The following is a 144,179-nucleotide window of genomic DNA, read 5'->3' as shown; positions in this document are numbered from 1 at the left end:
ATTTATCGTGTGGTATTTGACCTTCTATTCATGTGCCTTATTTAGATATAGAGATAGAATCAATCAATGCTGTTTCCATTACTTGCGTGAGTCCTTCATTTTACCCACATAGAAGGTCATTACCATGTCTGAAGGTCATAGTTTGTCTTTAATCAACTTGTTGTTTTAATCTCCAAACTTGTGAAGAGAGAACATCTGTGCAAACAATTTTGGAACTCATTGACTTCATGAGCTCAATCATTCCTGTTTTCACAGGTCCACAAATAATATACTCTGAGAGCTGAGTGTGGTGCATAGATGGAAAATAAAAGCGAAGTCTGCATCACTTTCCAGCCATGAATAAGGAATGGTCAAAGAAAGCAAATCATTTAAATTGTAGACTGGAATGGAATATTGCACCACTAAAGTGTGAGACCAAAGTAATGGAATACACCACCCCAACTCACCCTCCAGAGAGCCTCTGCAGGGCTATGCATTCCGCTAGTGGTGAAGATTTTATGGCAACCAGAATCACAAAGGTCGGCACAATAGGTATGACTGAGATCACTGTGTGGTTTGCACAGATGTTATTGTAACAAATTAATGGAAATGTTTCGCTTCAGTTCATACGTAATAAAGTAAAGTCACCATAGTCACAGATGACCATCGACTGTTTCACCTTTGGGGGGGAGAGCTGACTGGCTGTAATTTAACCTGAAGATTACTAAGCCTCAGGCAAGGGGCAAGGTTGAGAAGGGGGGGCCCTCATGAATAACATCAGCTGGTACGGGAACTGGTACACTGGTACGGGAACTGGCCTTGCCCTGCATCATGAACTAGCTGTCCAGCCAAATTAGCTAAATTGGCCCCCATGTATAATAATATGTCTTGTGAGAAAGGGAGATATTTTTTTTAAAGTGTTGAGTGATAGGGATTCCCAGAAGAGGTCAGACACATAAAAGGTGAGAGTTGTCACCATAGACAGAGCAGTGACATTGAAGATGGCCGCAGGTCAAGTTTCAGATTCCTCTAAACCTCACAGGACGTATGGTTTGGGAAACTTGTTTGTTATTCCTCAGATAGGCACATGGAAGAGACTTTACCTGTACTGTCCCCTTCCCGGATAATTCCACACGGTCCCCAATTTCCAGATGTGGAGTTAGGACCATGCAGTCCAAACAATTCCATTGGAACTGTGCCACTTGGGGACGCTGAGTGGATTCGGTGAGATGACACCCTGTGCTCCGTGGCACACAAATGATTTACAATGCAGCAGTGAGGAAAGTCGAGAAGGTCATTTGTTTTTTCTGTTCACTTTTTGTCATTTCATGGAGGGCTTGTGGCGCATTGGGTCACGTCCCTGTCTCTGAGCTGTGGTGATATGTGCATTATCATCTATGTATATAATATAATAGCTAAACTGTATGTGAACATTAGTGCCTGTATGCATAGATTAATAGTCTAGTATCCGACCGCAGGTGGCGTGACGACAGGAGAAGGTTACTGGAAGATGGCCACATGGTGAGACAGGATGCATTCTCGCATCCGACCACAGGTGGCATGGCTACAGGAGAAGGTTATTGGAAGATGGCCACATGGTGAGACAGGATGCATTCTAGCATCCGACCACAGGTGGCATGGCTACAGGAGAAGGTCACTGGAAGACACCCACATGTGGGAGACGTATTCTACTGGACAGCACAGAAAGACATAAGCTGGACAGCAAGCACAGACTACAGTCACAGATCTAGCAGCTCCTGAGTCAACAGTAATTAATAATAGTTAATCATAGTTATTTGTATTTAGCCGTTGTATCCAACTGCAATCTTAGTAGACATGATAGCCCTTTAGTGCTTGAGTTAATTAATAAACAGTTTTGTTCATTTACAAAGCCGTATGTTCTCTGATCACTTCAACCACAAAGACCCTGCCATTCGTGCACACAGAGAACATTACATGTGCCAGAAGCTCTGTATTAAAATCCCGCTCCAGGACTTGATGGCCTAGGAAGGTGTGCTCATAAAATGGTGAAAACCGGTTGATTATCAACCTGTAAGGTTTTCCAATACAATGATATGGTCAGCCATGTTTGATGAAAAGTGGCACCTCTCAAGCTAAATATAGCCTCTGGTAACAGGTTGGTGTACCTGTTCCAGGAAAAACTAGCCACGGAAAACACACATAAAGGTGCTATGTCTGCCTACTCGATGGGTCGAATTACCTCCTTCTGCACTGTAAATTCTATGATTAATCACGTGCCACTAGACAAATATTTCCAATTAAGGGGCAAGAGGGCAGCACAGTGGTTAGCACGGTTGCTTCACAGCTCCAAGGTCCCAGGTCCGATTCCCGGCTTAGGCCACTGTCTGTGTGGAGTCTGCACATTCTCCCTGTGTCTGCATGAGTTTCCTGTGGGTGCCAGTTTCCTCCCACAAGTCCCAAAAGACATGCCGTTAGGTCATTTGGACATCCTGAATTGTCCCTCTGTGTACTCGAACAGGTGCTGGAATGTGGTGACTAGGGTCTTTTCACAGTAACTTCATTGCGGTGTTAATGTAAGCCTACTTGTGACAATAAAGATTATTCCAAATTAATAATAAACAGATCAAAAAATGAGGCGTTATAGATTGAACTTAGAAATAAAAAAGGGGCAGTGATACTACTGGGAGTATACTACAGAACACCAAATAGTGAAAAGGAGATAGAAGATCAAATATGCCTGTAAGAACAAGAGAGCAATAATAGTGGGAGCCTTTAACTATCCCAATGTCAACTGGGATTCAAACAATATGAGGGGAACTGAGGGAGAAAAATTTGTGCAGGAAAATCTTTTCAACCAATTAGTGACAAACCAACAAGAGGAGCTGCAGATCTAGACCTATTCTTGGGGAATGAAGAAGGGCAAATCAGTGAAGTGACAGGTTGGCGACCATATCGGGGATAGTTATCACAATTCAGTTAGATTCAGTATTATCATGGAAAAGGACAGGGTTAAAGCAAGAGTAAAATTTTGAACGGGGGAAGGCATTTTTGCAGAAATTAGAAGGAACTTGGCTGAGGTGGATTGGCCAACATTGCTAGAGGATAAATCTGTGGAAAACCAGTGGGAAGCACTGAAAAGCAAGATCCTAAATGTACAAAGTAGACATGTCACCTCCAAAAATAAGAGTAGCACTGCCAAATTTAGACCCCCCCCCCCACCTCCAAAAATAAGAGTAGCACTGCCAAATTTAGACCCCCCCCCCCCCCCCCCCCCCCCCCGTCCGGTACCTAGAGCAATGCAGGGGAAGATCAAACAGAAAAAACAAGTATACGATAGGCACAAAGAACTAAGAACTGTAGATAGCCTAGACGGTTATGAGAAGTGCAGGGACAAAGTCAAAAAAAAAATCAAAGAGAGGGCATGAAACAAATTAGCAAGTAAAGTTAAAGAAAACCCAAAGATATTTTACCAACATATTAGTGGCAAAAGGTTAGTTAAGGAAAAAGTGGGACCTATCAGAAATAAAGAAGGGAACTTGTGTGTAGATGCAGAGGCTGTGGGAAGGGTTTTAAATTAGTATGTTGTCTCCATGTTTGCAAAGCAAATAGATGATGCAGATATAATAGTGCAGAAGGAACATTGTGAGATTTTGGATGGGATAATCACAAAGAGAGAGAAGTACTCGAATAGTTGAAATCCTTGAATGTCGATAAGTCGCCAGAGCCAGATGGATTGTTTCCAAGGCTACAGAAGGAGGTCAGGGAGGAGATAGCAGATGCCCTGAGGATGATTTTCCAATCCTGTCTAGATACAGGGGAGGTACCGGAGGACTGGAGAAATGCAAATATAGTTCCATTCTTTAAAAACGAATCAAAGAAATTGCCAAACAATTATAGGCCAGCTAGTCTTTTATCGGTGGTGGGCAAATTAGTAGAATCAATCCTGAAAGATAGGATTAACTGTCACATAGAAAGGCATGGATTGTCAGGGATAGTCAGCATGGATTTGTTAAAGGAAGGTCTTGCCTCACAAATTTGATTGAAAGGGCGGCGGGGTGGCACAGTGGTTAGCACTGCTGCCTCACAGCGCTGAGGACCCAGGTTCAATCCCAGCACCAGATCACCATCCGTGTGGAGTTCACACATTCTCTCAGTGTCTGCGTGGGTCTCACTCCCAAAGATGTGCAAGGTAGGTGGATTGGCCGTGCTAAATTGCCCCTTAATTGGGAAAACAATTTGATTAATAAAACAAATTTGATGAATTCTTTGAGGAAGTGACAAGAAGGGTTGATGAAGGTAGTGCAGTGGATGTTGTGTACATGGATTTTATCAAAGTATTGAACAGTGTACCACATGGCAGATTGGTCGTGAAAGTGAAAGGATTCAGGGCAATGTGGTGAACTGGATAAAAGGTTGGCTTAGTAACAGGAAACAAAGGGTAATGGTCGATTGCTGCCCTTGCAATTGGAAAGTTGTTTCAAGTGGTGTTCCACAGGGCTCAGTGTTGGGACCCTTACTGTTTGTGTTATATATTAACTACTTGGGGGGCACGATTGGGAGATTTGCAGATGATACAAAAGTTGGTCTTGTGGTGGACAGTTAGAGGATAGCTATAATCTTCAAAATGATATAGATGGGTTGGCAGAGTGGGCGGTAAAGTGGCAGATGGAATTTAACACAGAGAAGTGTGAGGTCATGCATTTAGGGACATCAAACTATTGTAGAGAGTACACAATAAATGGGACTACAATAAGAGGGGTAGATGAAGTGGGACATCTTGGTGTACAAGTACACAGGTCCCTAAAGGAAGCAGTTCAAGTAGTCAAGGTTGTAAAGAAAATATATGGAATGGTCTCCTTCATTGGCAGAGGTATAGAATATAAAGGTAAGGATATAATATTGGAATTGTATAAAACACTGGTGAGGCCACAACTGGAGTATTGTGTACAGTTCTGGTCACCACATTACAGGAAGGACGTAATTGCTCGGGTAAGAGTGCAGGGGAGGTTTACAAGAATGTTGCCAGGGCTAGAAAAGTGTTACTACGAGGAGAGATTGGATAGGTTGTTTTTTTTCCCCTTGGAACAAAAAAGGCCGAGGGGTGATTGGACTAGGTGTACAAAATTATGAGGGGAAGAGATAGAATGGACAGGATAAAACTGTTTCACTTGGTGGAGAATTCGAGAACCAGGGGACACAGATTCAAGGACAAATTCCTTACCCAGGTCAAAAGATAAAGGCACCAGGAAGATTAATGTTTAATGACTTGGCACAACATGTCATTCAGTGTGATACCTGCAATTATAGCTAGCTTCAGGAGGCAGAAAGCAAGAGCAAGACAGGTGCGTCATTCTATGATTGCCCATCTCATGAACTGAATTTAGAACAGTAAATAAAATAAACCTAATTAAGCTAACAGCTACAACAAACTAACGTAGCCAAAGTTTAAAGGAAATGGAAAAGTACTGAAGAAATTAAGTTAATTAGACACTGTGAGAAATGCAGGATTCATTAATATTGAGGACTGGTATAGGTAAGAATTAGGGCCTTTGGTTCCCTTGATTTTGAGTCAAAATCAATCATGTGATTTTTTAAATGATTTGTCTCACGTCTCTTTGACAGATTAATGTTCAGGAGGTCGGTTGTTCATCAGCTAGTTCGATATTTTCTTATATGTGACCAAATATTGATTTTCAGATCTGTGAATATTCTGCACATCACCCTATGTCTTGGCTATGTTTTGGTTGTTCTTGCTGAACCAACCTTGGTGTTTCCATTTCACGAATCTAAGAGCCTCAGATATCCCTTAACTGCTTGCAACAATCTCCGATATCTATGTTATTTTGTGCAATACCGGAAAGATCTATGACTAATCCTTGTTACAGTTTCTGTCTCTTGGCCAAGCTTTTTACGGTAGTTATGTCAAGTTTCCTTTGTGGTTTGACTCTGTGTCCTGGCACTTTAGGTTTATCTTCAAGAATATGATGCTCCTGACGGGTTGATAGTCTGACCAACATTCTGCACCACCGAGACAATTTATAGAGCACGCATCCTTGTAAAATCTCTATTGTACAATAATGTGGTCCAGCAAGTGCTAGTATTTAGATCTGAGGCACATCCATGTTGTTTTCCAAACTGCTGCACTTAGAGAGAAGACGCTGGCCAGAGAGAAGAAGCTGGCCATTGAGCTTTACTCTACCAATGCATGGTGTCCCTTTACTCCACTCCATGTATTACAGTCTGTACCAATCTGAACATTGAAATTACCAAAAAGGTAGAGTTTGTCCTGGTGCGGTACTTCTCTGATCCTGTTGAGATCATTGTAGAATGCTTCTTTGACCTTGTCTGTGTGTGTCATTGTTGCTGAAGAGGGTTGCATATTAGTTTCTAACAAGACTTATTTGAAGTACTGTGTTACCCTGACATGGCCTGTGTGCAGGTTTATGACTGTAGACTGCCAGTATCATCCTCATCTTGCCCTGTGCCACGTCTCCATTGCTTGGTAGTCTGATGTGTTGGTTGATTTAATGGATAACCTGCACATTGAGTATATTTATGTGTGTGAGGTTTTGTGGAGAGCCACTCGCACCCTCTTGTCTGAGGCCGCTAATTCTGCACTGCTGGTTAGGCATGAGTGACCATGAAGTATCAGCGATGGTTCTTACATGGCTGCCTCTGGGTGTTCATATTCAGTAGGCAATCCCATGGTACCATCATGATCAGTCGGACTGCCACCAGCATAGTCGATGTTCTTGTCTTTGGCAGACCACCAGCAATGGTCATGTATGTGCTTGCAGTAGATATCCATGTGCAATGTGCCAAGATCAGCAGCCAGGTCATTTACCTTGTAATCCTGGCTCTCATTGAGGGGGAGACTCTGGAATTTGAGGTTGTGAGATAGGAGTGAAAGCACAAAATATGAGTGGTCGAATGGATGGCCACATGAAAGCACTGGGAAACATGAAGCATAATTCCCTTATGCTCACCACTGGTCACAAGGAGCTCCGTGGTAGAAGAAGACTGTGGAATGTGATGGAATGCACATTACCCTCTAATTAATCTTTTCTCTTAGACAGGACAAAGATAAGTGCAGACAGAACCCAAAACTGGCTCGGAGCTACTTCTCACTGTCATATCGTTCCCTGGCACCATCTACCCGAGGAGTTGAAAGAGCCTCTGACAGCAGTGGCCGCGGTCAGTCAGAGGGTTGTGGGAGGGCCCAGTGACGCTGAGCCTCATGTTGATTATGTCCCTCTGGAGTCAGTTGCAAGGCAGCAGATGCTGGAGCGTTAGTGCGAGGTGAGGAAACATCTGGAAGAGTTTCAAGAGGCTAGGTGCACTCTGGTATTGATGATGGAAGAGTCTGCCCAGGCCATGAGTGCCACCATGCCTCTGACATTTGCGCACTTGTCTTACCCCACAGAGAGATTGGCGATCCTCATGGTGAGTCAGATGCAGCAAGCCACCCAGTGGATGCCAGAGATGTGCACAGACATGTATGCATTGGCAGTTCCATGAGCTTTCCGCAATAGCTCTTGGGCCAGAGGTGGGCAAGATGCCTGCCCTCACCACCGCACCGCACCCCCCCCCCCCCCCCCCCCGACCCCCGATCTTCTCACTCCACAGGCGAGCAGGATGGTACAGACATATCTTGAAAGGGAGGAGGAGGAGCTGCCTGATACATCTGGGGACACCTCAGTCCTTCTGTCAGTGACATCAGCACCTCACTTAGCAGTGAAGACAGAGGAAACTCTTGTACTTGAGCAAGAGTCCCTCAATATGCCAAGGCCTCTAGGCGTCAGCCAGCCAGGGGACAATGGTCAAGGACATCCCAAGCAATGGGGCAGAAAGGTCAACCTGCCTTTGCCTCAACTGCCAGTACAGTGGGAGCACAACATAGAAGCGTGTACAAGATTTAGGAAGAGCATGTACCTGGCTGCACTTAGGCCAATATAACAAAAGTAAAATACTGCAGATGCTGGAAATCTGAAATATAAACAGAAAATGCTGGAAAGACTCAGCAGGTCTGACTGCATCTGTGGAGAGAGAAACAGAGTTCATGTTTCAAGTCCGATATGACTCTTCTTCAGAGTTATGGGAGATTGCTCTGTCACACTGGAGACGGCCTTCAGATTCTTTGGTCGCAATGTGAAGACATGGAGCTTTGGTCATGAGCTTGAGCAGCACGGTAGCGCAATGGTTAGCACTGTTACTGCACAGCACCAGGGACCTGGGTTCGATTCCCAGCTGGGTCACTGTCTGTGTGGAGTCTACACGTTCTCCCCATGTCTACGTTGGTTTCCTCCGGGTGCTCCGGTTTCCTCCCACAAGTCCCGAAAAATGTGCTTGTCAGGTGAATTGGACATTCTGAATTCTCCCTCAGTGAAACAGGCGCTGTAGTGTGGCGAGTAGGGGATTTTCACAGTAACTTCATTGCAGTGTTAATGTAAGCCTACTTGTGATGCTAATAAAGATTATTATTATTGTGATATTTTGACCACCCCAGCTGATCCCAAAGGGACAGAAAATTATTGTCTTGCCCACCACCCCCAATGCCTAAAGTTAATGGATTCAGCAGGACAGCTTTCGCCTGTAGTCAAGAATGAAAATAATAGCTACAGCTCGTCCTCTCACTCCTATGTGATTCTAAAGGATAGAGAGGAGCTGGCAACAGTTCAGGCAGGCAGGTAGCACCTGGAGGTGCAGACAGTGATGACTGATTTATTGTGTAATGTTGTAGCGATGTTATTGTAACAAATTGGTGTGGCGCTACTGCCCTGTATTTGTTGCGAGTTACCTTTTTTTCTGATTAAAGGGATAGGGATTCCCAGAAAAGGTGGGGCACATCGTTTGATATAACATAGCTGCTTCAAAAGGCAGTGGATGCAGGGTCGGAATAGTTTTGAGGCAGGGGGGTTGATAGATTCTTGATGAGCAAAGGGGGGATGGTGTGGATGTGGAGTTGAGGTACAATCAGATCAGCCATAATCATATTGAATGACGGAGCAGGCTCAAGGTACTGAGTGACCTACTCTTGTTCCTAACTCATATGTTTATATGATTAGCGGTGATGGATCTTTCCATGAAAAAATGAGTCAGAAAGTTACTTATCAAGGTTTATCTCTGATTAGGGCCTGTCTCACCAGGTTATAGGAACAATTCATCTGTATTATTCTGAAATTAGTTCTCCATTCCCAATATTCAAGGTAAACTGCAGTTGTGCCTGGTTCCATTTTTGTCATTGTACGGTTCCTTTAGATTTTCTTGTACAAATACACACACACGTTATTTAAGACAGGACGAGGCATGCATGACTGATGTGTGCAACTCATGCAACTTAGTGGCAGCATTGTCTCTGTACCTGCGTAATTCTTCTTTCTCCTCTTCGTCATGTTGCTGCAGCTGAATTTGCCTGGAATTTATTAGCCTCCACTGCGTCACTTGCAGGTGAATCGATGCGCGGTCCGATAAGATATCTGGTTCCTTGATCAGGTTCCTGGATGACAACCTTTGTTCACGGAGTGAAAGTTCAAAAATAAAACACTGCCAATTCCATAAGAGGAGGTGGCAGACAGGGTGAATGTCAGGCGGTCAGGTACACAGATAAGGTAGAAGATTTTCAGCTTAAAAACACATTAAAGGTCAGGTCATCCGATATTTTACAATACAATGTAAATAAATGGAGTAAGACAAGTATTTATATTGGGCCTCTCATGGCCTCAGGATGTCCCAAAGTACCTTACAACCAATTAACTACTTTTTATGATGGACAAAGTGTATGTTATAACTGTTACGCCTGTACAGCAACTGCACGCACAATGTCAACTAGCTGCCCCTTTACTGCATCATGGATGTGTCCATTTTGCAACAGGACACATTTTGTAATAGCAACTTAAAACTGGAATTATCACATTAAAGTTGAGCCAATAATACAGGGCTCTGTTGCTCTTTAATGTGGTGAGGCTCTATTTATGATATGGTGTTATATGATGTTATGTCCCAACAGCGTCGCCATTACAGTGGGTGTTTCTATTTCTCTTACTGAACCACAAGGCTTTCCCGTATATCGATCAAATGACCACACAACCAGTTAGTTAGTCAGTTCAAGTTCAAATATGGTTTATTTATACACAAGGGTTACTTTGACATGCAAGCACAATATACTACAAGTTAAACTACACCTATCAGCTACAATAACCTATACTTCACTTCAGGGCGACCGGCGCTGTGATTGATAAGGCCGTTATCTTGATTTCACGTGGCTGGTTTGAAGAAGTGGCTCTGTCTCTGCTGGGCTCATCCGTCAGATAGCGATCGTTGGTCTTGAACTTGGCTGTCTGGTCGTTATGGCTGCAGTTGGGCTGGCACAGGCCGGATCCAAAAGAGGCTGGCACAGGCCGGGTCCAAAAGAGGCAGAACACATGGCTGTGTCCCCTTTTATCCCTCTGGGATTTCACGCTCTTTGGGGTGGTCCTTGATCTTGGACCCAATAGTTCGACAGGGCTCTGACCACTGCCTTCGATTTTGGCCAATAAAGGGGCGGGTGCCTTGGTGGCTGGACGGGTCCTTAGCGGACATTGACCTTGGCAGTTGGGCTCTCTGTGTTGAAGTCAATAATTTCCTGCTTCTGGACTGCAGTAGAAAGATTCAACAACGCTCGTTAAGGCAAAATAACAAGGCTTTATTTACAAAATGACTGCTTGCAGTAATGAGGTCAGAGAGCAGTTATTACCACTGCTGATTCTTTCCCAAGTCTGCGCTTTTACAGAAAATCAGTTCTGTATTTATACATTATCATTATCAAGATTGCATGACTACAGCTTAGTCAGGAATTCGATCAGAAGTAGAAACGGAAGCAATTTCATGAACCTGCTGACCTCCAAGGACTCTTTGTCTCATCACTCATACCATTATCTTGTCCTTTGATAGAACATTAAAAGGTCGGAGGAGGCTCATCCATTCCTTATCTTGTCTTATTCATACCGCCCTGGGTTATGACGAGTTAGCCTTATCAAAAATTACAGAGGTCAGGCATTTTAGAATAGCTTGACCTTCGCTAATCTTATTCATGCTTTAGGTTATGCGGAGTCAGCCTTTCTTACATTGTACCAACTAGCTGACCAGTCTTCCCATTGACCAGTTTTCCCATCATGCCATTACTTAATTCGTACAACATCACATCTGAGTAAAGGGAACGGCGCCGATCAGTCTGTGGCTGTACCGGTTTCTTGATTGGAGTCCTATTGTTTTGGGGAACGGGCCATTAAAATGCAAACAAGCGGGGGTTTTGATCAGGTCTAGCTACCTGCGTTTCAAATACACAGAAGCTCCGTATCTGTCTGAGTCCTGGGTTGAACATAATTCCCATGGTCCTTTGCAGGTGGCCATCTCAGTTGGCTACATCTCTAACCTATTTACTTTCACACATGAGATGTTCCATTAATTAAATTAATCTCGAACATGGAACTGCCTGATTGCCATAAAAACCCATCTAGTTCACTACTATCCTTTAGGGAAGGAAATCTGTTGCCCTTTCATGGTCTGGCCTAAATGTGACCCCAAAACCACAGCAATGTGCTTGATTCTTAACTGCCCTCTGAAATAGGCTAGCAAATTGCGTAGTTGTACCAAACAATATGAAAAACAATAAGAATATATAATTGACCACTCAATATTGACAGAGGCAGCAACGTGAAAAAGGCACATCCAGCTCAGTCAACCCTGTAAGGTTCTGCTCACTAACATCAGGGGACTGGGACCAAAATTGCAAGAACTATTCCACAGGCTAGTTAAATAACAGCCTGACATAGTTATGCTCCATGAATCATTACATCAGCCTACTTCCCAGACTCCTCCTTCATCATCCCTTGGTATGTCCTGTTCCAGCAGTGATCTTGGGAGTTCTCAACAATGACTCTGGATTCCACAAAGTCTCATGGCATCAGGTCAAACAAGAGCAAGGAAATCTCCTGCTAACTACGACTACTGCCCTCTCCTTGATTGACCTCTGCTATGACCAGACCACCTTCCTTACCCTCCTACAGATCTGCCCTCCATGCACCATCATCAACCTCCGTTCCAACCGAACCCCTTTTCTTAGCCTACCCAGTCGACCCCTGCTCTAACCCTTCCTCCTTAGCCCCATCCTGGTTGAACCTCAACTGATCAACTCTGATTGACTTCTCCCCCCTCCCCCACAATCAAACTTTGTTCTGGTGAATGTCACCCCTAAGTCAACTACTACAGACAATTGCCAGAGGCTGGGATGAAGTCGATAGCTGGAGGAATGAAGTTTGTAATGAGGATCAAAGTCAATAATATCTTTCCTTCCACTGGTCCTTGCTACATTTAGTTGGAGGAAATTTTTGCTCATCCAGTAACGGACGTCAGAGAAGCTGCCACAATAATTAAGCCGCATTGAAAGGATCAGGAGAGGTGTTGGTGAGGTAGAGCTGAATGCCATCAGGGTACGCATGCAAACGAATGTTGTGTTTTTGAATGATGTTGCAGCAGGAAAGCTGGTAGATAAGAAACAAGATGGTGCAAAGCAGAGATCCTTGAGGGACACCAGTGGTAACACTGCGGGAGCAGGAAGAGAAACCATTGAAACTGACTGTAGCTATGATTGGATAGATAAGAACAAAGCTACATGTGAGCAGTCCCACCCAACTGGAAGACAGTGGAGGGGCCTTGGAGGTGGGTGGGGAGGTCAATCATTTTGAAGGTTGCAGCCAGGTCAAGATCAATGAGGAGTGGTAGTCTACCTTTGTCACAGTCACATAAGATGTAATTTGTGACTTCAATAAGAACAGCTGTGGTAATGTGGCAAGGGTGGAAACCTGATTGGAGGGATTCAAATTATGGAGTTTCGGGAAAGATGGGCATTGCTTTCGGAGGTGGCAACACATTGAGTGCTTTGGACAGATGGGGTCAAGCGTGGTTTGTTTTTAAATAAAAACAGAAAATGCTGTAAAAACTCAGCACATCTGGCAGCATCTGCGGCGAAAGAAACAGAGTTAAAGTTTTGAGTCCAATGTGACACCTTTTTGGAACTTCGCTTTGAAAACAAACCTGTGATTTAGCTTCATATGGAATACTGGGGTATGTACCATTGCTCCACATCCCTTAACACCTGTGGACAACAAACAAATTATCCATCTCAGATTTAAATGAACAATTGACCTACCATCAACTGTTGTTGCACAGAAAGTTCCAAACTTCTCCCAGATGTTAGAGGCCATTATAAGAGATGTATTAGTGGAGAATTTAGAAATACATAATATGGAACTTCTGCTGGCAAGGATGTGCTGGGCAGTCGCAGGAAAGGTGGCTCTACTCTTGGAAACTCCAAATTAAACACTTTTAGCCCGAAAAGTGGCCGCTGTGACAACACCCCCCCCCCAACCTCCCCCCCCCCCCCCCCCCCCCCCCTCGCCACCCCAGAAAACCATCACATATCCGAAGATATGCCCACGAACCAACAAAATGTCTGAAGAGAGAACAAGGGCAGCAATAGCTAGGAAAGAAAGGAAGAGCTGCGGACACGAGGAGCGAGGCAGAACAAGATATGGCGGAGCGAATGGAACCGCTGATACAAACGGTGGCTTACCCACCAATAGGAGCTCCTACCACAGGACCTCCTAAAACACAGAGACGCCATAAAAAAATAAATGTTGCCAATGGTAAAGTCGGCAGACGCCCTGGCCCTCTTCAAAGAGGCGCTGGAGAGACGGAGCGTTGACTGGAGGGGCAGGAGACAAGGGTGCGAGAACCCGAGAGGGCGGCCGCCAACCAGGGAGACTGGATCGCCTCACTGGAAGCAGAGGTCGCAAGGTCAATGGCGGCCCGGGATGTGCTCAAGGGGAAGGTGGACAACCAAGAGAACCTCAGAATTGTGGGACTGCTGTAGGGCACCGAGGGCAGGAACCCAACCGAGTACATGGCCTCGATGCTGGGTAAGCTGGAATAAGCTGGGTAAGCTCCAGAAGACAATAGGGCCTACAGGTCACTCCAGCAGAGGCCCAAGGTAGGAGAACTACCACGGGCCATCATCACCAAGCTCCATAGATTTCAAGACCAGGAGCGGATCCTGAGCTGGGCACGGTATAAGCAGTCCTGCATGTGGGAAGGACACATGATCCGTGTGTACCAAGACATTGGGGCCAACCATGCCAAACACTGGGCCGAATTTAACGGAGCCAAAAGAGCTCTATTTAAAATCAAGGTGCGATTCTGAATGTTATACCCGGCCAAACTGTGGGTGATTTACCAGAACGAGGAACATTAGTTTATCGTGCCAGGTGAAGCAGAGGGGTTCATCCGCAAGAATGGGCTGGGAAAGCCACAGAAGCACAAATGGACCAGGGTCAAGGATAAATTTACTTTGCTTTGGTGTGAGTGAATGTCCGAGAGGGGAGGGGAGAGGGCAGAAGGGGAACAAACCGGAAAGGGGGGGGGGGATAGAAAAAGAAATGGGTGGGGAATGGAGATGCCACTCCCAGGGCGGGGCCACCACACTGGCGAATATTCTAGCACAGACCATTAAGTGGAGAGGGGGTGCCGCGGAGCAGCTCCTGACAGGGAGGGAGTGCCTGGCAGAAGTGGGGGGCACAACACTAGGCAGGGGGAAGGGGGGGGAAACCAGGGTGGGGAGGGGAGGTGGGAGGGGGAGCCCACAGGGGCACCAGGGGAGGGGGAATAGTGGGGATAGATAGACCCAGGTGGGTAATCGGGGAATAGAGGGGATTAGAATGCTGGTTGCAACAGGTTGCTCATGGCGACAGCAGGAACAAAGGACAAATGACGGCCGTCGAGGATGGTGCCAAAACAAAGGGAAACCCCCGATGAGCAGGGACACATCCACATGGTGGGCATGGCTGACCCCGCAGCGGGGGGGGGGGGAGCGGGGGGGACAGACACACCCCATCAGGATAGTCACCTGGAACGTCAGGGGTCTTAATGGCCCAGTGAAAAGATCCAGAGTCTTCGCCCATCTGAAAAACCTGAGGGCCGATGTAGTCTTCCTCCAAGAGACACACCTGAGGGAGAAGGACCGATGGAGGGTAGGAAAGAATTGGATAGGCCTACAAAGTGTGCTCCCCCCAGTGAGCCAGAGAAGACACAGCCAGAGTGAGACACAGCGGAGAGTGAGTCTGGGAATTTGAAGCTAGGTGGGAATTCAAAGCTGGGTGGGGAGGAGGTGCTTTTTATGCCTGGTAAGTGACTGGTAAGTAGTTTTCCTTTTCATTTGTATATTTATTTATTTTTTCTTTCATTTTTTGGAATTGTAGTTGTATAAGTTAACCTAAGGTTTAAGACATGGCAGGAGATCGCAGACTCGTGTCATGCTCCTCATGTCCGATGTGGGAGCTCAGGGACACGTCCACTGTCCCTGGCTCCTTCACGTGCAAGAAGCGTGTCCAGTTGCAGCTCCTGTTAGACCGAGTGACAGCTCTGGAGCTGCGGATGGACGCACTTTGGAACATCCGCAATGCTGAGGACGTCGTGGATAGCACGTTTAGCGAGTTGGTCACACCGCAGATGGAAGTTACTGAGGGAGATAGAAAATGGGTGACCAAAAGACAGAGCAAGAGTAGGAAGGCAGTGCAGGTGTCCCCTGCCGTCATCTCCCTGCAAAACAGATATACCGCTTTGGATATTGTTGAGGAAGATGTCTCACCAGGGGAAGGCGGCAGCAGCCAGGTTCATGGCATCATGGCTGACTCTGCTGCGCAGTAGGGCAGGAAGACGAATGGCAGGGCTATAGTGATAGGGGACTCAATCGTAAGGGGAATAGACAGGTGGTTCTGCGGACGCAATCGAGACTCCAGGATAGTATGTTGCCTCCCTGGTGCAAGGGTCAAGGGTGTCTCGGAACGACTGCAGGGCATTGTGGAGGGGGGAGGGTGAACAGCCAGCTGTCGTGGTGCACACAGGCACCAACGATATAGGTAAAAAATGGGACGAGGTCATACAAGCTGAATTCAGGGAGTTAGGAGTTAAACTAAAAAGTAGGACCTCAAAGGTAGTAATCTCAGGATTGCTGCCAGGCCACGGGCTAGTCAGAGTAGGAATGTCAGGATAGATAGGATGAATGCGTGGCTCGAAAGATGGTGCAAGAGGGAGGGATTCAAATTCCTGGGCCACTGGAACCAGTTCTGGGGGAGGTGGGACCAGTACAAACCTGACGGTCTGCACCTGGGCAGGACTGGAACCGATGTCCATGGGGGGGTGTTTGCCAGAGCTGTTGGGGAGGGTTTAAACTAATGTGGCAGGGGGATGGGATCCAATTTAGAAAGTCAGAGGAAGGTAAGACGGGGCCAGAAACAAAAGCAGTAAGGGGGAAAGTGTAAGGCAGAGAAGCCATAGTCAAAAATCAAAAAGGGCCACAGTACAGGATGCAGTGACTGAGGAGAGTGTGAAAAGGGAGGTGGCCAATGCAGGATTGAGGTTGTTGTACCTAAATGCGCGCAGTATACAGAACAAGGTAAATGAGCTTGTTGCGCACATGGAAATTGGCCGGTACGATGTTGTGGGCATCACAGAGACGTGGCTGCAAGGGGATCAGGGCTGGGATCTAAATATCCAAGGATATACGTCCTATCGAAAGGACAAGCAGATGGGCAAAGGGGGCAGGGTTGCATTGTTAGTAAGGAATGAAGTTAAATCAATAGCAAGGATCAATATAGGATCAGAAGGCAGAGAATCTCTGTGGGTAGAGTTGAGGAATCGCAAAGGTAAAAAGACCCTGATGGGAGTTACGTACAGGCCCTCTAGCAGTAGTCAGGGTGTGGGGCAGAAAATAAATCAGGAGATAGAAAGGGCATGTAAAAAAGGCAATATTACAATAATCATGGGGGACTTCAATATGAACTGGGTGAACAGGTGAACTGGGAAAATCAGGTTGGTAGTGGATCCCAAGAAATGGAATTTGTGGAATGTCTAAGAGATGGTTTTTTGGAGCAGCTTGTGACAGAGCCTACTAGGGAACAGGCAATTCTGGATTTGGTGATGTGTAATGAGGCAGACTTGATTAGGGAACTTAAGCTGAAGGAACCCTTAGGGAGCAGTGACCACAATATATGATCGAATTTACCCTGCAGTTTGAGAGGGAGAAGCTGTAATCAGATGTAACGATATTACAATTAAATAAGGGTAACTACAAAGATGAGGGAGGAGCTGGCCAGAGTTGATTGGAGAAGAAGCCTAGCAGGGAAGACAGTGGAACAGCAATGGCAGGAGTTTTTGGGGATTATTAGGGAGGCACAACAGAAATTCATCCCAAGGAGGAGGAAACATGCTAAGGGGAGGACAAGGCATCCATGACTGACGAGGGTAGTCAGGGTCAGCATAAAGGCTGAGGAAAAAGCATACAACGTGATGAGGATTAGTGGGAAACCAGAGGATTGGGAAGCCTTTAAAAGCGAGCAGAGGACAACTAAATAGGAATAAGGGGGGCGAAGATGAAGTACGAGTGCAAGCTAGCTAGTAATATAAAGGAAGATCGGAAGACATTTTTTCAATATATAAAAGGTAAGAGAGTGGCAAAAATAGACATTGGACCACTAGAAAATGTGGCTGGAGAAGTAATAATAAGGAACAAAGAAATGGCAGATGAACTGAATAGTTACTTAGCATCAGTTTTCACGGTGGAAGACACCAGTGGGATGTCAGAGCTCCAGGAGAACCAGGGGACAGAGGTGAGTGCAGTGACCATTACTAAAGAGAAGGTTCTGGGGAAACTGAAAGGTTTGAAGGTGGATAAGTCACCTGGACCGGATGGACTACACCCCAAGGTCCTAAAAGAGATAGCTGAGGAAATTGTGGAGGCATTGGTGATGACCTTTCAGGAATTACTGGAGGCAGGAATGGTCTCAGAGGACTGGAAGGTGGCTAATGTAACACCACTGTTTCAGAAGGGAGGGAGGCAGAAGATGCTCCTCCACCTTCAGTCTCAACGACTTGCATAGGTCCTCCAAGATCCCCACCTCTGCCTCCAGGGACATGATCCGATCGCTCTGGTGAGACACCACCTTCTCCTCCTCTCGTAACATCACCTCTTGTGCCTCAAGGCACAATATGGTCCATTTGATCCTCGCAGAGGTGCTACTGCTCCCTCAATGGCCTTTAACTAGTCGCCGTACATCACCTTCCTTTGCTGGCGAAATACGTCTTTGGTGAAGGCCATCACCCACTCCATCTTGGCCTTTCCCACGGACGATGGCCCTACCTTCCCCCTCCGCCATTCTCATAATTGTGGCTGCATTACGGATCCCCTCCAATTCCTTAGCCAAGTCTTTAACTGTATTTTTTGTTGAATGTGGTAGCCAGTAGACATGCCAATCTTGGGGAGAACCTCTCCCTCTACACCTTCTGCACCACTACTTTCCTGCCGGAGCTACCCCGCTAATGGGTATAAAATGCCCAAACCAGCGCCTTCGAGCTGCAGCTGCCCTGTGTGTGACCACTCACTACATCGCCGCCACCATAAGTTGCATTCGTCAACAGATCTGATTGGACCACCTGAAGTCGTGCCCAACCCTTGTTTGTTAGAACTGCTCACTATTTACAGATTGCTCTGGAATTCGAAGGTAACCTTTGTGTCTCCATTGCAATTAGTTATCTAATGCCAGTCTCCTGTGCCTCCTCTACCCTCACCACCAATAACAAATGCAAGAATCTTATACACTTTCTGGTTACAAGTTCGATTAGCTGCCTCTGCTACATCCCTCACTTCCCCTAACCCTCTGGCACATTACTGGCCCATCTCCCAACTTCCTTTCCCTCTTCAAAATATTTGAACAAGTCACTGCCTTCCAAACCTAGAGCACCTATCCTGCAATTCCATCACCTGTCCTGCAATTCCATATTTGATTCATCCAATCAGGTTTCTTCTCCTGCCACAGTAATAAAACAACCCTTATCAAATTCACACGACATCTGATGTGATTATGACTATAGTAAACTATTTCTCCTCACCTTTCTTAACCTATCATCAACCTTTGACAAAAGTGACCACATTGTCTTCCAATGCCTTTCCACGCATCCATCGCCTAGCTGGTGGGACTGCACTTGCCCAGTTTAATTCTTATATGATCCTAGCCTGGGAATCACCTGCAAAGATTTTGTTTCCTACTCCTGATCTCAAATGATATAATCCTTGGCTCTCATCAATTTCTGAGCTGTACGCAGCATCCAAAAATATGTCAGGTTCCATTTGAACACTGATGACATATACCTCCATCTCCGCACCACCTTTGTTGACCTCTCAGTATTCTCTGTTCTGGCACACCGCTCGACAAAGAGCAGTTGAGCAAATATTATGTTTAACTAAATATTCTGAAGGCCAGAGCCACTGACTTTAACCCCGCCACAAACTCCATTCCCTAGCACTGCCCGTCAATTGTCAGAAACTGAGCCAAGGTGTTCCCGAATGTTACTCTTGACCCAGAGATGAACATCCGACCACATCTCTGTCCCTTCACAAAAAGTGACTAATTCCACCTTTGGAACATCGCCCAATTCCACACCAGCCTGTGCTCATCTGCTGCTAAAACTTTCTTTCATGCTTTTTGTTACGTCTTAGCTATCGGAATGGTTCTCCTGGCCAGTCTCCCATCTTTCACTCAACATAAACTTGACCTCATCTAAAACTCTGCTGCTAGTATCAAGTCCGATTTCACCCATCACTGCTTGCTTTTCAATCTGCATTAGTTCCTGGTCTGGCAATAGATCAATTTTTTAAATTTTCATCCTTGTTTCCAACTCCCTCCACGACTTCTCTCCTCCCCATCTCCATAACCTGCTCCTGCACTGCCAGATCTCTGTGCTCCTCTTGAGGCCAGCATCTTGGGCATCCCTGATACGGTCCTCTTCACACACCTTCTCCCTGTCTAAATATGCATGGCGCTTGTCGTTTGCTAACCACACCCCGCTTCTCATCCTCCTCACTATTGCCTCCAGGTACTTTTTCAGCTTCCCTATCTTCACGGCCCAATTGGAATTTAACGCTGATTTCTACAGGATATTGCACTCATCATATGTACCTGACACAGCCGTATGTGAAATGGCTGAGTCAACAATTTCCAGAGATATCAATTTACCAATGAGATTCAACAGTACACCCCTTTTTGGGGGTATTGATATTTTCTTTTTCTTTAAATTTAGAGTGCCCAATTCATTTTTTCCAATTAAGGGCCGACTTAGCATGGCCAATCCACCTACCCTGCACATCTTTGGATTGTGGGGGCGAAACCCACGCAAACACGGGGAGAATGTGCAAACTCCACACGGACAGTGACCCAGAGCCGGGATCGAACCTGGGACCTCGGTGCCAGTGCTAACCACTGCGCCACCGTGCTGCCCCTGGCATTGGTATTTTCTGATGCATACTGTGTTAGGCCTGATCAATGATACACATGGGTAAGTTTTAATTATTTACGTGTACCCACTGTCATGAGGCTAACTCAGAATCCAATTTTACAAAAATAATGGTCATACCCCATCATTATTATTCCAAACTCAAGATGAGTGCATCACAATCATTCGAGGTTTACAGCATGAAAACAGGCCCTTCAGCCCAACTTGTCTATGAATTCTTACAGACATTCACATGATGGGTTATTTAAAAATAATATTCAACGAAATAAATATTGAGATTGAACTTTCTAATTTAAATGACTTCTTGCTGGTGCTAATTAATATAAAGAATGCTGAAAACCAATGGCAAAACTCTGGTCGGAATATGATGTATAAAGTTAGGGGGCGGGATTCTCCATTGCCCGAAATCGAAATCGGCGATCGGGCGGAAAATCCACTCCGACGCCAAAATCGGGGGCGGTTTCGATGTCAGCCATGCTCTGCCCCCTGCAAAATGGCATAATTGAGTCGCGCGCCGCACGCCATTGCAATGACGTTAGCGCTTCACCGGCAGCCCCTCCCACGATGCTCCGCCCCCGATGGGCTGAGTTCCCGACCGGACGGGACACGTGTGGTCTCAGTGGTCGGGAACCCGGCGTGGTGGCTGCAGACTGTGACCAAGGCCGTCACACTCGGCCAGGACTCATGCTGCTCTCTGGGAGGTGGGGAGTTTCCGTGAGGGCTGGGGGGACAGGTGGGGGATGGCCAGGGGCTGGCCTGTGGAGTCGCGGATGGTGGGTCGGGTTCGTGCACGGCCGGAGCCATGTTGTATGGCGTGACCGCTGCAGGTCAGCGCCATGCACATGCGCAGCCAGGGTCCAGCCATTCGGCGCGGGAGTTGGGAGTTGCACCCAGCGCCACTGCTAGCCCCTCACCGGTCCTGGAATCGGTGAGGGGCCGGCAGCGATTTCTTTGTCGTAGAATTCCTGTGAATTCTTCGTTCCAACAAGCACTTAGCCGCTGAAACCGGAGAATCCAGCCCAGGATGAGCACCTAACCCGAGTGTAACAAGGCGTCGGGTGCGCGCATCCCAAGATCAGTGCGCCCTCACCCGATATTCCGGTCAGTGGGCGGGCACGCACCTGCACGAGAGTTGGAAGCACATCCGCCGACAATCAGAAGCTAGTTTAAATTAATCAAGCAGCAATTGACTGGGATTTTATGTTATTCGTCTGCCGTTACGGTTTGTAAGGCGGCCTGGATCCAGGGCGGGATGAAAGTCAGTCAGGGCTCTGATAAAACAAATAGATGTGCCTGGGGACTGAGGTCAGTCTATAACCGTGGCATAATTCCAACACTGATATTTCTTTTTTCAAAAGTGTGCTTTAGCGAACCGGAAATTAGTGGAATTTATTTGGCACTTGGCGAATAATTTCTTCATGCGGGTCAAACTCAAGAATAGGCCAAAATGACTGAATTACAATGCACATTATAGCTGAACACATTCATGCGAACATTTGCTTTTAAAAGCGTTAAAGCAGGTATTTTTGTATGCAATTCCCACATTAGTGGAACATTTTCAACACTTGTGATGAACAATATCTGTATACATATGTACCTTTAATGCGTAGGCCCCTTTAAGACTGGGTTTGGAACCCTGGGGGACTCCGCCTCCGGCTCCACCCCCAGGAAGCTGTATATAAGGTTAGGTTCAGTAGGCAGCGTGCAGTGAGCACACTTCTCGGCAGCTGTCTGGTTTTCTGGTTATTAAAGCCTTTGTATTATCAAACTCCTCTCCTGAGTCGTAATTGAGGGTATCTCAATTTAATAACCAGACTACATCATGATGGAGAGCGGTCTAAAGCCAGAGAAGCTCAATTTGGACGCTCGGTTGCCAGAGGCCACCAACATTTTTAAATACTGGCTCCGGTGCTTTGAGGCCTATCTGAATTCCTCAGAGACTGAAGTTGACGGACCTCGCAAGCTGAGCTTACTACATGCCCGGGTGGGCCACCGACTATCCTCCGAGATCGAGAAAGCTACGACGTACGAAACGGCGGTCGAAATCCGACAGAAGCGCTTCGTAAAGCCGATAAACGAGGTACACGCCAGACATTTGCTCTCGATCTGCCGCCAGCGCTCCGGGGAAGCGCTAGATGAATACTTGGAGAGACGCCAGGAACTGCGACCATAAAGAGGCGACAGCAGAAGTCCACATGAACTTACATATTCGTGATGCTTTTGTGTCCGGTATCCGATCCACGTACATCCGGCAGCGGCTCCTAGAAGACGGAGCGAAGGACCTCCAAGGCACGGTAACGCTCACCTCTTCCCTGGAAGCGGCCCACCATAATCTCCGCACGTACTCCGCGGATCTTGCGAACCCCTCTCGATCCCCTCCAGACTCGGCCACGCTTCAGGCCTGCGCCGCGCAGCGACCCGCTCATTTCTGTGGGCAAGGCCAGCACTCACACCAGCGTTGCCCAGCCTGCTCCGCTATCTGCGGCGAATGCGGAAAGAAGGGGCACTTCACGAAGGTCTGCCTGGCTGGGCCCAAAAGCCAGAAACAAAAGTCTCATCGGGCCCAGAAATCGAACTCCCGGGACCACAGGCCCCACAACGCAGTCGCAGGGCGGCCAGACACGCCTACCGCCGATGCGTCATCGGCCTCGTGCGAGTCATGGGGGCGGCCATCTTGGTGGCGGCCATCTTCAAAACTCAAAACGTGCGACCGACGGCGGCGGCCATTTTGCGAGTCTGATTCAACCGAGGACTCTGACTGCCCGCAACTCGGAGCGATCACGCTCGATCAATCTCGGCCGAAGCACCTGCGAAACTCAGTGATGCAGGTTCAAATCAACGGCCGCGACACCCCCTGCCTTTTTGACTCCGGGAGCACGGAGAGTTTTATCCATCCAGACACGGTAAGACACTGCTCCCTGCGCACCTATCCCGCCTCCCAAACTATCGCCCTCGCATCTGGGTCTCATTCGGTCCAAATCACGGGGTATTGTGTCGCGAACCTCGTTATCCAAGGCGCCAAATACGCCCGTTTTAAACTTTATGTCCTCCCTCACCTCTGCGCCCCCTGCTGCTCAATCTGGACTTTCAGTGCAGCCACCGAAGCCTGACCCTGAAGTTCGGCGGACCCCTGCCCCCGCTCACGGTATGTAGCCTGGAGACACTCAAAGTTGCACTACCCCCCCTCTTCGCAAACCTCACCCCCGACTGTAAGCCCGTCGCCACCATGTGTTGGCGGTACAGTGCCCAAGACATGACTTTCATCAAGTCAGAGGTCTGCGGCTACTAAAAGGGGTCATAGAGGCTAGCAACAGCCCTTGGAGGGCACAAGTACTGGTAGTCCGCTCCGGGGAAAAACAACATATGGTGGTGGACTATAGCCAGACCATAAACCGCTTTACGCAACTCGATGCATACCCACTTCCCCGCATAGCAGAAATGGCGAACCAAATCGCCCAGTTTCGAGTATTCTCCACGGTCGACCTAAAATCGGCCGATCATCAACTCCCTATCCGCCCAGAGGACCACCCCTATACAGCCTTCCTTCGAAGCAGCCGGTCGGCTGTTCCACTTCCTCAGGGTCTCTTTCGGTGTCACAAACGGAGTCTCAGTTTTCCAAAGGGCAATGGATCAAATGGTGGACCAGTACGGCTTACGGGCTACATACCCGAACTTGGACAACGTCACCGTCTGCGGCCATGACCAGCAGGACCATGACGAAAACCTGAGGAAGTTCCTCCAGACCGCCCGGGCCTCAATCTGACATACAATAAAGAGAAATGCATGTTCCACACAACCCGGTTAGCCATCCTCGGCTATGTTGTGGAAAACGGGGTCCTAGGGCCTGACCCCGACCGCATGTGCCCCCTTAAGGAACCTCCCCTCCCATGTAGCCTCAAGACACTCAAACGGTGCCTGGGGCTCTTTTCCTATTATGCCCAGTGGGTCCCTAGATATGCAGACAATGTCCACTCATTAAGACCACGGTTTTTCCCCTGACGGCTGAGGTTCAGTCGGCCATCAGTCGTATCAAGGCCAATATCATCAAGGCCGCCATGCACGCGGTGGACAAAACCATTCCCTTCCAGGTAGAAAGTGACGCATCAAACGTCGCCCTGGCTGCTACCCTCAACCAGGCGGGCAGACCAGTAGCGTTCTTCTCCCGAACCCTCACCGCCTCGGAAATTCGACACTCTGCAGTCGAGAAGGAGGCACAAGCCATAGTGGAGGCTGTGCTGCACTGGAGGCACTACCTAGCCGGTAGGATGTTCGCCCTCGTCACCGACCAACGGTCGGTCGCCTTTATGTTCGATAACGTACAACGGGGCAAAATAAAGAATGATAAAATTCTGAGGTGGAGGATCGAACTCTCCACCTACACGTACGATATTACATATCGTCCGGGGGAGCTCAACGAGTCCCCAGATGCCCTGTCCCGCGGCACGTGCGCCAACGTGCAGAAAGACTGTCTGCGGGCCATCCACGATGACCTCTGCCACCCCGGGGTCAGCTGGCTTGCCCATTTCATCAAGTCCCGCAACCTACCTTACTCCACCGAGGAGATCAAGGCCATGACCAAGGCTTGCCAGATCTGTGCGGAGTGCAAACCGCACGTCTATCGACCAGACAAGGCTCGCCTGGTAAAGGCCTCTGAGCCCTTTGAGCAACTAAGCTTGGACTTCAAAGGGCCCCTCCCATCCACCAACCGCAATACCTACTTCCTCACTGTCATCGATGAATTCTCCCGCTTCCCATTCGCTGCCCCCTGCCCCGATATGACCTCGGCCTCCGTAATCAAGGCACTGCACAGCATCTTTACTCTGTTTGGTTTCCCCGCTTATATCCACAGCGACCGGGGTACATTGTTCATGAGCGATGAGCTGCGTCAGTATCTGCTCAACAAGGGCATCGCCTCGAGCAGAACGATCAGCTATAACCCGCGGGGAAACAGGCAGGTGGAGAGGGAGAACGCAACAGTTTGGAAGGCTGTTCTTCCAACCCTACGGTCAAGAAGTCTCCCAATCGCCCGCTGGCAGGAGGTCCTACCCGATGCCCTACACTCCATTAGGTCGCTCCTCTGTACGGCTATGAACGAGACCCCTCACAACTGTTTGTTTGTCTTCCCCAGGACGTCCACCTCTGGGGTCTCGCTTCCACGTTGGCTGACAACTCCGGGACCAGTTCTACTCCGGAGGCACATGAGGAGCCATAAGACAGATCCACTGGTCAAAAGGGTCCAACTATTACACGCAAACCCTCAATATGCGATTTCAGCGGGAGCGGAGCTGGTTAGTCAATTTCAGCGGGAGCAGTGCGGAAGTGAATTCTGGGAGGTAAGTCTCTCCTTTAAAAACACTTGTCTTTGCAGGGGCATGCCAGTCGATTTCAGCGGGAGCGGAGCTGGTTAGTCAATTTCAGCGGGAGCAGTGCGGAAGTGATTTCTGGGAGGTAAGTCTTTCATTTAAAAACACGTCTTTGCAGGAGCAGGCCAGTCGATTTCAGCGGGAGCGGTGCGTTAGTGATTTCTGGGAGACCTTCATAGGAGCAGGCTAGTCAATTTCAGCGGTAAACACTTACCTGGTCCCGTTTTCGGTCCCTCTTTGCTGTTTTTAAAAAAAATTTAGTGTTTAAGGCGGGAACAGGAAGTTCGACCCGCGGACTTCTGGGAAGACCCTCACCAATAAATTCTGGTGGAGAGGAAACCCGAGACACTACACGTGTAGTGTCTCCCACCCGCCCTCCTCCTCTAACCTAATAATAAGACCCAGTGGTGTGAGGTAAGTACCATATTTTATTATTATTATTTATTTATTTTTAATTTAATTTAGTTGTTAGCCAGATCTTGGTAGAAAGTTAGAGGGATGGCAGGGAAGGGAGTGCAATGTTCCTCCTGCAGGATGTTTGAGGTGAGGGATGCAGTTAGTGTCCCTGCTGATTTTACCTGCAGGAAGTGCTGCCATCTCCAGCTCCTCCAAGACCGAGTTAGGGAACTGGAGCTGGAGTTGGAAGAACTTCGGATCATTCGGGAGGCAGAGGGGGTCATAGATAGCAGCTTCAGGGAATTAGTTACACCAAAGATTGGAGATAGATGGGTAACTGTAAGAGGGACTGGGAAAAAGCAGTCAGTGCAGGGATCCCCTGCGGTCGTTCCCATGAGAAACAAGTATACCGCTTTGGATACTTGTGGGGGGGGGGGGGACTTACCAGGGGTAAGCCATGGGGTACGGGCCTCTGGCACGGAGTCTGTCCCTGTTGCTCAGAAGGGAAGGGGGGAGAGGAGCAGAGCATTAGTAATTGGGGACTCGATAGTCAGGGGCACAGATAGGAGATTTTGTGGGAGTGTGAGAGACTCACGTTTGGTATGTTGCCTCCCAGGTGCAAGGGTACGTGATGTCTCGGATCGTGTTTTCCGGGTCCTTGGGGAGAGGGGGAGCAGCCCCAAGTCGTGGTCCACATTGGCACTAACGACATAGGTAGGAAAGGGGACAAGGATGTCAGGCAGGCTTTCAGGGAGCTAGGATGGAAGCTCAGAACTAGAACAAACAGAGTTGTTATCTCTGGGTTGTTGCCCGTGCCACGTGATAGTGAGATGAGGAATAGGGAGAGAGAGCATTTAAACACGTGGCTACAGGGATGGTGCAGGCGGGAGGGATTCAGATTTCTGGATAACTGGGGCTCTTTCTGGGGAAGGTGGGACCTCTACAGACAGGATGGTCTACATCTGAACCTGAGGGGCACAAATATCCTGGGGGGGAGATTTGTTAGTGCTCTTTGGGGGGGGGTTTAAACTAATGCAGCAGGGGCATGGGAACCTGGATTGTAGTTTTAGGGTAAGGGAGAATGAGAGTATAGAGGTCAGGAGCACAGATTTGACGTCACAGGAGGGGGCCAGTGTTCAGGTAGGTGGTTTGAAGTGTGTCTACTTCAATGCCAGGAGTATACGAAATAAGGTAGGGGAACTGGCAGCATGGGTTGGTACCTGGGACTTCGATGTTGTGGCCATTTCGGAGACATGGATAGAGCAGGGACAGAAATGGATGTTGCAGGTTCCGGGGTTTAGGTGTTTTAGTAAGCTCAGAGAAGGAGGCAAAAGAGGGGGAGGTGTGGCGCTGCTAGTCAAGAGCAGTATTACGGTGGCGGAGAGGATGCTAGATGGGGATTCATCTTCCGAGGTAGTATGGGCTGAGGTTAGAAACATGAAAGGAGAGGTCACCCTGTTGGGAGTCTTCTATAGGCCTCCAAATAGTTCTAGGGACGTAGAGGAAAGGATGGCGAGGATGATCCTGGATAAGAGCGAAAGTAACAGGGTAGTTATTATGGGAGACTTTAACTTTCCAAATATTGACTGGAAAAGATATAGTTCGAGTACATTAGATGGGTCGTTTTTTGTACAGTGTGTGCAGGAGGGTTTCCTGACACAATATGTTGACAGGCCAACAAGAGGCGAGGCCACGTTGGATTTGGTTTTGGGTAATGAACCAGGCCAGGTGTTGGATTTGGAGGTAGGAGAGCACTTTGGGGACAGTGACCACAATTCGGTGGCGTTTACGTTAATGATGGGAAGGGATAAGTATACACCGCAGGGCAAGAGTTATAGCTGGGGGAAGGGCAATTATGATGCCATTAGACGTGACTTGGGGGGGGATAAGGTGGAGAAGTAGGCTGCAAGTGTTGGGCACACTGGATAAGTGGAGCTTGTTCAAGGATCAGCTACTGCGTGTTCTTGATAAGTATGTACCGGTCAGGCAGGGAGGAAGGCGTCGAGCGAGGGAACCGTGGTTTACCAAAGAAGTGGAATCTCTTGTTAAGAGGAAGAAGGAGGCCTATGTGAAGATGAGGTGTGAAGTTTCAGTTGGGGCGATGGATAGTTACAAGGTAGCGAGGAAGGATCTAAAGAGAGAGCTAAGACGAGCAAGGAGGGGACATGAGAAGTATTTGGCAGGTAGGATCAAGGAAAACCCAAAAGCTTTCTATAGGCATGTCAGGAATAAGCGAATGACTGGGGAAAGAGTAGGACCAGTCAAGGACAGGGATGGGAAGTTGTGTGTGGAGTCTGAAGAGATAGGCGAGATACTAAATGAATATTTTTCGTCAGTATTCACTCAGGAAAAAGATAATGTTGTGGAGGAGAATGCTGAGCCCCAGGCTAATAGAATAGATGGCATTGAGGTACGTAGGGAAGAGGTGTTGGCAATTCTGGACAGGCTGAAAATAGATAAGTCCCCGGGACCTGATGGGATTTATCCTAGGATTCTCTGGGAGGCCAGGGAAGAGATTGCTGGACCTTTGGCTTTGATTTTAATGTCATCATTGGCTACAGGAATAGTGCCAGAGGACTGGAGGATAGCAAATGTGGTCCCTTTGTTCAAAAAGGGGAGCAGAGACAACCCCGGCAACTATAGACCGGTGAGCCTCACGTCTGTAGTGGGTAAAGTCTTGGAGGGGATTATAAGAGACACGATTTATAATCATCTAGATAGGAATAATATGATCAGGGATAGTCAGCATGGCTTTGTGAAGGGTAGGTCATGCCTCACAAACCTTATCGAGTTCTTTGAGAAGGTGACTGAACAGGTGGACGAGGGTAGAGCAGTTGATGTGGTGTGTATGGATTTCAGCAAAGCGTTTGATAAGGTTCCCCACGGTAGGCTATTGCAGAAAATACGGAGGCTGGGGATTGAGGGTGATTTAGAGATGTGGATCAGAAATTGGCGAGCTGAAAGAAGACAGAGGGTGGTGGTTGATGGGAAATGTTCAGAATGGAGTTCAGTTACAAGTGGAGTACCACAAGGATCTGTTCTGGGGCCGTTGCTGTTTGTCATTTTTATCAGTGACCTAGAGGAAGGCGCAGAAGGGTGGGTGAGTAAATTTGCAGACGATACTAAAGTCGGTGGTGTTGTCGATAGTGTGGAAGGATGTAGCAGGTTGCAGAGGGATATAGATAAGCTGCAGAGCTGGGCTGAGAGGTTGCAAATGGAGTTTAATGTAGAGAAGTGTGAGGTGATTCACTTTGGAAGGAATAACAGGAATGCAGAATATTTGGCTAATGGAAAAGTTCTTAAAAGTGTGGATGAGCAGAGGGATCTAGGTGTCCATGTACATAGATCCCTGAAAGTTGCCACCCAGGTTGATAGGGTTGTGAAGAAGGCCTATGGAGTGTTGGCCTTTATTGGTAGAGGGATTGAGTTCCGGAGTCAGGAGGTCATGTTGCAGCTGTACAGAACTCTGGTACGGCCGCATTTGGAGTATTGCGTACAGTTATGGTCACCGCATTATAGGAAGGACGTGGAGGCTTTGGAGCGGGTGCAGAGGAGATTTACCAGGATGTTGCCTGGTATGGAGGGAAAATCTTATGAGGAAAGGCTGATGGACTTGAGGTTGTTTTCGTTGGAGAGAAGAAGGTTAAGAGGAGACTTAATAGAGGCATACAAAATGATCAGGGTGTTGGATAGGGTGGACAGTGAGAGCCTTCTCCCGCGGATGGAAATGGCTGGCACGAGGGGACATAGCTTTAAACTGAGGGGTGATAGATATAGGACAGAGGTCAGAGGTAGGTTCTTTACGCAAAGAGTAGTGAGGCCGTGGAATGCCCTACCTGCTACAGTAGTGAACTCTCTAACATTGAGGGCATTTAAAAGTTTATTGGATAAACATATGGATGATAATGGCATAGTGTAGGTTAGATGGCTTTTGTTTCGGTGCAACATTGTGGGCTGAAGGGCCTGTTCTGCGCTGTATTGTTCTATGTTCTATGCCTACGTCGAGCACCCCGACGGCAGACAGGACACCGTTTCCCTGCGAGACCTGGCACCCGCTAGCTCGCCCACCGACGTCCCCCCTTCCACCGACGCTCCCCTCCCCGCACCGGCGGTCGACTCCAACAGCGCCCCCCCCCATAGCACCCCCCTCCCCCCCAGCTGGCGCCGGCACCAATCACCCTAGTCACTGCGGATACGCCCCCTGCTTCCACGCGGGCAAAGGCTCAGACAACTGTGCTCCTGGATATACCACCACCGAGGACGACCGTATCCGCCGCACCACCGCCGGAGCTGAGAAGGTCGACACGGGCAATCAGACCACCCAAAAGACTGAACTTGTAATTCCACTTCACCCCCGATGGACTATGCATTTTTTTTTAAACAGGGGGTGAATGTGATGAATGATATCTGTATACATATGTACAATTAATGCGTAGGCCCATTTAAGACCGGGTTTGGAACCTTGGGGGACTCTGCCTCTGGCTCCGCCCCCAGGAAGCTGTATATAAGGTTACATTCAGTAGGCAGCTTCTCGGCAGCTGTCTGGTTTTCTGGTTATTAAAGCCTTTGTATTATCAAACTCCTCTCCTGAGTCGTAATTGAGGGTATCTCAACACTAAAGATACATTTCCTCATCTGCTGGAGTCACATAAAATGATCAATGGCTGCATTATCTTTGGCACAGGTTTCATCATGAGAAATAACACACATTTCCGTCCTATTTAAAAATTATTAAGCATTATGTGGGGAATTATATATTACTGCACAAACATTAACGGTCAACATTCATTTTAATGTAAATATACATTTTACAACAAAAAAAATTATGTTTCCAAGACAGGCAGAGTTTTAAAAATGCTAAGCACAATACAATCAATTTGTTCCTTATTGCTTAGAGAGCCCTGTTTGCAAAAATAGCTATAATGAGTTAACGGTTAATAGTTCAGGTGGCAATTTGAACGGCCAGTTGAAAACGGCAGCATCAAGACAAAATCTAGCTGGAACTATCAAGGAGGAAATTAGCACTGACTATATAATTTTTTTTTAAATATGTGGCTAATATTGAATTACAGACAAATGTGTAGCTGATTCATCGTCTGGTTACCACCTTGGGGTTGCATTATTGTGTGATATAGGCAACTTAAGGGAACATTTATTGATGTGGCTAAGAATATGTTCAGCAAAAGAAAGCCAAAATTATGGGGCGGTGGGTGAGGGCACGGTTTTGCAACCTCCACAATAGTGGCAGGGGAGGTAGAAAGAAGGAAGAATAAAGAAAAAGAGAGCAGAAAGTTGCAGAAACTGTTGCATTGCAAAGTGGGGGAAAATGAACACTAACTATTATTTTGGAACCTAAATACTTTTTTTTACTATGCAGGGTAAAATAGCAACATTACTCCAGATGTTCTACAGCAGGGATTTTCACCCTTTTGTCTTTTGAAGCCAAAACACCCAAGCCCTAGCCACTGCTACAAAAGTTGCACAGCACCTCTGTAACTGTGCAAGTATTTTAGCAACAATTCTGTCAAGGTGTTCAGGTATCTCCAACAAGCATGTGTGCATTTCACGTTCAATGTGCATCCTTGCTCATTGGTGTCAAGTTATTGATTGTCACTGAAATGGGTAAACTGGCTCCCTGAGGTTGGTAGATTATCACTCTGTAGTGTCACTGGAGCTGACAGAGCAGTGATACGGACAAAAGGAATACTGTCCCCATCTCTCCTTGATTCTCCTGAGGAGCCAAATGTCCATATAACCTTAAAAATATTCAACGATGGGGCATCCAGAACCCTGAGTTCCAAACATTCATCACCCTCACCTCAGTCCCAAATCAGCCTCAAATCCTCAGACGGTGCCCCTGGGTTTTAGATTTCCCTGACCAGCGGTAACAATGTCTCAGCATCTATCCTTTTAAGCCCCTTCAGAATTTTGAAGGTTGCGATGAGATCACGCCTAGTTCCTCTGAACTCCAGAGAATATTTGCCTCGTGCAAGCAATGGCATTGGCAGCTGTGCCAGCCATTACTTCTCCTCTTGTTCGTTATGAAAAAGCCAGGTGGAATTTGTTTGCAGAGGCTGGATATTGTCTCCTGGACATCACAGCACTGACCGATGACTATCAACCCCTGAGGCCAAGTAGTAGCTTCCAGCTCCCTGTGTCCTGTTCATGGACAGGGCTGAAGACTAAAGTGATTTGGTGCAGTTGTCAACTGGTGTTTGAGCCTGGTAGTTAAAACTCCGTGTCCCTGAACAGGCCTAGGGCAACCCATGTGCCCGTTCCCCAATTGAAGCCCTTAAGTGGCCAATTATTGGCCACTTGATGCTCATTTCCCACCTCACCTCGTTTTGAGGGTGGCAGGAAGAGATCTGGATCAGAGAAGCCTGGCAGGTCACTCTGCCAGGGCCTCAGATGTTATGGTGGTGGTGCCTCCCTTAAAGGCCCCAATTCCACATTGGGTGTCCACCCCTTCCCAAGATATGCTCCCCGCAGATGTTCTCTCCCCCACCCACCTGACGTCCCCATCAAGACCGCAGCACTCTCTCCCCACCCCCCACAGACCTCACCTTCCTTCCTCGTTGGAAAACTCTGCACGATTGCCTGGTCTTGGACTCCTGCATTTGAGGGGCAAATGAGAGCATTAAATGGCTGTGGGGCCTCAGTGATTGGCAGGGATGCATTTCCAACTGATTCTTCAGGTGGCGGGGTTCCTGCCTACAATGTAAAGAGCTCAGATTGCGTAGAAATACATTAAAACCTGAAAGTGCTTCTTTACCCATAAGTGCTATCAATTGTGTCAAAAGGGAGCCATACCACGTTAGTCATCCAGTGTTTAGTTTTGTCCATTATTCGAAACCTGCCTACGCCAGCATGGGTATAATGGGTTCAATAGTTTCTTTCCGATTCCATAATCTAATTCCAACATGCCCTGATCAGAATCGAATTGGATGAGTGGACCAGGCGGTGGAAAGACGTTTAGACACACTTCATTTTTAATTGTTTTGCACTATCGAGCAATTTTAAATAAATTGCATATTAAGCAACATTCCAATGTTATCTGAATCTGATTGTTAAGCGGCTAAACATACATCAATTACTTTTTAACTCTTTTCCCTGATCCAGAACCTCATCATAACTCTTGAACTGGGTAAGGTTTGAATAGGTTCTGACAAAATCTACATATCCTTAATGATTGGATTAGTGAAGGGTATACAGGATTCAAACCATACAGTTTTTATGCATTGTACATATTACAAATTTCAGATTATCTAATTCATAGCTTCATCATTTATAAAGAAAAGAAAATTCAGCAATATTACAGTTTTTATATAAATATATATACAATATAAACATTACATTCCGTGCATTTACATACAATACAGTGAGGTTAAGTTAAATATAAAATTCACAAAAAAAATCAGCATTTATAAAAATTTATTTCAGCATTGATAAAAAATTCATACTTCACAATTTACATACCATACAATATAGTTTAAGCTAGAAGTTGTGTAACTTTAATAATAAGAGTCGTTAGTAGTGTCATAAGCAGGCTTACAATAACACTGGAATGAAGTTACTGTGAAAATCCCCGAGTCGCCACACTACAGCGCCTGTTCGGATACAGGGAGGGAGAATTCAGAACGTCCAATTCACCTAACATGCACGTCTTTCGGGACTAGTGGGAGGAAACCGGAGCACCCGGAGGAAACCCGCGCAGACACGGGGAGAACGTGCAGACTCCGCACAGACAGTGACCCAAGCTGGGAATCGAAACCGGGTCCCTGCAGCTGTGAGGCAACAGTGCTAACCACTGTGCTACCGTGCTGCCATATACCACTGTTGGAGAAGACGAGCAAAGGCATTTAGAAAATCTTTGACATTTTTTTCTTGGAACTCTTCACAAACTGTACAGTTCTCCGGCTACAATAGAAACACAGGATTAGGACTATAACAACAAAACATCTTTAAAAAACAATTTGAATGTAATGTAAGTGGCACAAGTGCCTTCCTTAGCCTAAATAATATATTGCAATTTTATCTTTATAATATTGCACATAAACTAAATGGCAGTAGTACAAGATTAAATACAACTCCTAGAACAGCAGGAAGTTTGACAGGCAAGGCAGGATAGGGGAGGGGGTAAAGAAGTAAAAATAAGTCAAGTGCCCAGTAGCGATCAAAGACCAAATTACCCAATCGAATACTGAAAAGACACTCAAAGTGGAGATCCAATTCTACTGCAATATATTTGTGCTGAGGCATGGATCTGATGTATCAGATTTCGCAGTTTGCTTTCAAAAGCAACTCAGGCAATGGGAAGAATTTTTTTTTTCCCAGACTGGTGGAAAACAGAATGGAATCAAGAAGTTGCAGACATGGGGGAAATGTTCCTGCTCCCTCTGCTTGAAGTGACGTTGTAAATGTGGCCGCCCAGGTTCGCTCCTGGCTCTGGGTCACTGTCCATGTGGACTTTGCACATTCTCCCCGTGTTTGCGTGGGATTTGCCCCCACAAACCAAAGACGTGCAGGCTCGGTGGGTTGGCCACACTAATTGCCCCTTAATTGGAAAAAATGAATGGGTACTCTAAATTTAATTTTTTTTTTAGGTAAATGTGGCCGTAATACATGTGTTTATGATTTCAGTCCCCCCCATTAAATGTGGCATAATTCTATTCAAGTTACAGCCTAGTAGAGGCAGGAATGTAGAGACAAACAGGAGGACACTTATGAGCTGCCTTTAACTTTTGATGAAGCAATCATCTACTTTTCTAGGTCTACACTTTGAATGTAAATTTTACATACTCCCACTGCATGGTGACCGTAACATTTCTTGAACAGCCCTCTTGCTGCCATGACCTCGCCACAATTTTATGTTTGGAAACGTAGGGCCTGGCCTGACCTGACCTGCCCTAAAATTGCAGCGAGCAAAAGCAATTCCAAATAAGTCACTCTGGGAATAAGTACCCATGAGGTAGCTTAACGGAAGGAAAATTACACAGATTATTTACTGGACATGCGAGAGATTGGATAAATGTTGTAGCCACCCGAGTTGGCCAAGTCCCGATTTAAAATGGAGAACAGCAAAGGCTGAAGGGAAATTCAGCCAAGACAGGCAGAAACTGGCAGGTGCAAGTTACTGTGTATTAAACTCTGCAAAAGCCCAGACAGCATCGATACCAGCAACCATCAGCATAATAATATAGCAGCCATCTACATACTAATGAGCAATCCCCAGGAACAATTGCAACATTTGGGATAAACAAAGCTAAGCCAGACTCCCCGCCGCCAGCAGGAGCCAACACAAAAGAGGTTAACGGACACCTCACGACCGCCCATTGATCAGGGAACCGCTCCAGTATTGGAGAAATCGAACCAAGCGATTGGAACGAAGTCCAATCACCGAGAACCAGGTACAGGGCCCGCCCCGAAAGGCGGGAAGCCCTTTACTATAAAGTAAAGTTAAGCCCCCAAGTTCAAATCGTTCTCCTTGACCAGATCACTCAGCAACGCGAAGCAACCCCTGAGAGTGAACGGTCCAAGCTGCCGCATCCCTGAAGTAAGTCTCAAGTCAACGCTCGCTACGAGATAGGCACTCCTAGCTACCAGTCCATACGGCTTTGAATCCCGCAAGTGCAGGTTCCAAACAAAAGGCCATTTGTTCTCCTGACCTGGTGGGCCAGTCCGAAGTTAAGTATAGGCCTGTTAGTTGTAGAAGTAGCTTAGACATAGAATTTGTGCATGAGTAGCGATTACTGTGTATAATAAATGTGCTTTGATTTGAATCTTACTAATTGGTGTGTTGAGTTATTGATCATTACTTGGACTTGAACCTCGTGGCGGTATCATAAAGATTCCTGGCGACTGGAGAGCAAAGGTAATAAAACAGAGCCAATTGAACCAACCAAAAGTTAGCAACATATTACTGGCGACATTCTGATGGGACCCGATCTAGAAGTGGCTTCACCACTCCGGGAGAACCCAAAGATTTGAATTAGAGATCCAATTGGGAACAGAAAACCACAAGTGTTCAAGCAGTTCTGATCAATCCTCATAATTCGGAAGTGTGTGTATGCATGCGGAACTAACAGGGCTATAAGGCAATACTGATAGATTTTTTTGTTGCGACAAATCTGTCGGGAGTTTGTATTTCGGAAAATAGCGAAAGCTGTACCCGTATTTACAGCACCGCCTTAATACCCCCGTTCCAAATTTAAAAGAAGCATCCAGATAAGAAAGATGGCAATGCAGGCAATGGAGCGCCTCATGAACCCAGAAGAATTTGCGGACGCAGCGACCAGCAGCAGTGGAGTAGGAAAATGTCCCGTATGGGAAGAAAAAATCAGGATGTACCTCAAAGGGAAAGGATGGCCCCTTTGGAGCGAATTCTGTAACAACGAGGAAACAGGTCCCAGGAGTATAGGACATACTTGGTGGGAGAACCTGAGCGAGATTCACAAGAAGAGCTCAGGGAAAGCTCGCAAGCCGATGGCAATCGTGTCCTGCTTGGCACAGTTGCGAGGCACAGAAGAGGTCGTTAGGACGCTCTGGGAAGAGATAGAAGGCATACATCGAATGAGCAAGGTCGATGTTAGTGAGATAGAAAGTGAGAACTTAGAGTTGAGGAGGAAGTTGGCAGCAAAAGACGGAGAGGTGGACGATGCCAAGAGGGCACACCAGCCTTGTCTGGCGCACTTAAGCAGCTTCCAGTCCCAGTATGAAAAGGCCTATCAGGACACGCAATGTGCAGTCCTGGTACGTGAAGAAACCGAGAAGCAGGTAGAGACATTGCAGAGGCAGTGTAGTAACCTGAAGGCAGCGTTAAGAGCACTCACTGCTGCCAGCACGGAGCAAAGACAAAGCTCGTTAGACCACGCAAAGTGCCGGAAGCAGATTGCAGAGCTGCAATCTCTGCTTTCAGTCCAAAAAGGATTCCAGGAAACCTTTGGATCCCAGTTAGATGAGGAAGACGGCCCGGATTGGGAAGAATTAAACGAGACAGCGCAGAGATATGTTCAGGGAACATATGCGCAGGGAAAGCCACAAAAGAGGAAAGCGCCCCAACCCCCCACAGAGCAGATAGTTCAGGCTCCAATGAACCCTGTAACCACCCACCGCACAGCCACATCGGACGACACAGAATTTTTGTATACCACTCCTTTAACAGTGACCCAATTACGGGACGCGTGCGAGAAAATCACACCGTTCCTCCCCACCTCAGACCCCCACCATTTCTTTGCCAGAGTAAAGCAGCAGGCGACCATGTACGGCCTGGATGATATATAAAGCTCACAGTTTTAAGTCTAGACCCTTCGGTCGTAGCAGCCCTTCCCGACCCACAGAATGTAGGAGGAGGCACCCTTGCATAAATGCATACCGCGGTCCTAGACGCGATCGAGTATAACCGGGGTGACCCCGTAGATGGCCTCAACAAATGCAGGCAAAAGAAAACCGAGCACCCCACAGCATTCGCTGGACACCTGTGGATCCACTTGGCAGCCGTTTTTGAAGACTTAGACCGTGCCCATTTGTCCCCAGATGACATGGCCAAATGGACCCGCACCCTTATCTCCCATGCCACAGAAACAGGACAGAAAGCGTGCGCGAATTATGATCCCTCAGAGGAGGCTCACAATGAAAAATGGGTAGTAAAAAGATTGTCCCGCACCTGGGAGCAGTCTGTACAAAGCAAACCCCCAATTTAAAATCCCGAAGAAAAGTAGGCCGACGCGGATATACAGGCAGTTAAAACACACCAGAAAACTGCATGGGTAAATGAAGGAAAGAACAGCGCCCCACAAAAGTCACAGGAGTGTTACAACTGTGGACAATTGAGACACTTTCCAAGGGAATTCAATGCCCCACGAAAGCCACAGAGAGCCCAGCAGACGGGCACTCTAAGTAAGAATAAGACAGAGCCCATTCATAGTGTGAGCACCCGTTCAGATCAGACGGACCTGAACGGAACGGACTGACGGTGTACGGGCTCCCCCAGTTGGGTCTGCGACACCCTTTGGGATAGGTCCGGACGACCGGTAGTTGCAGCAAAAATTCGGGGACAGCCTATCGAATTTCTATGGGACACAGGAAGGTCCCGTACCACAATAAATTCTTCCACCATGTTCCAAAAGGACACGTGGCCCACTACAGCCACCATCACCCTCAGCGGCTTTACAGGCCACTCACAACAGGGACACATCACAGCCCCTGTACCCATTCAAATCGGCAAACATCACCACCAAGCACCCCGTAGTTTTAGTTTACCTGCCCCACACAGCGGAACACATTCTGGGAATAGGCTTCATGAATTCCCACAATCTATCATTTGATCCAGTCAGCCAGTGTGTCTGGAAAATGGCAAAATCCGCAAGAGCCCCCGCAACGCTTAACATAGGTGAATACGCGAACAAAATTAGCGCAGTCGGCGAATATTGGTTCAACCCGACCACGCTTAGCACGGACAAGCAGGTTAGGGCAGTTCTGCAAAAGAACAGGACAGCATTCGCGACCCACAAACATGACTGTGGACGGATGACTGGTTCCGTACAAATCACAGGACCTGACACAAGACCCCCAAAACAGTATGGATTTCCCCAAGAAGCAGAGGGAGAAATCGCAAAAGTAATCGAGAGCTTATTAGAGCAGGGCGTACTTAGATCAGTAGCCTCCACTAATAATGCCCCGATTTGGCCAGTGAGAAAGCCCGATGGATCATGGCGACTGACCATCGATTACCGGGAACTCAACAAAATCACCCCCGCTGCAGCCCCCACAGTAGCCACAAGTCCCGAGACCATGCTCAAGCAGGGACTCAATTCCCGATACTTCACAGTTTTGGATGTCAGTAATGGATTCTGGTCCATTCCATTGGCAAAGGCGTGCCAGTAAAAATTTGCCTTCACCTTTAAAAATCAACAGTACATGTGGACATGCCTGCCACAAGGATTCCACAACTCCCCCCTCCATTTTCCACCGACAGCTGGCAAATGGTTGAGCCAAATTTTCTCGCCCCGAATGTCTGGTCCAGTACGTAGTGACCTACTACTGCAGACAGACACCAAGGAAGAGCACATCGAGCTTCTGTCCGAACTCCTGGAACTCTTACACTCAATCGGTTGTAAAGTTAACCCCCAAAAGGCTCAGATTTTGGAAGACAAGGTGATATATTTGGGAACAATTATCACGCATGGTAAACACGAGATCGAGCAGAAAAGGATTGACTCGATTGCTAAATTGCGCCTTCCCCAGAACGTTTCAGCCCTCCGGTCATTTTTAGGACTGGTTGGCTACTGCCGAAACCACATTGACGGTTTCGCCAGCAAGGCAGCACCCCTCTCAGACCTCCTAAAGAAAGGAGCCCCCTGGGAATGGCTTCCGCAGCATACGGATGCTGTGGATGCAATGAAGCAATCACTCATAGCAGCCCCGCACTACAAGTTCCAGACCCACTTTCCCACTTTGCAATAGAGGTAGTAAGCACAGACCGCACCCTTTCGGCCGTGCTCCTTCAGGTACGGCACGAAGAGTTAAGGCCCGTGGTTTATGCCTCCAGAGTTTTAGATGCTGTGGAGCAGGGATTTTCAGCCTGTGAGAGGCACCTGCTCGCAGTATTCTGGGCAGTACAGTATTTTTCGTACATTACCGGACTGAACCCCATCACAATTCTCACCGAACACACCCCCACCCAACTTTTACTGGACGGACGACTCAAGGACGGTACAGTCAGTCAGATTTGAGCAGCTAGATGGACCCTTCTTTTGCAGGGACGGGACATCACTGTTAAAAGGACAAAGACCCACACCTTTTTAGCCGACAACCTACAGTACCCCGGAACCCGCCATGAATGTGAAAATATCTCTCCACACCACAAAACAGGCCCCTTTATTGCTAAAACACCCCCCAGAAAGATAGGTAGTTCACCCCAGAGCCCCAAGCACACAGACACGTGCGAACCCATAAAGATATATGTGGATGGATCTTCCACGATATTAGAAGGGAAGCGCATAACAGGATGCGGTATTTATGTTGAGGACGTGCAGGGACGCGCCCTAGAAGAAATGGCAATAAAATTTCCAGGACACTTAGGCGCGCAGGCAGCAGAACTTGCGGCCATCGCATACATAGTGGAACACCCAGATTCCTTCCCCAGCCCAGCAGACGTATATTCGGACAGCCTCTATGTCTGCAACAGCCTTACGGAATTCCTACCCCTGTGGAAAGCAAGAGGATTTGTTTCCGCAGACGGAAAACCCTTCCCTCAGCCCCATTACTCCGTCACATCTTAGAGAGAGCACAGAACAGGACTTTTGGGATAGTCAAGTGCGAAGTCACCATCGTTCCTCCCCCCTTGGAAATGTAAAAGCCGACGCACTGGCTAAAGCAGGTTCCAGGCATGGATATTTTTGGACACCCCCCCGAAAGCGCACCAGTGAATGCAGTTCAGGTCTCGCAGACTAAGATCGCGATCTAGTGCAGGCCCAGAAGCAGGACAGCAATCTCTGGGAGATTTTAAAAGGAAACTATCCAGCACCCTACAAGAGGTTTTAAAAATGCTCTGACCACACATGACGGTGTGGTGTTAAAAGACACCCTTTATGTGGTTCCTGAACAGGACAGGAATCAACTGATTTGTTTGTTCCATGACAGTCATGGACATCAGGGAATCAATCCCACTACAGCCCACCTCAGGCAGCTCTGCTGGTGGCCGAGTTTAAAAGAAGATGTTACTCACTACGTTGAGAATTGTCTTATCTGTGCCCAGAATAATCCGGACAGATATGCCAAGAAGGCTCAACTCAGTCACACCCGACCCATTAATGGCCCCTGGACTAACCTCCAGATTGATTTTATTGGACCATTGCCCCCTTGCAGGAATGGTTATAAATATGTACTCGTGGTGATAGACACGTTTACCAAATGGGTGGAAGCATTCCCATCCAGAATTAACACGGCAAAGACCACAGCCAAGATTTTAACCCACCACATCTTTACGAGATGGGGACTCCCTCGCAGCATTGAATCCGACCAAGGTTCCCATTTTACGGGACATGTCATGAAGAACGTCCTCACGATATTTGGCATTACCCAAAAATTCCACATTGCATACCACCCCCAGTCGAGTGGTATCGTGGAGCGCATGAATCGGACCCTAAAATCCACCCTCAGAAAAATGGTCCAGCAAAACAACACCACTTGGGACTCGGTCCTCCCTTTTGCGCTGATGTTTTTGCGAAATACAGTTTCCACTTCTACAGGTTACACCCCACACACCCTCATGACCGGACGGACGCCCCATGAAAGGCACAGAATTTTTATTAGGCTTAGACTTGACCAGCCCCGAAGTGATGGCCCTCACATACGAGAACGCAGTCAAACAATTAGTAGAGAATGTTAAAACGGCTCAGCTAGCAGCCGCAGTGAAACTGGGCACAAGAAAGAAACAGAGCAAGGCCTGTTTCGATAAGACAGTGCATGCGACTGAGTTCAGTGTCGGACAGCAAGTCATGCTCTCCGTATACAACCCCAGCACATTCCTGTCACCAAAGTACTCGGGTCCGTACTCCATTGCGGACAAAGTAAGCCCTTCCGTCTACAAGATAAAGTACCCCAATGGAAAGACTGCGTGGTTCCATATCAACCAGCTGAAGGCATATGGAACACAGTATAACCACGCACACCACGTCATGCTCGACGCAGCAGACCACGCCCCACCCACAGCCAACGTAACCCTACCCTCCCCCAACACGTCCAGCCCAGCCACGGACTCAACCCCGACTCCACCCCCGGACTATAGACTCAGCCCCGGAACGCCCACAGACAGCAGCAGCAGAGACAGCGACTGTGACTCGGACGATAGCCACAGCACGCCTCCCTACTATCTCCATGCAACAGGACCCACACCCAGCGAATCTGACCACGATTCGAGTGATCCCTTCACGATCACTTTCCTAAACAAACCCCACCACCGACCACCGACCTACAATGACGACCCCGATTCCGTCCCCACAGAACTAGACACCAGCTTTTGGCACTGAGATAATTCATACAGACTCGTCCGGAATGACGAGAACGATCCCAAATCACACCAAGCAGCCCTATCCGCCCTGATACATTTGAGAGTTTGGCACCCGGGAGAAGATGACGACTTTGAGTCTGACTCCCAAAACGAGAACCCCTTTGCGACCCTGTTCGCAACCGATAACTGAGGTGTCCAGATGATGTTTTAAAAGGAACCGCTTGGGAGAAAACGGTGTCCTTTCTGATGGAACCTGCAGCATGTTTGATGTTGTTTGTACTTGTTCTGTTAAATGTTGTATGTTAGACTGGAAAAAAAAAATGTCCACAGCCTCACGCCCTTTCGGCCGAAACCTCTGAGAACTTGCCCGCAGAGACTTGCTAATGTCCCAGACGCCAGTTCAGAGGAACTCGTCTGTCGACAGACGCCCGTTCGTAACTGCCCTTCTGGTTCGAAGGTAGAACCACTATGGCAGCCCCACCACGATGACTACATTTCTTGCCCGTTCTTGTCGGTTGCTCAGGCAGTGGAGAAACGGCATTGGGACCCGCCCTGCCTGGGAACCCCCCTCTGGTCAGCTACGCTCGGGTAGAGAACACACGGCATTGGTCGCCGTCCTACCCGGGGACTCCATCCAACTCTTACCCTTCGCGGCCCATACTCCCCTCATTTTGGAAAGTTTGGTTCAAAAAGTTTTGTTTTGTTTCAGGTAACCCTTAGGTTGCCAACCTTATGCTATTTACATCGTCAAACATTTGGATGGTAAACCACACAGTCTGCGAGACGGTTCGCACTGGTTCAGTATTTGTAAGCGTGTCTTGTCCTGAAATTCAGTTTTTGAAAGAAAATGAGGGAGTAACACATAGTGACCAATTATAAAGGGAGTAATTGGCACTAAAGAACAGACAGGCTATCATACGAGATGTTGAACCAAGATAGTAACAGACACTATGCTTGATTCCACAGAACTCCAGAAGCTCCAGGACCAGAGACGAGAAGAGAAGTGAAAGAAGAAGAACCATGAGGACATCCTCCGTGTTGCTCATCGTTATAATGGACATTTGGTTGCACGCGAACCCCCTGACCTCAACCCCCCCCCCCCCCCCCAGCCGTTAATGATTTACTTCCCCACAGTACCCAGAGCCCAGTCACAAGCAACACCACACCATCCTGGTGTGACAGGTTTATAACCTGGTACTCCCTGTCCTACCTAATAGAATCCCTATTGGTATTGGCGATATTCTGCTGCATCGTGCAGACTATTCGTCTGAGAAAATGGAGAAGGAGAGCCTACCGCGCTCACACCCCGGTATTTAGGATAAGAACTCTTATTTTCGGATATGACCAGCCCCCCGACCCCCGCAATCTATAATAAAGAGCATTCGTTTGCGATTTGTTGTAAATAAAGAAATGTTCACGAGCAATTGTACAATCCTGAGCTTGACTGCCAAGCCAGGAAAATGTGTATAATACTGTTATGATTTTGTTTGTATGGTTTAGGAAGTTAGTGTGATTAAATGTTTGAGTGAGTGTAGTTTATTAAGGATAGTTAGAGGTTCCGATTTTCTTGATTTGTAATGCATGTCCCTGTTTGACATAGTGCCCCTTAGAATTGTCAGTTAACATTTTTTTGCATAGTTATGGTTGTAGAGGCCATAGAAGAAGTGCTCGCCGGGTCAGGGAATGAAAAACAACGCAGTTAGGATCACAAGGAGGAAGTGTAGCCACCTGAGTTGGCCAAGTCCCGATTTAAAATGGAGAACAGCAAAGGCTGAGCGGAAATTCAGCCAAGACAGGCAGAAACTGTCAGGTGCAAGTTACTGTGTATTAAACTCTGCAAAAGCCCAGACAGTATCGATACCAGCGACCATCAGCATAATAATGTATCAGCCATCTACATACTAATGAGCAATCCCCAGGAACAATCGCAACATTTGGGATAAACAAAGCCAAGTCAGACTCCCCGGGGCTAGCAGGAGACAACACAAAAGAGGTTAACGGACACCTCAAGACCCCCCATCGATCAGGGAACCGCTCCAGTATTGGAGAAATCGAACCAAGCGATTGGAACGAAGTCCAATCACCTAGAACCAGGTACAGGGTCCGCCCCGAAAGGCGGGAAGCCCCTGGGGACTATACAGTTAAGCCCCCAAGTTCAAATCGTTCTCCTTGACCAGATCACTCAGCAACGCGAAGCAACCCCTGAGAGTGAACGGTCCAAGCTGCCGCATCCCTGAAGTAAGTCTCAAGTCAACGCTCGCTACGAGATAGGCGCTCCTAGCTACCAGTCCATACGGCTTTGAATCCCGCAAGTGCAGGTTCCAAACAAAAGGCCATTTGTTCTCCTGACCTGGTGGGCCAGTCCGAAGTTAAGTATAGGCCTGTTAGTTGTAGAAGTAGCTTAGACATAGAATTTGTGCATGAGTAGCGATTACTGTGTATAATAAATGTGCTTTGATTTGAATCTTACTAATTGGTGTGTTGAGTTATTGATCATTACTTGGACTTGAACCTCGTGGCGGTATCATAAAGATACCTGGCGACTCGAGAGCAAAGGTTATAAAACAGAGCCAATTGAACCAACCAAAAGTTAGCAACAATGCTCATCAGTTATTTTTCCTGACTAATCCCTGGGTAACTTGAAGAAGCTTGATGTTCCATCACAAAGATAGCACATAGATAGAGCACCCTGCCCTTTGTCAAAACCAAAATGTTTTATACGGTATTGAAAAGTTACTCAAGAACTTACCCTGATAAATTTAGAAAATACTTTTGCATTCCTATTCAACCTTTCCTGGTTTTTGAATTTGTAAGAATCAAATGAAAATTCATGGTTCAAAACTTTCAGTTCTTCAATGAAGCAATTGATAGCAGTTTCAAAACAGTGATGCTGAGGGAAAAGTAAGCAGATTAAATATTACTTTATTGCGCCCCTCATATTCCCACGCCCTCTTCACCGCTCCCTTCGCATCCACCTAATCCCCTTGCTGTTTTCCTTACATTCCCTTCCTGCTCGTTTCCAAAGCCGCTTTACTCCCCTTTCCCTCCCTGCTGTCTATTCCAGAAGCAGTGATGGGCCCTGGGAGGGAATAGTGGGGTTGTGAGACGAAGAGGCAAAGGGTGTGGGGAAGGCAAGGAGAGCTGGCGCGCCGTTCTGGGGGCAGTTGGCTGTTAGTAAACCACTTTGAAAAGTTAATAAACACTTTACAAAAATAAAACCAGGCATTTCTGCACCCCTTAAAAAACAGGGTGTAGTTGATGCAGAAAATCAATGCAAACTGCATTTTCAAAATAAAGAAAGGCATGGCACTTTTCGGAAAATTAGCATTACCTCGAGCTGCAATATAGACAGAGCAGAAATATAGTCATTTTTCTTTAAATAGCTGAGTGATTGCATCGTGCCTACCATTCGAATGATTTAATCAGTGATGTTACCCAAGGAACCTCTGCTGCTAAATTTAAAGTTACAGCCAGACTACTACCCAATCAAGTCAACAAAACACATTCAACAGTGACGCCTCATTAAGAAAGATAACTGACAAAAATCTTTCTGTAAACAGTGTGACAATTACAGCAGCACTGAGTTGGGACAGTATCTGCAAAGGGAAACTCCCTAGGATTATCCAAATTAGCATGGAGTTACAAGTGTTTAATGCAGGCAGCTGGCACAGGCTCTGGACACTGCATCTGCGCATGTTCAGAAAGATCTCCCCCCCCCCCCCCCCCCCCCGGTGTTCAGACTTGATTTTAATCTCAACCTTCTGCAACCACATAATTTCCTTCAGTGTTACAGGATCAAAGTTTAAAACTAGCTGTGGCAATGTTTAAAAGGAATCAACCTCAGCCTGCCAATTTTCTCTTTCCTGAAAGACATCCGTCCCTACACTTCCACATGTACGGCAGACTTCCAGCATCTCACTTAATTCCTCATGTGAATGTTCTGGCCTTCTTCCCATTTGAACAATGGGAGTGTTGCTGCAGAGTTCCATTCTGTGTGCTGAGTTATGAATCAGATCAGTTTGAATGAGGGAGAATCGTAAAATATTTCTTCTGTAATTTTTGTGAGGGCCACGAAGAATCCAGCACGAGTTTTAAGGATACAATGAAGTAACATTTATTTACAATAACATATGTATAGACAATAGCAGCAGCAACTTCCCTTGCTGCTCACTCCTTCCTGCTGGTTCCAATCTGGCCAGCTTTATTTATGCAGGGAGTCTGCTAATGATTTCTCCGCCCCCCTCGTTGGGGAAGCTCATACTCTAACAGGATTGTGGGATTGTCATTAGTCCCCAGCCAGTGGTAAGCAGGCATGTTATAACATCCCTCCCCCCCCAAAGTCCAAGGAATCCACCAAAGACCCTGGCGAAGGAGGGCGTCGGACTCATTTTGCCACAGGCCGGACACCATTTGCACGAGGCGCTGCATCAGGCGGCGTGTAACGAGACGGAGACCGGCGCTTCCGTGATGAACGGCGCAACGGTTGTACATCCACGGCCCGTGGGCCCGAGGAGTCCCCCTCTGAGGCGTCCTGTGTCTCCATCTCAGAGTCGGAGTCTGCTGCCTCCATCATCTCGGCGTCTCTGACTCCGCGCGGTTCTGTAATGGCCTGCGCAGGCTTTGAGTGAGGCACCAAAGGAAGATTGTGAGGAATACTTTCCATTGTGTCTGGTCTCTATTGCTGTAGAAATGAGCTCCGGGGGCGGGGAATCTTTGGAAGGGATAGTCTTCTGGACCGAACGTGGTCAACATGTTTGCGCTGGAGACGACCCTGGGCTTGCACCTGGTAAGAGATAGGGCTTGTTTGGCGAAAGATTACGCCAGGGACCCACTGGGCACCACCAGCAAAATTCCGAATGAACACTGGGTCACCGGGCGCAAACTGCTGAATTGGCCGATGCCGAGAAAAACCATGTCCCTGCCGTTCTTGTGTGCGGCGTACTTTTGCGCCAATGTCCAGGAAAACCATGCTATGGCGGGTGCGAAGTCTCCGGCCCAATAGGAGTTCTACAGGAGCTACCCCAGTTACTGCATGCGGGGTGGTCCTATATGAAAACAAAAAACGAGCCAGTCTCATTGACCCGGAAGACTACTTCTTTAGGCCTCGTTTGAATGTCTGCACTGCGCGCTCCGCCAACCCCTTTGAAGCCGGGTGGTACGGGGCAGTGCGGATATGGCGTATGCCGTTCATCTTCATGAACCTCGCAAACTCCTCACTTGTGAACGGAGTGCCGTTGTCCGTGACCAGCACCTCGGTGAGGCCATGCGTACTAAAAGACAAACGCATCTTCTCGATTGTTGCGCAGGACGTTGTGCCCACCATCTTATGCACCTCTAGCCATTTAGACTGGGCATCAATTAATAGAAAGAACATGGATCCTTGAAAAGGGCTGGCAAAATCTGCATGCAAGCGCACCCAAGGTCATTCCCAGTGATGTAGGGGCGCGGCCGGCGGAAGCCTCTGATGCTCCTGGCAAATGGAGCAGTTTTGGGCCACCTTCTCAAAGTCGGTGTCGAGGCCTGGCCACCAGGCATAACTCCGGGCCAACATTTTCATTTTGGTCACACCTGGATGCCCATTGTGCAAGTCTCTTAGTATCAGCTCCTGTCCTTTTTCCGGGACAATCACATGTGTCCCCCACAAGAGGATGCCGTCTTCCACGCTGAATTTTGACAGCCTGCAACTTGCCTGGGAGCTGTCTATGCTGCCCACCATACAGGACTATGTGCCGAACCTTTGACAGGACTGGCTCCGTCTGGGTCCACTCACGGATCTGTGATGCCGTGACAGGCAAGGTGTCCATAAAATTTAGGGTTGCAACCACCTCACCGGTCGTGGGGGTCGACATGGGGCCGGTCGATGAAGGCAATCGGCTCAGTGCTCGGCATTCGCTATCTGGTTTCCTGGTTTGTGCTCCAGAGAACACTCGTATGCAGCGAGCAACAAAGCCCAGCGCTGGATCCGTGCGGAAGCAATGGGCGGTATTGGCTTATCCCCTCTGAAAAGTCCCAGCAGAGGCTTATGATCAGTCATGATGGTGAAATGGCGGCTGTACACATACTGGTGGAAGCGTTTCACCGCGAAAACCACTGCCAGGCCCTCCTTCTCGATCTGCGCGTACTTTTTTTCCGCTGCAGTCAATGTGCGGGAGGCGAAAACTGTCGGCCGCAAGGCCCCGTTCTCCATCTTGTGGGACAGGACGGCCCCAATACCATATGGGGATGCATCACATGTGACGAGCAAAGGCTTCCCAGGATCATAGTGGGTTAGTAACCCAGACGACAACAATTGTTGTTTTACCCGCCGGAAAGCGGTTTCTTGCGGCTGACCCCAAACCCAGGTGTGATTCTTCTTTAGCAGAAGGTGCAACGGGGCCAGCATAGTTGCCAGATTGGGGAGGAACTTCCCGTAATAGTTTACGAGGCCGAGAAAAGAACGAAGATGCGAAGTGTCAGTCGGGGCGCGCGCCTGTTGAATTGCACCTTCTCTGCAACAGGGTGCAAACCTTCGCGGTCCACCCGATAGAGGACCCAGGTAGACTACTTCCTTCGCCTGAAAGACGCACTTTGTGCGACGTAAACAAACTCCAGTCTCCGAAAAGCGTCTAAGGACAGCCTCCAAATATTCCAAATATTCCTGCTCCGACGTCCGTGATCAAAACGTCATCTAAGTAGACAGCAACACACGGTAAACCTCTCAAAATGCCCTCCATGACGCGTTGAAAAATAGCGCAGGCAGAGGATACTCCAAAGGGCAAACGAGTATATTCATACAGGACCCGGTGTGTATTAATCGTTACATATGGCCGGGAGGTGGGGTCCAGCTCCAACTGTAGGTAGGCATGACTCATATCTAATTTTGTGAACGAGAGTCCACCTGCAAGCTTCACGTATAGGTCCTCTATGCGAGGCATTGGATATCGGTCGAGTCGGGAAGCCGTATTCAATGTACTTTATAGCCGCCGCACAAGCAAACTGTGGCATCTGGCTTCATTACAGGTACAATTGGTGCTGCCCAGTCAGCGAAACAAACTGGCCTGGTAATACCCTAAGTCTCCAAACGAGTGAGCTCCCCTTCTACCTTCTCGAGCAAGGCGTAAGGCACCGAGCGACCCGGAAACAGCACGGCGTGGCTCCTGGTTCGACTTGGATATGGGCTACAGCCCCTTTTATTTTCCCCAAACAGTGCTGGAATACATCTGGGTATCGTCCTAGCACCTCAGTCAACCCTCCAGAACCTGTTTGGAGGATGTGCTGCCACTGCAACCGCAAATGGCGCAACCAGTCCCGGCCCAACAGGCTGGGACCGTGGCCGCGCACCACGATAAGTGGGAAACGCCCCTCCTGACATCCATAAACAACAGGGGTCATCGTAGTTCCTGCAATGTCCAATGGTTCCCCGGTGTAGGTGGCCAACCTGGCCTGTGTGTCAATTAATGTAAGGGTCTGTATACCCTGCTTGATGCGGTCGAATGTCCTCTGAGCGATCACGGAGACCGCTGCGCCAGTGTCCAACTCCATCTCAAGTGGGTGACCATTGACCCGTACTGCCACCTTCATGGGGGCCACACGGGGAGCTGCCACACAATGCAGCTACAGGCAGTCGTCCTCCGTCTCCACGTCCTCAGGAGTAGTCGTCGCAGGTTCATCCACATGGAAGGTACGGCCCCATGGCTGGTCCCAGTTACGGCCCCTGGGCTGGCCCCAGTTTTGGTCGGAACAACGGCTCTTCTGGCGCCCCCAGGACCGGCGTCCGTGACGGGGTCGGCGCTTACAAGTCTGACACGGACATGGCTCCTCACCCATTGGCTCTGGAGAAGGCTCCCTTCGGGGAGGAATGTCAGACGGCCACTGGCGTCGATCCGGATGTCGCCTCGCCCAAAGTACCGCAGGGGGACGCTTTCGGATGGAAGGGATTGTGCTCCAAGGCATGCACCTCCATTCCCTGTAGCTCCTGCACTCCTCGTTCTGCGCTCTCTCGGGGCAATACTATTTGAATGGCCTGTTGAAAAGTCAATGTTGGCTCCGCTAACAACTTTCTCTGGGTGGCCGCATTGTTAATACCGCAAACCAAACGGTTGCAAAACATTTCTGACAAGGTCTCACCATAGTCACAGTACTCCGCAATCCTGCGTAGCCTGGATATTAAGTCAGCAAGGGATTTTCCTGGGGTCCTCTCAGCGGTATTAAACCGGTAACGTTGGACTATCGTGGACGGGGTTGGGTTAAAATGCTGCCCCACTAAGTTCACAAGTTCATCAAACGTTTTGGTGTCCGGTGCAGCTGGGTACATAAGGCTCCTAATCACTCCAAACGTATGCGGGCCACAGGCGGTGAGCAATATGACCACCTGGCGCTAGTTTTTGGTGATGTTGTTTGCCCGGAAATAGTAATGCATCCGTTGTGCATACTGGTTCCAGCTTTCCAGCGCAGCATTCCAAACTGGCCAGCTTTATTTATACAGGGAGTCTGCTAATGATTTCTCCGCCCCCCTCATTGGGGAAGCTCATACTCCCACATGATTGTGGGATTGTCATTAGTCCCCAGCCAGAGGTAAGCAGGCAGGTTATAACAGTCATAAAATCAATCAATGTCCCCAAATTAAGCCTAGATAGACTCAAAGTTGTGTCAGGTAGTGGGAGGTTCAAGAGATCCTCCCTTCCACTAACTTTATGCACAATACTATAATATAAAAATGTTGTCAAAGAATCATTGTACGGCGAGTTGGGTCTGCACAGACAACTCCAGGAGGGGACACACCATATTATATATAGGTTATAATTAATCCTATCCGCCAACAGAAATTGCCAATGCCCTTCACTTGGCAGTAGTATGTTGGAAACTAAAGAGTGTTACAGTCAAGGAATTAATTTGCAGTTCTGGATATTGATGCCAAATCAACCAGATTGATCACTGGCCAGGATGGCATATTTTGCCCTTTTTAAGAACATTTGAAACACTTCAGTAAAATGACCAACGAACAGTTTAGAGGGAAGGAATCTGACTTTCCAGGATGTAACGTGGAGCGATTACAGATTGTAAATCAATTTATCACAGCCTGTTCAATTTTAAATATGGACAAAGAAACTTGCCCTACAGCCCACCATCCCATCTTACGCACACAGCTGGAGAGAAAGCCAGTTCTGCAGCTTACTAGTTCATAGGAATGTGTGATCAGTTCATTTATCCATTAATTATTATTCTGCTAGTCAATTAACAACTCAATCTTTCAATTTATCTTATTAGTGCAGAAAATGATGACATTCCAATAACTAATACTTACTGGTACAATGTCAGGCGTGTATAACTTTAATTCCTAAAAGAAAAAAATGTTTTGATGAAAATAGAATGCAGTTATTCTTTTAAAATGTCTGTAAAAATCTTAAATTGTGTAGTAGCCGCCTCATTTCCATATGCAAGTGCATGGCAGATTTCTCTCAGCGGCTACTTCATTAGCTTCTTTAAAACAATAGTTTTCTTTAACAAAACAGGACAGGTTGTGGAGTTGGACGTTGAGCAGTGAAGTGAGGTAACCAGTCAAGGTCAATGTGGTTAACTTTCAACTGCCTGGATGAATGCAGCTCCAACAACACTCATGAAGCTCGACACTGTCCAGGATAAAGCAGCCCGCTTGATTGGCACCCCACCACAAACTCCCCCCTCCACCATCGACATATGATAGGTGTGTGACTGAAATAAATGATGTGACTTGATCATTTAAAGAAACAAAATCATTAATTTATATGAAGTTTATTTGAAAGTTTCTTAACATTGGAGTTTTTGAAGTTAGGAAAAGTGCTTGGAGCAGGGTGTTACTGCTGCTAAGAATACCAGCATGTCAGAGAGTGGGAAAGGAGGAAGCAGGGCTGAAAGAAATATACGCAATGGTGATGGGTGATGGGGGGGGGGGGGGGGGGGGGGGGGGAGGAAGAAAAGAGGGTCATGCCCAGGCACTACCTCCTGGCACCCAGGCAGAGCCAGGGGTAGTGCAATGGGGTTTCCTGGTGAACCATGATGCACTGAGACACCCTTTAAAAATGATGCCCTGATCTTCCAGAAACCAAGTTGCTGGCGGGACGGGTTCAATCACAGTCCGTCCCACCAGCATTACGTTGTGGGACCTGCCCATGAGGTCTTTCAGCCTAAGGCCCATCGCTGTTGCTGCTGGCAGCTTCAACACAGCTTTTCCTGCCCCCAATCGGCTTTTATCTGGGAAAATCTTGTCCTTTATGTCCACATTTATACTGGAAACTACTATGCAAATTTGCACTGCAACTGCACTCTCCCTGGGAAGGACGCAATTACAATGTGAAAAGTACCATTATGAATCCGTTTTTTTACGCACCACCTACAACACCCCTGTTCTTCATTTGGCACTAGAGAAGAGGCTAATTCTAGGATAATAGCAATATAATAGAGGACTGTATGAACAGTTTTATTATGCCATTAGGTAATAAACTGCACGATAAAAGGGTTCAACATTGAATTTGTCTTAATTGTGTAGAAAAGTATATCCAATACTTACAGGTACACCTTTATGAGCATTCAAAGGCAATTCCTAAAAACAAAAAGAGAGTTACTATTCTCCAGTGTCTAATAAATCTCAGTTGCCTAGCAATCCCTTTATCTTCCTATACAGGTTCAAGAAGGTATGTACAGTATTGTTAAATAAAGAGACATGTCAAAGCATGTCTTGCACTGATCAGAAAACACTTCACAACAATACCAGTATAAGGGGAAAACAATGTATACTGCATGAGAAGAAACTTTCAACATGCAAGATGGAAAGCTTTCATATGGATCTTTTTTTCATCAATACTCAAGTTCTGTAGTACGAAACAACCAGATGAATGTAATATTGAGCGGACTGGGGAGAGAGGGCAATCACTTGAAACCATCTCCCTTTATATGTTTTACACATAAAGGGACTACTCTGTTCCACAGTCTTTCTCAACACCTCGATGCACAAGGATCTTGGCGGGATTCTCCGCAATCGGCGCGATGTCCGCCGACCGGTGCCAGAAACGGCGCGAATCAGTCCGGCATCGCGCCGCCCCATAGGTGCGGAATTCTCCGCACCTTGAGAGGCCGAGCCCTCACCTTGAGGGGCTAAACCCGCGCCGGACTGATTTCCGCCCCGCCAGCTAGCAGGAAAGGCCTTTGGTGCCCCGCCAGCTGGCGCGGAAATGACTTTGCCGTGCGGCGCATGCGCGGGGAGCGTCAGCGGGCACTCATGGCATCCCCGCGCATGCGCAATGGAGGGGGTCTCTTCCGCCTCCGCCATAGTGGAGACCATGGCGAAGGCGGAAGGAAAAGAGTGCCCCCACGGCACAGGCCCGCCCGTGGATCGGTGGGCCCCGATCGCGGCCCAGACCACCGTGGTGGCACCCCCCTGGGGCCAGATTGCCCCGCGCCCCCCCCCCCCAGGACCCCGGAGCCCGCCCGCGCCGCCTTGTCCCGCCGGTATGAGAGGTGGTTTGATTCTCGCCGGCGGGACGGGACAGGCATTCCAGCAGCGGGACTTCAGCCCATCGCGGGCCGGAGAATCACTGGGGGGTGCCCGCCAACCGGCGCGGCGCGATTCCCACCCCGCCGAATATCCGGTGCCGGAGAATTCGGCAACCGGCGGGGGCGGGATTCACGCCAGCCCCCGGCGATTCTCCGACCCGGCGGGGGGTTGGAGAATCCCGCCCCTTGTGTTTTATCCCTCAGCTGTTGGCTCCAGAGGTGGCAGAGATTGAGGAAACTGAAACACACCAAGTGGAAAAGATGCAAGGTGCAATAAGAAAAAGAAAGGATGATTGACTTTATTTCACATACAGCAGCTAAAGAAAATCCTAGTTAATATCAGCAAATTAACAGCCTCCCTCAATAATTCATACTCACAAGCAAATTAATAATTCCAAAGCAGTACAAAATTCCAAGAATTAAACCTGTTTTAGAGAATAAAGGTGACAAGGCACTTAAAGGCTTGAATGGTTACAAATTGAGAATTGCAAATTTTCCTCGCAACCGTTGACCTGCCGATAAGAATAATCTTCAATTCAGTTAATCTAATCTGTTTGGAACTGGAGTTGGTCCCTGGTCCTGAAATTTGCCAGGTTTAGTAATAAAACGGATTTTTGTTTGATCTATATAGGCTGAGAGATATACAAAAAACAAAGCAGGCGTTACCTTCAGGACACAGGCAGATTGTGTGGAAGGTTTAACAATGTGGGGGCATTTGATGGACGAGCAATGGCGTGTGGATTGGCTTAATTAGACAGGTTGAGAAACCTGTATTTTCCAACAGTACGTTGAGATGCAGAGATAAATTCCATGTCGTGTCTAGCCTCACGCCAGACTGTGCTGGGTTCATATTTGTAATACATTTGTATGCCTCGAATATTAATTAGCATAAAACTTTACAAAAATTAAACCCTGCCTGCAAGATAAAGTTTGCGAAGCAAGAGAATCCTGTGGCACACGGTATATGTTTGTTCAAAGCTGATGTGCACCAGTCGACTTTGTGCAAGCTCAGTGGTTTCCCTCATTTAATGCAACGGCACATGCAAGGGGAGCAGGGGCTGGTTTAGCACACTGGGCTAAATAGCTGGCTTTTAAAGCAGACCAAGGCAGGCCAGCAGCACGGTTCAATTCCCGTACCAGCCTCCCCAAACAGCAACCGGAATGTGGCGGCTAGGGGCTTTTCACAGTAACTTCATTTGAAGCCTACTTGTGACAATAAGCGATTTTCATTTTTCATTTGAGGAGAATGACAGCTTGCCCGGAAGCTTGGAACGGGCGAGGGTGAGCCAGCGATTTGGGGGGAGGGGGTGCAGAGTGGGGTCAGTGGCATGAAGGAGTGGAAGAGCGATCCAGGGGAGGACACAGGGTGAGGTTGGAGTTATAGAGAAATGGAAGAGTGTTCCGGAGAGGGCAGAGGAGCATGGAGAAGTGAAGCCTGGCATCCAGAGTTCATTGGGGAGAATAGTCAGTCAAAATAACAAAATGAGGGTTCTAAAGGATGGAGTTAGTAATACCCAAATGTGGGTACTTCTCAAGGTATTGGCTGGCAGAATTCTTAAAGGCGCTGAGTTCATCTACAACACCTCCATTATCCACACTGAGTGTGATCTCAGACAATGGCTGCAATTTTCAAAACTTACACAGTGTCTTGGATCAGGAGAGAAAGGGTGTGTGAAACTTGACAGCTTCCCAGACGCCTTTACTCAACTGATTAAACAGCACTCTGTGCAATTTCAAGTGTTGGTGAGAATCAGAAAGCCAACTGGAGGGATGGGGCCTAAGCACGCCGGCATCACCTGAATTTTAAATGGTGTCCCCAATCTCAAAGTTAAGTTCAAGGACCCCCTCCACGGACATTGGAACCGACCCTCAAGCATCGGGACCCCCCCACCCCGGCACAATGCAAGCATTGGGGTGAACCTTCCCTTCCCCTCCCTCCAAAGCTTTGGGTCACCCTTCCCCACAACGCAAAGATTGAGGCACCAACCTCCTTCACAGGCTCCATCCCAACCCGCCCACCCCCCCCAAAAGCATCAGGGTGAGCCCACCTCTCCCTACGATCGGGGCACTGCTCCCCCTCTTTACAGGCACTGCCCTCCCCACACCCTAATGCAGACACCACCCTCACACCAATGCATGCACCCTCACAGGTATCACCTCCCCCCCCCCCCAACACATATGGGGAACCCCCTAATGGGGCTCACCAGAGGACCTCCCGTTGACACTGCCACTCTGTCACTTCTGGGGGGCACTGCCAAGGGATCCTGCCAGGGCACTGCCCAGCCATATCCCACACCACCCAGGGACTAGACCTCACTGTGCATCCCCAGTGTGGTCATCATGATTGGTTTTCAATTTTTTGAAAACCAGTAGTGACCCACGCTGGAGTGACGCACCGGGTGGGTGGAAACATACGGTGAGGGCGTTCAGCCCGCTAATCATCATTACAATAATCTATACTAATCAGATTTATGCCCTTCATGTGCGTGAACCCGATCACATCATCGGCGGGAGCGGGGAAAAGCATGCTCGGGATTCTCACCAACGCAGATTCCATTTTTAACCTTGGCGCGCGATATTTAGTGGCCATTACGGGATTTACGCCCGAGACTAGCGCAGCTGCTAAATTGCAGCAATATCTTTTATAATAATGGAAGGGATGGTCAGTTGATCCTGCACGTTCAGCCCTATCTAGCAGTGTGGTGAGTACACCACTAGATACTAACATGAACATTCAATAAAGAGTAAACAAAGAAACACAACATTATTTCTTCCATAATATAGCCAATGTCTCTAACTTCCTATTCCCATCAATGTGTGCCAACCATGTGGCATGCCAGTACATTTAGCTCTCTAAGTTAGTCTCAATAAATAATGATGATGATGCATATGTTAATAAAGTGAAACCAATGTAACGGAAAATATTTACAAGTAACATTTAATTTCGAAAAACGCCGAGACCACTTTTGTGCTCTCAAATCTTACGTTAATGGCAATGGGATTCGGCAGGTTGGTTTTGGCTGTGACACGGAGTCTCCTTGTTTGACCAGGAGGCTCACTGATAACCACCAACATATGCTGCATTGGCAGTTGATGGAGGGTTTCACCTATGAAAAGCATAGCCTGCTGTGTGGTCGCATATGTCTCCCATGCATAGCACCACTTCTGTGGGAAACAGGAAAATGTAAGGCAGCAGAAGTGGTGCACACATCCAGTTATGCTATCAGAAATGGCACATTCTTGATAAAATCCCCCTCACTGAAGTATCCTTTACCATGAATGAAATTCTGATATAATCAGCACAGGGCTCAATAATCAGGACTGGAATCAACCCCAAGCCCCAGCGGCGATAGGATAACCTGCTAATCTAATGCTCGCTCAACTGAACAAGAAATGTAAAAAAACCCAATAAATGCTGAAATGGAATGGCTGCAGGCAAACATATATAAGATCACCCCATTTGCTAGTCAAAGATATCTTGGGGGACAACCAATTCAAATACTTTGAACATGTTTGCTTCCAATAAAAATCAGTGCAACTGTGCTGAAGCACAAAGTTATTTTAATTTACCTAAAGAAAGTGGGGACTTTCACAGAAAACAAGGGGCCTGACGTTTTGCACAGATGAAGAAGCTCTGCATCTTCAGGAAAATGGCTGTGAAGACATGAATCTGGAAGTCCCACACCTGAACCTCCACCCCTCCCCGCCATTTCTTTGTGGTGGGGGGCGGGGGGGATGCGGGTTCTGGAAAGCACAGCCATGGTTTACCGAGACAATTGCACAAGTTAAAGTGCAGCTTCCTTCGCCAGATCTGATTTTCAGTGGGGTGTCCGAAGGTCTAAGCTTACCAGAGCTATGAGGGAGACAGGATACCCTCTTGGAGAAGCAAGGTACCTTTTTGGATATGATTCCAGAATACTCTTGGGAGAAGACCGGTGTTGTTTGGAAGATATCAAGTCCCTTTAGGATTGTTAAAAGCAACATGAATGTGCATAAAAAGTACATAAACTCTTTGGAACTGCAAAGCTCATTGGAACTGTCAACAGAGTTGTCAAGAAAGCTGTTAAGAAATTTAACTCTTCTCAACGGAATTCTCCATTCCTGAGACTAAGTGTTGACCCCAGGGCAGGATTCACGGACTTCCACGACAACAAAACTGGCGCCGCACATGGACCGATTCAGTGGCCGTTGAGGGGCTAGCACTGGTGCCACGTGGAACACAATCGATTCCAACGAGAAACGATGCAGGATTCACTGGGTCTGTGATTGACACTCGGGAGGTGACAAGCTGCAGCCGCATATACACATTTCACTCCCCACACACACCATCCCAACCAACAAGATGGCACTGGTTGCGCTGGAGCACGTCCATCATGCAGCTGGGTCAGAGGACTCCTAGTGGGGGTGGCCCGGGGGTGGTGACCCTAAGTTCACAGTGGGCAGTCAGCGGCGTGCGCAGCTGCACAGCTGCCTTGCAGGCTGCAGCAATGGTGTTTCATGCCAATCCACCCCGATCCCACAGCCCACCTTCTGGCCACCCTCCGCTATTCCTTGGCAGAAGCTCCATGGCCAGCAGCTAGGCTGTCAGCACACTATGGCAATGTTGGACACTTTCCGTACCGCCTCGCTCTCCCTTAGCAGCCATAGTGCCTGTTTCACAATTTTTAAAAGGACAAGTGAGCCTTGCCGTCGGGCATTCGTCCCTGTGGAGGCAAAGCATTGTGGAGTCAGGCCCGCTAATGATTTGCCAACAAAGTTTACTGTACGTGCGGAGTGGAACACATTGACGCCGGTGTCGAGGAGGCAGAGAATTGCGATTTGGCGTGAAACCGGCGCCTTCCATGATTTCGGCATCAAAACCGATTCTCTGCCACAACTCCCACCTTCACAGCCGCCAATGTCCAAACTGCTGGGGTACCTTCTCCTGGCTCAGGTTTGTAAAGCCAGGAAATGCCCACAACTCAGGCCTCAGTTTGTTATTTACATTTAAATTTATCATTCCGAGAAGAGTTTGAGCATGTGACTTTCAGCTTGACACATCAACCCGTACGAGACGTCCCAAATAATCTAACAGCTAATATAATATCTCACACTTCCGGCATTGTGGGTGTTAAATCAGCATTAACCCTTCTTAGCATCTCAGGATTGGAGGGTCATACTTACATCCTTCTGTTTTTCAACCACTTGTTGCTGAGAGAAAAATGAAAAAAAAACTTTCAATAAAATGAAGATAATTTTGGATACAATGACACATAAATGCTTTTAGAAATACACCGAATACTAACTTGCATACTTTTCACTGTTGTTATCATTTCCGACAATACTTCTGATAATGTTTCACTTCCATAACTGGCAGTAGCGTCTGCTTTTGGTAAACACAGAGCAAGGTTGCTGGTAATACAGGGGGGAAAAAACAAAATTAAATCAGAATATCCTTCAGACTTGTTATTTTTTACACACATCACCCACCATTTCAAACGCAAAGTGATAATTCTGCTAAACCTTAGTAATGACATTAAAATAAAGACCTTGAACTTGCCGGTGTATTAATTGTGGCAAACAATTCCATTTCACATCAATATGTACAGATACAGTTAAGTCTTATTCTTCACAACACCCGGCCCCATTTTGAAGCAACTATTGGCAAATTTGAAAACATCTTGATTCGCTTACTCATGGGTAGAAGTTCCACCAAAAATGTTTATGTCTAAATGCAATATATTTCTGATTTAAATTTAAAATAATATTCTTGGATAGAACAATCTTGATAAGAAATCACCAACTGCGACAGTATTGTCCAAACATTAACCAAATTAGGAATTCCAATGTGGGTATTTGCACCTTGGATTAGTTAATAATGATATAAATAGTCATTGGGCATGTGATCTCAATACTTACATTTGCACCATATAATTTGACCTTTTTGTGTGCTTTTTGATAATGGGGCAAGAGGAAAAGCATTGAGGGTTTTTGATCATTTACTTCCTTGGTTAATGCTCATTGGTTACCTGTTACAATGGTGTGTTTCACATGGGTGAAAATGCTAGTCTTCAGCAACATGGAAAGACCTGCAACATAGTATGGAGAGGAACTATGTTGTTGTATTCAGCTTGGTTAGTCAGATTGATTGTTCCAGGTCAGAGGAAATCAAGCCAAAACTACAACTATCAACACTAACAGACCACATCAAGTAACATTTGCACCACACAAGTGCCAGCCAAAAGCCATCTCCAACAAGCCATCACCCCTTGACATTCAATGGCATTACCACCACTGAATTCCCCACTATCAACATCCTGGGGGTTGCCATTGATCAGAAACTGAACTGCACTAGTTATATTAATACTGTAGCTACAAAAGCAGGTCAGAGACTAGGAATCATGCAGCGGGTAACTCACTCCTAACTCCCCAAAACCTGTCCACCACCTAAAAGGCACAAGTCAGGAGTCTGATGGAATACTCTCCGCTTGCCTGGATGAGTGAAACTCCAATAACATTCGAGAAGCTCGACACCATGGAGGATAAAGCAGCCTGCTTGATTGGCACCGCTTCAACAAACATTCACTCCCCCCCACCACTGAAGCCTAGTAGCAGCAATGTGTACCACGTACATGATGCACTGCAGGAACTCATCAACGCTCCTTTGGAAGCACCTTCCAAACCCATGACCACTACCATCTGAAAGGACAAGAGAAGCTGATACATGGGAACACCACCACCTGGACGTTCTCCTCCAAGTCACTCACCACCCTGACTTGGAAATATATCGTCGTTCCTTCACTGCCGCTGGATCAAAACCTGGAACTCCCTCCCTAATCGCACATCGGGTGTACCTCCACCACGTGGACTGCAGAAATTCAAGAAGGTAGCTTACCACCACTTTCTGAAGAGCAATTAGCAATGGGCAACAAATGCTGGCCTAGCCAGCGAAGCTCTCTTCCCATAAAAATGAATTATAAAGAACTGAAAGTGCATCCAGGCTAGTAACCAAAACATCTGGTCGAGTGAGTCAACATACTTCGTAACCACTCTGAAGTTAAAATATGGCTCACAACTACTGGAAGGCAAAACTCAGAAGACACAGGAAGATCAATTTACACCGGAATTCCAAACATATGTGAAAATTAAATACTGCAAAAAAAGGTTGCTGATGCTCATTAATTATATATATGTATATATACAAGAAAAGCTAAGCATTTTCAGAGTAGGAATTACTTTTTAGCAATGTCACTGCTTCTTTTTATTTTAGGAAACCCCTACTCCGAACAATCTCTTGACATACCACATAGAGGCAGTGGCATGTCAACAGTAATATGCTAGAATTTGAGTCACCAACTGAATGATACTGTACATCAAAGCACCATGTACAGAAAGAGAATCTTTTTCACTGTTTTGCTTCCACACTTCATCGCATCCCATTTCAGAGGGATATTGGTGACCTGTTGGGCAGCCTCCTATTACATGATACCATCAAATGATACCAGTGACCCAGAAGGGCAAAAAAACAGAAACCGCATTACCCTCAAGAGAGCATATTTTAGAAAAATCTGGGTTGCTGTGGTTCCTTTTGAAATGGTGATGTAACTAAACTGGGTGAGAGACATTCTGTAACTAGCCGTGCCAACATTGACTGACAATGGATGAAGACACCAAAATCTGAGATAACCCAAGAAAGCAGAGAAAGAAAGAAGAGGAAGAAATGAGGAGAGAAAAGTGAAAGGGAAAGGGGAGAAAGGAAAAAAGGGAAGAGCAAAAAAGAGATTGATGAGAGAGAAAAAAAGAGATTGACCCAACTCCAGGACATCAAAACAACATTTGTGGGCGTTATGGTGGCACAGGGGTTAGCACAGCTGCCTCACAGCTCCAGGGTCCCAGTTTCAATTCAAGTCTTGGGTGACTGTGTGGAGTTTGCACGTTCTCCCCGTGTCTGCGTGCGTTTCCTCCGGCTGCTCCAGTTTCCTCCCACCGTCCAAAGATGTGGAGGTTAGGTGGATTGGCCCATGCTAAATTGTTCCTCAGTGGGGGTTACTGAGTTACAGGGATACGTGTGGGCTTAAGTAGGATGCTCTTTCCAAGGGCCAGTGCAGACTCGATGGGCTGAATGGCCTCCTCTTGCATTGTAGAGATTCTATGATTACAACTGCGCTATTCCATCTGAACCTTTGACTCGGTACACATCAGAGATCACACACCCCATGAGCCAAACAGGATTCCAAGCATTAGCCTAGAAATCTGGCTACAGCCATGACTATCTCCATTTTGGATCACTGTTTCTTCCTTGACTCAATTGTCCTCCCCTGTTCATCATCTCTCAGAGAGCTGCTGTTGCCATCGCAGTGACCCGACATTTAATAGCACTTTTCTGGCTCGATTGCAATGAGGCCCATCTCAGTGCTCACTATCCTGACACAGGTGTTGAACCCTGTGCCAGTGACGTGTCAACAAACTGCAAGCTAGACCATCTCGATCACTGGGAACCTCCATTGTCTCTAATCATCCAGCTCTTTTTGTAAGTGGTCATATTGTAAAATCATAAATCTAGGCTACTACAGAAATCTAGCCTCATTCTAGGAGTGCAAGTTATAAAATTGACTTCCCAATCAATTGTTGGGAGGTAGTTAGGTGTTAAGAACAAAAGGAACAAAATAAACCATATGACCCCTGTAATAACTCCAGGAGGCACGGAGTGAAAGGCCCAATTGGTTTATTTCAAACTGAAAATAAAGCTGCTACCGTAATACACAAGACAAACACCTCAGTCCAGGACTATTGGGAACTGCCAGTCCGGATCTGGGAAATACATTTAAATATCCTGCTAACCAGCCCCAGCTGGACCGGCCTCCACTCGCTCACCACGGGATCTAATATACTATGAAGCCCACGGGGAGGTCAATCGGCGATCCCCTGTGGTCCTCGTGAGGGTTATCACAGCCCCTCAAGCCTAAGCTGCCAAACAATAAGTTGATTGTTGATCTTCTACTTCATTACTTCTCACTGAGATCAACCTCTCATTCTTCCAAACTCAGGAAAATATAAGTTCATTTTACACGATTTCTCTCATAGGACAGCCCTATCATCCCAGAAATCAATCCCGTGAACTTTTGCTGCACTTGCTCCAAGGCTAGTATACTTCTCTTTCAGTAAGGGGACCAAAACTGCAAACAGCACTCCAGATGTGTGACAGGATCTTCCAGTGCTGCCAAAACCATTGGAGTTTTGGCTGGTGTGCTGCATTTTCCAGTCCCACCAGTGGTGGGGCATGGAAATCCTGGCTGTGGTCTAATCAACAAGCAAAGTAATTGCAGTGAGACTTCCCTAGTGTAGCGCACAATGACTTATACAAGTCGAGAAGTGATGAAGTCTATCGAGGCTTTATTAAGCAAGACTTGTTCCCCAGCAGCTCAGTTACAGAATGCGGCTGCTGGGAGAACTCGAGCTCTTATACTCTGCCTTCAGGGCAGAGCCAGAGGTCAGCAGATCCAACCAGGACCCGGGACCTGTCAGCCAATAGCCTCTCGGCTTCACAGGTACCATATTAGCCCTAATACATACCACCACATTCACCCCTTGTTAAAAAAGAACCCGGCGGGGTGGTGGTTCCTACAAGGCTGGTCCTGGAACAAATTTCAAACAGTGGAAATGCATTTTTAGCCCAACATTTAGCGATGTACAAGTTTGTGTCAGAATTATTTACAACAAAATTATTTACAACAAAATTCTTGTTTTCTTGGTGTCACGCGGATTCCACGGGTCGAGCGGGTGCCCTGGTCGTCCTCGTCGATCACCTCCGCCCCGGTGGTGTTGCAGGTGCTGGCTCGGGCACTGTCGTCTCCGGGAGCGTTGCGCTGTTCGTTCCTGTTTCTTTACTCCTGGGCGGGCACGGGAGGAAGACCGATCCACCCGGGAAGGGGGCGGTCGTGGGGTGCGCCGGTGGCAGGGAGGGGGTGATCGGTGTTGGGAATGTGTGTGTGTTTCCGGCGGGCGCCAGGTCCCGCAGGGAGACCGTGTCCTGTCGGCCGTTGGGGTACGCCACGTAGGCGTACTGAGGGTTCGCGTGGAGAAGGTGAACCCTCGACCAACGGGTCCGATTTGTGCGCCCGCACATGCTTCCGGAGCAAGATGGGTCCTGGGGCTGCCAGCCAGGTCGGCAGCGACGTTCCAGAGGAGGACTTTCTAGGGAAGACAAGGAGGCGCTCGTGAGGCGTTTGGTTAGTGGCGGTACACAGCAGCGACCGGATGGAGTGGAGGGCATCCGGGAGGACTTCCTGCCACCTGGACACTGGGAGATCTCTGGACCGTAGGGCCAGTAGGATGGTCTTCCAGACCGTACCGTTCTCCCTCTCTACTTGACCGTTCCCCCGGGGGTTGTTGCTCGAGGCAATGCCCTTGCTGAGCAGGAACTGACGCAGCTCGTCGCTCATGAAGGAGGACCCCTGTCGCTATGGATGTACGCGGGGAAACCGAACAGTGTAAAGATGGTGCCAAGGACTTTAATGACTGTGGCCGCTGTCATGTCGGGGCAGGGGATGGCGAAGGGGAAACGGGAGTACTCGTCCACCACGTTCAAGAAGTATGCGTTGCGGTCGGTGGAGGGGAGGGGGCCTTTGAAATCCAAACTGAGGCGTTCAAAGGGACGGGAAGCATTTATCAGGTGCGCTCTAACCGGCCTGAAAAAGTGCGGTTTGCACTCTGCACAGATTTGGCAGTTCCTGGTGACTGTACGGACCTCCTCCACAGAGTAGGGGAGGTGGCAGGACTTTCCGAAATGGTAGAATCGAGTGACCCCCGGGTGGCATAGGTCCTCATGGAGGGCTTGGAGGTGGTCTATTTGTGCGTTGGCACATGTGCCGCGGGATAGGGCATCGGACGGCTCGTTCAGCTTCCCGGGACGATACAAGATCTCATAGTTATAGGTGGAGAGCTCAATCCTCCACCTCAAGATCTTGTCATTCTTAATTTTGCCCCGCTGTGCATTATCGAACATAAAGGCTACCAACCGTTGGTCAGTGAGGAGAGTGAATCTCCTGCCGGCCAGGTAATGCCTCCAATGTCGCACAGCTTCCACTATGGCTTGGGCTTCCTTTTCCACTGAGGAGTGGCGGATTTCTGAGGCGTGGAGGGTCCGGGAAAAAAAGGCCACTGGTCTGCCCGCTTGGTTGAGGGTGGCCGCCAGAGCTACATCGGATGCGTCGCTCTCGACCTGGAAGGGGAGGGACTCGTCGATCGCGTGCATCGTGGCCTTTGCGATATCCGCTTTGATGCGGCTGAAGGCCTGGCGAGCCTCTGTCGACAGGGGGAAGGTAGTGGACTGGATTAATGGGCGGGCCTTGTCGGCGTACTGGGGAACCCACTGGGCGTAATATGAAAAGAAGCCCAGGCAGCGTTTCAGGGCTTTGGAGCAGTGGGGGAGGGGAAATTCCATAAGGGGGCGCATGCGTTCGGGGTCAGGCCTATCACTCCATTGTGCACTACGTATCCCAGGATGGCCAGACGGTTGGTGCTAAAAACGCATTTTTCCTCGTTATATGAGGTTCAGGGCGTTAGCGGTCTGGAGGAATTTTTGGAGGTTGGCGTCGTGGTCCTGCTGGTTATGGCCGCAGATGGTTAGGTTGTCGAGATAGGGGAACGTGGCCTGCAACCCATGCTGGTCAACCATTCGGTCCATCTCCCGTTGGAAGACCGAGACTCCGTTTGTGACGCCAAATGGGACCCTTAGGAAATGGTAGAGCCGCCCATCTGCCTCGAAGGCTGTGTAGTTGCGGTCACCTGGGCGGATGGGGAGCTGGTGGTATGCGGACTTGAGGTCCATGCTGGAAAAGACCTTGTACTGTGCAATCTGATTGACCATGTCGGATATGCGGGGGAGAGGGTACGCATCTAGCTGCGTGTACCTATTGATGGTCTGACTATAGTCTACGACCATCCTCTGCTTCTCCCCGGTCTTTACGACTACCACCTGGGCTCTCCAGGGACTACTGCTGGCCTGGATTATGCCTTCCTTCAGCAGCCGCTGGACTTCAGACCGGATAAACGTCCGATCCTGGGCGCTGTACCGTCTGCTCCTAGTGGCGACGGGTTTGCAATCCGGGGTGAGGTTCGCAAACAAGGAAGGCGGTTCAACCTTGAGGGTTGCGAGGCCGCAGATAGTGAGTGGGGGTATTGGGCCGCCGAATTGGATTGTTAGGCTCTGGAGGTTACACTGCAAATCTAACCCCAGTAATGTGGGCGCGCAGAGTTGGGGTAGGACGTAGAGTCTATAGTTCTTAAACTCCCTCCCTTGCACCGTTAGGTTCGCGATGCAGAACCCTTTGATCTCTACGGAATGGGATCGCGCAGCTAGGGAAATCTTTTGAGCGCTTGGATGAATGGAAAGCGAATAGCATCTTACCGTATCTGGGTGAATAAAACTTTCCGTGCTCCTGGAGTCGATCAAGCACGGCGTCTCGTATCCGTTTACCAGCACCGTTGTTGTCGTCGTTTGGAGCGTCCGGGGCCACGATTGGTCCAGAGTCACCGAAGCCAGTCGTGGTAGTAGCATCGCGGCGTTTCCTTCGGACCCCGTGGAGCCGTCTACGCTGGGGTCCTTGGCTGTCAGCCAAGATGGCGGCATCCATGGATCACACGCGGTCGGGGGTGGATAAAATGGCCACCCCCATGAATCGCACGTAGCCAGGGGTCACAAGATGGCAGCGCCCATCCTCCCCTCATGGTGTCCGGGACCCAAAATGCGGCGCCCGCGGGTCGCGCATGGAGCTTTGGGGGGGTTGGGGGGGTTTTGAATCTGCTGTCCTCGCTCTTCCCCGGGGATTGCGGCGACCTCCCGGGACCAGCACACCGCCGCGTAATGGCCCTTTATGCCGCAGTTTTTACAGATAGCTGCGCGGGCCGAGCAGCGCTGCCGGGGGTGTTTCGCCTGCCCGCAAAAATAGCAGCGGGCCCCACCGGGATGGGCTGACATTCTATCCGCGCAGGCTTGCGGGGGGGGTGTGGGGTGCCGGGGAGTCGGTCGCAACGGGGTCCACGGAGCCCAAGCGGCTGCCGCGCGGTCGGGGCCGTAGGCGCGGGCATTTTATGAGGCCACATCGAGGGAGACCGCAAGGCCCGTGCCTCTGAGGGTCCTAGCGATTCTCTTTCTAAAGGTCTTTGACGAATTTGGGGAGAAGTCATACCTGCCACGAATGCATCTCTGATTTGCAGGTCGCGCTCACCGACGGGCAGTTGCAGTTTCGTCCCAAAATCAGCAGCGCGCTGTAGAATTCGTCGATCGATTCTCCGGGAATTTGCCGTCTCATCGCAAGTTGGTGGCGTGTGTAGACCTGGTTGATGGGCCGAATGTAGACGCCTTTCAGCATAGCGAGCGCCGTCGGGAAATCCTCCGTGTCTTCGATGAGCGTGTAGATCTCCGGGCTCACCCTGGAATGCAGGACCTGGTCCTCCGTGGTCCGGCCGGGGGCCGTTCGAAGGTAGCCTTCAAAGCATGCTAGCCAGTGTTTAAACACGGCTGCCGAGTTTGCTGCATGGGGACTGATCCGCAGACACTCCGGGGCGATCCGGAGCTCCATAGTCTTTTAAGCTTGCTTAATAAATTGTAGCGCACAATGACTTACACAAGTCGAGAAGTGATGAAGTCTATCGAGGCTTTATTAAGCAAGACTTGTTCCCTAGCAGTTCAGTTACAGAATGCGGCTGCTGGGAGAACTCGAGCTCTTATACTCCACCTTCAGGGCGGAGCCAGAGGTCGGCAGATCCAACCAGGACCCGGGACCTGTCAGCCAATAGCCTCTCGGCTTCACAGGTACCATATTACCCCTAATACATACCACCACACCTAGTCTTCTACTTGAACCCTCCCCCCTTGCAATAAAGGCTAAAACATATCACTGACCAAGATAACTACTGAGCTGTTCAAGAGATAAGTCATAGAAATTACTTAGCAGCAGAAGCATTTACAAGGAGGAACGTCCCTTCACTCTTGTCTGAACACCTATAGAAAATAAAAACCCACCGGATTTCCATTGTACTTTCCACAAAAAACAGACCGAGACTATCCTCTGTAGGAGTTCACCCATCCTGGGTCATCCCAGTCACAACATAATTGATATTCAAAATGAAAGTCAGGCAGTCAGCTTGCTTCAGTGGCCCACTGACAATAATTAGGTGGTGCTGGAAAGTGAAGGCTAACGCATAGGTGGTTATCGGATCTGATTTGTTTGACTCCTTTGACAGTACAGTCTAAGTGGTGCCCTGCACTGGGAATCTGGGACCTGGGCAAACAAGGTCAGCTGTGGGCGGGATTCTCTGACCCCCCTCTGGGCCGGAGAATCGCAGGGGGCCGGCGTGAATCCCGCCCCGCCACCGGCTTCTCCGGCGCCGGTTTTTCGGCGGGGGCAGGAATCGCGCCGCGCCGGTCGGGGGCAGTTGGTAGCGGCCCGCCCCCACCCCCGGCGATTCTCCGGCTCGCGATGGGCCGAGTGGCCGCCTGTTTTCGGTGGGTCCCGTCAGTGTATATTACACCAGGTCCTTACTGGCGGGGCCTGGCTCTGCGGGCAGCCTGCGGAGTCCTTGGGGGCATCTGGCCCGGGGTGGGAGGGGGGGGCTGTCGGGGTCCCCACGGTGGTCTGGCCCGTGATTGTGGCCCACTGATCCGCGGGCGGGCCTGTGCCGTGGGGGCACTCTTTCCCTCCGCCATGGCCGGCGTGGAGAAGAATCCCTCTGACCATGCGCTGGGATGACGCCAGCACATGCTGGTGCTGGTGGTCCCGCGCATGCGCCAACTCGCGCCAGCCGGTGGAGGCCCTTCGGCGCCGGCTGGCACGACGCCAACCCCGCCGGCTCCGGCCTAGCCCCTGTAGGTGCGGAGGATTCTGCACCTTCCGAGCAGCCCGACACCAGAGTGGTTGACGCCACTCCTCGGCACTGGAATGGCCCGCCCCGCCGGTTAGGGGGGAATCCCACCCTCGCTGGAACCAATCAGATTAAAGAATCCTTACTGAAACATACAGAATCTAAAGCATGAAGCCTAAGATATAGTTAATTTAATATAAAATCATGTACAGAAACAGAAATGAATGAAGTGGGGGAAGGAAAGGTGGAAATGAGTGAGAAAAAAAGTAATACTTTAATTTTTTAAATTATTTTGAATTATTGACAATATTTACAATCCAAAGGATCCATGGGCCACAACTGAGATAACAAGATAATTCTCAGTGTCAGAGAGGTTGTTCGGCTGTAAGTCAAGTCAGGCATGCCACGATAACTTAATTTATGTTTGATCGTTTCTGCCATATTTAGTGGTAAGTGCTGCACCTTCATGCTCTCAGTGAGATACTGCTTTAGTAAAACAGGACAAATCAGACATATCCTGGGGCGGGATTCTCCTAGCCGAAATCGCGATCGTCGCGGGGCGGAGAACGGGCGTCATCCCCGAAATCACGTCCGACGCCGCTCCCGCGATTCTCTGGCCCCCGGAGAATCATCACGAATCGCGCGTGCGCAGTCTACACGGCGCGGGTCGGGGGCCATTGACAGAGGCCTCCGCGGCGATTCTCCGACGAAAACTGGCTGAGTTCCCGGCGGCGTGGGTCTAACCACGTTTTGTGGTCGGGAGCGGACAGTAGCGGCTGCAGAGTCAGTCCGCGGCCGCCCTGGTGGGAGGAGGGGGGATCCTTCACCGGTGGGGGGGGGGGGGGGGGGGGCCTCACGGAAAGTCCAGCGTGAAACCCCCGAGTGGAGACATAGCCCCATTATTGAAGAATCCTGCCCCCTGATTTTCGCATGGAAGAGCGCATGTGCAGACACAGGAAATGATTCCCAAATTATTCCTTGATTAAAAACAATTTCTCATAACCTGTTATTTCTACAATCAGGGCCATTATTGGGAATTTAAAACTGACTGGAGACACAGTGGATGGGATTTACCAGGGGTGCAGTCAATGGGAAATCCCGTTGACAACGGTGGGACTGGTAGATCCCGCTGGTGGGCCACCTCCACTGCCAAAAAACTCGTGGCTGGGTGGGCAGTAAGTCCCACCCAGTATGTTTACAGACTGCATGTGTAGCATTGTTGGGCATCTGGATCATGTTTGGATCACAAATCCGATTGTTGCATTAGAGGCCGTCCTCATTGCCAGAACCATTTAATTAAGAGCCCCCCCTCTGGCTTCCCAACCAGTTACAGAGGAGGGCAGAAGGACAAGGGCATTTTGTCCGAGGAAAGAATTCTGAATAAAGGAACCACACTATGTTTCAGAGAAACTCACACTCAGGGGACTGAAGGGGAGGCCTGAGGTGGCTTGCCCCCTGCATCTACCATTCTTAGCTGGAGGTGCATCTTAGGGTTTGTAGCAAGTTGAACTCTCTGAAAGACAGGAGGAAGAGGGTAACTTCTTCAGTCAAGTGAGATGGTTAGAAGTGCTTTGATTGACAGCTCCCTGCCACATGAAAGAAGTTAAGTGGCTTTGCTTCCAGTTTTCTCACAGAAGGAAGCATTTAGCTGTTTTTGATGTGCTGAGGAGCTGTCAATCATAGCAAGAGTGTTTCTAAACATTGTGGTTAACATCAAAGGAGAGTACTTGAGATGCAGTCAAGCATGAAGGGAAAGATAAATAAACAATCCACCAAGCAGCTGTGGCTGAACCATTAAATTGTCAATCACAGACGAGAGAATGGTATTGCTCTGTAAATTGAATGCATGTTTTCCACTTTAAAGGGTGTGTGGGGATATGAAGCCTTTTCAGGTGTTGTGGGCCTGTTTTAATGGCTTTTGTCTGAGGGAGCAGATGTTAGGAAAGGGAAGTGTTTCTGTGTTGATTCTTCACTGAACTGTTCTCCAGCTGTCAGGCAGAGCAGTTCAAGCTGAAGAGTCCACATCAGAATTTAAAAACTCACCTCAGACCATGAGGAGGCTGTTCAGCAGAGGGCTGCATGAGATCACCATGCCAAGGGTGATCTTCAGGTTGCCCAGACCAGACACAGGACTCCCAACCCAGGAGTGGGAATTCCCAGAGTCCACTCCTCACCCACAATCCGAGCCTACCCTAATCCTTCCCCCAGCAGCCTGGCAGTGGCATAGCAGCACATGACATTTGGCCTGACCCCCTTGGTTCACTGTGTCAGGCGCGGGTTTCACCACCAGGGTGTAGGTGCCATGGTGACAGGGGCAGTGTACCATTGGCAATGCCAGGGGGTGGGGACTGAAGGGGTGGTTGACGGGGTGACTAAAGAAGCGTTGATGGGGCTAGCTGATGGGGGATTGACTCACCCTCATTCGAGCGTTGTGTGCTCTTCCTTGTCAGCGAGGGGTGGGTCAGGATTTGTGTTGTGGGGAGGAGGGGCCTGGTGCCAGACTTTGTGATCGAGCTTCCTACTCAAAATGGCGGCCTATCCCAGCACCCTGCCGGAATCCGGTGAGCTCTCCACCATGCATAAATCTGCACGGTTAAGGAGTGAGACTCGCACCTGGGCGCCGCCTCTAGCGTCAGCTGAGACCAGTCCCGATTCTCCGCCGGCCGGTGCACTTAGGCTCCAGGCGGGAAAATTCTGGCCAGAGTCTCCTGTTACATGTGCATTGTCTTGTCTTCAAATATAGAACCTGCATTATCGTTTCACCGATCCTTCAGCATGATTGGTAGCAGAAGAACGTAACATGGTGGCAGAACAGCTTTTGATGGTTTGACTGCAAAATGTACAAGCCTTAACTCCTTCAAAGACAATAGAATAAAAGAGTTGATGTGAAAGTGAAACAACTAGCAAGCGTCACCGTCGTGTAAGGATTCCGCACACACTGCACTTTCAAATTGGGATCACACCTCACTCCAGCCAGCAGGCATTGGGTCCCAGTAAAATTGTTCAAAACAGAGATCGCTCAGTACAAGCTTACAGATGCAACAGGTTATTAAGAAGGCAAATGTTTTGTCCTTCCATTGCTAGAGGGATGGAGTTTAAGACTAGGGAGGATATGTTGCAGTTGTATAAGGTGTTAGCGAAGCCCACACCTGGAGTATTGTGTTCAGTTTTGGTCTCCTTACCTGAGAAAGGACGTACTGGTACTGGAGGGTGTGCAGAGGAGATTTACTAGGTTAATCCCAGAGCTGAAGGGGTTGGATTACGAGGAGAGGTTGAGTAGACTGGGACTGTGCTCATTGGAATTTAGAAGAATGCAGGGGGATTTTATAGAAACATGTAAAATTATGAAGGGAATAGATAGGATAGATGCAGCCAGGTTGTTTCCACTGGTGGGTGAAAGCAGAACTAGGGGGCATAGCCTCAAAATAAGTGAAGTAGATTTAGGACTGAGTTTAGGAGGAACTTCTTCAACCAAAGGGTTGTGAATCTGGGAATTCCCTGCCCAGTGAGGCAGTTGAGGCTCCTTCATTAAATGTTTTTAAGATAAAGATAGATAGTTTTTTGAAGAATAAAGGGATTAAGAGTTATGGTGTTCGGGCCGGAAAGTGGAGCTGAGTCCACAAAAGATCAGCCATGATCTCATTGAATGGCGGAGCAGGCTCGAGGGGCCAGATGGCCTACTCCTGCTCCTAGTTCTTACGTTCTTATATAACTGCTGCAAAGTTTAAGCAGAAACAGAAATTAAACAGCAGACTGCAGGTGGTCTCGCTTTAGGTCGACCTCTGCAGACAGAAGTCATTGCTGCCGAAGCTGAATACTGCAGACTGAGCTGGGGAGAAGAATTTATCCAGTAACAGTTCTTCGCAACCAGAAGTTTTTGCTCACTGTTTGTTTTCACTTTGGATGTCCTGCAGCCATCTCCCCACTGAAATCACCTTTGTGTGTGGAGCTTTGAGTTAAACGGGAACAATCAGAAGGAGCGTAACATTACCACCACTGCAGTCGAGCAGTAACATACAATAAGCGAAGGCAGGGTCCGCTAAATAGAAATGAACACTAAAAGCACTGGAGGAAACATTTTGTTTTTATAAATTTAGAGTACCCAATTATTTATTTTTTTCAATTAAGGGGCAATTTAGAGTGGCCAATCCACCTAACCTGCACATCTTTGGGATGTGTGGGTGAAACCCACGCAGACATGGGGAGAATGTGCAAACTCCACACGGACAGTGACCCAGGGCCAGGATTCGAACCCGGGTCCTCAGTGCCGTATCGCTAACCACTGTGCCACTGTGCAGCCCCACCATCTCGCAAAATCTAACATGATCTCGCGAGATGTTGCGATGTAAATCCCTTCCATTGTGGGTTGGGGCTTGGGGGTGGGTCAGGGGTCGCCTTGGGGGCCTTGGAGATTGAGATGCCATTTAAAAATGACGTCCCAATCTCTCATTATACTGAGGTGTTCCGGCATGCGGAGCTCCTCAGTGTACAAAACGGGGCTATGTGCGGCCTCAGACGCGTGTTCCCCATTGAGGCCCCTTATCAAACGCAAGTCGCCTTGTGTTTCTCGGCGCTGCGAGCCCCGGGGAATGCGTGGCATGATCTGGATCACACCCTCACTGGGCGTGATCCAAATATTCATATTTCAATGAGTCATTAGGCTTATTCAAATATACTCATTTGGTACTGCCCAGGTGCCGGGCTGGCAGTGACAAGGGTCAGGGCCGAAGGAGGGGCCATGCCCATATAAGTGGAGGCAGGAATGGTGGGGTGAAGGGGGTATGAAGGAGTGGTCCTGAAAGGGGGGCTGGCGGGCCTGAAAGGGGTGCCTCAGCAACCCAAGCATTGCGCAGGTCAAAGAGACACAGCCTGAGTGAGACACATCCAGAGTGGGAATTTGGAACTTGGTAATTTGGTGCAGTTTAGACGCACAAAGGTACACATTGTATCTTTCTCTTTGAAGTTTAAGTAGTGTGAGTCATCCTGATCAACTGATGTCTGTATAAAAGACAGACAGAAAGCACACTCAGTAAGTGTTGTGCAGGTTAAAGAGACACAGCCTGAGTGAGACACATCCAGAGTGGGAATTTGGAACTTGGTAATTTGGTGCAGTGAGGTAATCAGGAAAGGTAAGTGGTAAGTCTAATTCTGCTGTTTTTCAGTCAAAAGTGCAGTGTGTAGATTAGTGTCTGGCTGAAGCTGCCCCCACTCTAATTGCTGAGAGGCGGTTATCTGTCAGTCACCTGAGGCCTGTTTGGCGGCACAAAGGTACACATTGTATTCTTCTCTTTGAAGTTTAAGTAGTGTGAGTCATCCTGGTCAGCTGAAGTCTGTATAAAAGACAGACAGAAAGCGCACTCAGTAATGGAGAGGGATAGGTACGTGCTACAGGGCAAGGTTTACAATTGGGGGAAGGGTAAATACGATGTTGTCAGACAAGAATTGAAGTGCATAAGTTGGGAACATAGGCTGGCAGGGAAGGACACAAGTGAAATGTGGAACTTGTTCAAGGAACAGGTGCTACGTGTCCTTGATATGTATGTCCCTGTCAGGCAGGGAAGAGATGGTCGAGTGACGGAACCATGGTTGACAAGAGAGGTTGAATGTCTTGTTAAGAGGAAAAAGGTGACTTATGTAAGGCTGAGGAAACAAGGTTCAGACAGGGCATTGGAGGGATACAAGATAGCCAGGAGGGAACTGAAGAAAGGGATTGGGAGAGCTAAGAGAGGGCATGAACAATCTTTGGCGGGTAGGATCAAGGAAAACCCCAAGGCCTTTTATACATATGTGAGAAATATGAGAATGACTAGAGCGAGGGTAGGTCCGATCAAGGACAGTAGTGGGAGATTGTGTATTGAGTTTGAAGAGATAGGAGAGGTCTTGAACGAGTACTTTTCTTCTGTATTTACAAATGAGAGGGGCCATATTGTTGGAGAGGACAGTGTGAAACAGACTGGTAAGCTCGAGGAAATACTTGTTAGGAAGGAAGATGTGTTGGGCATTTTGAAAAACTTGAGGATAGACAAGTCCCCCGGGCCTGACGGGATATATCCAAGGATTCTATGGGAAGCAAGAGATGAAAGTGCAGAGCCGTTGGCAATGATCTTTTCGTCCTCACTGTCAACAAGGGTGGTACCAGGGGATTGGAGAGTGGCGAATGTCGTGCCCCTGTTCAAAAAAGGAACTAGGGATAACCCTGGGAATTACAGGCCAGTTAGTCTTACTTCGGTGGTAGGCAAAGTAATGGAAAGGGTACTGAAGGATAGGATTTCTGAGCATCTGGAAAGACACTGCTTGATTAGGGATAGTCAGCACGGATTTGTGAGGGGTAGGTCTTGCCTTACAAGTCTTATTGAATTCTTTGAGGAGGTGACCAAGCATGTGGATGAAGGTAAAGCAGTGGATGTAGTGTACATGGATTTTAGTAAGGCATTTGATAAGGTTCCCCATGGTAGGCTTATGCAGAAAGTAAGGAGGCATGGGATAGTGGGAAATTTGGCCAGTTGGATAACGAACTGGCTAACCGATAGAAGTCAGAGAGTGGTGGTGGATGGCAAATATTCAGCCTGGATCCCAGTTACCAGTGGCGTACCGCAGGGATCAGTTCTGGGTCCTCTGCTGTTTGTGATTTTCATTAATGACTTGGATGAGGGAGTTGAAGGGTGGGTCAGTAAATTTGCAGACAATACGAAGATTGGTGGAGTTGTGGATAGTAAGGAGGGCTGTTGTCGGCTGCAAAGAGACATAGATAGGATGCAGAGCTGGGCTGAGAAGTGGCAGATGGAGTTTAACCCTGAAAAGTGTGAGGTTGTCCATTTTGGAAGGACAAATATGAATGCGGAATACAGGGTTAACGGTAGAGTTCTTGGCAATGTGGAGGAGCAGAGAGATCTTGGGGTCTATGTTCATACATCTTTGAAAGTTGCCACTCAAGTGGATAGAGCTGTGAAGAAGGCCTATGGTGTGCTCGCGTTCATTAACAGAGGGATTGAATTTAAGAGCCGTGAGGTGATGATGCAGCTGTACAAAACTTTGGTAAGGCCACATTTGGAGTACTGTGTACAGTTCTGGTCGCCTCATTTTAGGAAGGATGTGGAAGCTTTGGAAAAGGTGCAAAGAAGATTTACCAGGATGTTGCCTGGAATGGAGAGTAGGTCTTACGAGGAAAGGTTGAGGGTGCTAGGCCTTTTCTCATTAGAACGGAGAAGGATGAGGGGCGACTTGATAGAGGTTTATAAGATGATCAGGGGAATAGATAGAGTAGACAGTCAGAGACTTTTTCCTCGGGTGGAACAAACCATTACAAGGGGACATAAATTTAAGGTGAAAGGTGGAAGATATAGGAGGGATATCAGAGGTAGGTTCTTTACCCAGAGAGTAGTGGGGGCATGGAATGCACTGCCTGTGGAAGTAGTTGAGAAGAAACATTAGGGACCTTCAAGCAGCTATTGGATAGGTACATGGATTACGGTAAAATGATATAGTGTAGATTTATTTGTTCTTAATGGCAGCACGGTAGCATTGTGGATAGCACAATTGCTTCACAGCTCCAGGGTCCCTGGTTCGATTCCGGCTTGGGTCACTGTCTGTGCGGAGTCTGCACGTCCTCCCCGTGTCTGCGTGGGTTTCCTCCGGGTGCTCCGGTTTCCTCCCACAGTCCAAAGATGTGCGGGTTAGGTGAATTGGCCAATGATAAATTGCCCTTAATGTCCAAATTGCCCTTGGTGTTGGGTGGAGGTGTTGGGTTTGGGTGGGGTGCTCTTTCCAGGAGCCGGTGCAGACTCAGGGGGCCGAGTGGCCTCCTTCTGCACTGTACATTCAATGATAATATATGATTAATCTAGGACAAAGGTTCGGCACAACATCGTGGGCCGAAGGGCCTGTTCTGTGCTGTATTTTCTATGTTCTATGTTCAGTAAGCGTTGCGCAAGTCAAAGAGACACAGCCTGAGTGAGACACACCAGAGTGGGAATTTGGAACTTGGTAATTTGGTGCAATGAGGTAATCAGGAAAGGTAAGTAGTAAGTCTAATTCTGCTGTTTTTCAGTCAAATGTGCAGTGTGTAGATTAGTGTCTGATTGGCTGAAGCTGCACCCACCCTAATTGCTGAGAGGCAGTTATCTGTCAGTCGCCCGAGGCCTGTTTAGAGGCACAAAGGTACACATTGTATTCTTCTCTTTGAAGTTTAAGTAGTGTGAGTCATCCTGGTCAGCTGAAGTCTGTATAAAAGACAGACAGAATGCGCACTCAGTAAGCATTGCGCAGGTCAAAGAGACACAGCCTGAGTGAGACACATCCAGAGTGGAAATTTAGAACTTGGTAATTTGGTACAGTGAGGTAATCAGGAAAGGTAAGTGCTAAGTCTAATTCTGCTGTTTTTCAGTCAAATGTGCAGTGTGTAGATTAGTGTCTGATTGGCTGAAGCTGCCCCCACCCTAACTGCTGAGAGGCAGTTATCTGCCAGTCACCTGAGGCCTGTTTAGGGGCACAAAGGTTCTTCTCTTTGAAGTTTAAGTAGTGTGAGTCATCCTAGTCAGCTGAAGTCTGTATAAAAGACAGACAGAAAGCGCACTCAGTAAGCATTGCGCAGGTCAAAGAAACACAGCCTGAGTGAGACACATCTCGAGTGGGAATTTGGAACTTGGTAATTTGGTGCATATGTTTTAATGCAAGAAGTATTACGGGTAAGGCAGATGCACTTAGAGCTTGGATTAGTACTTGGAACTATGATGTTGTTGCCATTACAGAGACCTGGTTGAGGGAAGGGCAGGATTGGCAGCTAAACGTTCCAGGATTTAGATGTTTCAGGCGGGATAGAGGGGGATGTAAAAGGGGTGGCTGAGTTGCGCTACTGGTTAGGGAGAATATCACAGCTGTACTACGGGAGGACACCTCAGAGGGCAGTGAGGCTATATGGGTAGAGATCAGGAATAAGAAGTGTGCAGTCACAATGTTGGGGGTTTACTACAGGCCTCCCAACTGCCAGCGGGAGATAGAGGAGCTGATAGGTAGACAGATTTTGGAAAAGAGTAAAAACAACAGGGTTGTTGTGATGGGAGACTTCAACTTCCCCAATATTGACTGGGAGTCACTTAGTGCCAGGGGCTTAGACGGGGCAGAGTTTGTAAGGAGCAGCCAGGAGGGCTTCTTAAAACAATATGTAGACAGTCCAACTAGGGAAGGGGCAGTACTGTATCTGGTATTGGGGAATGAGCCCAGCCAGGTGCTAGACGTTTCAGTAGGGGAGCATTTCGAGAACAGTGACCACAATTCAGCAAGTTTTAAAGTGCTGGTGGACAAGGATAAGAGTGGTCCTAGGGTGAATGTGCTAAATTGGGGAAAGGCTAATTATAGCAATATTAGGCGGGATCTGAAGAACCTAGATTGGGGGCGGAGTTTGAGGGTAAATCAAGATCTGACATGTGGGAGGCTTTCAAGTGTCAGCTGACAGGAATTCAGGACCGGCATGTTCCTGTGAGGAAGAAGGATAAATACGGCAATTTTTGGGAACCTTGGATAACGAGAGATATTGTAGGCCTCATCAAAAAGAAAAAGGAGGCATTTGTCAGGGCTAAAAGGCTGAGAACAGACGAAGCCTGTGTGGAATATAAGGAAAGGAGGAAGGAACTTAAGCAAGAAGTCAGGAGGGCTAGAAGGGGTCACAAAAAGTCATTGGCAAATAGGGTTAAGGAAAATCCCAAGGCTTTTTACACGTATATAAAAAGCAAGAGGGTAGCCAGGGAAAGGGTTGGCCCACTGAAGGATAGGCAAGGGAATCTATGTGTGGAGCCAGAGGAAATGGGCGAGGTACTAAATGAATACTTCGCATCAGTATTCACCAAAGAGAAGGAATTGGTAGATGTTGAGTCTGGAGAAGGGTGTGTAGATAGCCTGGGTCACATCGAGATCCAAAAAGGCGAGGTGTTGGGCGTCTTGAAAAATATTAAGGTAGATAAGTCCCCAAGGCCTGATGGGATCTACCCCAGAATACTGAAGGAGGCTAGAGAGGTAATTACTGAGGCCTTGACAGAAATCTTTGGATCCTCACTGTCTTCAGGTGATGTCCCGGAGGACTGGAGAATAGCCAATGTTGTTCCTCTGTTTAAGAAGGGTAGCAAGGATAATCCAGGGAACTACAGGATGGTGAGCCTTACGTCAGTGGTAGGGAAATTACTGGAGAGAATTCTTCGAGTCAGGATCTACTCCCATTTGGAAGCAAATGGACGTATTAGTGAGAGGCAGCATGGTTTTGTGAAGGGGAGGTTGTGTCACACTAACTTGATAAAGTTTTTCGAAGAGGTCACAAAGATGATTGATGCAGGTAGGGCAGTGGATGTTGTCTATATGGACTTCAGTAAGGCCTTTGACAAGGCCCTCATGGTAGACTATCACAAAAGTTGAAATCACACGGGATCAGGGGTGAGCTGGCAAGGTGGATACAGAATTGGCTAGGTCATAGAAGGCAGAGAGTAGCAATGGAAGGATGCTTTTCTAATTGGAGGGCTGTGACTAATGGTGTTCCGCAGGGATCAGTGCTGGGACCTTTGCTCTTTGTAGTATATATAAATGATTTGGAGGAAAATGTAACTGGTCTGATTAGTAAGTTTGCAGACACAAAGGTTGGTGGAATTGTGGATAGCGATGAGGACTGTCAGAGGATACAGCAGGATTTAGATTGTTTGAAGACTTGGGCGGAGAGATAGCAGATGGAGTTTAAATCCGGACAAATGTGAGGTAATGCATTTTGGAAGGTCTAATGCAGGTAGGGAATATACAGTGAATGGTAGAACCCTCAAGAGTATTGAAAGTCAGGGAGATCTAGGTGTACAGGTCCACGGGTCACTGAAAGGGGGAACACAGGTGGAGAAGGTAGTCAAGAAGGCAAACAGCATGCTTGCCTTCATTGGCCGGGGCATTGAGTATAAGAATTGGCAAGTTATGTTACAGCTGTATAGAACCTTAGTTCGGCCACACTTGGAGTATAGTGACATTTAAGGGGCATCTTGACAAATACATGAATAGGATGGGAATAGAGGGATACGGACCCAGGAAGTGTAGAAGATTGTAGTTTAGTCGGGCAGCATGGTCGGCACGGGCTTGGAGGGCCGAAGGGCCTGTTCCTGTGCTGTACTTTTTTTTGTTCTTTGTGTCATTACTTGTGGGAGCAGTAATGCTCATGTCCACTGAGGATGGCATTATCCGATGATGGGTGGTGTGGGGACCCTCAAGCTCACTTGGAGATCCGGGCACCCTTTCAAAATGGTGCCCCAGTCTCCGAGGAGCCAGTCACACCAGTGAATTCAGCTCCCGAACTGAAGAACCAATTTCTAAACATGAGCTAGACTGGGGCGAAACTCCCCAAGGCCCCAAAAAACTATTTGGGGACGGGATTCTCCTGTCCACCAGCTGCATGTTCCTCAGCAGCGCGCCCTCGCTGGCAGCAGGATTCTCCATTCCCGCCACCTGCCAATAGAATTTCCCATTGTGGCCACCTACGCTGCCGGGAAATCTGCGGGTGTGGACGTGCTGCCAGCTGATCGGAGAATCCCACCGGCGGAGAATCCCGCCCTAAGTGTGGGTGAATGCAGGTCTGGATCTCACCCAAAACGTCAGCAGGAAACACCCCACCAAACTCGCCCAAATTTACACTTCGACTTTCTTTGGGTGAATCGTCCCCAACATGACAACATTCCACATTTTAGGACTATTACTGTAACACTAGACTAAAAGAACTACTATGTTAAACATAATTTCGGTGGCATCTTATACTTAAAAGCACAGAACAGAGCTCTTCCCCCTTTACTTTCAGCACAATTGATAAAACACATTTCACAATCATATTTTACAATGTTGTCAAAGTGGATACTCATTTCTCCCAAACCAGTCCAAAATGATTCTTAGCTGCCGAGGGTTTACTTCAAATCTTTTTCTTTCCCGGCCTGGAAACTCCAGAACAATCTTTCACAGTGTGAGTCTTCCTGGAGGCTTCTCCCTCTAGCTAAACCTAAGCAAATCATGCAGCCTCATTCTAACCCCTCACAAGTTTGTTTTTTCCAATCAGAACAGAACCTCCCACATGCATTCTGAACTATACAGACTTTGGCCACTGGCTGCTCCCTTTCTCTTGAAACCGAGCAGATTAACATCATACTAGCTTCCTCGGTACACTTCACATTTTGAAGCCCATCACCATGACAATGTGAATTACATGGATCCTGTATGCAGGTAAAGGTGGTGATTAGTGTTGCTAACTTTTGGTTGGCTCTTAAATCGTAATTTGCTCTGTTTGTTTAACCTTTGCTCTAGAGTCGCCAGGTATCTTTATGATACCGCCACGAGGTTCAAGTTCAAGTAATGATCAATAACTCAACACACCAATTAGTAAGATTCAAATCAAAGCACATTTATTATACACAGTAAATCACTACTCATGCATAAACTCTACTAAAAGGCCTGTTCTTAGCTTCGGACTGGCCCACCAGGTCAGGGGAACAAATGGCCTTTCATTCAGGTCCTGAGTCTGCAGGATTCAAAAGCTGGTATGGACTGGCAGCTAGGAGCACCTATTTCGTAGCGAGCGTTGACTTGAGACTTACTTGGTTGGAGGCAGCGAGGAGGTCACTGTCAAGGGTTGATTCAAGTTGCTTAGTTACCCTGCCAAAGAAGAACGATTTGAACTTGGGGGCTTTACTTTATAGTCCCCAGGGGCTTCCCGCCCTTTGAGGCGGACCCCATACCTGGTTCCAAGTGATTGGACTGCGTTCCGATCACTTGGATCGATTTCTCCAATACTAGAGTTATTCCCAGATCGTTGCGCGGTCCCTAAATGTCCGTTGGCCTTCCTTTGTCTTGGCTCCTGCTGGCGCCGAGGAGTCTGGCTTGGCTTTATTCACCTCATCTGTTGCCATTGTGCCCTGGAATCGCTCATTACTATGCAGATGGCTGCTGTATTACTATGCAGATGGCTGCTGGTTTCAGTGCTGTCTGGTTCCTTACAGGTTCCAATACACATGATTTCTGTATTTGCTAGTCTTTGCCTGTGTTGGCTGAATTTCCCTTCAGCCTTTGCGGTTCTCCATTTTAAGTCGGGAAGTGGCCAACTCAGGTGGCTACACTCCCTCCTTGTGATCCTAACGCGAAGCGTGAAGGATCACATAACTGCGTTGTCTTCATTCCCTGACCCGGCGAGCACTCTTCTATGGCCTCTACACTTTTTTAAAATATATTTTATTCAAGATTTTTTGGCCAAACATAACAGTACGTAGTGTTTCTTTTAAACAACAATAATGCAATATAAATAACAGTGGCCAGTTTTAAACAAATAAATAAATAATATATGAACAGAAACAAAAACCAAACTAAATGGCAACTGCCTAGTCAAAAATAAATACTCTCCAAAGATCCAACAGTCCAATATACATTACCTAAAACAAGTGCCTATACATATACAATACCATCCCTGAGAGTCCGTCCGATTCCTCCCCCCCCCCCCCCCCCTCCCCCTGGGTTGCTGCTGTTGTCTTCTTCTTTTCCATTCCCTCTATCTTTCTGTGCGGTAGTCGACGAACGGTTGCCACCGCCTGGTGAACCCTTGAGCCGAACCCCTTAATACGAACTTAATCCGTTCTAACTTTATGAACCCTGCCATGTCATTTATCCAGGTCTCCACACCCGGGGGTTTGGCTTCCTTCCACATTAACAATATCCTGCGCCGGGCTACTAGGGACGCAAAGGCCAAAACATCAGCCTCTCTCGCCTCCTGCACTCCCGGCTCTTCTGCAACCCCAAATATAGCCAACCCCCAGCTTGGTTCGACCTGGACCCCCACCACCTTCGAAAGCACCTTTGCCACCCCCACCCAAAACCCCTGTAGTGCCGGGCATGACCAGAACATGTGGGTGTGATTCGCTGGGCTTCTCGAGCATCTCGCACACCTATCCTCTATCCCAAAAAATTTACTGAGCCGTGCTCCAGTCATATGCGCCCTGTGTAACACCTTAAATTGTATCAGGCTTAGCCTGGCACACGAGGACGATGAGTTTACCCTACGTAGGGCATCAGCCCACAGCCCCTCCTCAATCTCCTCCCCCAGCTCTTCTTCCCATTTCCCTTTCAGCTCATCTACCATGATCTCCCCCTCGTCCCTCATTTCCCTATATATGTCCGACACCTTACCATCCCCCACCCATGTCTCTGAGATCACTCTATCCTGCACCTCCTGCGTCGGGAGCTGCGGGAATTCCCTCACCTGTTGCCTCACAAAAGCCCTCAGTTGCATATACCGAAATGCATTCCCTTGGGGCAACCCATATTTTTCCGTCAGCGCTCCCAGACTCGCAAACGTCCCATCTACGAACAGATCTCTCAATTGTGCTACCCCTGCTCTTTGCCATACTCCAAATCCCCCATCCATTCTCCCCGGAACAAATCTATGGTTATTTCTTATCGGGGACCGCACCGAGGCTCCCGTCTTTCCCCTATGCCGTCCCCACTGCCCCAAAATTTTCAATGTAGCCACCACCACCGGGCTTGTGGTGTATTTCTTCGGTGAGAACGGCAACGGTGCCGTCACCATAGCTTGTAGGCTAGTCCCCCTGCAGGACGCCCTCTCCAATCTCTTCCACGCCGCTCCCTCCTCTTCTCCCATCCACTTACACACATTGAAATATTGGCGGCCCAGTAGTACTCACTTAGGCTCGGTAGTGCCAGCCCCCCCCTGTCCCTACTACGCTGCAAAAATCCCCTCCTCACTCTCGGGGTCTTCCCGGCCCACACAAAACTCATAATACTCTTCTCGATTCTTTTGAAAAAAGCCTTCGTGACCACCACCGGGAGGCACTGAAACACAAAAAGGAATCTCGGGAGGGCCACCATTTTAACCGCCTGCACCCTACCTGCCAGTGACAGGGACACCATGTCCCATCTCTTAAAGTCCTCCTCCATCTGTTCCACCAACCGCGTTAAATTAAGCCTATGCAATGTACCCCAATTCTTGGCTATCTGGATCCCCAAGTACCGAAAGTCCCTTGTTACCTTCCTCAGCGGTAAATCCTCTATTTCTCTGCTCTGCTCCCCTGGATGCACCACAAACAACTCACTTTTCCCCATGTTCAATTTATACCCTGAAAAATCCCCAAACTCCCCAAGTATCCGCATTATCTCTGGCATCCCCTCCGCCGGGTCCGCCACATATAGCAACAAATCATCCGCATATAGAGATACCCGGTGTTCTTCTCCTCCCCTGAGTACTCCCCTCCACTTCCTGGAACCCCTCAATGCTATGGCCAGGGGCTCAATCGCCAGTGCAAACAATAACGGGGACAGAGGACATTCCTGCCTCGTCCCTCTGTGGAGCCGAAAATAATCAGACCCCCGTCCATTCGTGACCACGCTCGCCATCGGGGCCCTATACAGCAACTGTACCCATCTGATATACCCATCTCCAAAGCCAAATCTCCTCAGCACCTCCCACAAATAATCCCACTCCACTCTATCAAATGCTTTCTCGGCATCCATCGCCACCACTATCTCCGCTTCCCCCTCTGGTGGGGGCATCATCATCACCCCTAGCAGCCTCCGTATATTTGTATTTAGCTGTCTCCCCTTCACAAACCCAGTTTGGTCCTCATGAACCACCCCCGGGACACAATCCTCTATCCTCATTGCCATTACCTTGGCCAGAATCTTAGCGTCCACATTCAGGAGGGAAATAGGCCTATAGGACCCGCATTGCAGCGGGTCATTTTCCTTCTTTAGGAGGAGCGATATCGTTGCCTCTGACATAGTTGGGGGCAGCTGCCCCCTTTCCTTCGCCTCATTAAAGGTTCTCATCAGTAGCGGGGCCAGCAAGTCCATATATTTCCTATAGAATTCAACTGGGAATCCGTCTGGTCCCGGGGCCTTCCCTGCCTGCATGCTCCCAATCCGTTTCACTACTTCCTCCGTCTCAATCTGTGCTCCCAGTCCCGCCCTCTCCTGCTCCTCCACCTTAGGAATTTCCAGCTGATCCAGAAAGCACATCATTCTCTCCTTCCCATCCGGGGGCTGAGCTTCATATAATCTTTCATAGAATGCCTTGAACACTCCATTCACTCTCTCCGCTCCATCTCTCCCTCCTCATCTCTCACCCCCCCCTATCTCCCTCGCTGCTCCCCTTTTCCTCAGTTGGTGGGCCAGCAACCTGCTCGCCTTCTCCCCATATTCGTACTGTACACCCTGTGCCTTCCTCCATTGTGCCTCTGCATTACCCGTAGTCAACAAGTCAAATTCTACATGTAGCCTTTGCCTTTCCCTGTACAGTCCCTCCTCCGGTGCCTCCGCATATTGTCTGTCCACCCTCAGAAGTTCTTTCAACAACCGCTCCCTTTCCCTACCCTCCTGCTTTCCTTTATGTGCCCTAATAGATATCAGCTCCCCTCTAACCACTGCCTTCAGCGCCTCCCAGACCACTCCCACCTGAACCTCCCCATTGTCATTGAGTTCCATGTACCTTTCAATACACCCCCTCACCCTTAAACACACCCCCTCATCTGCCAATAATCCCATGTCCATTCTCCAGGGTGGACGCTGTTCTTTTTCCTCCCCTATCTCCAGGTCCACCCAATGTGGAGCGTGATCCGAAATAGCTATAGCCGTGTATTCCGTCCCCGTCACCTTCGGGATCAGTGCCCTTCCCAAAACAAAAAAGTCTATCCGTGAATAAACTTTGTGGACATAGGAGAAAAACGAAAACTCCTTACTCCTAGGTCTACTAAATCTCCAGGGGTCTACTCCTCCCATCTGCTCCATAAAGTCCTTCAGCACCCTAGCTGCAGCCGGCCTCCTTCCGGTCCTGGACCTCGATCTGTCCAGCCCTGGGTCCAGCACCGTATTAAAATCTCCACCCATTACCAACTTCCCCACCTCTAGGTCCGGGATACGTCCTATCATACGCCTCATAAAGTTGGCATCATCCCAGTTGGGGGCATATACGTTCACTAAGACCACCGCCTCCCCTTGCAATTTGCCACTCACCATCACGTATCTGCCCCCACTATCCGCCACTATGGTCTTTGCCTCAAACATTACCCGCTTCCCCACTAGTATAGCCACCCCCCTGTTTTTTGCGTCTAGCCCCGAATGAAACACCTGCCCCACCCATCCTTTGCGTAGTCTGACCTGGCCTATCAGTTTCAGATGCGTCTCCTGTAGCATAACCACATCTGCCTTAAGTTTCTTTAGGTGTGCGAGTACCCGTGCCCTCTTTATCGGCCCGTTCAGCCCTCTCACATTCCACATGAACAGCCGGGTTGGGGGGCTCTTTGCCCCCCCCACTTGTCGACTAGCCATCTCCTTTTTCAATCCAGCTCCTCACCCGGTTCCCACGTAGCCGTATCTCCCCCCAACGGCGCCCTCCCGACCCGACCACCCCACCCCATACCAGCTCCCCCTTCTCCCCAGCAGCAGCAACCCAGTTAACGCCCCCCCCACCCACCCCCGCTAGATCCCTCACTAGCGTAATTGCACCCCCCATGTTGCTCCCAGAAGTCAGCAAACTCTGGCCGACCTCGGCTTCCCCCCGTGACCTCGGCTCCCACTGTGCGAGGTACCCTCCGTCCTGCTTCCCTGTTTCCGCCATGATTACCATAACGCGGGAACAAAGCCCGCGCTTCCCATTTGGCCCCGCCCCCAATGGCCGGCGCCCCCAGCTCCTCATCCTCCCTCCCCCCCTCCCCCACGTCATGGGGAAGAGAGAAAAGTTACAGGGTCGCAGGATTAACAACTTGGGAAATCATCTCTTCCCCCTTTTCCCCCCCTCTTCACCCCACATATTCGCCCCACCACTTTGTCCCAAACGTTCTTTTTCTAGCCCGCTTATTCCAGTTTCTCCTCGACAATAAATGTCCACGCCTCTTCTGCCGTTTCAAAGTAGTGGTGTTTCCCTTGATGTGTGACCCACAGTCTTGCCGGCTGCAGCATTCCAAATTTAACCTTCCTTTTGTGCAGCACCGCCTTGGGCCGATTAAAGCTTGCCCTCCTTCTCGCCACCTCCGCACTCCAATCTTGATATACGCGGATCACCGCGTTCTCCCACCTACTGCTCCGAGTTTTCTTTGCCCATCTGAGGACCATCTCTCTGTCCTTGTATCGGAGAAATCTCACCACTATGGCTCGAGGAATTTCTCCAGCCCTCGGTCTTCGTGCCATAACTCGATAGGTTCCCTCCACCTCCAACGGGCCTGTCGGGGCCTCCGATCCCATTAACGAGTGCAGCATCGTGCTCACATATGCCCTGACGTCCGCCCCTTCTGCACCTTCAGGAAGACCAAGAATCCTTAAATTCTCCCTCCTTGCATTATTCTCCAGCACCTCCAGCTTTTCCACACACCTTTTGTGTTGTACCTCGTGCATCTCTGTCTTTACCACCAGGCCCTGTATGTCGTCCTCATTCTCAGCAGCCTTTGCCTTCACGGCCCGAAGCTCCTGCTCCTGGGTCTTTTGCTCCTCCTTTAGCCCTTCAATCGCCTGTAATATCGGGGCCAACAGCTCCTTCTTCATCTCCTTTTTAAGTTCTTCCACGCAACGCCGCAGGAACTCTTGTTGGTCAGGGCCCCATATTAAACTGCCTCCTTCCGACGCCATCTTGCTTTGTGCCTGCCTTCCTGGCCGCTGCTCTAGAGGATCCACCGCAATCCGACCACTTTCCTCTCCTTTTTCCATCCGTGTCCAGGGGGGATTCCCTTCTGGTTTACTGCACAGTGTTTTTAGCTGTTAAAATTGCCGTTAGGGCTCCTATTAAGAGCCCAAAAGTCCTTTCCACCGGGAGCTGCCGAAACGTGCGACTTAGCTGGTCATCGCCGCACCCGGAAGTCTATGGCCTCTACACTGACCATAACTATGCAAGAAAAATTTTAACTAACAATTTCTAAGTGGCGCTATGTCAAAACAGGGACATGCATTACAAAATTAAAAAAACGTTACCTCTAACTGTCCTCAATAAACTACACTCATTAAACATTCAATCATACTAACTTCCTAAACAATAGAAAATGAAAGCAGCATTTACATTTTTCCTGACTTGGCAGTCAAGCACAGAGTTGTACAATCTTTCCATTTCTTTATTTACAGAAGGACGCAAACGAATGTCCTTTATTATAGTTCGAGGGGTTCGGGGTCCTGGGGATAACTGAACATAGGGGATCTTATTCTGTATACCGGGGTGTGAGAGTGGTAGGCTCTCCTTCTCCATTTTCTCATACGGATAGTCTGCACGATGCTGCACAGTATCGCCAACGCTAATAGGGATTCGACTATGTAGGAAAGGGAGTACCACGTTATGAGCTTATCACACCGTGATGGTGGTGTTGCCTGTTACTGGGCTCTGGGTGCTATGGGGAAGTGAATCATAAATGGCTGGGGGGGGGGGGGGGGGGGGGGTGTTGGGGTCAGGGGGTTCGCGTTCGCGCGCAACTGAATAAAAATTGCAATAACAAAAAACACGTATGCCGTCTTCATTGTTGTCTTCTTCTTTTTCTTCTCTTCTCTTCCTTTCCGTTTCGTCTCTTTTCCTGGATCTTCTGGGGTTCTGTGGGTTCAAGCATAGTTTTAGTTACTATCTTCTATCTTGGTTAATATCACGTGCGTTAGTATGTCTGTCCTTCACTGCCAATTCTCCCTTTACAATTTGTCACCGTGTTTGACTCCCTCATTTTTTTTTAAACCGAATATTGAGGACAAGACACACTTAAAAATACTTAAACAGTGCGAGCCGTCCCGCAGGCTGTGCGATTTACCATCCAAATGTTTGAGGATGTAAATAGCATAGGGATAGCAACCTAAGGGTTGCCTGAAAACAAAACAAAAATTTTTGAACCAAAAGTGCCGAAATGAGGTGCGTATGGGCCGCGACGGGTAAGAATTGGATGGAATCCCCAGGTTGGACTGCGACCAATGCCGTGTGTGCTCTACCCGAGCGTAGCTGACCAGAGAGGGGGTCCTCAGGCAGGGCGGAGACCAATGCCGTTTCTCCACTGCCTGAGCAACCAACAAGAACGGGCCAAAATGTAGTCATCGTGGGGGTTGCCGTATTGGTTCTACCTTCGAATCAGAAGAGCAGTTATGAACAGGGGTCTGGCAAGCTCTCAGCAGTTTCAGCCGATGAGCGTGCTGGCAAGTTCTCAAAGGTTTCGGCAGACAAATAAGGCATGGGGCCGTGGAAAAAATTTCTGATGTTACAAACAACATTTAACACTAACAGTAACAAACAACATTAAACAATATGCTGCAGGTTCCATCAGAAAGGACACCGTTTTCTCCCAAGCGGTTCCTTTTTAAAACATCATCTGGACACCTCAGTTATCATTTGCCAACAGGGTCACAAAGGGGTTCTCGCTTTATGAGTCAGACTCAAAGTCGTCATCTTCTCCCGGATGCCATATTCTCAAATGTATAAGGGCTGATAGGGCTCCATGGTGCGATTTGGGGTCCATCTCGTCGTTCCGGACGCGCCTGTATGAGTTGTCGCGGTGCCAAAAGGTGGTGTCTAGTTCTGTGGGGACAGAATCGGGGTCGTAATCGTAGGGCGGTGGTGTTTGGTGGGGTTTGTTGAAGAACGTGATGAGGAAGGGATCACTCGAATCGTGGTCAGATTCGCTGGGTGTGGGTCCTGTTGCACGGGGATAGTAGGGAGGCATGCTGTGGCTATTGTCTGAGTCACAGTCGCTGTTGCTGCTGTCTGTGGGCATTCTGGGGCCGAGTCTAGAGGTCAGGGGTGGAGTCGAGGGCGAGTCCGTAGATGTGGTGGGCGTGTTGGGGGAGGGTAGAGATACGTTGGCTGTGGGCGGGGCGTGGTCTGCTGCGTCGAGCCTGACGTGATGTGCGTGGTTGGACTGTGGGCCATATGCCTTAAGCTGGTTAATATGGGATCACACAGTCTTTCCGTTGGGGTACTTAATTTTATAGACGGGGGGCTTACTTTGTCTGCAATGGAGTACGGACCCGAATATTTAGGTGACAGGAATGTGCTAGGGCTATAAATTGAGAGCATGACCTGCTGTCCTACCTCAAACTCAGTTGCATGCACAGTCTTGTCAAAACAGGCCTTGCTCTGTTTTTCCCGTGTGCCTAATCTTACTGCGGCTACTAGCTGAGCCGTTTTTACATTCTCAATTAATTGCTTGACTGCGTTCTCGGGTGTGAGGGCCGTCACTTCGGGGCTGGTCAAGTCCAATCCTAATAAAAATTCTGTGCCTTTCATGGGGCATCCAGTCATGAGAGTGTGTGGGGTGTAACCTGTGGATGTTGAGACAGTATTTCTCAAAAACATCAGCGCAAAAGGGAGGACTGAGTCCAAAGTGGTGTTGTTCTGTTGGACCATTTTTCTGAGGGTTGATTTTAGGGTCCGATTCATGCGCTCCATGATACCACTTGTCTGGGGGTGGTATGCGATGTGGAATTTTTGGGTAATGCCAAATATCGTGAGGACGTTCTTCAAGACATGTCCCGTAAAATGGGAACCTTGGTTGGATTCAATGCTGCGGGGGAGTCCCCATCTCGTAAAGATGTGGTGGGTTAAGATCTTTGCGGTGGTCTTTGCCGTGTTCGTTCTGGATGGGAATGCCTCTACCCATTTCGTAAAAGTGTCTATGACGACAATACGTATTTGTAACCATTCCTGCAAGGGGGCAATGGTCCTATAAAATCGATCTGGAGGTTAGTCCAGGGGCCGTTAACGGGGCGGGAGTGACTAAGTTCAGCTTTCTTGGCGTATCTGTCCGGATTGTTCTGGGCACAAATAAGGCAATTCTCAACGTAGTGCGTTACGTCTTCTTTTAAACTTGGCCAACAACAAAGCTGCCTGAGGTGGGCTGTAGTGGGGTAAATTCCCTGATGCCCATGACTGTCATGGAACAAACAAATGAGCTGATTCCTGTCCTGTCCAGGAACCACATAAAGGGTGTCTTTTAGCACCACACCGTCATGTGTGGTCAGTGCATTTTTCAATCTATCGTAAGGTGCCGTAAATTTTCCTTTCAAAATCTCCCTGAAATTGTTATCCTGCTTCTGGGCCTGCACTAAATCCTCGATATTAGTCTGCGAGACCTGAACTGCATTTACTGGTGCGCTTTCGGGGGGGGGTGCAAAAATATCCGTGCCTGGAACCTGCTTTTGCCAGTGCGTCGGCTTTTACATTTCCAGGGGGGGAGGAACGGTGGTGACTTCGAACTTTGACAATTCCAAATGTCCTGTTCTGTGCTTTTTCTAAAATGTGGCGGAGCAATGGGGCTGAAGAGAGGGGTTTCTGTCTGCGGAAACAAATCCTCTTGCTTTCCACAGGGGTAGAAATTCTGTAAGGCTGTTGTAGACATAGAGGCTTTCCAAGTATATGTCTAATGGGCTGGGGAAAGAATCTGGGTCATCTATAATATACGCCACGGCTGCTAGTTCTGCCACCTGCGTGCCTAAGTGGCCTGGTAGATTTAGTGATATTTCTTCTAGAGCGCGTCCCTGCGCGTCCTCGACATATATGCCGCATCCTGTAATGCGCTTCCCTTCTAATATCGTGGAAGAACCATCCACAGATATTCTTAAAGGTTCGTACGTGTCTGTGTGCTGGGGGCTCTGGGGTGAACTACCTATCTTTCTGGGGGGTGTTTTCGCAATAAAGGGGCCTGTGTTGTGGTGCGGTGAGATGATTTCACATTCATGGGGGGTGCCTGGGTACTGAAGGTTATCGGCTAAGAAAGTGTGGGTCTTGGTCCTTTTAACAGTGATGTCCCGTCCCTGCAAAAGAAGGCTCCATCTGGCTGCTCTAATCTGACTAACTGTGCCGTCCTTGAGTCGTCCGTCAAGTAAAAGTTGGGTGGGGGTGTGTTCTGTGAGGATTGTGATGGGGTTTAGTCCGGTTATGTAGGAAAAATATTGAACTGCCCAGAAAACTGCGAGCAGGTGCCTTTCACAGGCCGAAAATCCCTGCTCCACAGGATCTAAAAGTCTGGAGGCGTAAGCCATGGGTCTTAACTGTTCGTGCCGTTCCTGGAGCATGGCCGAAAGGGTGCAGTCGGTGCTAGCTATCTCTATAGCGTAAGGGGAAAGCGGGTCTGGAACCTGTAGTGTGGGGGCTGCAATGAGGGCTCTTTTCAAAGCATCCACAGCATCCGTATGCTGCGGAAGCCATTCCCAAGGGCCTCCTTTTTTTAGGAGTTCCGAGAGGGGTGCTGCCTTGCTGGCGAAACCGTCAAAGTGGTTTCGGCAGTAGCCAAACAGTCGTAAAAACGACTGGAGGGCTGAAACATTCTGGGGAAGGGGCAATTTGGCAATCGAGTCAATTCTTTTGTGCTCAATCTCGCGTTTACCATGCGTGATAATCGTACCCAAATATATCACCTTGTTTTCCAAAATCTGGGCCTTTTTGGGGTTTACTTTACAACCAATTTTCTGTAGGAGTTCCAGGAGTTCGTCCAGAAGCTCAATGTGCTCTGCCTTGGTTTCTGTCTGCAGTAATAGATCGTCCACATACTGGACCAGACATTCGGGGCGAGAAAATTTTGACAATCCATTTGCCAGCTGTCGGTGGAAAATGGAGGGGAAGTTGTGGAATCCTTGTGGAAGGCATGTCCAAGTGTACTGCTGATTTTTAAAAGTGAAAGCAAATTTGTATTGGCACGCTTTTGCCAATGGAATAGACCAGAATCCATTACTGATGTCCAAAACCGTAAAGTATTGTGAGTTGAGTCCCTGTTTGAGCATGGTCTCGGGACTTGTGGCTACCGTGGGGGCTGCTGCGGGGGTGACTTTGTTGAGTTCCCGGTAATCGATGGTCAGTCGCCATGATCCATCGGGCTTTCTCACTGGCCAAATTGGGACATTATTAGTGGAGGCTACTGATCTGAGTACGCCCTGCTCTAATAAGCTGTCGATACCTTTTGCAATTTCTCCCTCTGCCTCTTGGGGAAATCCGTATTGCTTTTGGTGTCTAAGGTCAGGTCCTGTGATTTGAACGGAACCAGTCATCCGGCCACAGTCGTGTTTGTGGGTCGCGAATGCTGTCCTGTGCTTCTGCAGAACTGCCCTAATCTGCTTGCCTGTGCTAATTGTGGTTGGGTCAAACCAGAATTCGCCGACTGCGCTAATCTTGTTGGCGTATTCACCTATTGTGAGCGTTGCGGGGGCTCTTGTGGATTTTGCCATTTACTGGATCAAAGGACAGGTTGTGGGAATTCATAAAATCGATGCCCAAAATGTGTTCTGCTGTGTGGGGCAGGTCGACTAAGACTATGGGATGCTTGGTGGTGACGTTGCCGATTTGAATGGGTACAGGGGCAGTGATGTGTCCCTGTTGTGAGTGGCCTGTGAAGCCGCTGAGGGTGATGGTGGCTGTAGTGGGCCACGTGTCTTTCTGGAATATGGTGGAGGAATTGATTGTGGTGCGGGACCCTCCTGTGTCCCAGAGAAATTTGATGGGCTGTCCCCGTATCTTTGCTGCAACTACTGGTCGGCCGGACCTATCCCAAAGGGTGTCGCAGACCCAACTGGGGGGGCCCGAACACCGTCAGTCCATTCCGTTCAGGTCCGTCTGGTCTGAACGGGTGCTCACACTATGTATGGGCTTTGTCCTATTCTTATTCAGAGTGCCTGCCTGCTGGGCTCTCTGTGGCTTTCGTGGGGCATTGCATTCTCGTGCAAAGTGTCCTAACTGTCCACAGTTGTAACACTCCTGTGGCTTTTGTGGGGGGCTGTTCCTGCCTCCGTTCACCCATGCCGGGTTCTGGTGCGTTTTCACCGCTTGGATGCCTGCTTCTGCCTGCTGTTCCTCGGGTTTCCTAACTGCGGGTTTGTTTTGTACAGACTGCTCCCAGGTGCGGGACAATCTTTTTAAAACCCATTTCTCATTGTGGGCTTCCTCTGAGGGGTCATAATTCATACAGGCTTTTTGTCCTGCCTCTGTGGCATTGGGGATAAGGGTGCGGGTCCATTTGGCCATACCGTCTTGGGACAAATGGGCGCGTTCTAAATTGCCAAAAACTGCTGTGAAATGAATCCACAGGCGTGCAGCAAACGCTGTGGGGTGTTCCGTCTTTTTCTGCCTGCACTTATTCAGGCCTTCTACGGGGTCACCTCTGTTGTAGCCGATCGCATCTTGGATCGCTGCGTGCATTTCCTCAAAGGTGCCTCCTCCTACATTCTGTGGGTCGGGAAGGGCTGCAACGACCGAAGGGTCTAAACTCAAAACTGTGAGCTTCACGTGCTCACGCTCGTCCAGGCCGTACATGGTCGCCTGCTGCTTTACTCTAGCAAAGAAGTGGTGGGGGTCTGAGGTGGGGAGGAACGGTGTGATTTTCTCGCACGCATCCCGTAATTGGGTCACGGTTAAGGGGGTGGTGTACAGGAATTCCATGTCTCCTTCAGAGGTGACTGTGCGGTGGGTGGTTACTGGATTCATTGGTGCCTAAACTATCTGCTCTGTGGGGGGTTGGGGCGCTTTTCTCTTTTGGGGCTTTCCTTGCGCACATGTTCCCTGAACATATCTATGCACGGTCTCTTTTAATTCTTCCCAATCCGGGCCGTCTTCCTCATCTAACTGGGATCCAAAGGTGCTCTGGAACCCATTCTGAACTGAAAGTAAAGATTGCAGTTCTGCAATCTGTTTCCGGCACTTTGCGTGATCTAGTGAGCTTTGTCTGTGCTCCGTGGTGGTAGTATGGAGCACTCATAATGCTGCTTTCAGGTCGCTACACTGCCTTTGCAATGCCTCTACCTGTTTCTCTGTTTCCTCTCTTACCAGGGCTGCACGTTGCGTGTCCTGATAGGCCTTTTCGTACTGTGTCTGGAAGCTGCTTAGGTGCGCCAGACAAGGCTGGTGTGCCCTCTGGGCGTCATCCACCTCTCCGTCCTTTGCTGCTAACTTCCTTCTTAATTCTAGGTTCTCTTTCTCTATCTCGCTCACATCGACCGTACTCATTCGATGTGTCTCCTCTATCTCTTTACGGAGCGTCCGAACGACCTCCTCTGTGCCTCGCAATTATGCCAAACAGGACATAATTGCCATCGGCTTGCAAGCTTTTCCCAAACTTTTCTTATGGATTTCGCTCAGGTTCTCCCACCAAGCATGTCCTATACTCCCGGGACCTGTTTCCTCGTTTTCACAGAATTCGCTCCAAAGGGGCCATCCTTTCCCTTTGAGGTACTTTCTGATTTCCTCTTCACAAACGGGACACTGTCCTACTCTACTGCTGGTCGCTGCGACCACGAATTCTTTGGGGTTCATGAGGCGTTGCATTGCCTGCATTGCCATCTTTCCTCTCTAAATACTTCTCTTAAAATTTGGAACGAGGGGTATTAAGGTGGTGTTGTAATTACGGGTACGGCTTTTGCTATTTTCCGGAATACAAACTCCCGACAGTTTTGTCGCAACAAAAATCTATCAGTTTACCTTATCGCCCTGTTAGTTACGCATGCATTAACACACTTCCGAATTATGAGGATTGATCAGAACCGCTTGAACACTTGTGGTTTTTCTGTTCCCAATTAGATTTCTAATTCAAATTTTTGGGTTCTCCCGGAGTGGTTAAGCCACTTCTAGATCGGGTCCCGTCAGGATGTCGCCAGTAATATGTTGCTAACTTTTGGTTGGCTCTTAAATCGTAATTTGCTCTGTTTGTTTAACCTTGGCTCTAGAGTTGCCAGGTATCTTTATGATACCGCCACGAGGTTCAAGTTCAAGTAATGATCAATAACTCAACACACCAATTAATAAGATTCAAATCAAAGCACATTTATTATACACAGTAAATCACTACATGCATAAACTCTATTTTCTAGGCTATTCCTATCACTAAAAGGCCTATACTTAGCTTCGGACTGGCCCACCAGGTCAGGGGAACAAATGGCCTTTCGTTCAGGTCCTGAGTCTGCAGGATTCAAAAGCTGGTATGGACTGGTAGTTAGGAGCGCCTATCACGTAGCGAGCGTTGACTTGAGACTTACTTGGTTGGAGGCAGCGAGGCAGGTCACTGTGAAGGGTTGGTTCAAGTTGCTGAGTGACCCTGCCAAAGAAGAACGATTTGAACTTGGGGGCTTTACTTTATAGTCCCCAGGGGCTACCCGCCCTTCGGGGTGGACCCCGTACCTGGTTCCAAGTGATTGGACTGCATTCCGATCACTTGGATCGATTTCTCCAATACTGGAGTTGTTCCCTGATCGTTGGGTGGTCCCTAAATGTCCGTTGGCCTTCCTTTGTCTTGGCTCCTGCTGGTGCCGAGGAGTCTGGCTTGGCTTTATTCACCTCAACTGTTGCCATTGTGCCCTGGAATCGCTCATTACTATGCAGGTGGCTGCTGGTTTCAGTGCTGTCTGGTTTCTTACAGGTTCCAATACACATGATTTCTGTATTTGCTAGTCTTTGCCTGTGTTGGCTGAATTTCCCTTCAGCCTTTGCGGTTCTCCATTTTAAGTCGGGAAGTGGCCAACTCAGGTGGCTACATTAGTTATCTTTGAGACCTCAACTCTTTCTGATCTTGAAAGTAAATGGATAGTTTAAAGCACAATTATGTACAATCTGACATCCTTATCATTTTTCTAGGACTTTGCAGAAAAACTGGTGTCGTTGTCTCCAGGTTTAAACTCCCTGCGCTTTCTTCCCAGTGAAACGATCTGGATCATTTTTAATGATTAAAACTACCCCATCTGTCAGAAAGTCTCCAAAACATGACCCTCTTCATTTTTATCCAAAACATAGCAACTGTTATAAATCTCATAATTGTAATACTATTTGATGTCACCAAATGGTTTGTGCTCTAAATCAAGTCTTTTAATGTATTTTTGACTTAAATAGAATTTAATGTTACATCAAATACCTGAAACCATTCCCCTGTGTATTCACTGATTTCACCCAAGCAAGTGTTAGCCACTTCCGTCATTTCAAGTTGCCACTTGCAACTGAGGTATATATATTAAGAGGGAAGTAAAGTTGAAATTCTTCCACACATTCTTCCACAATTCTTCCAGCACTGCAATAGTTAATCAACTATTCACTAGCTCAGTGATACGCAAATTAATTTACAGTGAAGAATATGCGGCAAATGTCCATTTTGTACAGTACAATGCATACCACTTTAATAAATGCTCAGCATATTATTGCATATTTCACTCAGATAAACAGATATCCATAAATAAAAAGTTACCATAATAAGAGCAGAGAAATCCCAGTCTCAGTGTTTATGAATGTGAAAATATGGCAGTCCAGACTAAGATGAAGGTAACAGTCGAAACAAACTCGCTTCTCTTGCCTTCTCTGCAGAAACAAAAACATATAAAATGAAAAATAGCTGTGCAAACACGTGCACACAAACACCTTCTACACACATCGCATTTTAAAGTATCAAAATAATTTTTATAAGCAATCGTTTCCTGCTGTTGCTTTGCTACCTGATATAGTGGCCAAATCAGCTGCTGTTAAACAGAAAACTAAAGGCCTCTTTGAAAACACCACAAAACTCACTGCGGCACTCATATGTCCATCTGATGCTAGGTTTTCAGTGCACTCCTTCCCCAAGACTGTCTCTTCCCATTAAGGTTTTACATCCCATTCTGCTTGGCAAAGGGGCTACTGAATTTTCCAAACCGTCACCCAATTGAATTTAGAGCTGGCAGCTCGCTGGTCAAATTTCAAACTGACCCGACCTATGAAGATGATTCCTAGCCTCTCACTAAGTGCCAATGAGCGGGCAATGCAAGCACTCAGCCTACTACCTGGCTCTCCATATCAAAATTGCTTCAGCGTAGGTCTCCAACTTGCCATGAATAATGCTACCAAAGCAAGCAGGTTATATTTCAAAAAAGAACTTAAGAATTCTTAGCTTTCTTGGAGAAGGTATAAATTTCAATATTTTGCCTTAGTAATACAGAGGTGAGAGTCAGGAACTGTGACTATAACCCTCAGCACATAACATGTGTTGAACAATAAAATACATTTTAATTGGATGTCTCCAAAATTACTTAAATGCAATTCACTGGTAACATTGTTACAAAGCACGCTGATGTTATCTGTCAGGGTTTCCAAACTTAGACCGGTTCTTGGGGCTGTGCGGTTTTGTTTTGTTTTGGTGTGAGGAGGCAAATGAAACCTCAGCGAGAATAAACAGCCCAGTCATTGTGTAACAATTATTACCGACTATTCATTAAAGTAAAGAAAAGACAAGTACACACAAACAGGACTGGTCTACTCACACAATTAAGATGTATGAATTACTGTGAAGCAACAGTGCTAACAAGTGTGCTTCGGTGCCGCCCTTTTCTTGTCTTGGTTGCTAGCAGCTACGGAATGGAAGCAGCTCTCCGCCACGATTTGGCGCCAAAAGCACGTACATAGAAGCCGCTTGACGTTAAGTGTATGTGCAAGGGGCGTGACATGCTCGCTGCACACAGCCTCATTTTGTTTTCATCAGGCGGCAGAGGCTGCCATTCTCAAAACAGATGCTGCTAACAACCGTTGAGCACTTCCGCCACGATCAGGAACACATCAGGAATGAGAGACCGATTGCTCTTCAACACCCACGATTCGCCTGCAGGTCGTGACCTGCACTTAGAAAAAACGTGATGTAGACCGTACCCCTTGTCCCAAAATATATCTACGATACCTGAACTCCGTAAGACTTTTCAGTTTCCGAAAACAAAATAAAAATTAATTAACCAGTTTATAGTTACCACACAATACAGGAATGATAATCAAGGCTAGGAAATGTCTTACAGTCAGAGAGGTCTACAGCACAGAAAAGGCTATTCAGCCCATCGCCTCTGTATCAGTCCAAAGCAACCACCCAACTATTTTAATCTTTTCCTTGTCCAGCAAAGGTATTTAAAACTGCCGTTATGATGGTTTTCTGCACTGCTTGGCTCCAAGACTTAAAGAGGTTTATTTCATGCAAACGTGACCTCTGGGCTGCTGGCTGAAAAGCATTGGCCTTCAGGCTTGGTGGCTGGAAACTGGCTTGTTTGTCTTCTGTGACTGCAAGGTGTTAACTGCCTCCCTGGCTTCTGACCATCTAGCCCATTATACCCTTGTTCCTCTTTAATTATGTCTTCTGTGTATTTGGCTGCCTGCCTCCATCAACTTCCTTGACAATACATTAATATGTGTATACTTCAGTAATCTTTTTGAACATTTACAGGCTGTTTCTTCTCATGAACTATTCACACCTGATTATTATACAAATGGCCTTCTAACATCGGAATTGGGAGAGACGCATATCAATGGGACCTTTTAAATACTGTCTACTGCTGTCTCTAGGCAGATTTCTACCTGTTGTAGACACCGTGCATCCTATTATGTTTTGTTTAATACATTTACTGTTGTTGCTATGCAGATTCATGACAACATATGAATGTAAATGAGTTAGTACTGTGTAAAACTAGGTAAAGGTAAAGTCTTCATAGTCCCAGATGATAATAGGCTGCTTTCCCCTTTGATGGGGAGAGCTGACTGGTCATGATTTACCCTGAGGATCACTACACCTCAGGCGAGGGTCAAGGTTGAGAAGGCGGGGCCTTCATGAATAACCTCAGCCAGTATGGGTATTGATCCCGTGCTGCTGTCCTTGCTCTGCATCACAAACCAGCTGTCTAGCCAAGTGAGCTAAACCGGCCCCTAGCGGCAAAACTGCATAACAATTGAAAGCATAAGACTCCAAATATATGTTTTCCAATAAGAAACTAATGTATTCTCAATGCTTCAAACTCTAAAGCATAGTAAATAAGGATCCAGTCCTATATTCTATATTTCTCTCATTGCTTTCTCAGTATTTAGACTGTTAAGTAATGAAGAAGGTGAAGCATGAGTCAGTAGATAGTGAGGGGCTAGCAAGGATACTAATGAAGTACTTTGCCTCAGTTTTCATAAATGAGGAGGACCTTGAGATTATAGAACTACCAATGGTGCACGTAAAAGAGTGAGTGGAGCTTATCAACCAAAACAAATGGGCCGAAAGAAATTACTTCAAGCAAACAAATCAACGAGGCATGATAGAAACCCAAAAGATTCTTGGAGAAGTTAGAGAAGTAGAGAAGAAAAATCCAGTTATAATTTTTAGAAATTGTAAGAAGCTCAATTTGTGGCCTTTCTCAAAAAAGAGAACTGGAATAAGCCAAAAATGTCAAAACCAGTTAATCTGTGGATTGTAAAAAGACTAATGTAATGCCCCTATTCAACAAACAAGAAAGGCAGAAAGTAGGAAACTATTTACCAGTTAGTTTAACGTCTGATGTTGGGAGATTGTTGGAAACCATTATTAAGGAGGTAGTAACGGGACTTTTGGAAAGTCAAAATGGAATCCATCAGAATCAGTATGGTTTTATGAAGAGTAAATTGTTTTTGACTAACTTGCTAGATTTCTTCAAAGATGGAACAAGCAAAGTGAATAATGGGGGTCCTGTAAATGAAGTACATCTGAACTTCCAGAAGGCATTTGATAAGGTGCCGCACAAAAGGTAAGATCACACGAGGTTGTGTGTAATGTATTAGCTTTGATAGAGGATTGGCTCACCAACAAAAAGCAGAGAGAGGGGATAAATGGGCATTTTTCTGGCTGGCAAGCTGTAACTAGAGCAGTGAGGTGAAGAGGGACCCTCCCCTGGTTCTGGGACGGTGGGGAACAGGTGAGAGCAGAGGTGTGGCAGATGGTTCCGACATGGTTGAGAGCCCTGTTGTCCACAGTGGGTGGGAATCCACAATTAAGGAAGAATGAAGACACATCAGAAAATGAAATGAAATGAAATGAAATGAAAAATGAAATGAAATGAAAATGAAAACCGCTTATTGTCACGAGTAGGCTTCAATGAAGTTACTGTGAAAAGCCCCTAGTCGCCACATTACGGGGCCTGTTCGGGGAGGCTGGTACGGGAATTGAACCGTGCTGCTGGCCTGCCTTGGTCTGCTTTAAAAGCCAGCGATTTAACCCAGTGTGCTAAACCATCAGCAGCACCATTTTGGGAAGTGGCATCATCAGAAACAGATGCGGCGGAGGCAAAGGAACTAGGAGAATGGGATGGAATTCTTACAGGATGCTGGAAATGAAGAGTAGTAGTTGAGGAAGTTGTGGGAGTCAGTGAGTTTGTAATGGATACTTGTGGACAGTCTATCCCCAGAAATTGAAATAGAAAGATCAAAGAAGGTAAGGGAAGTGTCGGAGATGGACCATGTGAAGGTGATAAAGGGCTGGAAATTGGAAGAGATATCAAAAACTTTTTCCAGGTTCAGACAGAAACATGAAGTGGCACCGAAACAGTCGTCAATGTACCGCTAAAAGAGTTATGGGATGGGGCCAGAGTAGGACTGGAACAAGGAATGTTCCACATACCCTATAAAGAAACAGACAAAACTGGGACCCATGCGAGTACCCACAGCCACACCTTTAGTTTAAATAAATATTGAGATTGCATAAGACCTTCCCGTATTTGCACAGTTTTGGGAACTCCATTAACAGAAGGATATAAAAGACAATGGAAAAGGTGCACTAGGATGTTAAGAATATAATACAGCTCGGAAGAGAAACGTGAGGAACTAATCACTCAAGCTGAGAAGATTAAGGAATAACCCAATAAGAGGAAATTTAAGTTCATAAATTCATAAGATATATGAGCACAATTAGACCATTCGCCCCATCTAGTCTGCTCCACCATTTTATCATGGCAGGTATGTTCCTCATCTTTTACCGACAATGCTACAGACCAAGAGCTGGAATGCGAAATCAGCCAGAGCATCTCTGCCCTAGAACACATGATCTCGGAGCAAGATTGGCAATTTAGCCTCCTGAGCCTAAATGCCTTCAATGTGATCATGGCTGATCCCATCCTGACCTCATCTCCACCATCCTGCCCGCTCTCCATAACCCTTCAACCCATTACCAATTAAAAATCTGTCTAACTCCTCCTTAAATTTACTCACTGTCCCTGCAGCCACCGCACTCTGGGATAACGAATTCCACAGATTCACAACCCTTTGGGAGAAGTAGTTTCTCCTCAAATGTGTTTTAAATTTGCTCCCTCTTATTCTAAGATTATGACCTCTCATTTTAGAATGCCCCTCAAGAGGAAGCATCTGCTCCACATCTACTTAACCATATCTTTTAGCATCTTGTATACCTCAATTTGATCTCCCCTCATTCTTCTAGACTCTCGAGAGTGTAGGCCTAAACTGTTCAATCTCTCCTCATACGATAAACCCCTCACCTCTAGAATCTGGTGAACCTCCTCTGAACTGCCTCCAATGCCACTACATCTTTCCTCAAGTAAGGGGACCAAACTGTGCACAATACTCCAGGTGCGGTCTTACCAATGCCTTGTATAGTTGCAACAACATTTCTTTACCTTGATACTCAATTCCTTTTGCTATAAGTGCCACAATTCCATTTGCTTCTTTAATTATCTGCTGTGCCTGCATGCTAGTTTTCTGCGACTTGCACGAGGCCACCCAGATCCCTCTGCATCGGAGCACCCCAAAGTCTCTCCCCATTTAGATAATAAGTTGCCTTTCCATTTTTTCGACCAAAATGCATGACTTCATACTTATCCACGTTAAACTCCATCTGCCACGTTTTGGCCCACTCTCCTATCCTATCTATATCCATTTATAAGGTTCATATTTCCTCATTGCAACTTACTGTCCCACTTATTTTTGTGTCATCTGCAAATGTGGCTGTAGAACCTTCTATCCCTGCATCCAAGTCATTAATATAGATTGTAAATAGTTGGGACCCAAGGACAGAAACCTGTGGCATCCCACTAGTTACATCTTGCCATCCAGAAAAAGTCCCATTTATCCCGACTATTTGTCACCTGTCTATCAGTCAGTCTTCTAGCCAAGTTAATAAATTACCCCTAATCTAATGTGATCTCTCCTTGTGAATCAACCTTCGGTGCGGCATCTTATCAAACACCTTCCGGACGTCCAGATACACTACATCTACAGGATTCCCATTATCCACTTCACTTGTTACATCTTCGAAGAACTAAAACAAATTAGTCAAACATGATTTGCCCTTCATAACACCATGCTGACTCTGATGGATAGCGCTTTGGCTTTCCAAATGTCCTGATATCATGTCTTTGATAATTGAGTCTCACAATTTTCCAGCAACAGATGTTGGTCTGTAATTTCCCACATTCTGCCTTCCTCCCTTATTGCATAAGGGTGTTACGGTAGTATTTTTCCAATCCACTGGAACCTTTCTCATGTCCATGGAATTTTGGAATATCATAACCAACGGATCCACTATCTCTGCTGCCACTTCCTTTAACACCCTAGGACATAGGCCATCAGGCCCTGGGGACATGTCTGCCCTCAATCCCAAAAGTCTGTTGAGTACTGTTTCCCTATTGATGCTGATTGTTCCATGTTTCACCGTTTCTATTACCTCTGAATTGCCCGTTCCTATAGGAATGGTACTAGTGCCCTCCACCGTGAAGACTGAAGAAAAGTATTGATTTAGCATCTCTGCCATTTCTGTGTTCTCCGCTATTAACTCACCAGTTTCATTTTCCAAGGGGCCAACATTCCACCTTAGCGACTCTCTTCCTTTTTACATACCTGTAGAAGCTTTTGCTATTCTTTTTTGATATTCTGTGCTAGTTTTTTTTGTAATTTTTTAATTACTTTTTAGTATCCCTTTGTGTATGTTTGAAAGTTTCCCAATCTTTGCAATATTATATAACATAGTTTTAGAATGTCCTTGATCTCCTTGTTTAGCCATGGATGTTGTTTACCCCTCTTCTCATCCTTCTTCCTCAGTGGAATATATTTTAGTTGTTAGAAATTGAGTTTCTCCTTAAACAGCTGCCAGTGCACATCAGCTGTCCTACCTTTTAGCCTTCCTGCCCTATTAGGACCAAATCTGACCTCAAGCCTGTGCAATCTCATTTGTTTAATTCCAGAACACTAGTGTGGGACTCCACTTTCTCGCCCACAAACTGAATCTTGAATTCTATCATACTATGGTCACTACTCCCTAGTAGATCCTTAACTATGAGGTCTTTAATTAATCCCTCCTTATTACGAAATACCAAATCAAGAGTAGCCTCCTCCCTGGTTGGTCCCCCAACATTGTATGGTGACTCTGACTGACTGAGCCAGGCTAGCTCTTAGCCACATGCTGGAGGTGTTATACTGTACATACACCCTGACTCACTCTGTAGATGTTTATCAGTAGAAAGAGGTGGAGTGTGAGTGCCTCGTGCCTTTTATAGTGAGATACCACCCCTGAGTGTCCTGCCTGCTCATTGGTCATGTCCTGTTCTCTGTGTTCATTAGCTGCCTGTCTGTATATCATTATCTACATGCCTGCATATCATAACATCTCCCCTTTTTTTAAATGTTTTGTTGGCCCATGGGAACGTTCTTACATGTGGTGGCATAGCATATATTAACATATTTATAAGCGGTGGTATATGTGAACGTATTTACATGTGAAGACAGCTGTCTAATGTGAGAAAACAGAACATAGCAAACAAACCAAATGTTCATAAGTCCAGTCTCTGGGGCTTGTGTCCGATCCTGGTCGACCGCCAGAGGGGTGGTGGTGGTGGGGACGACGGCGCCTTGTCAGGCAGGATGGAAGCCTGACTGGTGGCCTCGTGGTGCGAGGTATCAGGAGGTGGCAAAACAACGGACGGAAACGGAGAAGAAAGAGGTTGCGGGCAGGCAACTTTGCGCAATGCCCATCTGTTTCGTCGCACAACAGAACCATCAGCCATATGTACAACATACGAGCGGGGCGCAGCCTGTCGAACAACGACAGCTGGAGCAGACTAGCCACCATCCGGTACCTTAATCCTGACAATGTCTGCCGGGGATAACACGGGCAAATCGGTGGCATGAGCACCATTGCCCTGCTTTTGCTGGTTTCGGAGCTGCTGCACCTTCTACAGCACCGGGTGGTGATCCAGGTTGGGCAAGTGTATGGCTGGAAGTGTCGTCCGCAGGTCCCTTTTCATCAGGAGTTGAGGCGGCGACATGACAGTGGAGAGTGGGGTCGCCCTGTACGCAAGCAGCGCGAGGTAGATGTCAGAATCTGCGGCCTTGCAGATGAGCTGTTTCACAATGTGCACCCCTTTTTCAACCTTCCCATTGGACTGCGGATAGTGTGGGCTGGAAGTGACATGTTTGAAATGGTATGACTTGGCAAACATAGACCACTCGTGGCTGTTGAAGCACGGGCCATTGTCACTCATGACAGTGAGTGGGACACCATGCCTGGAGAATGTCTCCTTACAGGCTTTGATGACGGTCCGAGATGTGAGGTCTGAGAGCTTCATGACTTCAGGGTAATTGGAGAAATAGTCAATAATCAACACGTAGTCACGGCCATTCGCACAAAAGAGGTCGATGCCAACCTTGGACCACGAGGAGGACTTGATTTCATGCTGCTGGAGCATCTCCTTGCTCTGCGCTGGCTGGAAGCGTTGACAGGTCGCACAGTTAAGGACCATGTTCGAGATGTCCTGGCTAATACCGGGCCAGTAGACAGCCTGCCTGGCTCTGCGTCTGCACTTCTCGACGCCCAGGTTTCCCTCATGGATTTGGCAGAGCACCAAGCTCTGGAGACTGAGTGGAATGACAATCCAGTCCAGCTTGAGGAAGATACCATCAATCACCGTCTGGTCGTCCTTTACATTGTAAAATTGAGGGCACTGCCCTTTCTGCCAGCCATTGGCAAGGTGGTGCATGACACGCTGCAAGAGGGGGTCTTTGGCTGTCTCCTCGCGGATACGAACCACCTTCTCATCAGACGCCGTGAGGGTGCTAGCACACAGCTGCACCTGTGATTCAATCTACCGGATGATTTCCAGCGGTTCACTAGGCAATGTGATGGAGCGGGACAATGCATCAGCGATGATGAGCTCTTTGTCAGGAATGTACACTAAGTCAAAGTCGTATCTTCTGAGTTTGAGGAGGATGCGCTGCAACCGAGGCGTCATGTAGTTCAGGTCCTTGTGGATAATGTGGACCAGAGGCCTATGATCCGTCTCGACAGTGAATGTCGGCAGGCTGTAGACATAGTCGTGAAACTTGAGAATGCCAGTGAGAAGACCCAGGCATTCCTTCTCTATTTGCGCATACCTTGTTTCGGTGCCCGTCGTGGCCGTCGATGTGTCGGCTCCCGGTGTCCAGGATGAAGTGTCATTGCGTTGAAGCAGCACCACACCGATGCCATCCTGGCTCGCATCTGTCGAGATCTTCGTCTTCCTGTCTGGGTCAAAAAATATGCCAAGACGGGTGCTGCCTTCCACTCAAAGGCAGTGGACTTTTTTACCAGGTTTCGTAGGGTCGTGGTGTGTGAGGCCAGGTTTGGGATGAACTTGCACTGAAAATTGACCATGCCCAGGAAGCGCAACACTGCCTTCTTGTCTTCAGGGACCATCATGGCTTTGATGGCCTTGACCTTGTCTGTGTCCGGGTGCACGGCCTGCTGAGAGATCTGGTCACCTAGGAACTTGAGTGTCGACATGTCAAAGCAACATTTGGACCTGTTCAGCTTCAGGCCATTGGTATGGACACAGCGGAATACCTGCTGGAGACGGGAAATATGCTCTTCAGGGGTCGTGGACCATACGATGATGTCGTCCACGTACACACAAACCCCTTCAATGCCCTCCATCATCTGCTCCATGATGCGATGGAAGATCTCCTATGCCGAGACAATGCCAAACGGCATGCAATTATAGCAGTATCTGCCAAACGGTGTGTTGAAGGTGCAGAGCCTTCTGCTGGACTCATCCAGCTGGATTTGCCAAAATCCATGTGGCGCATCTAACTTGGTGAAAAAAAGTGCGTGTGCTATCTCACTGGCGAGTTCCTCCCGCTTCGGGATGGGGTAATGCTCACGCATTATCTTCTTATTGAGATCTTTGGGATCAATGCAGATGCGCAGGTCTCCCGAAGGCTTTCGAGCACATACCATCGAGCTTACACAGTCAGTCGGTTCGGTTACCTTGCAAATGATGCCCTGTTTCTGAAGATCCTTGAGCTGTGCCTTCAGGCGCTCCCTCAGCTTGGCATCAGGTCGTAGCAGAATCTTGTATCCATATGGCAGCGTGCCCATCCTGTTGAACACATCCGGATACTGAGCGAGGATGTCGTCAATGCCGGCTTGAAGATCCAGATTGGAGGACGTCGTTGTGTAAACCCGCTGCACGAGGTTCAGCTGCTTGCAGGCATGCGCACCAAGTAGGGATGCCCTGTCTGGCTTGACAATTTCAAACGTAACCATGCATGGGTTCTCCAATTGGAGACGAGTAGATGGAAGATCCCAGTGCCGTGACGGCATTTCCGTTGTAGTCCAGGAGCCTGCAGGCTGCTGGAAGGATCTTGAGGGCTTCTTGATGTGTTTGAAATCTGCCTGTGAGAGGAGGTTGGCAGAAGCACCTGTGTCCAGCTTAAACTGAGTGGAGCAGTGGTTGACCTGCATCACCGCACGCCATTCGTCCGCAGAATCCACAGTGAGGATGGATTGACTTTGTGATGAGTTGGATGTGCCATATTCACATTTGGTAATGATGCCCACACAATAGGCGGAGTCCAGACATTCTTCCTCTGGATTCATTGTGCTGCCAGGATCAGAATCCTGCAATTATTATTGCACACTCTGGACGCGCCGTCCTCGGAATTGGGAGCGCTGGCCCCTGATTGGTGGTGCAGACCAGCACAAGGCTGCATAGTGTCCAGGCTTCCCGCAGTTTAAACATCGCCTGCCTCTTGCAGGGCAGTGTTTCTATAAGTGGGCGTTGCCACAGTTCGAGCACGTCATGATGTCGGCACCCTGACGCTCCACGCGTCGTCGCACATGCGCAGTGCAGATGTCGGCCTCTTTGTTATCCCGTTCGCATCGCGCATGTGTGGGGCCCTGGGAAAAGGGTGCAAAATGGCTGCTTTCATCAATGCTGAGGCGCTGCATCTGTAAGATGGCCTGCACACTCTCTGCCTCGTGGGAGGCAAGTTTCTCATTTTCAGCCGATTTGTACTGGGAATAGCGATTTTTGGCATACTCATGCACTGTGCATGTTTCAATCGCGACTGGCAGGGTCATATGCTTGATTTTCAATAGCTGCTCTCTCAGAGGATCAGAGTGAACTCCAAAAATGATGTGGTCTCTGATCATGGAGTCAGCAATATCAGCAAAGTTGCAGGACAGCGCTAGCAGGCGGAGGTTAGTTAAGAAGGAGTTGAAAGATTCATCTTTATCTTGTAGACGCTGTTTGAATATGTAGCGCTTGAAGATTTCATTGGTGTCCACTTCACAGTGACTGTCAAACTTGTCCAGGATGGTCTGAAACTTTGTCCTGTCCTGGCCTTCGGTGAAGTGAAAAGAGTTGAAGAGTTTGATGGATTGCTGTTGAGAGGAGAAGTGCGATCTTCCTTGCATCAGACGCACCCACGAGGTCTGAAGCTTCGATGTACAGCAGAAACTTTTGCTTGAATGTCCGCCAGTTGGCACTGAGATTGCCGGAGGTCCTGAGCTGGTGAGGAGCCTGAATCTTCTCCATGGCGCTGGGATACATTCGCTGGTCGTCATGGAACGGACTGAGGTAAACCACCTAGATTAAGCAGTCTCCTGGTAGCATGATGTGTTATGTACTCTGGGATAACACAGACTGCAGCTGGATGCAGCTATGACCAAAAGATACTCCAGACCTTGTGATGCACTATCAGTTACCACAAAGACAAGAATAGTGGAACAATCGAGGCTTTGTTGAGCAAGATGTTGTGCCTCCTGTAGGTCTAATATTACCTGCATGCACTGTGTGACCACTTCAAAATATCTTTTATTTTCAATAATTCTAAAGATCATGTATTCACTACTGTACATGGTAAATGAAAGAATAAATTGCTGTTAAATGCCTACTGCCCTGTTGGAAGGGCAAATATATCTAAATGGTGCATGTGAGGAAGTGTGAAAAAAATCAGTAGGCTCAACACATCTTCAAAAAGAAAGCCAAGTTACTTTTCTCATTCATTTCAACATTTTCCATTTCCGTTGACTTGTCAACTGAACTAATTTTGTCTGCTTGACACAGTCACCCAACGTCAAAACTACACCACCTCCACCCCAGAACTTTACAGTGTCAAATTTGAGTATTGCTGAAAATAAAGTCATACAGTCAAAGCTTTCTGTTTTGAATTCATCAGGACAGAGTTTGCAAGAATACCAACTGTAAAGGGAACAACAATTTGTACTGCATGAGAAGGCAGCACTGATTGGTTGGCAAGTGGACTCTGACTGGTAGAGGCATTGCCATGGAGAATGCACCAGGGAGTAGTTAAATGACAAGCTTCTGTTTAAATTCGGACCAGGCAGGTCAACTCTAATTGGCCAAGATATTGCCATGGGGAATGAATCAGTGAATGGCTATCCCGCTAAGCTGTTGTTTATTTGGAAAAGGTGCAATGTGAGGACATGCTCTTTCTGTCTGCAAAGGATAGGGCCCTGAGTGTGAATATATGTAGCTTCCATACTGCAAGCCCCACCTATACTCTTAAATTGGTTATCAGTTCATTTCTTAGCACAATCAAGATTGTTTAGCAAGTGCTGTCCAATCTTGGGGCCTTTCACAGTAACCTCATTGACGTGTTACTAGTGACAATTAACATTACTCATTTGTGTGATAGGCAGAACGAGGACACTAGGATCCCCCTGAATCTCAAGAGCTTCACAATCTCTCACCGTTTTGAGAATCAGCTTTTCTTTTTCATTCTTCCTGTCAAAATGGAAAATTTCACATTTCCCACATTATACTCTACTTGCAAGATCTTTGCCCACTCACTTAAAGTATGTCCTTTTATAGCCCCCTCTTGCCCTCTTCACAACGTACTTTCCTACCTATCTTTGTGTCATCAGCAAATGTTAAGTTTCTGAGACATATGAGTACAGCTGGAATACATAGATTAAACAGTTGACTACAGTAGACTTGGTGTTATGAACGATCAGATTATGTGAAGTGGTGATCAATTTTGGAGGTTTAGAATTTTTAAAAATTCACTTTGAAGGTCGCTGTTGGAAACTAGGCTGAAGGAATGTGTTTTACAAGTCCATGCAAGGCGTTATATTTTCATGGCAGAAATACCATTAAACCAAGCAAAAGCATGACTACAGATAACTTACTGAAGATAAATTAAAACATGCTAAACAAGTTTTTGATTGCTTCTGTATCTGATGCTTCAGAATTTGCAATGGTCTTTGTTGATGGGTATCTGGATTTTAAAAAAATGTAATTCATGGGACATGGGTGTCACTGGCAGGGCTGGCATTTATTGCCCATCCCTAAGGGCATTTAAGAGTCAACCACATTGATGCAGGTCTGGAGTCACATGTAGCCCGACCAGGTAAGGGCCTTAAAGGTTTTTATGATAATGGTTTCATGGTCATCTTTAGACTTTTAATTCCAGAATTTTTTCGCTATTGAATTCAAATTTCACCATCTGCCATGGTGGGATTTGATCCCAGGTCCCCAGAGCATGACTCTAGGTCCCTGGACTTTTAGCCCAGCAACAATGCCATTATGCCACTGCCTCTCCCTAATGCCACTGGTTCAGCTAACCTGATGGTAAAATCCTCTCTGTCAATGTTTCCAAGATTCAACCATCTAAAGCAGGGAGACTGAGACAGTACAGTGATGAAAGTGTACCAGGATGGACTCTTTCCTCTTCCACCAGCAGTTGTTAGAGCGGTGGGATAGCATTTGTACTTGTGCAAGTACATCTGAATAAATGTCAGGGCCTTTCTTTCGTAATTTGGAGATCACAGTTTTTGTCTGATTTTTGTCTGATCAGTAAGAGCATATAAAGTGTGTAAAGCAATATACTGCCATTATTCCTCTTGTTCTGGATTGTTTGCGATTTTGAGGCTAACTGTCTGTTCCTATTCCATGGAGAGATGATAGTTTAAGTAATGTCAAGGTTGGCTCATTTTTGTTTCACGGTTGATCGGATTTATTTTGTCATTGACCCAGCCTGAATAATGCCCTCAATTTACCCCCTGGACGTCTGCGCTCTGCTGGTCTAGATTGGTTTTGACAGTGACACAATCCTCACACCACATTCTTTGCACTTGCTTCTTTTGGTTAAACACACTATTGTTTTGAGGTGCAGTAGAATTCACTGTCGGAAAATCCATTTCTGCAAACCATCGAGACATATATAGAGCTATTCTGATGCTATTTCTGAGCTCACTGAAGTTTTGCAAAAATCCAGTTTGTCTATAATGAAAGGGGAAGAGGAAACAGGTGCATTAATTGGCGAGTGGGAGTTAATGGCTTAAATGAGCTGAAAATTTATGAACTCTCTTTTTGCAATTGGCATATCTGCTGATTGTCCCTACCATCCTTTTCTTTCTCGTCGTTTTTCAGCTTCACTAGAATGCACGTTTATCTTTAAATCTCGAGGAATGATACACCTTCAAAAACGTAAACTTGCATTTTTATCAGGGAAGCCTGACTTTCCCTCCATCCCCCCTGTGGTAGTATGTATTGGGGGTCATGTGGGACTGGAAGCCCTAATGTCATTGGCTGACAGATCCCGGGTCCTGGTTGGCCGTTGACCTCTAGCTCCGCCCTTAAGGCGGAGTATAAGAAGCCGGAGTCCTCCCCCGCAGGCCATTCTACTATCGAGCTGCGGGGGAACAGACACGCTTAATAAAGCCTCATCGACTTCACTCTATTCGTCTCACGGAGTCTTTGTGCGCTACAATTTATTAAGCGTGCCTAAAAAGGACTATGGAGCTCAGGATCATTCCGGAATGCCTGAGGATCAGCCCCCACGCAGTGAACGCGGCAGCAGCCTTCAAGCACTGGCAGACTTGCTTCGAGGCCTACCTCAGAACGGCCACCGGCCGGGTCACAGAAGACCAAAAACTACAGGTCATGCACTCGAGGGTGAGCACGGAGATCTTCTCCCTCATCAAAGACTCGGAGGATTTCCAGACGGCGTTCGCAGCACTGAAAAGTCTCTATGTCCGCCCAGTTAACCAAATCTACGCTCGCTACCAGCTCGCGACGAGACGGCAAGGTCCCGGAGAATCGATGGACGAATTCTACGCCGCGCTGCTGATTTTGGGACGAGCCTACAGCTGCCCTTCGGTGAACGCAAATGAACACACGGACATGTTAATGCGCGATGCTTTTGTGGCAGGTATGAATTCCTCCCAAATCCGCCAAAGACTTCTAGAAAGAGAGTCGCTAGGACTCTCAGAGGCCCGGGCCCTAGCAGCCTCCCTAGACGTGGCCGCGCGTAATACCCCCGCCTACGGCCCCGACCGCGCGGCAGCCCATTGGGCTCCGTACGTACCCATCGCGACAAACCCACCCCCCCCCGGACACCCCACAGGCTTGCGCGGTTCAGACGCCAAGTCGCACCGGGGGCGCCCGCTGCTATTTCTGCGGCCAGGCGAAACACCCCCGGCAGCGCTGCCCGGCCCGCGCAGCAATCTGCAAGAGCTGCGGGAAAAAGGGCCATTTCGCGGTTGTGTGCCGGTCCCGCGAGGTCGCCGCTGTCCCGGGAGAACAGGGAGCCCTGCAAGCCATTTACGCTCCCCACCCGCTGGCGCAGCCGCTCTGGGTCCCGACCACCGCGGTCCCGGGAGAACAGGGAGCCCTGCACGCCGCGTACGCTCCCCAACGCCCCCCCCCCCCCGCACCCCATGTATGACCCGCCAGCGCTACCACTTTGGGTCCCGACCACCACTCCCCACGGAGAAGAGGGAGTTCTGGCCGTCTCTAACGCCCCCCTAACCCCCCCCCCCCCCGCGCTCCACGTCTGACCCGCCGGCGCTACCAACTTGGGTCCCGACCACCGCTGTCCCCGGAGAGGAGGGAGCCCCGCGCGGTCCTAACGCTCCCCAACCCCCCCAGAGCCCCATGTGCGATCTGCAGACGCCGCCATTTTGGATCCCGGCCACCACGAGGGGAGGAAGGGCGCCACCATCTTGGACCACCCCAAACCTCTACGACGCGTGGGGGTGGCCATTTTGTCCACCCCCGCCGCCATCTTGTGACCCCCCAGCCACGTGCGATGTATGGGGACGGCCATTTTGTTCATCCCCGACGCCATCTTGGACGGCAACAACGGACCCCACTCCACTACTACAACCACGTCTCGCTTCAATTACGCTCGATCAAGCTCGGCCCCGGACACTCCAGGCGACGACCACAACGGTGCTAATAAACGGCCACGAGACACCATGCCTAGTCGACTCCGGGAGCACGGAGAGATTTATCCACCCCAACACGGTAAGACGCTGTTCCTTGACCACCTACCCCAGCGCACAAAAGATTTCCCTAGCTGCAGGATCCCACTCCGTACAGATCCAAGGATTCTGCATAGTTACCCTAACAGTGCAGGGGAGGGAGTTCAAAAACTACAAACTAAACGTCCTTCCCCAACTCTGCGCCCCCACCTTACTGGGATTAGATTTCCAATGCAATCTACAGAGCCTTACGTTCAAATTCGACGGCCCAATACCCCCACTCACTATCTGCGGCCTCGCAACCCTCAAGGTGCAACCCCCGTCCTTGTTTGCGAACCTCAGCCCGGATTGCAAACCCGTCGCCACTAGGAGCAGACGGTACAGCGCCCAGGACCGGACCTTCATTCGGTCCGAAATCCAGCAGCTACTAAAGGAGGGCATAATCCAGGCCAGCAATAGTCCCTGGAGAGCGCAGGTGGTAGTAGTGAAGACAGGGGAGAAACAAAGGATGGTCATAGACTATAGCCAGACCATCAATAGGTGCACACAACTAGACGCGTACCCTCTCCCCCGCATATCCGACATGGTCAATCGGATTGCCCAATATAAAGTCTTCTCCACCGTGGACCTCAAGTCCGCCTACCATCAGCTCCCCATCCGCCCAAGTGACCGCAAGTACACAGCCTTCGAGGCAGACGGGCGATTATACCATTTCCTAAGGGTCCCATTTGGCGTCACAAACGGGGTCTCGGTCTTCCAACGGGAGATGGACCGAATGGTTGATCAACATGGGTTGCGAGCCACGTTCCCGTATCTCGACAATGTAACCATCTGCGGCCACGACCAGCAGGACCATGACGCCAACCTCCAAAAATTCTTCCAGACCGCCAAAGCCTTGAACCTCACGTACAACGAGGACAAGTGCGTTTTTAGCACCAATCGGCTAGCCATTCTGGGCTACGTAGTGCGCAATGGATAATAGGCCCTGACCCCGAACGTATGCGCGCCCTCATGGAATTCCCCCTCCCGCACTGCCCAAAAGCCCTGAAACGCTGCCTGGGGTTCTTTTCATACTACGCCCAGTGGGTCCCCCAGTATGCAGACAAGGCCCGCCCCCTAATACAGACCACGACCTTCCCTCTGTCGCCAGAGGCTTGCCAGGCCTTCAGCCGCATCAAAGCGGATATCGCAAAGGCCACGATGCACGCCATCGACGAGTCCCTCCCCTTCCAGGTCGAGAGCGACGCCTCCGATGTAGCTCTAGCGGCCACCCTTAACCAAGCGGGCAGACCCGTGGCTTTTTGCTCCTGGACCCTCCACGCCTCAGAAATCCGCCACTCCTCAGTGGAAAAGGAAGCCCAAGCCATAGTGGAAGCTGTGCGACATTGGAGGCATTACCTGGCCGGCAGGAGATTCACTCTCCTCACTGACCAACGGTCGGTAGCCTTCATGTTCGATAATGCACTGCGGGGCAAAATCAAAAACGACAAGATCTTAAGGTGGAGGATCGAGCTCTCCACCTTCAACTACGAGGTTTTGTATCGTCCCGGAAAGCCGAACGAGCCATCCGATGCCCTATCCCGCGGCACATGTGCCAACACACAAATTAACCGCCTCCAAACCCTCCACGAGGACCTCTGCCACCCGGGGGTCACTCGGTTTTTCCACTTCATCAAGTCCCGCAACCTCCCATACTCTTTAGAGGAGGTCCGTACAGTCACATGGGACTGCCACATCTGCGCGGAATGCAAACCGCATTTTTTCAGGCCGGATGGTGCGCACCTGATTAAGGCTTCCCGCCCCTTTGAACGCCTTAGTCTCGATTTCAAAGGGCCCCTCCCCTCCACCGACCGCAACACATATTTTCTTAATGTGGTGGACGAATACTCCCGCTTCCCATTCGCCATTCCCTGCTCTGACATGACCGCGGCCACAGTCATTAAAGCCCTGAACACCATCTTCACACTGTTCGGTTGCCCCGCATACGTCCACAGCGACAGGGGGTCCTCTTTCATGAGTGATGAGCTGCGCCAGTTCCTGCTCAGTAAGGGCATAGCCTCAAGCAGGACGACCAGCTACAACCCCCGGGGGAACGGGCAAGTAGAGAGGGAGAACGGCACGGTCTGGAAGACCGTCCTACTGGCCGTACGGTCCAGGGACCTCCCAGTTTCACGGTGGCAGGAGGTCCTCCCGGACGCTCTCCACTCCATCCGGTCGCTATTATGTACGAGCACTAATCAAACGCCTCATGGGTGTCTCCTTGTCTTCCCTAGGTGGTCCTCCTCTGGAACGTCGCTGCCGACCTGGCTGGCAGCCCCAGGACCCATCTTGCTCCGAAAGCATGTGCGGGCACTTAAGGCGGACCCGTTGGTCGAAAGGGTTCACCTCCTCCACGCGAACCCGCAGTACGCTTGCGTGGAGTACCCCGACGGCCGACAGGACACGGTCTCCCTGCGGGATCTGGCGCCCGCCGGCAACACACACACCCCCCCGACACCATTCACCCAACCCCCCCCTTCCTGCCACCGCCGCACCCCGCGACCGCCCCCTTCCCAGGAGGATCGGTTCCCCTCCCCTCAGGCCCGACCAAGAATAAAGCCCAAGCTGAAACCGTAAGGCTCCCGGAGACGACAACACCGGTACAAGCACCACCACCACCACCGGGGCCGAGGCGATCGACACGGACGACCAGACCGCCCGACCGACTCGTGGCGTCGATCTGAATCAAAATATGGACTTTTCACAAGAACATTTTGTTTTCTCCCTATACCCTCTGTAAATAGTTGAAACAGGACAAAATTGTACTATACTGTATTACCATGTGAATGTTTTTTTTCCTCCCAGGACCAGCCCTGTAAACCCTTACCACCATACGAAGCATCAGCCCGCCGGGTTCATTTTTGACAAGGGGTGAATGTGGTAGTATGTATTGGGGGTCATGTGGGACTTGAACCCCTAATGTCATTGGCTGACAGATCCCGGGTCCTGGTTGGCCGTTGACCTCTAGCTCCGCCCTTAAGGCGGAGTATAAGAAGCCGGAGTCCTCCCCCGCAGGCCATTCTACTATTGAGCTGCGGGGGAACAGACACGCTTAATAAAGCCTCATCGACTTCACTCTATTCGTCTCACGGAGTCTTTGTGCGCTACACCCCCCAATCACCCTCTCCTCCCCACACTCACCACCACTGCTAACCACTCGACCCCCAAAATGACCAATGCCCCACTGATCACCACTGACTATTCACCCAAGGACCAGATCTACGGACCATCTGACCACCCCACCAACCACCTGACTCCCCGCACTGACCAATCCACTGCTGACCACCACCTCCCCTGACAATCCGACCCCATCCCCTGACCACCTGCTCTCCCTACTGACAATCCGCCCCCCCCTCAACTGGCCACCCAACCCCCTTAACCAACCACCCCCCTAGGCCACACAACCCCACCACCTGACCCCCACTGACCACCCAATTTCCCCAACCCCCTTAAACCCCCCTGACCACTCAACCCTATCGACCAACTGACATTCCCAAACGACTCAACCCCATACCCCGACCATCTGATCCCACCCCCAACGTCCGAACCCTACCCACTTACTTTTCGCACTTATCTTTTCCCTAGCTTCTCAACTTGGCTGGGCCGTTAAACCAATTGTTTTACTACAGCTAGTGCTGTAAAAAAGGGTGTGTGACTTCTTTATCTCTGACTCAGCTTCCCTCCACACAAGGCATCAGGAACCCTTTGTGCTACACAGTTCTCACCTGGCCTGGGCCAGGCCAGGCAAGAACGGAGCAGCTTCATTTCCAGGTATGTAACTAGAAACAGAATGGCAAATGGACTGTGATCGAAGCTACGGGCCGGTATGTTAAATTGATCCCAGTCTACATTGCACTGACTAATCACTAAGGCTTTGGGTTCTGTTGAGTCAGACCAAATATTAGCCACCATTTTGGAACTAAATTAAATAATAAATTGAATTGCAGGCTGTCAAGTCCTTGATATTTATAAGTTCAGGTAAAATGTCAATTGTAATTGAGTCAACACTGTTTTATCAGCTGATGGCTGAGCTGTAGTTTTTACCTGACAAGAATTAGGTTGTGTTTGGATCTCTGAACAGCGAGATCAAGCACCACATTAAATTCTGACATACAAACATGAGTCTCAATCCGCTTCCTCTATGGTGACAACAGGGTCACACCCATAGTTAACAGCCCACCAACACTTACTATTCAAAGTCGCACACAAATAATGCTTACTCCAAGCTATCTTAAGGGCTACTTGAATTAAATGCCACAATGCCTTCAGGGAAGTTAGAAGTTGACAAATTGACTGTGGAAGAATAATTTGAATGAAATTGGAGAAAGAAAATTTAGCAGTACAGGATAATCTCAACAGAACATAAGGCATCTCCATAATGCATTCACATTGAAAACGTTTTCACCTTACCAGCAAGAGGTACAACCATAAAGACATGCCACCTGCAATATTGCTGCTCTGGATTTTAACAATCTGCCCCTACTGGATATGGCAGGACTGTTAATATTAAAGTTTCTCATCCTGGTCTTGATCCTAAATCTATCACATTTTATTGGACATGGGCAAGTATATGGAATTCCAAGATCGAAAGCCATAATTGATTTTCTTATATAATGAAGTATTTATATTTCCAATATCCCTGGAAAGGCTACAAACAGGATAAGCAAATTTACATGTCACATTTAACAACTTGTATTATGGCCATTGTTTTAAATAACATACAAAGTCATTGTTCCCATGACCTTCTACACAAGTAACAATCCTAGGGAGATTTCTTCAGGAATGAACCCTAACACTCTCATGCATATTAACCGATCAACATTATTCAATTCATCACAGCTCATATTTAATTTGTGAATCTTCTGGTTCCATTTTAATACTAATTTAATACATCAAATTAAACTAAAAAGAGCCATGACTCCACTGCCTTGCCCTCTTCATTCTCCAAAACCAAACTGCTTCTAAACTAATATTTTGTTTTATGTATTTAAATTATAATTGTCACGCTACTTCGGCAATGAAAGGCTGAGTGCCACTTCAGCTCCAATCTACCCATTACTTTATGGTTATGTTATTCTTATCTTCTCTACCCAGAGGCTAAAAGAGTCTGGTCATTCCACCTTGTTAAGGTTACAATACAGGTTTGTTTCATTTTTTTTCCCTCAGGTTGGAAAGCAGTCATCTTTAAAATAATTAACTACCATTATTGCAGTTTACCTTAAATCTCCTGCACCCACGCTTTCATGTTAATTTAACATTATTCATTTTCTCTCCAGCATTATCCGTCAATATGTTCTTGTAGCTGGCAGTACGAACAACATATGGGCACCTTGTTACAGGCTTTTTAATTTCCCAAACAAAACCTTGTAGATAAATTGGGGCAACAGTGCCCTTGCTTGCACTAAATTGACAGCTTGAATGTTACCCTTATTTTTCACTCGCTGTCAGTAGCCAATATATTGGGTGTAGTCTGGCTGCAGCATTACGTAGTTTTAGCAGCACACCCTTTAACTTGCATGCGGCTATTTTGACTATATCGTTCACAATTATATTTGCCTTATTGATTTCTGCTTCCTACTGATCGGACGTGTTTCAGTTAGAGTCCATTATTTTCCAACCTTAGTTAACTCAGCTGGAACAGATAGGGCGTTCAAAGAGGCAGTTAGTATTACAGAATTTGAGTATTGCTGGAAAAAGACATTTTGGCGAAGCTTTTCATCTTGCACTCATCAGGACAATTGGACAAATACTAATGTCTGGGGAAACAACAAATTTGAACTGTGTAAGAAGAGTGCTGACTGGTTGGCAAGTGAACTCTGATTGGTAGAGGCGTTGCCATGGAGGATGCACCAGTTAATGGTGACTGACAATTAACTGCCAAGCATTACTTGAAAAATCTAAACCAGGCGCTTGATTCCGATTGGTCAAAGCATTGCCCTGAGGAATGAACCAGCGAATGGCTATCACTTATTTTGTTTAGCTCAAACAGGCGCAATATGTGTACATGTTTTTTCTGTCTACGAAAATCATGTCCTGTGTATTAATATATGTAACTTACAGTACATGCAAATGCACCACGCTGCGAGCCTGACGTGCGATCGAAAATTATCAGAGTCATTTTTTAGCACACTGAGGATTATTTAGCAAATGTTGTCCAATCGCAGAATCACATCTAATGTTGGACGTTTTGCGTTTTGGTTGGGTTTGATCTGTACCATTCCCATTGCGAACAGTGTAAGGGATTGCTGTTTGAAACAATTCCCCAGACTTCGGGACATACGGCCTACATTGTGTTATAGGCAGAACATCTTTTTAGTTTGATGACAGCATCCTGTTAGTGGCCAATACCATATATGTTGCACCGTGAAATAACTAGCTTCACCTGTTCCTCAAAGTTTTGAGATATCTTGCCTTTCCAGGGTCATCTAAGGTGGACTGGACACTTTGCAGGCCTTAGGCCTGTTCATGAGTTTGCGTGACATACAGTGGAAAATGATCTGATCAGAGTGGCCATTTTACCGCATTATACCGCACCCACGTAACCACTTGCTGGGGAGGCCGTTACATCACGGAAAGCCTTTAGATAGGGGAATCGCACCCATTAATTGTATGGAGATTGGACTTATGTGATGGTTATTGGTTTCTCGCCATGGATTTCACCAAGGGGAGCGACCGATTAGATCGCAAACAGATCGGCACCTGACATGGTTCTCGATTTTGCCTCGCCTGCGATCTAACGATCTAACGGCCTCTCGCTTAAGCACAACGTACCCACTTGCCATTTAATGGCCTCCATTAAATGGCACCCAAAGAGTGTTTCCTTTGCGACAATTGCAAAACTACATCAATATAAGATCGTCACCAAGAAATCAAATAGGAAATTCAGAAGAAACCTTGTTATCCAAATTGGTGAGATTGTGGAACTCTCTAGCAAAGAGGTTTATTGAGATGAATAATAAAAATACATTTAAGGGGAAGCTAGATAAGCATGTAAGGGCAAAATGAATAGAGAGCTATGTAGCTAGGGTGAAATAACAAAGGCTGGGAGGAGGCTCAAGTGAAGCATAAATGTCAGCATGGACTGTTTGGGCCAAATGGCCAGTGCTTGTGCTGTATGTTCTACAGAATATTTATCCCTTAACCCATGTCCCTAAATATCTGGTCATTTCTCTTATTGCTCTTTGTGGGGTCTTGCAGTGTACAAATTGACTGCCACATTTCTCAAAAGTATTTTAAGAAACCCAATTTGTAGACTTTACACCAGGTTGTATGATCTGATTAAATGCTTATTCTCCCATTATTTGAAAGCCAATAGAAAAGGGAACACTTGTTCCTAATTGTTGGAAGTAAAAAAAACAATAGCATCAATAACAACTCAAGACATCGCGAACGCTCTTCAACCGAGGTGGTATATTTTAAGTTTAATTCCTACAACTCACCCATTTACCAAACTTACAGTCACTTCTCCTTTGGTTCAGCATCAACAATCTTTTAAATGCTTTGGCCATTTTTATACAGTAAAGATGCTTTATAAATACAAATGTTGTTAGAGTCTCTGCAAGAGGCGCCTCCCCGACAGTTTAATTTATCTCATAGGTATATCGTACTTTATATCTATCAGGCTGAGAAGGAGACTTCATAGGGAAGATAACCAGATACAGCACCACAATAGCATGAAGCAAATCATTATGGGGGCCGGGAAGAATAACACTAACAAACAGAAAAGATAAGTGCTATTTGTGGGGTATTTCATAACCAGAAGGATAGAGAATTTTTTAGCAGCTGCAACAGGTAGTCCCAAAAAGATCTTTCACCTCCCAGGTGGTAAAGTTAAGAACATAAAGGAGAAGACGGGAAGGCTTTTTTAAAAAGGAGGGTAATTGGCCAGGAGATATGCCTCACGTCCAAACAAAAATATGAAGGAGTTCAATGCAAGCGTTTCGGGCAGGCTTGAGTCTAGACTAAACATTTGATGTATGAATTACAAGCAGAAGTAGACCACCTGGCCCCTTGAGGCTATTCCGCGTTCAATAAGATCATGGCTCATAGAATAACATCATAGAATCCCTCCAGTGAAGGAGGCCATTCGGCCCATTGAGTCTGCACCGGCCCTTGGAAAGAGTACTCTACTCCAACCCACACCTCCACCCTATCCCCGTAACCCCACCTCAACGTTTTGACACTAAGAGGCAATTTATCATGGCCAGTCCACCTAACCTGCACATCTTTGGACTGTGGGAGGCAACCAACAGTGGGCAGCAGAGCAACATTGCTGCCTCACAGCTCCAGAGATCCAGGTTCAATTCAGGCCTCGGGTGACTGTGTGGCATTTCCACTTTCTTCCCGTGTCTGCGTGGGTTTCCTCCGGATGCTCCGGTTTCCTCCCACAGTCCAAAGATGTGCAGGTTAGGTGGATTGGCCATGCTAAATTGCCCTTAGTGTCCAAAAGTTTGGTGGGACTACTGAGTTACGGTGGAGGCATGGGGTTAAGTAGGGTGCTCTTCCCAAGGGTCAGTGCAGACTCGATGGGCCGAATGATCTCCTTCGGCACTGTAAATTCTATCAAACCGGAGCACCTGGAGGAAAACCACTCAGACACAGGGAGAAAGTGCAAATTCCACACAGTCACCTGAGGCCAGAATTGAACCCGAGACCCTGGAGCTGTGAGGCAGCAGTGCTAACCACCGTGCCGCCGGCTGGTCTGATTGTAACGTGAACACCACATTTCTGTCTATCCCGATAATCTTTCACTCCCAGGCTGATCAAGAATATATCTAGCCTTAAAAATATTCAAATATTCTGCTGCCACCACCTTTTCAGGGAGAGTTCCAAAGATGCACAACCCTCCTCATATCTGTCATAAATGGGCGGGATTCTCTCGGTTGCCCGCCGCCGAAATCGGGAACAGCAATCGGGCGGAGAATGGCTCCCGGAGCTGAAATCAGGGCAGGTGACGGTTTAACAGTCGCAACCCCGTTGGAATGTCATTAGCTGGGCCACTAGCGATGCTCCACCCTGGATGGGCCAAGTTCCCGACAGCGCACGCCACGTGTGGTCTCAGCGGTCGGGAGCCTGGTGTGCCGGCTGCAGAGAGAGAGAAAGGGTGTGCAGACAGCGTCCAGCAGTTCCGCAATCGGCCGAGAGGGGGTTTCTGCCAGGACTGGGGGGAGTGGTGGGGGGTGGCCAGGAGGTGGGCTGTGGGGTCAGGGTGGGTGGGTACATGGTCCAGCATGGCCGTGCCATCTTTTCTGGGATGATCCGTGCGTGTGGGAGGGGGGCGTATGCGTGGCTGCATTGTCAGCCCTGGGGACCCGCCGATTTGCCAACCGTTTTCCGCACATTCCATGGGTGTTTCACGAGGCGCCAATGCTAGCCCCTAACCGATAGCAGAATAGGTGAGAATTTCTCACCGATTTTCCTGTTGTGAACCACCACAGATCCTCCGTTGGTGTTGGCACTTAACCTCCGGAATGAGAATCCAGCCCAAGTTAAACAGTGACCCCTAGTTCTAGATTCTCCCACAAGAGGAAATATTTCTTCTACAAAAGGAAGACCTCAAGAATAGTAATCTCTGAAATGCATATGATACCATGTTCTTGGCTATTTATGCAAAAATCTACAGATATTAATGTACGATTAAAGAAAATGGCACAAAGTGGAGTGGTTCAGATTTCTTTGGGGAAAATTCTATGAAAATTAAAAGCTGTACAGAAAGGATTGCGCTCCTCTGAATCCAATTAGCAACAATGATCTTATGGAAAGAATTAATTGGACAATCAGCATCTTGGGGACACAACTGAGTTGTAACTTAACTGAACCAGCCATATTAATACTGACGACAAGTGGTTGGAAGCGTGTACTCCATAGCAAGTAGCTCATTGGTTGAGACCTCAGTGTCCCAACCATTGCAAGTCTCAATTCAGAAACACAACAGAATACCATGACACATCTAGGATATTGCAACCGTGACTGTCAACAACACCCAGCTTGTTTGCATGGGCAATAAAAAGCTCACTGTAAAATCTACGTAAGTTGCACAGTAATGTGAATTGTTGCATTTAAGGGCATGGGTGCAGATACAGCGAATTACACAGCTCTCTGTGTGAGGTAGTCTACGTGGGCACTGGCTTGAAGATTAATTTACACAGTTAAAATTGGGCCCTTTAAAATCTCTGTGGACCAAGTTAAGGAATAAATAGGAGTATACACAAATCTGGGTGTCCTTTACAGACTGGTAGATTGAAAGAAATTGCAGAAGGAATGTGTTAGCAGTTCAGAAATATTTGTAGTGAGAAGAAAAGCAGTAATAATGGCAGACTTGGGCATTGTGTAGGAGGTGGTTTAGGTGGGGAGGGATCTATAGAATACATTCAAGACTATTTTTGACTGAGTACATAACAAGTTCTGCAAGGATCCATGCAATACTGGTTCTGGTTAATGAACTATATGCAGGCAGCAGAAAAACTAGACATGGGCTACCATAACAAATTAATTTAAAACCCAAAAAGAGAAACAAGGAAAAAATCAAAAAGAAAATTGACTAAACCGAGTACAGAAAATTTTAGAAAAATGAAAGAGGACTTTGCCTGGGTAAATTGAAGGTAATGCAGGTAGAGTTTCCTTTATCTGTAACTCCGAAAACCAAACACGTCCAAAAATTACACTTTGTCTGAACCTCGTCAACCTTTAGCACAGGAAGTCTAGTTGTTTGTTTTTTACATTTACCTTGTGCCTTTTCTAATGACCATCTCAAAAAGGAACTTTTATTTATTATTCAGTGATACATCCTACTTTTCAAGCCATTTCATTTACTTTGGGCTATAGCTGACCTAGGCTTAGGCAATTGTAGTGTAAGTTTATATGCGGTATCCAAAAAAACAAATGATCTAAAATCAAAAATGCAATCAGCACCATGGCTTTCGGATAAATGATACTCAACCGGTAATGTGCAATTTATGTACAGATTTTACAGTGAGCTCTTTTTGCCCATTTTCTATGCTCCTTTGCAAACAAGTCACTTTTCAGCTTGTACGCATCTTAATATCTGAGCCATGATATATGGTTTAATTTTTATTCAGTTCATAAGCTCATATAACCTCTGACCTCTTGCACATATTTTTCATTAGCCTGATGTTTGTTCTGAACAAATGATCTTATGGAAAGAATTAATTGGACAATCAGCATCTTGGGGACACAACTGAGTTGCAACTTAACTGAACCAGCCATATTAATACTGACGACAAGTGGTTGGAAGCGTGGACTCCATAGCAAGTAGCTCATTGGTTGAGACCTCAGTGTCCCAACCATTGCAAGTCTCAATTCAGAAACACAACAGAATACCATGACTGTATACCACTTTGTTCTGAAATCACATTTAAATTCTTTAGAACATAGAACAAAGAACATACAGTGCAGAAGGAGGCCATTCGGTCCATCGAGTCTGCACCGACCCACTTAAGCCCTCACTTCCACCCTAACCCCCGTAACCCAATAACTCCTCCTAACCTTTTTTTTTTGGACACTAAGGGCAATTTAGCATGGCCAATCCACCTAACCTGCTCATCTTTGGACTGTGGGAGGAAACCGGAGCACCCGGACGAAACCCATCGCAGACACGGGGAGGACGTGCACAGACAGTGACCCAAGCCGGGAATTGAACCTGGGACCCTGGCGCCGTGAAGCCACAGTACTATCTACTTGTGCTAACGCGCTGCCAAAAATAAAGTATTACTGAAGGTTATTCCTCAAAGTCCATTTTAAAGCAGGAAGCACGGTTTTATCAGGCAGCCAGAGTCACACAGCACAATTTCTCTCCCACTCCAAGTTATCTTTTAAATTCTTTCATGGAGTGTGGACCCATCCTTAATTTCCCTTGAATTGAGTGGCTCGCTAGGCCAAATCAGAGGGTATTTAAGGGTCAACCACATTGCTGTGGATCTGGATTCACACGTAGACCAGGCCAAGTAAGAATGGCAGATTTCCTTCCCTAAAGAACATTAGTGTCATGGTGGGATTTGGGTCCCCAGATGACTGGTCCACTGATAATGCCACCGCACCACCTCCTTCACAATCCCCATTTCAACAATGGAACTGCAAAAAGGAGCACTAACAAATGCCTAATTGCTCTTTTTTCTTTGCTGATTGCGGCAACTATGAAGTTATTAAGAACCTATTCTGGAGAAAGGAATGACTGCGTGGTCATGGAACCTACTCCATCAAAACCCATAGTCTACATTTATGTGAACGTAAGAGGGAGAGCTGGAAGGTTTTGTTAAGCAGCGACCATACTGCCATTGTGCACCTTATAAAGATTGCAAATAAATCAGTGTCAATAAGGGCAACATGAATTTTCTTTTAAAATTAATTCACAGGGTGTGAGTGTTGCAGGTAAGGCTAACATTTATTACTCATCCTAATTGTTTTTGAGAAGGTGGCGAACCATCTTTCTGGATATAACGAAGTAGTTTGCTCGGCCATTTCAGAGGGCAATTAAGAGTCAACCATATTTCTGTGGGTTTGGAAGCACACAGATGCCAGACTGGGTAAGAGTGGCAGATTTCCTTTCCTAATTCACATTATTGAACCAGATGGGTTTTTACAACTATCTTGTGGTTTCATGGTCACTATTAGTGTGCTGGTATTTTACTCCAGGTTTTCTTTTATTATATTAAAATTTCCCAGCTGCCATGGTGGGAATTGAACTTATGTCCTTGCACTATTAGTGCAGGCCTCTGGATTACTACTGCAGTAACATAGCCATTGTGCTATTTCACCCTGATACTCGAATCCATGTTGTACTTTTCCATCTTGGATTCGAGCAGCCATCCACCATTGCCTGCAGTATTTCTGCTCCTAAAAGGAACACCAAGTTTCATCTCCAGTTTTGAAACTTGCTCCCTTTGACACAATCATTTTTGATTTTAAAAGATGTGCAGCATATGTTTCTACAGCGGCAGAACTGGCTGTCATTGGTGCGGTGGTGGGGGGGATTGCTGAGGATAATTGCAGCATTGGGGGAGAGGTCCACTTCCTCACATTGAAGAATCAACATTTTAATAATTTTCATCAAAATGAGCTTTAAAGTTTTGGCATGCTAGCACTTTAGTTTATTCCCCCTCCCCGCCCCAACATGCTGATTTAGAGACTTTCTGTAAACACATCAGAATAAGTTCACTCAACCATTTCCATTCAGTCCTAAAGAATTTGTGCTGAGGGAAACTCCATACTGTAACTTTTCCTGTCTATTAATTTGGTGGAATTTCCAGGACTAGAAAATCTATTCAGCAACTTTCGCTTTGCATTACTCAAGAGAAAATTCCAAAAACATGTGTAGCATTATTCAACTAAAGGGCCTTAAATATGGAAAGGTGTTCTACAATACTTAGCACTTGGATTTCATGTCCTGTCAAACTGTGTTTGCTGAATGCAAAGTGTTGAATTACTGTGCCCCCATTGCTGTGGGGATGGGTGAGCTGGAGATGCAGGTTACGGTGAGTACATCAATGCAAATAATGCTTGTGTTTTTACAGAGAATGTCAATTCAGGAGGTTGAGTAAGCTTTTAAAGGAAGATGATCCCGAGAGAAGGGGAAATTGGAAGATTATGGAGATATTAAGGCAGTCTTCCATGCATTAATATCACTATAATTCTCACTTTCTCCCCTCCCAACAGGATCGTCTTCCTTAAGATGCTTACTCAACCTCCTGTATTGATATTCTAAGTAATTGCATTGATGTGCTCACCATAACCTGCATCGCCCCCGCCATAACCTGCATCGCCCCCGCCATAACCTGCATCGCCCACCCCATAACCTGCATCGCCCACCCCATAACCTGCATCGCCCCCGCCATAACCTGCATCGCCCACCCCATAACCTGCATCGCCCACCCCATAACCTGCATCGCCCACCCCATAACCTGCATCGGCCACCCCATAACCTGCATCGCCCACCCCATAACCTGCATCGCCCACCCCATAACCTGCATCGCCCCCGCCATCACCTGCATCGCCCACCCCATAACCTGCATCGCCCACCCCATAACCTGCATCGCCCCCGCCATAACCTGCATCGCCCCCGCCATAACCTGCATCGCCCCCGCCATAACCTGCATCGCCCACCCCATAACCTGCATCGCCCACCCCATAACCTGCATCGCACACCCCATAACCTGCATCGCCCCCGCCATAACCTGCATCGCCCACCCCATAACCTGCATCGCCCACCCCATAACCTGCATCGCCCACCCCATAACCTGCATCGGCCACCCCATAACCTGCATCGCCCACCCCATAACCTGCATCGCCCACCCCATAACCTGCATCGCCCCCGCCATCACCTGCATCGCCCACCCCATAACCTGCATCGCCCACCCCATAACCTGCATCGCCCCCGCCATAACCTGCATCGCCCCCGCCATAACCTGCATCGCCCCCGCCATAACCTGCATCGCCCACCCCATAACCTGCATCGCCCACCCCATAACCTGCATCGCCCCCGCCATAACCTGCATCGCCCCCGCCATAACCTGCATCGCCCCTGCCATAACCTGCATCGCCCACCCCATAACCTGCATCGCCCACCCCATAACCTGCATCGCCCACCCCATAACCTGCATCGCCCCCGCCATAACCTGCATCGCCCCCGCCATAACCTGCATCGCCCATCCCATAACCTGCATCGCCCCCGCCATAACCTGCATCGCCCCCGCCATAACCTGCATCGCCCACCCCATAACCTGCATCGCCCCCGCCATAACCTGCATCGCCCACCCCATAACCTGCATCGCCCCCGCCATAACCTGCATCGCCCACCCCATAACCTGCATCGCCCCCGCCATAACCTGCATCGCCCACACCATAACCTGCATCGCCCACCCCATAACCTGCATCGCCCCCCCCCATAACCTGCATTGCCCCCCCCCATAACCTGCATCGCCCACCCCATAACCTGCATCGCCCACCCCATAACCTGAATCGCCCCCGCCATAACCTGCATCGCCCACCCCATAACCTGCATCGCCCCCGCCATAACCTGCATCGCCCACCCCATAACCTGCATCGCCCACCCCATAACCTGCATCGCCCACCCCATAACCTGCATCGCCCCCGCCATAACCTGCATCGCCCACCCCATAACCTGCATCGCCCACCCCATAACCTGCATCGCCCACCCCATAACCTGCATCGCCCCCGCCATAACCTGCATCGCCCCCGCCATAACCTGCATCGCCCCCGCCATAACCTGCATCGCCCACCCCATAACCTGCATCGCCCACCCCATAACCTGCATCGCCCACCCCATAACCTGCAACGCCCACCCCATAACCTGCATCGCCCACCCCATAACCTGCATCGCCCATCCCATAACCTGCATCGCCCCCGCCATAACCTGCATCGCCCCCGCCATAACCTGCATCGCCCACCCCATAACCTGCATCGCCCCCGCCATAACCTGCATCGCCCACCCCATAACCTGCATCGCCCCCGCCATAACCTGCATCGCCCACCCCATAACCTGCATCGCCCCCGCCATAACCTGCATCGCCCACCCCATAACCTGCATCGCCCACCCCATAACCTGCATCGCCCCCCCCCATAACCTGCATCGCCCACCCCATAACCTGCATCGCCCCCGCCATAACCTGCATCGCCCCCGCCATAACCTGCATCGCCCACCCCATAACCTGCATCGCCCCCGCCATAACCTGCATCGCCCACCCCATAACCTGCGTCGCCCACCCCATAACCTGCATCGCCCACCCCATAACCTGCATCGCCCCCGCCATAACCTGCATCGCCCACCCCATAACCTGCATCGCCCACCCCATAACCTGCATCGCCCACCCCATAACCTGCATCGCCCCCGCCATAACCTGCATCGCCCCCGCCATAACCTGCATCGCCCCCGCCATAACCTGCATCGCCCACCCCATAACCTGCATCGCCCACCCCATAACCTGCATCGCCCACCCCATAACCTGCATCGCCCACCCAATAACCTGCATCGCCCACCCCATAACCTGCATCGCCCACCCCATAACCTGCATCGCCCACCCCATAACCTGCATCACCCCCGCCATAACCTGCATCGCCCACCCCATAACCTGCATCGCCCACCCCATAACCTGCATCGCCCCCGCCATAACCTGCATCGCCCACCCCATAACCTGCATCGCCCACCCCATAACCTGCATCGCCACCCCATAACCTGCATCGCCCACCCCATAACCTGCATCGCCCCCGCCATAACCTGCATCGCCCACCCCATAACCTGCATCGCCCACCCCATAACCTGCATCGCCCCCGCCATAACCTGCATCGCCCCCGCCATAACCTGCATCGCCCACCCCATAACCTGCATCGCCCACCCCATAACCTGCATCGCCCCCGCCATAACCTGCATCGCCCCCGCCATAACCTGCATCGCCCACCCCATAACCTGCATCGTCCACCCCATAACCTGCATCGCCCCCCCCATAACCTGCATCGCCCACCCCATAACCTGCAACGCCCACCCCATAACCTGCATCGCCCACCCCATAACCTGCATCGCCCACCCAATAACCTGCATCGCCCACCCCATAACCTGCATCGCCCACCCCATAACCTGCATCGCCCACCCCATAACCTGCATCGCCCCTGCCATAACCTGCATCGCACCCGCCATAACCTGCATCGCCCACCCCATAACCTGCATCGCCCCCGCCATAACCTGCATCGCCCACCCCATAACCTGCATCGCCCCCCCATAACCTGCATCGCCCACCCCATAACCTGCATCGCCCACCCCATAACCTGCATCGCCCACCCCATAACCTGCATCGCCCACCCAATAACCTGCATCGCCCACCCCATAACCTGCATCGCCCACCCCATAACCTGCATCGCCCACCCCATAACCTGCATCGCCCCCGCCATAACCTGCATCGCCCACCCCATAACCTGCATCGCCCCCGCCATAACCTGCATCGCCCACCCCATAACCTGCATCGCCCACCCCATAACCTGCATCGCCCACCCCATAACCTGCATCGCCCCCGCCATAACCTGCATCGCCCACCCCATAACCTGCATCGCCCACCCCATAACCTGCATCGCCCACCCCATAACCTGCATCGCCCCTGCCATAACCTGCATCGCACCCGCCATAACCTGCATCGCCCACCCCATAACCTGCATCGCCCCCGCCATAACCTGCATCGCCCACCCCATAACCTGCATCGCCCCCCCATAACCTGCATCGCCCACCCCATAACCTGCATCGCCCACCCCATAACCTGCATCGCCCACCCCATAACCTGCATCGCCCACCCAATAACCTGCATCGCCCACCCCATAACCTGCATCGCCCACCCCATAACCTGCATCGCCCACCCCATAACCTGCATCGCCCCCGCCATAACCTGCATCGCCCACCCCATAACCTGCATCGCCCCCGCCATAACCTGCATCGCCCACCCCATAACCTGCATCGCCCACCCCATAACCTGCATCGCCCACCCCATAACCTGCATCGCCCCCGCCATAACCTGCATCGCCCACCCCATAACCTGCATCGCCCACCCCATAACCTGCATCGCCCACCCCATAACCTGCATCGCCCCCGCCATAACCTGCATCGCCCCCGCCATAACCTGCATCGCCCACCCCATAACCTGCATCGCCCACTCCATAACCTGCATCGCCCCCGCCATAACCTGCATCGCCCCCGCCATAACCTGCATCGCCCCCGCCATAACCTGCATCGCCCCCGCCATAACCTGCATCGCCCACCCCATAACCTGCATCGCCCACCCCATAACCTGCATCGCCCACCCAATAACCTGCATCGCCCATTAATAACCTGAATCGCCCACCCCATAACCTGCATCGCCCCCGCCATAACCTGCATCGCCCCCGCCATAACCTGCATCGCCCACCCCATAACCTGCATCGCCCACCCAATAACCTGCATCGCCCATTAATAACCTGCATCGCCCACCCCATAACCTGCATCGCCCCCGCCATAACCTGCATCGCCCCCGCCATAACCTGCATCGCCCACCCCATAACCTGCATCGCACCCCCCATAACCTGCATCGCCCACCCCATAACCTGCATCGCCCACCCCATAACCTGCATCGCCCACTCCATAACCTGCATCGCCCACCCCATAACCTGCATCGCCCACCCATAACCTGCATCGCCCACCCCATAACCTGCATCGCCCACCCCATAACCTGCATCGCCCACCCCATAACTTGCATCGCCCCCGCCATAACCTGCATCGCCCACCCCATAACATGCATCGCCCCCGCCATAACCTGCATCGCCCACCTCATAACCTGCATCGGACCCGCCATAACCTGCATCGCCCCCGCCATAACCTGCATCGCCCACCCCATAACCTGAATCGCCCACCCCATAACCTGCATCGCCCACCCCATAACCTGCATCGCCCACCCCATAACCTGCATCGCCCACCCCATAACCTGCATCGCCCACCCCATAACCTGCATCGCCCACCCCATAACCTGCATCGCCCACCCCATAACCTGCATCGCCCACGCCATAACCTGCATCGCCCCCGCCATAACCTGCATCGCCCACCCCATAAGCTGCATCGCCCCCGCCATAACCTGCATCGCCCACCCCATAACCTGCATCACCCACCCCATAACCTGCATCGCCCACCCCATAACCTGCATCGCCCACGCCATAACCTGCATCGCCCCCGCCATAACCTGCATCGCCCACCCCATAACCTGCATCGCCCCCGCCATAACCTGCATCGCCCACCCCATAACCTGCATCGCCCACCCCATAACCTGCATCGCCCACCCCATAACCTGCATCGCCCACCCCATAACAAGGACAGTAGTTGAATTGATCGCTTCCCACCAACCACTCATCTAATGTAGTAGCAACAAACACTAATTAACAAGCCATGAAATCCATGAACTAAATATTGCACAGTGTTTTTCCATATTAAAGGCATTTTAGTTGAATTTACGTTATAATTTGGAATTTCCTCTGAAGGAACACAAAGTGAAAATGAACAAATATGTTTTCCTTTGCCCCTTCACTATTACCAAATTTTAAAAAAAGTTACAGCAAGGTGTTCCCCCTCCTCCGCCCCCAAAACAGGAATGAACAGAAACGGTCAACTGATTGAAGTAAGGTTAGAATATGTATTTTGATGTGTTCACTGAAAGCATGTATTTGGGAGTGGGTAGGCTGAAATGCCAAAACCTGAAAATTCACATTATAAAAAATTAAAATGCTGGTTCTGCCAATCCATGTGCACAGAGAATGATGGAGCCATCTCCCCAGCCCCTCCTTATGGCAGTCAGCTGTACCGTGAGGCAGGGGTACACTGCACGCTTCTCGACCTTGTGGCTAAGTTCAGCTCAAGCCCAAGATTGTGTGTAGTGTCTTTTCTCGTCAGCTTGTATCCAGGTGTCTCTCTTGTGGGGACTGTGAATTGAATTTGATTGGAATTTGAATTTGTTTTTTTTTGAGCAAGCGAGGAGATGGGTTAAGGGCTTGCCTAACCTGAGAAAGGAGTAAAAATTTTAAAAGAAATAAGACGTACACGGGCACATACCTTCCCAGATCAAGTGGGTGTGGTAAACCACTGTTGCTCCTGTATTAGGTGATGTAAGGTAGGACCTGTACTACAGGTTCGCCGGTAGTCCCTGCCTGCTGGCTCCGCCCAGTAGGCAGAGTATAAATATGCGTGTCCTCCATTCAGCAGCCATTTCGCCAGCTGCTGTGGGAGGCCACACATCTTAGAGCAATAAAGCCTCAGTTGTATCCAACTCTAGTCTTTGTTCAATTGATCGTGCCTCAATTTATTGCTCTAAGATTTTCTAAAAGATGGACGTCCGAATCAAACCAGATCGCCTGCAGCTGGATCCGCAATCAAGCGACGCCAAAAAGGACTTTAATCACTGGCTAGCTTGCTTCAAGGCAGACATCAACTCAGCGACCACTCAGAAGATACAGATCCTGTACTCAAGGTTGAGCTCCAACGTGTTTCCGCTGATCCAGGACGCCCCAAACTACGCCGATGCCATGGCGCTTCTCAAAGAAAACTATGCACAGAAAATAAACACGCTCTTTGCCAGGCATGTACTCGCCACTCGCTCTCAACTCCCTGGTGAGTCCATAGAGGACTACTGGCGGGCCCTAATCCCACTCATCCGGGACTGTGACCGTCAGGCCATTATGGCCACCGAACATTCCAACCTTCTTATGCGGGACGTGTTCGTAACGGGGATTGGGTCGGACCTCATACGCCAAAGACTGTTAGAAGGGGCCACGCTCGCCTTAGCTGAAAAAAAGAAGCTAGCACTCTCCATTACGGTTGCCTCACGTAATATTCCGGCCTACCCCACCAGCCGCACGGCCTATCCCTCCTACCCCTCGTGGGCCCCACAGACGACCGCCCCAGCGGGGGCCTTACCCAGCCAGTATGCCTGCGCCACACGCCAGCCCGCATACCCCAGGAGTTCCCGATGATACTTCTGCGGCCAGCAGAAGCACCCTCGTCAACGCTGCCCGGCCCGCGCTGCCCTTTGCAAGGCTTGCGGCAAAAACGGGCACTTCGCCGCGGTGTGCCAGGCCCGCGCAGTCGCCGCTATCGCCCCCATCCAGCTAGCCTACACACAATGGCCGCCGTCATCTTCACCTCCCCGGACCATGCGCGGCCAGTGGGCGCCGCCATCTTCACCTCACGGGGCCACACGCGGCCAGTGGGTGCCGCCATCTTCACCTCCCAGGGCCACGCGTGGCCAGTGGGCACAGCCATCTTCTCTCCCTCAGTCCACGTGCGGCCCATGGGCGCCACCATTTTGTCCCCCGCAGGATCTTCAGGCGCCTGCATCTTGTCTCCCCCACGGAACATGGACACCAACAGCACTCCAGGACCTGGGCCCCCCAGGCTCCCCATCATCTGACGTCAGCAACAACCGACCACGACTCGCCTCAGTGACGATCGACCAGTCTCGTCCGCACAACCTGGCCACCGCATTGACCAGTGTGAAAATCAACGGCCACGTGACCTCTTGCCTGCTGGAGTCCGGGAGCACCGAAAGCTTCAGATACCCGGATACGGTAAGGCGCTGTTCCCTCGTGGTACACCCCGCCAACCAAATAATTTCCCTGGCCTCCGGATCCCATTCCGTCACAATCCGGGGGTTCTGCACAGTCACACTCACGGTCCAGGCCATAGAATTCAGCGGCTTCCGCCTCTACGTCCTCCCTAACCTCTGTGCTGCCCTACTAGTCGACCTAGACTTCCAGTGTAACCTCCAGAGCCTAACCCTCAAATTCGGCGGGCTCCTACCACCCCTCACTATGTGCGGCCTCGCGACCCTAAAGGTCGATCCGCCTTCCCTCTTCGCCAATCTTACTCTGGATTGCAAACCCGTCGTCACCAGGAGCAGACGGTACAGCACCCAGGACAGGACCTTCATCAGGTCCGAGGTCCAGCGGCTGCTTCGGGAGGGTATTATCGAGGCCAGCAACAGCCCCTGGAGAGTCCATGTGGCAGTCGTTAAAACTGGGGAGAAACACAGAATCGTCGTGGACTACAGCCAGACCATCAATCGGTACACGCAACTCGACGCGTACCCCCTCGCACGCATATCTGATATGGTCAATCAGATTGCACAGTACCGGGTCTTCTCAATGGTAGACCTCAAATCCGCCTACCACCAGCTCGCCATTCATAAATCAGACCGTCCATTCACCGCTTCCGAGGTGGACGGTCGTCTCAATCACTTCCTCAGGGTTCCCTTCAGCATCACTAACGGGGTCTCGGTCTTCCAAAGGGAAATGGACCGAATGGTCGACCTGTATGGTTTGCGGGCCACCATCCCGTACCTAGACAACGTCACCATCTGCGGTCATGACCAGCAGGACACGATGCCAACCTTGCCAAATTTCTCCACACTGCCACTCTCCTCAACCTCACCTACAGCAAGGAGAAGTGCGTGTTTAGCATGACCCGCTTAGCCATACTCGGCTATGTGGTCCAGAACGGAGTTCTGGGGCCCGAGCTCGACCGCATGCTCCCCCTCATGGTGCTTTCCATCCCCCACTGCCCCAAGGCCCTCAAACGCTGCCTGGGGTTCTTCTCATACTATGCCCAGTGGGTCCCAAACTATGCGGACAAGGCCCGTCCACTCATTCAGTCCACCCATTTTCCCCTGACGGCCGAGGCACAGCAGGCCTTCGCCCGTATCAGTCCGATATCGCCAAGGCCGGGATGCACGCAGTAGACGAGACACTGCCCTTTGAAGTAGAGAGCGACGCATCGGACGTCGCCCTAGCCGGCACCCTCAATCAGGCAGGCAGACCCGTGGCATTCTTTTCCCGCACCCTTCATGCCTCAGAAATTCGGCACTCATCCGTCGAAAAAGAAGCCCAGGCTATCATTGAAGCTGTGCGGCATTCGAGGCATTACCTGGCCAGCAGGAGATTCACTCTTCTCACTGACCAACGGTCGGAATCCTTCATGTTCAATAACACACAGCGGGGCAAGATCAAAAACAATAAAATCTTGCGGTGGAGAATCGAGCTCTCCACCTATAATTACGAAATTTTGTATCGCCCCAGCAAACTCAACGCGCCTCCAGACGCCCTATCCCGAGGTACATGTGCCAGCGCACAAGTAGACCGACTCCGGACTCTGCACGACAACCTTTGTTACCCGGGAGTCAACACGGTTGTACCATTTCATAAAGGCCCGCAACCTGCCCTACTCCGTCGAGGAAGTACGGACAATCACCAGGAACTGCCAGGTCTGTGTGGAGTGCAAGCCACACTTCTACCAGCCGGATCGTGGGCGCCTGGTGAAGGCCTCCCGCCCCTTTGAATGTCTCAGCGTGGATTTCAAAGGGCCCCTCCCCTCCACCGACCGAAACACGTATATTCTCAGTGTGGTCGATGAGTACTCCAGGTTCCCCTTCGCCATCTCATGCCCCGACATGACGTCTGGCACCGTCATCAAAGCCCTAAACACTATCTTTGCTCTGTTCGGTTTCCCCGCCTATATCTACAGTGACAGGGGATCCTCATTCATGAGCGATGAGCTGCGTCAGTTGCTGCTCAAAAGGGGTATTGCCCCCAGCAGGACGACCAGCTATAACAACCGGGGAAACGGGCAGGTAGAGAGGGAGAATGGGACGGTATAGAGGGCCGTCCAACAGCCCTACAGTCCAGGAACCTCCCAGCCTCTCACTGGCAGGAGGTCCTCCCTGATGCACTCCACTCCATTCGGTCACTGCTGTGCACCGCTACTAACAACACACCCCATGAACGTCTTTTTGCCTTCCCCAGGAAGTCCACATCCGGGGTGTCGCTCCCGACTTGTCTCGCAGCTCCAGGAACAGTCCTGCTCCGTAGGCACGCCCGCCTTCACAAGGCGGACCCATTGGTGGAAAGGGTGCAATTGCTCCATGCCAACCCGCAGTATGGCTACGTGACGTACCCCGACGGCCGCCAGGATACTGTCTCCCTCAGGGACCGGGCACCAGCAGGTTCCACACACACACACCTCTCCAGCCCAACTCCAACCTCCCCTCCCCCGGCGCTCCCAGCATTAACCATACCAGGACCATCCGGCCTTCCCCTGCCCATGCCTGAGGATGAAGAGGATTTTGGCACGCTCCCAGAGTCACCAAACATCAGGCCAGCATCAACATCGCCGCCACCGCTACGTCGCTCCCAGTGGAACATCAAGGCACCAGACCAGTTAAATTTCTAACTGGCACCGGACTTCAAAAGACATTTTGTTTTGATCAACTACTGTAAATATAAATTCATTGCTGTATATAGTTCTCCACCACCCCCGCCAGACTCAATTTTAACAGGGGGTGAATGTGGTAAACCACTGTTGCACCTGTATTAGGTGATGTAAGGTGGGACCTGTACTATAGGTTCGCCAGTAGTCCCTGCCTGCTGGCTCCGCCTATGAGGCGGAGTATAAATATGCGTGTCCTCCATTCAGCAGCCATTTCGCCAGCTGCTGTGGGAGGCCACACATCTTAGAGCAATAAAGCGTCAGTTGTATCCAACTCTAGTCTTTGTTCAATTGACCGTGCCTCAGTGATGACTGTCAAAGGGGGCGTGAGTTTGGCTGTCCGACCTCTCAGAATCTCTCCAAATGGAGAAAATCAAATTTGCCATCCGAGGGTCAGACGACGGCTTCCACAGAATGTGGGAGCCATTCACCCAATTGTTCCGAGACCTGTTTGTGACCAACAAACAAGCAGAATAGCCAGGTAGCCAAGAAACAGGGGAGAGTAGCCAAAGCATGAGAGGGAGAGATAGATGGGAAGGGGGGGAGAGCTAAATCTAAGAGGAAGGAAAGGCGAGCCACGGGGGGGGGTGGGGGGGGGGGGTGGAGCAGGAGCAGGGAGAGGGGGGGTAGAGGGAAGAGACAGGGAACAATAGAGGAGAGCCAGGGAGGGGGGAGGCAGGGAAACGTTAACAAACTTAACGTTCACAGGAACAGAGAAAACGGGAGGGCCGCGGAAGTGCGCAGAAGCGGAACGAGACGACAACGGCAGCGAACTCAGTCTGGGACGACAACACCACGAACAGATGCCTACTTATGTGTGCAAATAATTTTGCCAAGTCTACAGAGCTGCTGCTTTGAGCGGGGGCATAATACCGTCCGATGGCTTCTCAGGGAAAAAAATTAAAACGTCAGCAGCAACGACCCATAGGGGAGTGGGGGTGAGTGCTCCGTTTGGGAGGGTGTGAGAAGACTGAGGCGCGTGGGGTCACGTCTAGTCAATTGCTATTGTATATTCTCTTTTTGCACTATGTTAATGTTCACTCTATTTTGCTCTGTTAGGATTATTACTATTTATTATGAAAAACTTTGCAAAACTTTAATTTAAAAATATTTTTAAATTAATCTACTTTTGAGTTTCAAAAGTAGACTCTTTAGTCGAGCCTGCATTCGGTCCTGAAACCCTCGCACCGGTGAGGACATTAATGTGAAAATAACACTGTCATAGAGTCACCCAGACTCGAAAGGTTGGCTCTGTTCTCTCCACAGATGCTGAGAGATTTCCCAGCATTTTCCGTGCTTGTTTAAAAATACCACAGGCCATTTGCTAATAAGGAGTCGGTAAACACGCGGCGTTTAAAGGTGATTGACTGGACTGAAGCCAGTTTACTTTATAATAATCTTTAAGGTCTGCGCAAAAATAATGTGCACAGTTTAACCTGTTTGACTGGCCGGCGCCTTTCCGCCAAGCACAGCTGAGGAGAGAGAGAATGGGAGAGGCGAGAGCCTCGTCCCTCACTCAGCTCAGTGGCGGCTCCTGACAAGGGTTTCCAAGAAAAAGGCCAGAGTTTCGGAGCGCCTGCTTGCTGGAAAGGGGGTGCGGGGAAAGAGGAACAATAATCTGGACCATAATATAAGTCAACACAATCATGCCGCCTTGTAGTCTGAGATAGTTTTTTAAAGTATCAAATGGAGAATGGGATGCAATATATATATATATTTTAAAATACCCCAATTACCTGTGTGAATAGAGCGGGCTGCATAAGCGACAGTCTGGTGAAAGTTAGCGCAAAGATGCAGAATAGAGGGTTCATCCGCCCGCTTTCCTCTCTCTTCACGCCAGTGGGTGTTGGAGTCGCGGGCTGGTGTCCATGGTGCCGGTAATGTGCTTGCAAATCCCGCTAATCTCCACACACTTCTCTCTCTCTCTCTCTGTCTGCGGATCTTCCGCATCGACTGAGGGAACACACACACCAAATGGGCAACTCTTTACAAAGTTGACAGCGGGCGAGGTGAGACGGCAGCGAAGCAAATCCCTGATGGAGCCGAACTCACTGGGAGTGTGGGCGGGGGAGTACCCTCTTGCCTGCTCTGTTGACAGCTTGTCACCCTCCCCCCCCCCTCCCTGTGAAAGTGAAAGTTCAAACCCCCCGGGCCACACTGGTGGAAAGAGAAAGTTCAAACCGTCTGTGACAAAAAGTCGAGGCGGCCCCGTAAAATGTCGCGTGTTTCGCGCCCACCAATTCCCGAACATCGCCAGAGAGCGGGAGTTCCGATGAAAGGTCAGCGACCTTGAGACATAACCCTGTCCGGCTCTCTCTCACTATCTCCACCGATGCTGCCGGCGTTTCAAGTATTTTATTGTTTATTATTTCTGATATGATGTGGAGATGCCGGCTTTGGACTGGGTTGGGCACAGTAAGAAGTCTAACAACACCAGGTTAAAGTCCAACGGGTTTGTTTCGAATCGTTACCTGTGCTCCGAAAGCTAGTGATTCAAAACAAACCTGTTGGACTTTAACCTGGTGTTGTAAGATTTATTTCAGATAGGTAGTTTGCCTTTCTCTTGTCTTTCTGACCACCCCGTCATTGTCTCGCCATGTTCATGTTCTAATGCCCGGGTTTCACCGGGTTTGCTTTGGCCCTGCTCCCCTCTCAAAACAAGTGTTGCAGTTCACTAGTCGCAATATAGGGTATCAGCTGCCAAATCTATTTATTACGTGTGAAATTAAATTTTAAAACTCATCAACTTTTAAAAAATATTCAGCCAGTCACGCAGCATCTGTGGAAAGAGAGAGATTGTTGACTGTTCTCTGATCCAGGAAACATAAATAGTTTATAAGGAAATGCCACCGAACCCAACCAAGTGCCAGAGATCGTAAATCTCCTGAATCTGAAACTCTGATAGATTCGTAGTTCGAACAGAAATGGGATTGAGAGGGCGGTTTTTTAAAAAATCTTTGTATCCAGCTAGACATAAACAGTAATTGGCCATCAGATTGAATTTAATGCAAATAACACTGGACAAGAAATTCCAGAAAGATCTACTTAAAAATGAGAAACATCTACCATGAATGTGTATGTTAAAGCACTTTTTTAAACGTCTCTATTGGATTTTAACCTGCAGTTCCCTCTGTGAATTGACATGCCAACTTTATTTTAGCAGAGTTTTTAAATGATTTTGCGTTTAGACAAGACTTGTTGAGGCTAAAACTCAAAATACTTTGCATTTGACCAACAACTCACAAAGCAGATTGGACATCAAGGCATCCAACTTCCCTCCAGATCACTTGGCTTACCAGTCTGTAATACGCTGCCTGAGCGGAGGTAGATTCAATCAGGGCTTTCAAAGGGGAATTGGAAAAGCACCTGAAGAAAGAACTTTTGCAGGGCTACAGTGAAAGAGCGGGGCTGTGTTCCTTTGGCAAAGATCCTGCAGAGTCACAATGGGCCCAATGGCCTTCTGTGCTGTACACATTCTATGATTCTGTGAATATAGTAATATATAATTCTCTTTGAGACTGTCCAGAAGCGATTGGGCAGCACAGTGGTTAGCACTGCATCAGGGTCCCAGGTTCACTTCCTGGCTGGGTCATTGTCTGTGCGGAGTCTGAACATTCTCCCCGTATCTGCGTATGTTTCCTCCGGGTGCTCTGGTTATCTCCCACTAGTCCCGAAAGACGTGCTGTAAGGTAATGTGGGCATTCTAAATTCTCCCTCTGTGTACCCAAACATGCGCCGAAATGTGGCGACTAGGTGCTTTTCACAGTAATTTAATTGCAATGTAAGCCTAATTGAGACAATAAAGATTATTATTATGGTGAGCAGAATTGTCTCCGGGGTCTAAATGGTGAGAGATTGGAGCTCTGAGATGTGGGGGGGGGGGGGGGGATCTGAGTGTCCTCGTGCATGAGTCACAACAGGTGCAGCAAAGCTTATAGAACGTTACTCTATATTACAAAAACAATTGAATTATGCTTCAGTTACAGATAAAGCTAAAGCTTCCATAGTCCAAGATGACCGTAGGCTGCTTTCCCCATAGGGCATTAATGAGACTACATCTGGAGTACTGTGTACAGTAGCCTTATTTAAGGGAAAATGTAAATGCATTGGAAGCAGTTGAGGGAAGGTTTACTAGCTTAATACCTGGAATAGGCAGGTTTTCATATGAGGAAATGTTGGACAGGTTAGGCTTGTACCTGCTGGACTGGAGTTTAGCAAAGTAAGAGGTGACTTGATTGAGGTGACTTGACTTGATTGACTTAATCCTGAGGGGATATGTCAGGGTGGATGTGCGTAGGTTGTTTCCACTTGCAGGAGAATCTAGAACTAGGGGGTCACTGTTTAAAAATAAGGTGTCGCCCATTTAAGACAGAGGATCCTGAGACTTTGGAATTCTCTTCCTGATAAGGTGGTTGAGGTAGAGTCTTTGAATATCTTTAGGCAGAAGTAGATAGCTTCTTCTTAACCCAGGGGGTGAAAGGTTATCGTAGGTAGGTAGGAATGTAAAGTTGAGGTTAAAATTAGATCAGCCATGATCTTATTGAATGGTGGAGTAGGCTTGAAGGACAGAGTGGCCTGCTCCTGCTCCTAATTTGTATGTTTGTCTTTATCAGACTGCTGCACTGAGTATAGGTAGAAACAGGCACTGTACTGACACCTGCCCAAAAATGCTCGAGTCAGCACAAGGCAGCCGCAACCTCCGCATGTAAAACACTGGACCTTAGCGATTTTCTGATCTTTGGAAACTTTCTGTTGGAGATATCTGATACACCTTTTTTCAGTCCTCTCAACAACATTGTTATAAGTACCCAGTTCATGGTTCACGTTAACATTTTAGAGGTAAGTTTTAGTTCTGGAAAGATTAAAGTTCCACTGTAGAAAATGCAATGAATGCAACTAAGGAAGCAGACCATTACACTTAAAAGTCTGAGGGAATGTTGACTTAACAACGGGAAAGGTAAGATCATAAAACACCAGGTGAGCTTACTTTGCTGGAGAATTGTAGATGGGTGGCAGAGTGGCACAGTGGTTAGCACTGCTGCCTCACAGCGCCAGAGACCCGGGTTTGATTCCGACCTCGGGTGACTGTCTGTGTGGAGTTTGTACATTCTCCCTGTGTCTGCGTGGGTTTCCTCCAGATGCTCTGGTTTCCTCCCACAGTCCAAAGATGTGCAGGTTAGGTTGATTGGATATGCTAAATTGCCCCTAGGAGGGGTTACGGGTATAGGGGTTCGGCCTAGGTAAGTTGCTCTTTCAGAGGGTCAGTGCAGACTCGATGGGCCAAATGAGCTCCTTCAACACTGTAGGGATTCTGTACTGTAGTTGCAAAGAAATGCAGCTCAGGGAGTTATTTTGATTTGGGAGTTAAAGTTACAATTAATTTAAAATCTTTCAGTGAGCGCTTAGAGGGCTACATCATCATGAAATTTAAGAAAGTTCTATGTTTTCAATTTATCTATGTTGTGTTGGGGAATGAGTGTTCTGCAGCAGGGAAACAGCGATACTGAAAATGTTCTGCTGTTAGCAGGCTCCAGGCAGCAACGGTGTTGCTGTTAGTTGGCTCCATGTAGTTGGCGCTCAGAAGTCCCAGGAGCCTTTTGATAATTCTGGGAAGTTCGGGCTCATGAAAAGTCCTTGGAAGAAAGTGGCAGAGGTCACAGGCTGCATGCTGTAAAGGGTTAGGACTCAGAAGAAGCCCTGGGAGCCATTTATAGTTTTATATAGCTGGGAGGCTTGGTGAAATTTAGGGGCAGTGTCACACCAGTGAAGCCAACCAACTATTAGCAAGCTGAAATTGCAGCAATAAGTAGCTGCTAGAGTGCAGACTTTATAAATCCAAGGGAACTGAATCTCAGGAGAGGAGATTAAAAGCCTGGGATGTGTGCAGTCATGGGGGCAATCCGAGTTGGAGTGGCTTTGGGGGAATTCAGAGGCTTCATCTTCGGAAGTGAAAGGTTTGTGTTTTTTTGAGGAAGAAAGAGTTTCAACAAGATTGGTTGACTCACAGTGTTTACAGACATCTGGACGGGTTGCGGAGAAATCCATGGGATCGGTCTTGGTTGCATTTGCTATTTATTGTAAAGTGTTGTGTTTTCGATCACAGTTTGCCTATCAATTCCTATTAGCCCTGAATGTTATGGCATAAGATAGATATTGTAAATTGGTTTATCTTTTGGACTTTGTGTCGTAAAGTGTTTTTTTGTTCAAAACCCATGAAATCGTGCGGTTTTATTCTCCTAGCAAGTGTCTTGAATCTGAAACTTTGTCTACTTTAAACAAAAAATGATTGGTCTCTAACTGGAATTTACCAAAAACCTGGGGGTCTGCTCTAGGACCATAACAATATAAACACTTTAAAATATTTACAAGTAGCAAAGTATGTACAGATAATTTGTGGGAAAAGATCGAGTATAATTGATGTTTTTTTAAAAAAGCAGAATTGAGGCTAAAGTATTGTTATTTTTAAAGAGTTGATGTTGTCCATCCAAGGAGAATTATTAAGTCACGGGAAGAATGACTCAGAGCAGGATGCCGAAAATATTTTATGCACGCTTCTGACTCACAAGTTGATTGTTCAGACATGACATGCCAGCCCTGTTAGAAATCTGTGCAATTCTGTTCAAGGTTCTAAGTTTTACTGCTTTGGTAATACAAAAACAAAAGTTAAATCTGCAAAGCAAACTTGCTGTGTATTTCCAGTATTTTCCTCCTGTATTTCTGATGAAGGGGTTTAGTGGATATTGATGTAATAATGAATATGTTACCAGTGGCATTGGGCCAGAAAATTCTGGGAAAATCATGACGCATCACTACTATCAGTTCATTAAAAAATGTACCAATTTGTGGTGAAGATATATGGCACAAATTCTGATTGTCCACAAATTGCTGAATGATTTGTGCCATTTCACTTGCGTTAGCCTCACCAAAATTTAAAAAATAATAATTTCCTTACTCTGAGGCTCCCCATTAAAGTTTATTGCGATATCGACATTGCTGGATTCAGAACCTCTGGCGGTGGTATGTGGAGGGCGGACACACACAAGGTGGCTCTCGTCAGACGACTGAATTTGTAGCCCTTTTCGCCCAGTTTCTGGGGGTACTTTTGTTTAAAATCCTACCTGATTGATGATTTAAGGTGCCTACATAAGTGCCTACATAAGGGATATGCCCAGAAGGACCAGGGCAAAAAATGTTGAAGAAAACAATTTGTCAATGGGATTGGGACTTCTCGGGGTTCTTTGGTGGAGAAAATGGCGGAGGCTGCTGCTGCGCCTCCATCCCCTTCATTAACGGCTGAGATGCTTACCAGCATCTTGGCGCTGGAATTTGAGAAGCAAAGGCGGCCGATAGAAGAGGCCTTGGCTCCCATTAGATCGGTGTTGGAGAAAACCAACAAGTTGGGAAAAGGGCATGGCGCTACGATAAAAGGAATGGACACGACTCACTTGAGGCACAGCGAGCAAATTGCCTCTCTGGTAGCTGAGGTGTTGCATATGGCCAGTATGAATAAAGTACTGAAGGCCAAGGTGGACGATCTGGAGAATCGCCCTGGGAGGCAGAATATCAGAATCGTGGGGTTGCCAGAGGAAATGGAAGGCCCAACTCCCAAGGAATACTTTCTGAAGATATTTGGGAAGATGGTGGGGGAGGGTGGATTCACATCCAGATGCAAGTTGATTGGAGTTCAT

The 144,179-nt window shown here is 48.5% G+C and overlaps 1 protein-coding gene across 1 annotated transcript; it reads right to left on the bottom strand.

The window, feature by feature from the left end:
- Positions 1–30,870: 30,870 nt before the first annotated feature.
- On the bottom strand, positions 30,871–138,714 carry il2 (interleukin 2). Its single transcript, XM_072495632.1, has 8 exons — positions 138,228–138,714; positions 96,621–96,730; positions 58,902–59,007; positions 58,780–58,806; positions 52,634–52,666; positions 51,392–51,424; positions 44,858–44,998; positions 30,871–34,016 (listed from the first exon to the last, which is right to left on the bottom strand). Exons 1-8 carry the CDS (start codon positions 138,300–138,302, stop codon positions 33,912–33,914), a joined length of 630 nt encoding a protein of 209 aa, XP_072351733.1. The 5' UTR covers positions 138,303–138,714; the 3' UTR covers positions 30,871–33,911.
- Positions 138,715–144,179: the final 5,465 nt, after the last annotated feature.

Source organism: Scyliorhinus torazame, chromosome 3 (assembly GCF_047496885.1).
Source record: "Scyliorhinus torazame isolate Kashiwa2021f chromosome 3, sScyTor2.1, whole genome shotgun sequence".
Lineage (NCBI taxonomy): Eukaryota > Metazoa > Chordata > Chondrichthyes > Carcharhiniformes > Scyliorhinidae > Scyliorhinus > Scyliorhinus torazame.
Note: the sequence above shows the minus strand (reverse complement) of the source record. Positions and strands in the feature narration are given on the sequence as shown.

Bases quoted from the DNA above. Each gene is read 5' to 3' on its own strand.
- il2 (XM_072495632.1), bottom strand. From the start codon at position 138,302: ATGAACCCTCTATTCTGCATCTTTGCGCTAACTTTCACCAGACTGTCG. The intron at 44,999-51,391 runs GTAAGTATTAGT...CTTTTCCCTCAG, and splicing joins ACACGCCTGACATTGTACCA to CATCACTGTTTTGAAACTGC. The intron at 34,017-44,857 runs GTAAGTTCTTGA...TTTCTATTGTAG, and splicing joins TATTTTCTAAATTTATCAGG to CCGGAGAACTGTACAGTTTG.